The sequence below is a fragment of the Pseudorasbora parva genome, chromosome 1 (genome assembly GCF_024679245.1).
Source record: "Pseudorasbora parva isolate DD20220531a chromosome 1, ASM2467924v1, whole genome shotgun sequence".
Taxonomy (NCBI): Eukaryota; Metazoa; Chordata; class Actinopteri; order Cypriniformes; family Gobionidae; genus Pseudorasbora; species Pseudorasbora parva.
Window position 1 is genome coordinate 35,000,097 of NC_090172.1, and position 144,179 is coordinate 35,144,275.

General features: G+C 38.8%; 8 protein-coding genes across 20 annotated transcripts in view; 3 read left to right on the plus strand and 5 right to left on the minus strand.

Moving 5' to 3' along the window:
• The window catches only part of ncapg2 (non-SMC condensin II complex, subunit G2), a 22,458-nt gene extending 11,425 nt beyond the window's left edge, over window positions 1-11,033 (minus strand). Inside the window, exons 1-13 of one of the 2 annotated variants that reach the window (XM_067450254.1) lie at window positions 10,919-11,033; window positions 10,547-10,628; window positions 9,779-9,967; window positions 9,261-9,375; window positions 8,734-8,891; window positions 8,465-8,599; window positions 8,276-8,370; window positions 7,963-8,119; window positions 3,816-3,908; window positions 3,011-3,136; window positions 2,165-2,344; window positions 1,526-1,678; window positions 1-35 (exon numbers count right to left, since the gene is read on the minus strand). The exon at window positions 1-35 is cut by the window's left edge and continues 188 nt beyond it. In XM_067450254.1, coding sequence (XP_067306355.1) covers window positions 1-35; window positions 1,526-1,678; window positions 2,165-2,344; window positions 3,011-3,136; window positions 3,816-3,908; window positions 7,963-8,119; window positions 8,276-8,370; window positions 8,465-8,599; window positions 8,734-8,891; window positions 9,261-9,375; window positions 9,779-9,967; window positions 10,547-10,624 — 1,514 coding nt within the window. In that variant the 5' untranslated portion in view covers window positions 10,625-10,628; window positions 10,919-11,033. The remainder of the gene's footprint in view (window positions 36-1,525; window positions 1,679-2,164; window positions 2,345-3,010; window positions 3,137-3,815; window positions 3,909-7,962; window positions 8,120-8,275; window positions 8,371-8,464; window positions 8,600-8,733; window positions 8,892-9,260; window positions 9,376-9,778; window positions 9,968-10,546; window positions 10,629-10,918) is intronic. The other variant, XM_067450260.1, reaches the window with a different exon arrangement.
• Window positions 11,034-11,622: 589 nt separating this feature from the next.
• esyt2b (extended synaptotagmin-like protein 2b) lies at window positions 11,623-56,628 on the minus strand. 4 transcript variants are annotated; one of them, XM_067438675.1, is made up of 23 exons: window positions 55,811-56,627; window positions 44,020-44,061; window positions 42,945-43,079; window positions 40,346-40,422; window positions 40,173-40,245; window positions 38,190-38,279; window positions 35,906-35,961; window positions 25,333-25,453; window positions 25,024-25,200; window positions 24,740-24,822; window positions 24,602-24,650; window positions 23,118-23,207; window positions 22,938-23,018; window positions 19,791-19,847; window positions 19,050-19,124; window positions 17,254-17,340; window positions 16,183-16,332; window positions 15,709-16,073; window positions 14,669-14,767; window positions 14,250-14,381; window positions 13,216-13,321; window positions 13,073-13,122; window positions 11,623-12,993 (listed from the first exon to the last, which is right to left on the minus strand). In XM_067438675.1, the coding sequence occupies exons 1-23, from the start codon at window positions 56,198-56,200 to the stop codon at window positions 12,948-12,950; spliced, it is 2,631 nt and encodes an 876-aa protein (XP_067294776.1). In that variant the 5' UTR covers window positions 56,201-56,627; the 3' UTR covers window positions 11,623-12,947. The 4 variants fall into 4 exon arrangements, with proteins under 4 accessions (XP_067294776.1, XP_067294784.1, XP_067294794.1 ...); XM_067438683.1 differs by lacking the exon at window positions 44,020-44,061 and having other exon boundaries at window positions 55,811-56,628; XM_067438693.1 differs by lacking the exon at window positions 19,791-19,847 and having other exon boundaries at window positions 55,811-56,628.
• Window positions 56,629-57,377: 749 nt separating this feature from the next.
• Window positions 57,378-70,018, plus strand: dync2i1 (dynein 2 intermediate chain 1). Of its 2 annotated transcripts, XM_067450271.1 has the most exons (21): window positions 57,378-57,577; window positions 57,859-57,912; window positions 57,992-58,619; window positions 58,727-58,782; window positions 60,623-60,832; window positions 61,663-61,740; window positions 62,044-62,269; window positions 62,361-62,457; window positions 62,585-62,714; window positions 62,938-63,049; window positions 63,140-63,234; window positions 63,493-63,622; window positions 63,964-64,136; window positions 64,225-64,387; window positions 64,573-64,680; window positions 66,216-66,277; window positions 66,395-66,446; window positions 66,561-66,721; window positions 66,836-66,967; window positions 67,136-67,359; window positions 69,330-70,018. In XM_067450271.1, exons 1-21 carry the CDS (start codon window positions 57,563-57,565, stop codon window positions 69,505-69,507), a joined length of 3,084 nt encoding a protein of 1,027 aa, XP_067306372.1. In that variant the 5' UTR covers window positions 57,378-57,562; the 3' UTR covers window positions 69,508-70,018. The 2 variants fall into 2 exon arrangements, with proteins under 2 accessions (XP_067306372.1, XP_067306379.1); XM_067450278.1 differs by lacking the exon at window positions 57,859-57,912.
• Window positions 70,019-72,915: 2,897 nt separating this feature from the next.
• wdr97 (WD repeat domain 97) lies at window positions 72,916-92,173 on the plus strand. The gene is made up of 11 exons (XM_067450292.1): window positions 72,916-73,021; window positions 73,172-73,325; window positions 73,546-73,872; window positions 74,592-74,839; window positions 74,975-75,093; window positions 75,982-76,663; window positions 81,451-81,599; window positions 81,707-81,943; window positions 82,246-82,336; window positions 82,433-82,562; window positions 91,991-92,173. The coding sequence occupies exons 2-11, from the start codon at window positions 73,221-73,223 to the stop codon at window positions 92,054-92,056; spliced, it is 2,154 nt and encodes a 717-aa protein (XP_067306393.1). The 5' UTR covers window positions 72,916-73,021; window positions 73,172-73,220; the 3' UTR covers window positions 92,057-92,173.
• Window positions 92,057-99,876, plus strand: LOC137084236 (uncharacterized). 2 transcript variants are annotated; one of them, XM_067450305.1, is made up of 11 exons: window positions 92,057-92,199; window positions 92,266-92,421; window positions 92,628-92,792; window positions 93,264-93,455; window positions 93,938-94,147; window positions 94,275-94,466; window positions 94,668-94,789; window positions 95,070-95,238; window positions 95,313-95,485; window positions 98,901-98,962; window positions 99,157-99,876. In XM_067450305.1, exons 1-11 carry the CDS (start codon window positions 92,161-92,163, stop codon window positions 99,339-99,341), a joined length of 1,665 nt encoding a protein of 554 aa, XP_067306406.1. In that variant the 5' UTR covers window positions 92,057-92,160; the 3' UTR covers window positions 99,342-99,876. The 2 variants fall into 2 exon arrangements, with proteins under 2 accessions (XP_067306406.1, XP_067306416.1); XM_067450315.1 differs by lacking the exon at window positions 93,264-93,455 and having other exon boundaries at window positions 92,115-92,199.
• Window positions 99,877-110,713: 10,837 nt separating this feature from the next.
• LOC137084242 (leucine-rich repeat-containing protein 14-like) lies at window positions 110,714-116,222 on the minus strand. 3 transcript variants are annotated; one of them, XM_067450348.1, is made up of 5 exons: window positions 116,193-116,222; window positions 115,647-115,738; window positions 115,282-115,559; window positions 111,918-112,784; window positions 110,714-111,589 (listed from the first exon to the last, which is right to left on the minus strand). In XM_067450348.1, exons 3-5 carry the CDS (start codon window positions 115,557-115,559, stop codon window positions 111,010-111,012), a joined length of 1,725 nt encoding a protein of 574 aa, XP_067306449.1. In that variant the 5' UTR covers window positions 115,647-115,738; window positions 116,193-116,222; the 3' UTR covers window positions 110,714-111,009. The 3 variants fall into 3 exon arrangements, with proteins under 3 accessions (XP_067306449.1, XP_067306431.1, XP_067306440.1); XM_067450330.1 differs by lacking the exon at window positions 116,193-116,222 and adding an exon at window positions 115,921-116,104; XM_067450339.1 differs by lacking the exon at window positions 116,193-116,222 and adding an exon at window positions 115,832-116,104.
• A 10,877-nt stretch (window positions 116,223-127,099) lies between these two features.
• Window positions 127,100-144,179, minus strand: part of LOC137071050 (leucine-rich repeat-containing protein 14-like) — a 21,305-nt gene continuing 4,225 nt past the window's right edge. For 2 of the 3 annotated variants that reach the window (XM_067438712.1, XM_067438724.1), the window contains exon 5: window positions 143,512-144,179. This exon is cut by the window's right edge and continues 1,439 nt beyond it. The gene's annotated coding sequence lies outside the window, so the exon portion shown is untranslated. Of the gene's footprint in view, window positions 128,099-143,511 lie in introns of those variants that run through there. The other variant, XR_010904382.1, reaches the window with a different exon arrangement.
• On the minus strand, window positions 129,763-135,267 carry LOC137084258 (leucine-rich repeat-containing protein 14-like). 3 transcript variants are annotated; one of them, XM_067450378.1, is made up of 5 exons: window positions 135,247-135,267; window positions 134,701-134,792; window positions 134,336-134,613; window positions 130,971-131,837; window positions 129,763-130,642 (listed from the first exon to the last, which is right to left on the minus strand). In XM_067450378.1, the coding sequence occupies exons 3-5, from the start codon at window positions 134,611-134,613 to the stop codon at window positions 130,063-130,065; spliced, it is 1,725 nt and encodes a 574-aa protein (XP_067306479.1). In that variant the 5' UTR covers window positions 134,701-134,792; window positions 135,247-135,267; the 3' UTR covers window positions 129,763-130,062. The 3 variants fall into 3 exon arrangements, with proteins under 3 accessions (XP_067306479.1, XP_067306461.1, XP_067306470.1); XM_067450360.1 differs by lacking the exon at window positions 135,247-135,267 and adding an exon at window positions 134,975-135,154; XM_067450369.1 differs by lacking the exon at window positions 135,247-135,267 and adding an exon at window positions 134,886-135,154.

Here is a 144,179-nt window from a genome sequence, read left to right on the forward strand (position 1 = left end):
GCCAGCAGGTGCTCCAGGGAACAAACTTTCCAAAACTAGAATGACAAGGGGTGAAAGAATAGGCATAAATGCACAAATATTTCATTTAAAGGACAACTCCGGCAAATTTTTAAGGTTATCTTGATCGTTATATCTTTGTGAGTAGTCTATAGAAAAAAAAAACGAACCGGATTGGTGCTTGCAACACAGAGTTATTACAGTTAATTCCCAGAGCCCCCCTCAGCTAAAATGGCAGCTTTGGGGGCATAAACGTAAAGGGTGTCTTTGTGCCTCTTAACAGACACAAAATGCAATTAAAATGTCTATCCAATATGAACAGGTCCCTCACACGACAACGAGATGTGTTTAGCCACTTAGCCATTGTTTAAATTCACCTGTTTTAGCCGGTTAGCTGTGTCTCGTGCTGAAGTCCCGTGGGAACTCCGTTGTAGCCGGAAAAAAAGGCAGATCCAGTTTGATCGTCGTTTGTGTAAAGCTTTATTATTTTATTACTGGACATCTTTCCTCAAGCCGAGTGTGCCCAAATGGAAGTATAAATAAAGTTTACATTACCTCCACTTTAACCCAGTCTTTAACCACGGAATGGCATTTTTCTTCAAACGGCCCTGTCTGTCTAAGTTAGGCAAGTGTTCGCTGCAAATTTTCACAATTCGGAAAAGGCACAAACGCGAACCATTTCTTCTTCACTCATGTCCGGTTCACGATCAAATCATTCTTTTTAACCAGTTCTTTTTAGTGAACCGGGCGAACCAGTCCACCAAATCGGACTGAATCTTTCTAAACAGTTTGCGTCTCAAATCAGCGCTGATCACACAAGTTACTTTAGTTTCTCACTTTTTGACATGAGTGACAGTCCCTCAGAATAGAAATAATAATGTCTTGAATTTTATGTTGTAACTCCAACCGTTACTGAACTGAGTCATGTTTTGCTGAGAGAACCAATGAACTCACGAGCCGCTGATACGGAGCATGCGCGAGGACAGAATCGAAAACAGTTTCTCTCGGACACGTCCAATACTGAGAACCGATGAGCCTCTTCATACACACGACGCTCTTCTCGACTGGAGTATTTGCCTTTTTTCCGGCTACAACGGAGTTCCCACGGGACTTCAGTGCGAGACACAGATAGCCGGCTAAAACAGGTGAATTTAAACAATGGCTAAGTGGCTAAACGCATCTCGTTGTCATGTAAGGGACCTGTTCATGTTGGACAGTAATTTTAATTGCATTTTGTGTCTGTTAAGAGGCACAAAGACACCCTTTACGTTTATGCCCCCAAAGCTGCCGTTTTAACTGAGGGGGGGCTCTGGGCATTAACTGTAATAACTCAGTGTTGCAAGCACCAATCCGATTCGTTTTTTTTTCTATAGACTGTACTCACAAAGATATAACGATCAAGATAAACTTAAAAATTCGCCGGAGTTGTCCTTTAAATGAACATTTTATCAACTAAAGGCAAGAGAACAAAAAAAAATGTGACGTAAAATGTAAATAAAAAACAATATAATTTTGTGTAAACTCTTACCTTGGCTGCCCTTACACCCTTGATCTTGAGGAGCATGCCCACAAAGGCAACACGCACCTTTTCAGAGCTGTCATGGAGGCTACTCTTCAATGCAGGCAACAGTTTTTCCATGAGGGGGTGGCTTAAACTGTTATCCAGTATTATAGACATGCACTGAAGAGCAAACAAACAGGCTATAATGAGGCTTAGTCATGCAAAAAATGACTGCCATGATGCCAAGTACTCCATCTACACAACAATTGAGGTCATTCTTTACTACTATTAAGATATTTTAAAGTACAATGACGTTCCTAAACATTATAATAACAAAAGATCAAATTAAATGTGATCATTTGTAAATGCATTAATTTAGAATAATTACATAATTTTGAATTTATTTTGTCTTTCAGGTTAAAATGATCTTGTGAGCAGTGCTAACTAACTTCTGAAATAAAAATTAATGATTGGGACCATCTATTCCCCCTAAAAGCCTTTTAGTTTGAAGCTCTTAAACAAATAAATCACACTGCAGAAGACTGTCCTTCCGGAGCTGTAAATGGCTTTAAACTGCAAAACTGGAAAGATGCAGAGAAATTGCTCCCCATCTCTCGCTCTCTGGTTGCTTTTCTCAAGTGACTAACAGACAGTTGGGGCTTTTACCATGAAGACAGAGCAGCGGACATCTGGAGAGGTTGTGTCATTAGCCAGTTGCAGGATGAGCTTCTCCAGAAGGTCAGTGATGACCGTGGAGGGTATGACCTCCCAGCAACGAGCCAGGACAGAACAAACTCCTAGTACTGCTGAAGAACGCACAAGGGGCTGGGGGTCATCAAGGAGAGCCTATAGAAACAGTTTGAGTCATTTTGATAGCGGTATAAGCTACTATCTTTTTTTGTCAACTGTTATCGAGTGCAACAGTCAGGTTCTTCTGACAGTAAAAATCCCATACATTTTCTCCACAGGGGAATTGATTTTAACAATAATTTCTAAAGCATTAAAGACAGACCATACTCAGGTTTTTATGTTGTTGTTTTTTAAGCTATTAGATTGCATAAAAAAAGTAGTTTAACAGTGCAATTTCTTGTAAAAAAACCCGATATTAACCATGATACTGCAAAGAAAGCTCTTCATATCTATATATCTATATATATATATTTTGCAATAAATGTAAAATATATAGTTTCTAAATTACAATCTTTAAAATCAATATGATTAAAATATTTTTTTTAAATTTGTCATTTGCAATGCTTCTTGAAATTGTAGTTATTTCCCCTCATTAAATATACGTTTGTGTATAAATAAAAGTCTGTAACATAATGATTCAAGTCATAGCTGGTTGGTTTAGTTGATTACTTATAATTCTTAATAAAATGGGAAAAATAACCAAGGCCGCTGAAAAAGTGGGTGTATGGTATTCGCACACATTGAACCACCAATTTAAATCATTGAACATTACAAAACATCAATAATGCATATAATTGCATAATGGATTAGCTGTTGACATACAAACAGTAAATCAAGTTGCTTCTGAACAGCCTGGTCAACCATCTCACTGCTCATGCTGGGGTCATGGATGGGAAAAGCCTCAGTAAAGAGCAGTGTGGCATTGGCACGAACCTCAGCATTAGTGGCCTGTTTAAATTGATTAGAAACAAATGAACAAGGTGATATATTTCATTGAGACATTAATTAATAAACATTATGCTCTAACTCATAGAAAAGTAAATTTAAAGGGGTGGTTTCATTGTTTTTTACTAGGCTTGGTTGTGTTTATGAGGCGCAGTATAACATGTCTTAATACTTTTTTAATTTTTTTTTAACCCTGTATAATTTTCTTATATTGTACCTTTATTCCACACCGCTATCTCCACTGTCCTTTGAACGGCTCATTTACTTCCTGCTTCTATGAAGCGCATCCCTCCGAAACACGCAGTGGTCTTAGATTGGTTAGACAGCCAAATGTAGTTTCATGTATTTTTATTGGCTGAAGTGTCAAGCACAGGTTGTCCAGAAACGCCACGCCCCTTACCATTACGGGCAGAAGTCACATCTGCGGTGACTAGCAAGTGCTTATGTCACCAACCTAGGAAGAAGATTCGTTGTCGTCCAACACGGCCGTTTTTGTAGGCAATAAACTGCCATAACTTTAAAAGACAATATCCTCATTTGCATTGAACTTTCAGCGCTTTAACTTTGCAGATACTGTTTATGCTCAAGCAGCAACAATTGCATGCATAAAATTGCATGCAACCACCCCTTTAAAGCAGAAATCATAATAAAACAACACAGTGTCAACTGATTTATTATCTACCTTTAATGCTTTCCACAGAATTGGCTTGTAGAGTCTGTGCAACATCTCATCAATTCCCTCACGAAATTTCTGCTTGTGGAAATAAGTAAGGACCTACATAGAAAGACAAAATTTCACTTATAGTGAGGACAGGGATGCAAACACATGTATGGTCAAAAAAGTGTAATCGAAGCCCTCACTCCATGGCAAATATCCAGAAACTTACATTGCCACCAACCCCTGTCATCCCCGGCCCACCCTTATAGACACATAAAGTAAAATTAAATTCTGAAAATGTGTTGCAGTGGCAGATACCATAGACCAGTGGTCTAGTCTTCGCTATTTTTTTCAGGAGAGCCACACTGATAGGACAAAATCAATAGGAGAGCAACTTTTAGCAAAGTGTAAAAAGTTACATCCAATAGCATATGATATGCTTATCAATCTGTCATCCCCAAACATACAATATGCAATGCAATGCAAAAAAAAAAAAAAAGGGCAGATAGATAGTGGGTATTCATGCATAATATATATTTTTTGTAAACTTTGTTTTAGTGCTGTCAATCAATTACATTTTTTTGATTAATCACATTTTTTTCTGTGATTAATTGCGTAATATAGTAATTAAATATAGCTGCAAGCAGCAATTCCGGGGCCAAGCGCAAAGAAGAAAATGAGACATGCCAGCATGGCTGGGAGTGACCAGCTGCAACAATGAACCATATTAAAGACCTATTAACATAAGCTGAGACAAAATACCATTATACATAAAGTAAAAAAAATAAAAATAATTTAATAATGTATCACTTTTGACCAATAGGTGGCGCTGTGACCAAATTAATGTGGTGTGGTCAGAGGGAGGTGACAATGGCACATGCACAGTTTGGTGTCAATATGTCGAAACATTGCAGAGATACAACCTTAAGAGTCATTTTGGCATCATGCCTCAGCTTCATCGCTGTGTTAAACAAAAACGATTTCATCTATTGATGTGAAAATCAATAACTTTGTCGGGATGGTCGGAAGATGATACGATTAAATTTTGGTGAAAATCGGAGAAACAGCCTAGGAGGAGTTTGAAAAAGTAGGTTTTTAACTAATAACAAGATGAGGAGAGGAAGTTTTACCAAATATGGCAAAATTGATATAAGTCCTTCTCAAAAAATTTGCATATTGTGATAAAGTTCATTATTTTCCATAATGTAATGATTAAAATTAAACTTTCATATATTTTAGATTCATTGCACACCAGATGAAATATTTCAGGCCTTTTATTGTTTTAATACTGATGATTTTGGCATTCAGCTCATGAAAACCCAAAATCTCAAAAAATTAGCATATCATGAAAAGGTTCCCTAAACAAGCTATTAACCTAATTTTTTGAGAAGGACGTGTATGTTCCCAGCAGTAGCCAAGGAATCTATTATGACCAGTTTCATTATGATAGGCTAATACAGTGGTTCCCAACCTTTTTAGGGGACTGTACCCCCAAAACACTTTATCCTTCCTGAAGTACCCCCACAAGCGCATGTGATCGGTGTGATTTTTAGATTTGGTGTAAATTTTAGGTTTGCACAGTGTAACATCTAATTTACCTGTAAATAATAATATTTTGACTTCCTATAATAACTCATACTTCTCTTCGTTCAATATTTGTATGACTTTTATTTTCACATCTTCACATATCCAGAACAATTATACAAAAACAAAGATAACATTTTATATACATAGTAGCAGCCTACTGTTTAGATCTGTGTATGACACAAAATGACTCACCAATTAATGAGAAACTTGACCCTGTCTCTCACTCATAAGCTTATTATAATGTTTTGAGAATCATCACACGTACCCCCTGGGGACTGCTCGCGTACCCCTAGGGGTACATGTACCCCCGGTTGGGAAAAACTGGGCTAATATATATTCAAAGGTTATTAGCCTTTGTGTAAATTTTGTTATAAATTGACCACAAGGTGGCACTGCCCCACAACTTTTTGACTACCTTTAGGGCATGGTGCAGAAGACACATAAGTGTCGTAAAGATATGCTAATGCATTCGTAAAATACAGCATTTTAAGACTAAATTCAAAATGGCCGACGCCCAAAATGGCTGATATGGGATAATTGAATCTATCTACACTTTTATGATTTTTGAACAAACCCATCAGAAGTTATTTGCCAAAATAGCCATTTTTCGTATCTCCGGAACAGTAGGAGGCACTGTGCCGAAACGCTTCCAAGTCACTTCAGGTCATGCTTGTGATTACATGTACCAAGTTTGGTACAGCCTTAAGTGTATTTTTGCAACCACTACGTAAAATTTGTTTGCACATTTATCAAAAACGATTTGAGGAATCAACTTGAATTTAATAACTTTTTGTCAGCATGGTCTGAAGATGATGTGGTTACATTTTTTTGAAAATCAGAGCAACGGCCTAGGAGGAGTTCGAATTTTTTATTTTTTTTTTTAAATTCAAAATGGCGGGAAAATTTTCATGATGGAAAATGACATCATATGACATCATGCAATCGAATCAGCTTGAACTTGATGGTTCAAGTATTATTAGCATAAACATGAGTGCAAATTTGGACAGGTGGTGGCGCTGGAGGGATTGAGTTAGACTCACAATATGCTATAGTGACAGTTGGGACTATCCTCTATCCGTGTGCCAAATTTATAAGATACAATATATTTTATGATGCAATCATTTTAAAGTAAATATCCAAAATAATGTGGAAAAAACAAATACAGTATTTGAAATATTTGTTCAATGGCATATTTTTATGAATATGAATAAAGGTCAGTATCAATGAAACTATTAATCATAAACTATAAATATAATGTCTATATGAAATATTTTTCACCAATTTTAAACATTGATTATTATAGCCATTTAACATTACATTGTAACTGAAAGTTGTTTTTTTTTAAACATTTATTAGCTTCAACTTAAAAGAATCCTCTCATAGACCCATGTCATATTTATCTGTCCTTCCTGTGTCACAGGTAGAAAATAGGCTTAATCCCTCTAGCGCCACCACCTGTCCAAAGTTGCACTCATGTTTATGCTAATAATACTTTTGAACGATGAGGCTCAAATCTATATAGATTTACACTTTGAAATAAATACTCTCTCATCAATGACAGTAGCTCATTGTTTGTTTGCACTAATAAATGCTGCTGCCTTCCAGCTGCAATCCCCAACAAAACTGTTCCATATATTTTTTTCTATATCGTCATAAATATTGTTATCGCAAATATTCTTGATACAAATATTCTTGATACAAGCCTTGGTACAAGTTATTAGCGTTTTTACTGGACATCTTAAATACCGTGATATCATTTCGAGGCTATATCACCCACCCCTAGTTTACAATTAGGCATGTGCCGATATCAATTTTTCATGTTGTGATTAACACTTTTTTTTTTGCAACTTATTTCAATATCGTGATAATATCGTACATCGTGATAAAACTTCAGCAATTAATCGCAACATTCTGCACATGCCTATATGGGTCTATATCACATAATAGTTGCTTCAACCCACAGACATGGAAAACAACCCGTGGAAAAAAGCGCTGATTTGGCAACACAGTGCAGTTGAGTTCTGTTGACATTTGACAACTAACATAATGCGTCACTTCGTTGCTCTAAATGGTTGTAGGTCTATCCAATTGATGTCTTTACTGGTTCGGTTGAAACACGCCCCATAATCACAGCCCACTGGAGCAGTTTCAGACTCATATTCTGACTAGAATTGAGTATGACCACGTCAGGCTAGGACATAAGGGCAGAGCTAATTTAAATTTTCTAGTCTATATTTCCAACTTTTGTGATGCTGCTGTTTTGGGTATTTAAAAATACATTTTAAAAATATGAATTATTTGTAATAGAGCAGGCACATTGAGTTTTAATGGTTCACCCCACCCCCCTTAAAAAACTTGTCGGATCTGCATGATTCACGCAGGTCACCAAAACTGACGTGAAAAAAGCGAGAGGCGCCAAAAAGCGTGCTGTTTGCATCACTGTACTACTGAGAATGGTCTGGTTTTAACCAGGCCAGCAAAACAAGCAAATTGCTGTCTTGAAAATATTGCCATCTTCGATACACAATACTATCATCTATTGGCACAACCCTCCATGTAATAAAGTGGAAATGTAGTTTCTGACCTGTCTGACTTTGCTGTGTACAGATGAGTTTCTGTGCAGCAACAGAGCGTGCTGCATTAAGTCCTGGATGCAGGTGGACTCAATCTCCTCTAGGGAAGGACCTGATGCCTTCCTCCATGCTCTGAAGTAAATCTCAGCCACATGAACAGACAGAGTTCTGCAGGTGTAGCATAAAGAAAGAGTCTGCAGACACCACACTAATATTGCTTGTCTGATAAATATGTGAAGGTTATTATAGAACTGTCACATTTAAAAAAAGTTACTGAGTGCTCTTTTTAACATTAAAACAAAAGGTCATGAGTGTATGAAATACTTTGGGAAAAACGGCAGCTGATTCTTAATAGTTTCATGAATCATCCGAATGAAGTTGTCATTCCAAGAAAAAAGGAAGGCAAGGAAACGTTTCCCCTGAAAAATGAGCGATAAACAGATTTATATAAAAGGATCTCCCGTAGAATATAATGTCTCAAATTCAGAAGCCCACAAACACATATACACAAACCTCTTCTTGTTTGATATGAGAGGGCCTGAAGAAGCACTGGAGCAGAGGATCAATGACCTGCTGACCTCTTTCAGATGCAAAGTCCACACTGAGAAGCACCTCTCGCAGAGTACAGAGCCTTCTGAGCTCACTGACCTGGAAACATACACAAAAAGCGTTTACACTGATCATCTACAATACAAAAAAAGTTGATCCATCAAATTATACATGTGCTAATTTAATAATTTCATATCTGTCTGTTTATAATGCATATAAAGCAATTCTAGTACCGGTTTCTCAAGTGTAACAGTGTTCTCCAAACAGACAAGGAAAGCAGTCCAGCCAAGCTCCTCTTTCCCTTTTAGATCGTGCCTCCACCAGCATTCAAACAGCCAATGAATAGCCTGCTGGAGGGGTGTGTGTGACAGCGGCAAAGCACTCTCTAAACCTGGAGAAAAAGACAACAAGGGAGGAAATAAATTCTATATCAATTTATTTGAATTACGAAGGCACCATAACAATCGGATCCGCACCAAAAAAAAAAAAACGTTCTGAAACCGCCTGAGCGAAGGGCAGAAAACAATCCCTTGAGGTGTGAAAACAATCCGTCCCAATGGACCAAAAAACCAAATGGTATTATAATTCATAATGGGAAGTCTGCTATATAAATAGCAAGTGACTGATCCTGTGAGTATATTAGTTATCACAGTTAAAAAACCAAAAGAGCTTGTCAATCATCTAGAGGGTTGACACAGATGAAACAAAACCAATAAGAGGACAGTTGTACTAGCATGTAACTTACATTATAAGTACTTACAGTTTAGCATCTGGGCACAGTTGAGAAGAGAGGTATAAGTGTCATTTTCCTGCAAAATGTCTACAGAGACTGTAGACACAATGGTGACACCCTCTATTACTGCCATGGTTTGTATCTGAAAGGAAATATGAACAATAAACTACCTGTCACTTTGTGTCACTGTGCTTTTGCCAAGTAAAGCATGTTCCCTGGTTGACATATTTTGTTGATCCTGGAACAACATTCCCGATTGAAAATGTAGTCTTAATCCTACCCATAACTTATCCCTAAAATCAGAGTGAAATGATAGGTAAATAACACTGATGTAGAAGCACCTAACCCTGGATATAAGTCTAAACTTGACAAAACCGTAAACTTGTCCCTCAAATCTGATTGGTTGAGTGGAATATTTTTCAAGGATCAACAAAGGTGTTGATCCAGAAACATGTTGTACTTGTGAAATCCCGTTCACCGTCATTTTGAGATGTTCCTAAAAGGCTCTTGATTGCCTGTGTCTTTCGAAACATTAGCAGTCTGACCTGTTCCTCAGAAATCTCCACCTCCATGTCACCCGCGTCCTCCTCAGCCCCAGTGATCCAGCGCTCTGGAGGGTGAGCAGTGAGACTGTGCTGCAGTAACTTCAGCTGTCTCTCCCACAGCTCCTGCCTCTGACTCCTCTGCAGCTCTGCCAAAACCTCTGCCAGGTCAAACGGATCTGCTCCATCCTTCTGCAACACGAACAGCAGTGAACACTACGAACTATAGTTCTGAAGACTAACTTATGTAGACTTTCCTTCTATATTCTAAATGTAAACTTGATGATAGACGGGGCAACTAATTGAGTAATGTTGATGGGCAATGTAAAAAGGCAACCGGGTGAGACACAGGTCCCACGATAGATCTAAAGTATACAGATAGAAATTCGTTGCCTATTCTCGATGAGAAAATTGCCCGAACAACATCACTCAGGGACACTGCTCAAAAAGTTGCCCTGTAGGTGATATTGTACAGGGCAACTTTTTGAGCAATGTTTCTGAGCACGGTCCCTGGTTGAAAGGGGAATCCCTTGTGAAAAAGAAATACACTTTGGATTTTGTTTTTAAGAGTAACCTACTTATTAAAAAATAAATAAACTTTAAAAGAATACACTAAATGTGTTTTCTTACTTTAATACTTATTTTAGTAGAATAAATAGCTATATGTTTCATAATTGCTTCTATTGTAAAATGACAACTTAAGTGTAAAGTGTAAAAAAAAAAAGCGTTATTATTATGTCATTATTATGTGCCACTGCAAACATGACTCACATGTAATCTGATGAAGTTCAGAAAATCCTGGACGTGCTCATGATGGACCGAGTCTAGAAACTGCTTTCGCTTCGACATTTCGCTGAAAGAAAAGAAACACACGTCGTAACTACAAACCGCAAATAACACTAATGTTTAACTGAATTGTACTTCCCATCAAACAGGGTGAGGTTACATTTATGTACGTAACGTTAATAGCATAAGTAACTTGCAGTACGTATCTTCTTCCTCCTACAAGTCAAACCAAACTGACGACAGGTAAAGCTTTAGTTTTTTATATGCACCGCATTATTTCTACTCTATCAGCACATAACAGCATACTGTGGATATTAATTTTTCAGCTTAAACCTGTCTGTTTGTTTGTTTACATACCGAAGATCTTCAGAGAGCGGCGCTGCCTCTGTCCGTTTCAATATTTCCCCGCTCAAAGTTAAAGAAACGTCATGACGTCAGGCGTAATGTTTGGTCCTCGTCGTGCTGATGTGACAGACTACAGTGCCATCTGCCGTAGTGGGGATGAACGGAATGGATTTCAGCAGCGCGATCTTCTTTTCTATGCTAAAACCGTATCTATCTTCTGTATAAAACAGTTATCATCCCCAAACCGCTTCCGACGCTGACTACTATTTTACAACATCAGCTGAGTTCTTTTACTACTCTAAAATCTGCAACAGCTAATGTCCACCAGATGGCGCCAAAGCACATTATATTAAGCGAGTTATGCAATAAAAGGCACAAAGGCAAAGAATCGTCTGAAATATTGTAATTACATGCTTACTACGTTTTTGTTTCACACACAGACACACACACACACACATATATATATATGTGTGTGTGTGTGTGTGTGTGAAACAAAAACGTAGTAAGCATGTAATTACAATATTTCAGACGATTCTTTGCCATATATATATATGGCAAAGAATCGTCTGAAATATTGTAATTACATGCTTTTATCTGTTCTATTTTGCACCTATAAGCCTAGGAAACTGCCATCAAAATGTATTGTTTTTAGAAAATATTGCACTTTATCACAACCACATTCAATAATTGAGAGGAATCTAAAAGGGCCAAAAATGTCGAGCATGATCTTTTATTAGGTTGCTTCAATACCGTCCACACAACCTTGTTAAAACATACCATGAAAAAAACAACAACATATGAACAGACTATGGGGCATCCAGAGTTTTACAAGTGTACATCTAACTTCACAGCATACAAAAATAAGATTTCTGTAAGATGATATTGAAAAACTGGGCAGAAAAACCCGTAAGTATGCACACTTAAATTGTCTCTGATATAGTATGAGATTTGGCAAATACTCAAAGGGTCCTTTTTTTCCTTTTTTCTCAATGAGCACACAAAAAGGTTATGAGTTCAGTGTGATTCAAATTAATTTTCATATTTCAATGATATCATGCATGATGCATAGAGAAGAATAAGGCTAAAAATCACACCAACAGCCAATTCACAGTCTTTAAACAATCTATGAGCAAAACACTTTGTAACCAAGCTATTAATCTACTTACAAACGTAACATACAGTATTTTGTATTTTGTTTAAACTGATAAAACTCTTGCAATCAAAATAGGTATCAAACATTTCTGTACAGGCTTTTCATGTTGTGCAACTTGTGCTATGCAACGGGAAACAGTACAATACTTTTAAAATAAAGTATTATCAATGGATCATTTATGAAGAGCTGAACATAACTTAAAATTTCCTTTATATTTGGTAGGAAAACAAAACAAAACAGCAGCATAAAATCTGGGAAAAAAAGATTTGTTCATCCATCCTGCTCTTCTGCTACTAAAGATACATAATACAAAAGTGTGTAGTGGTTTTCTTTTGCAAATGTGACCCTATAGCTACGTCTTTGGCCTTGTGTTTTGTGTAATATGCTGCCTCAAACAAATAACAATGCTATAGTAACAGGTCTGCATTTACAGTGATTTTAATCGTTTATAAAATAGCAATAAAAATGTATTTCTAAACCCAGAAATCAAAAGGTTTCAGAGTATTATCGAAACAACTTAAATACAATAAAAAAGAGTCTACTCATGAATCTAAATGATTGTTTGTTTCTACTATTGTTTCATAGTTAATTAACTTGTGAGTAACCATTTTTATTTACAGAAAAATGTGTGTAAAATTGAACTAAAGGATAAAACAAAAACAAGCGGACAAAAAAAAAAGAAAGTGAGTGCAAAAGCAGGTCAATTTCCGCTTTGGTGAGAATTAGAGAGACACTTTGTAGGCCAGTGTAAATCCCAGTAGAATTAGCCTGGTTTAGTTAGTCCAACGCTGCTCTTCTGCTACTACAGATTCTACGTTATCCTGTGCGGGCTGTGACATGTCCTAGTTATCCACCGTTTCATTCTTTCCTTCCTTCTTGCATCGACAACTACGTCTGAATTATCTTCTTTGATCCATCCTCAGTCAGATGATACCTGAGAGAAAACAGAAGCCTTTATAATAAAGCAAAATCACAAGTACAGGAGTGGCAGTATGAATGAATGAGAATCGCACCATTGAGTCCATCCTTTAGAAATGTCTTCACTTGCCAAGTCAACAAGTGCCTGTAACAAAGACACAATTATAAACCTCCATAAAAATCCAATGCTCAATAGAATGAGAAAAGGTAGGAATAGTGAATGTGTCAGGGTTTTTACCTTGCCCAGTAGTACTTTGTGTTTGGACAGCAGTCCTCCTCCATTCTTCACAGCAACATCAAGTGTCCTCCTGTGCAGTTCCACTACAGACACACTGAACTCAAAGCTGACAAAAGCAACAAATAAATGTAGTTATTGGTTAGTATGATAACCTGAATCACATACAAAGCCATACAAAGCCATACAAAGCCCATGCAACAACACAAAAAGAACATTTCTCAGAAACATGGGCAATCGCATCATATATTATGGTTTAATTTCTTGGCTTGGACTTGGTATGGAGGGTAAAACAGTTAACTAACTCTGTTCAGTAGAAGCTACGCAGTGGATTTAATATGAAAGGGAATGTCATGCAAATTAATACACCAAGAGAAACAATAGATATGAGTTTGAATCCTTTTCTGATTTGAATGCTATTTCACTGTTGAATGCAAGTCACTGTTTGTTACCGTATTACAAGAGCGTAACAATAAAAAAAAAATACTCTGAAGCAAAAATTATTAGATTAGCTGTAATATGCTCGTCTCCAAATTTTCTCACAAACTGCTTTTAAAATCAGATTGTTGCCACCTTTTTTGTTACCACATAATTGCACATTAAAATGGAACATTAGGAAAGTGCCACATCAAGCTAAAGTAACATCAAATATTTTTATGGATTGTGATTAAAAATAAGTGTGCTTATAGAACCCCTGAACCATAAAAGGTGGAGCGACGACAGCGAAGGACGTTTTGTTAATGTTTTATTATGTGTGTGCGGTAGCCATCCGTGAAAAGGCTGCGGTTTTTACTTTCAGTTTCTGTTTATTGTTTTGATTAAAGTTTGTTGAACATTCGCCGGTTCCCGCCTCCTCCTTCCCATAACTACGAACTTTGTCACAGTTATCTTTTAAGTATGCTAAAGTGTACTTCTTCAAAAAGGCTTTGTTACCAGTTATTATGAAGATTATAATTCGATACAGATTTAACAATATGAGGTCTGCTGGATGGTACCCTTGGTCTTGTGTCTAACTGTGTGTTCAGTGAGTTTCTTACGACTGGTCATAGATGGGGTTGAGCGTCTTCTTGAGTATGCTGGTTTTTCTGCGGCCACTCCGCCTCTTGTCTGGTAACAGGTACAGGCGGATGTATGGGTCTGAGCCATCTCTGGTCAGTGCTATGAGGTTTCTGTATTTATGGAAACATGGGGCAAAAGCAAGGTAAGTATTTTTACAGAGACCTGTTTCGTCACATTTATACAAATTCAAACATACAAATGCAAACCTGTGTCCCCCATCATTTGCAAACATTGTTGTTAATACTTAGAGTTAGAGAGTTAACCACTGATCATCTGGCGAAACTCGCAAATATACTGTAGGTGTTCAGTGTAAAAGTAAAATTTAGGCTAACAAAATAATTGGAAGTGGTACTATAAAAACTTTAATGAAGGATAATATGCATGTGTGTATTCTTACCTGCAGGCATGAACCACTACAATAAGTTTATTCCTCTGTGAGCTGTGTCTAATAGTGAGCTGGACTTCACCAAGCGGATACTGGCTCAACTTAGAGCCGCTGTAACACAGAACAGCATGTTCATCTGACAGCTTCTTAGTCGACATGAATTCAAAACTACATTTCGACTACATTTCCTTTTTAAGTGCATGTTCCATGACTTCCTTGATACAAATTAAATTGACTTAAAATATTTGAGGTTCTTTTTGAATGGTCACAGATTCCTCGTTTTCCTCCTAATTTTTCCTCTCACCTCCAACCACCTGGATACCACCTTTTTACATTCCACCCCCTCTCCTAAACCCCACACACACATTTAATCTTGTGAAAAAGTGAAACAATGCATTCAACATGTCAGATTGCTGTATTAAAAGGAGGAAACAACTGCTATATTACGTTTGGAAATTTCTGAATGCATAAACTAAATAGGCTAACGTTTACACCATTTAAAATAACTTTTAGGCAGCTTTTCTTCAGTGTGTTCAACAGTCTTCAGAAATCAGGATTCTTTAAAGCATAGAAAGTTTAAAAAACAGAAATCAGAAATATTTTGTAACATTATAAATGTCTTAACAGTCACTTTTGATCAATGCATACTTGCTAAATAAAAGTATACTTTTTTAAAAACACTTTTTAACAGTAGTTTATTTGAACAGTTTCATAATATTTAGTATGAATATTCAAAACTACTGCTGAAATACTTAATATAAATGTGTTGTCACACTTCCCACAGCTTCACTGTCTGGGCGGCTCACTAGAGACCAATCGGCTCAGTGCTATCTAGTCAGTCATGCCATGTTGTTCATTGGGGCGCACAGATAAATGGTTTGCAATTAATTTTGTACTGATGTTGTGACTCACTTTTGGAGTTATTTGGATAACGCACGGCAGTGCACAACCAGTATTCTAACAAAATGTAATTGCATTGACAAGAAAAAAGGCAAACTGTAAAAATGACTTCTCCATATAGGGAATCAGTGTGTCATGTGACACGGACTCACTTTTGTAGCTGCTGTAACCGCTGCTGCAGTTCCATTGTTGCACATGGCAGTGAGATGTCGGAAGCCAGACTAGACGTAGAGTCTCTGTGAGACTGATGCTTCTGTGAGCTGCTTATCACTAGACTGGAAACACTGCGGCCTACCTCCGCTAGACGCACCGGGGAGCCATCTGATCCTCTTTTCCCTTGAGGGGTGTCCGGTGGAGTGGTGCATGGTGGGTCTTTTGACGGCTGGATGACTGTGGAGTCGCTTATGCTAGTGGTTGTTTGAGGTTGTGGCGACACGCAAGTGTTATTCTGACTAAAGTTTCTGACTCTGACAGATGACGGCTGGCTGGATGTGACCTCCTTTTCCAAACAGAGGATCTGTTTACACAAAAGCATATTTATATGGACAAAATGTACTTAAGTGCTGAATACATGCACATAAAAACAAACAAAATATTTTTTCTTAATTGCACACAGACACACTAACCCTGAGAGCCATTTTGAGTTTAAGGGTGCTGCTGGGGCCAGAGTTCTGCAGGGGGAACCGCTGATTCAGCATCATGTCCGCCTCCTTCAGGAGAGAACCAATTGCCACCCGCACACTACCCAGAGAGCACTTGTGCTTATTATCCCTCACCTGAGACACACAAACATCTATGCATGTCAGTTATATATATATATATATATATATATATATATATATATATATATATATATATATATATATATATATATATATATATATATATATATATATATATATTGACACTGATGATTTACTACTGAGAAATACACTATTGTTCAAAAGTTTTGAGTCTCTCTTTGGTTTCACAGGATCCTTCAGAAATCATTTTTAATATGCTTAAGAAACATTTGTTATTATTATCAGTTTCTTAACAGTTTTGGTGCTCAATATTGTTGTGAAAACTATTTTACAAGTTTTTCAGGATTCTTTATTAGAAAGTTTTAAAGAACAGCATTTATTTGAAATACTAAAGATTTAGACATTTAGAAAATGTCACTATATTATGTCACTTTTGATCACATTAATATGTCCTTGCTGAATGAACATATTTGTTTCTTTAAAAAAATTGAACGGAAGAGTAAACTACAGTAAACATAAGTAATTGTCATGACTATTAAATATCAAGGACTTAAAAACACTATAAAATCAAAATCGACAATAATTTTTTTATAGAATATTGCAGTATATATTACAAATGGTTTATCTGTGCACATCATTCTTTTTTAATTATTGTGCCCTCATAATCTTTAATCAAAATAACTCCCAGTGTCATCTCTTCTCTTATCTGATGATGTGTTTAACCGGCACAAGGGCGTGAGATCCAGTCATTCACATCAGACCACAGCAATAGCAAACCACAATAATACAACGATCCAATCAATTCCCAATGGACAAAGTCAAGTCCCACCCTACATTTTTTCCTGTTTGAGAAGCAGTTTTACTTGGAAATACTTTGCAATAAGGAAGAAAAGACTAGCTATCGCAACTTTAGTGTCATGCCGACAAGCTTTTGGTCTGTTTCTTATAGAATACCTCAATCTCCAGTTCCTGAGTGTGGGGGTTGTTGATGAGGAAGGAAAAGGCCTCCTCCCACAGCGGCTCACTAGTTTTATACCTAACCTGAAAATACAGGATAAAAACAGGACTGGATATACAGTATTGTTCAAAATAATAGCAGTACAATGTGACTAACCAGAATAATCATGGTTTTTAGTATATTTTTTATTGCTACGTGGCAAACAAGTTACCAGTAGGTTCAGTAGATTGTCAGAAAACAAACAAGACCCAGCATTCATGATATGCACGCTCTTAAGGCTGTGCAATTGGGCAATTAGTTGAAAGGGTGTGTTAAAAAAAATAGCAGTGTCTACCTTTGACTGTACAAACTCAAAACTATTTTCTACAAACATTTTTTTTTTCCTGGGATTTAGCAATCCTGTGAATCACTAAACTAATATTTAGTTGTATGACCGCAGTTTTTTAAAACTGCTTGACATCTGTGTGGCATGGAGTCAACCAACTTGTGGCACCTCTCAGCTGTTATTCCACTCCATGATTCTTTAACAACATTCCACAATTCATTCACATTTCTTGGTTTTGCTTCAGAAACAGCATTTTTGATATCACCCCACAAGTTCTCAATTGGATTAAGGTCTGGAGATTGGGCTGGCCACTCCATAACATTAATTTTGTTGGTTTGGAACCAAGACTTTGCCCGTTTGTGTTTTGGGTCATTGTCTTGTTGAAACAACCATTTCAAGGGCATGTCCTCTTCAGCATAGGGCAACATGACCTCTTCAAGTATTTTAACATATGCAAACTGATCCATGATCCCTGGTATGCGATAAATAGGCCCAACACCATAGTAGGAGAAACATGCCCATATCATGATGCTTGCACCTCCATGCTTCACTGTCTTCACTGTGTACTGTGGCTTGAATTCAGAGTTTGGGGGTCGTCTCACAAACTGCCTGTGGCCCTTGGACCCAAAAAGAACAATTTTACTCTCATCAGTCCACAAAATGTTCCTCCATTTCTCTTTAGGCCAGTTGATGTGTTCTTTGGCAAATTGTAACCTCTTCTGCACATGCCTTTTTTTTAACAGAGGGACTTTGTGGGGGATTCTTGAAAATAGATTAGCTTCACACAGACGTCTTCTAACTGTCACAGTACTTACAGGTAACTCCAGACTGTCTTTGATCATCCTGGAGGTGATCATTGGCTGAGCCTTTGCCATTCTGGTTATTCTTCTATCCATTTTGATGGTTGTCTTCCGTTTTCTTCCACGTCTCTCTGGTTTTGCTCTCCATTTTAAGGCATTGGAGATCATTTTAGCTGAACAGCCTATCATTTTTTGCACCTCTTTATAGGTTTTCCCCTCTCTAATCAACTTTTTAATCAAAGTGCGCTGTTCTTCTGAACAATGTCTTGAACGACCCATTTTCCTCAGCTTTCAAATGCATGTTCAACAAGTGTTGGCTTCATCCTTAAATAGGGGCCACCTGATTCACACCTGTTTCTTCACAAAATTGATGACCTCAGTGATTGAATGCCACACTGCTATTTTTTTGAACACACCCCTTTCTACTAATTCAACTAATTGCCCAATTGCACAGCCTTAAGAGCGTGCATATCATGAATGCTGGGTCTCATTTGTTTTCTGAGAATCTACTGAACCTACTGGTAACTTGTTTGCCACGTAGCAATAAAAAAATATACGAAAAACCTTGATTATTCTGGTTAGTCACATTGTACTGCTATTATTTTGAACAATACTGTATGTGTGCTGCTAGTCTTTAAACAGGTTATAGCAGTTTTAAAAATGTTACCTTGCTTGTGAACATCTTTTGTCCTACAGTCAGTTTGACAAAAGGATTTGGATCTATGCTCACTTTCTTCCCAGACTGTTGAACAAAAACAAAAAATGAAAGAAAATTTTAATTGTACACTATAATATGACTTACATAAAGGTCACTCCTTTAATAGTCACCAAATCTACATAACCAAAATCCACTTTCTGGTAATATTCTGCATATTGGATGATTACAAATTATATAATAACTTAGCCTTTTTTAAGTTGTTTTTAATGTTCTTACTATTGCTTTGAGCTAACTAAGAGGGTTATTTTTAAACTTATCTATGAAAATGTAATGATCAGTTATGTAAATACAATAAGCCTCCTGTTTTACTTTGGCTAATTTAGGAATAAATAATCATTAAATTTAGTTTTAAAAATTATAATAATAATAATAATAATAATAATAATAATAATAATAATAATAATAATAATAATACAGTAGGTCAATGAATTTGGTGTTAAGTTGATAAAATCATACATAAAATACACAATTAAAAAAAAATACTGACAATCTGCAAAATCCACATGAATATTAATGCATGCAGTGGTGCGTAAAGGAAGAATACATTAGAAAAGCAGTAAAGAATTAAATCCCAATCACAAAAGAATGAAACAAATCATAAATTTCAAACATGTGAAATCATGCTCCAGATATGAGTGAAGCACCTGTTTTGTGTTTCAAACGTATGAAATGCATGCGTTCTCAATGTACCTTCAGGCCTTTATAAGGGGGTTTGGGGCCATCAGGGTTAAAGTCAAGTGGATTGGTCTTTCCACAGGAAGGATTGAAAGAAATTGAAAACAGGTGTTAACCCCTAACAGGAAAGTTATTGTACAAGAACATGCAAGAATGATAGTTGGATCAGTCCAGATTCTTTAAAAAAAGGTATTAATTTAAATGAAATCCATATACATATTGAACAAAAATCTTTTCGCTTTTCACTGTAACATAAATGTTGACAGAACCACAAAGACCTTAAAATAGCCAGGTTTTGTCCCAACTTCAGACTGCTTACTAACTCTAGACCAGGAAACTTCAATTATATGTATAATGTTGACCAGGCTAAATTTAGATCAACCATGAATCACTTCAGAATAGGTTAAAAAAAATCTCAATTGAACAAAATGTATAACATGGGCGTAGATTACGCGGGGGACGGGGGGACATGTCCCCCTCACTTTTAATAAAATGTATTTTCGTCCCCCGCTGGGTCTCACCGATCCTAGTCCACCCGCTCCGAGCGGGATTCGAATCCGCTTTGCCCTGCGCGGCGGCGGGCACGTTAACAAGGACGCTAAAAACAGCTTTCTCTAGCCTCGGTTGATAGCGCGCTTTTTGAGGTCAGGGCAGTGCCGCCGCTCCAACCACGCTCATCACGCTTTGCTCGTAGGGCACCAAGTGCTGAGGGGGCACCACGAGAATTTTCTCTCAGCACCCTAAACGCTTCTAAATATGAGGAGGGCGCTCTCACAGAAAGTCCAAAAGCGGATTCGTAGAAACTTACTGTCACGCTGGAGCTGCAGCTGAAGGAAAACAATCGTTGAGCTGAAACGTGACGACGACAATCAGACGATTGCAACAATACTCTGTGTGTTTTTCAAGCAATCTCAATGTAGACTATATTGACAATAAAGTATCATATGAATAATGCAGCTTTTTTAATGTTTAGTATCTTCTGCTCCCCAAGGCTGTATTTATTTAATCAAAAATAGTTAAAACAGTAATATTGTGAAATATTATTACAAATGAAAACAGCCCTTTTCCTATGTGAATATATAGTAATTTATTCCTGTGATCAAAGCTGAATTTATCATCATTACTCCAGTCTTCAGTGTCACATGATCCTTCACTAATCCCTCTCATGATGATTTTATAATCAAGAAACATTTATGATTATTATCTTGAAAACAGTTGTGCTTCTTAAAAATGTTGTGGAAACCATGATACAGTGTATTTTTCAGGATTCTTTGACGATAGAAAGTTCCAATATCACTTGTGATCAATTTAATGCATTTCTGATCAATAAAAGTGTTAATTTCTCTCTTTTTTAATTTTACCACAAATGTTTAGATGGTTTCCACAAAGCATCAGCATGAGCAGCACAACTGATAATAATCATAAATATGTGTTGATCATCAAATCCTCATATGAGAATGATTAGTGAAGGATCATGTGACACTGAAGACTGGTGTAATGATGATAAATTCAGCTTTGATCACAGGAATAAATTGCACTTTACTATATATTCAAATAGAGAACAGCTGGTTTACATCAGAATAATAATTATTATTTTATTTACATTGCAAAAAATCTATGGAGACTTAATGCACCAGTGTTTGTAGTAGGCTATATAAACCAATCATAAAATTGGCATAAAATATAGGAGAAAAATATTATAGATATTAGAGGTTATTGTTCAGCAGTGTATTTGATATCTTACCAAATTAAAAGCAAGAGATGCGATAAATTATATCGGTCCAAAAAAAAAAAAAATTGGTATTACGACACTCACTTCTGAAAAGATGGCTAACGCCCCTGTATATAACCTTGACCTCTGACAGTCTGATAAAACACAAAGTATATTTAATAAAAATATATAAACTTAGTTGCTGAGTGATTGTGGTAGTTTTGAATGTGATAAAAAATATTTAAGAAATGTGATGTTCATAGTTTATTGCAGAGGTCTTCAGCTCTGCTCCTGGTTCAAGGTATTCAGGATAGCTTGAAGATGGTTGTAAATACATTTTCCAGGAGCATGATTAAAAACTTCTGGTTTATTGAATGACAATTAGACTTTACACATGCATAACAAGCAAAAATGGTAATTTACATGCACTAGATCAACGTAATATGCGTTGTTTGCTTTGTTACTGAAAAAAAGTTTGACCGGAAGAAATGTCTATACACACTGTTAGGTAAACAGCTACAATTACTATAGTTCTGGAGAACCAGGATGCAGATTACTGGCAAACTCACAAATAACGTTCTATAGAGATTGTCAGGGTTCTCACAAAATACTAGACCAGAGGCCCTCCTCTCCTTTCGGTTTCCACAGCCAAAGCTACCCTCAAAGACACTCTTACAGTAGAGGAGGAAGGCACAATGAAAAGCATTAATAAAGTAGGCAAGCCTGGATGACTACTGTATGTTTGGGTCAAGAGTTTAATAGTTCCCTTTCTGATAATTAAGGACTGGATTAAAAACTCAAATGGTTTGAAAACTTCAAACCTACTCAATTTTCATATAGATCAATCACTCAGCAAGCAACTAAACTTGTTCAATGAAGCTTGTATTACTACTAGTTGGTAATGTAAATGTCAATGAAACTATTTAAATGACATTTTCTAACTCTGTTAAGTACATAATTATATGATCACATAATTAAAGGTACCAAATAAATATAAAATATTTCCACCTTACACCTAAAATGAAAATTACAGTGTTTTTCAGGGCCACATCGACTTTTGTTGTATGGATAGACACCGAAAATGAAAATTACAGTGTTGTTCAGGGCCACATCGACTTTTGTTGAATGATAATAGTTCAAATTATAAATAGCATAATTATAAATAGCATAAAACAGCTTCTTTTGTGTTCTGCAGAAGAAAAAAATGTATTTGGGTGTGAGAAATTGCAGTTTGTTCTTTATTTTGTATTCACATCCAAGAAGACTATCATAGAACATAAACAGCAAAAACCGTGAAGCATTTTATTAAAGTAGAACACAAGAACAATGAGCAAAAAAGAATGTAAGACTTCTATCTTTGTTGGACATCAGAACAAGTCGCCCTACAGCATTTCCTCAGGCAGGGACTATGTACACGTACACAGAAGTATACATATCATTATTGTTCTTACCGGCAAATTACTAGCAGAGTCCAGGTAAACAACTAGCAGAGCTGACGAGAGATTGTCATTAGCCCGTATGCTCCGCAGTACCTAATAAGAGATCAAAAGAGAATGAAATAATCAAAGGTTTTGCTAGTTATGTTTTAATCTTGTCTATCAGTGTCAGTCAGTGAGTTTGTGTGTGCATACTTGATCTAGTTTTTCAACATTTGGGTACAGTGACAGCCACTCTAATCTCAGATGAAGTTTGCCTGTCATAACTTCTTCCAAGTCAAACCACTGCAAACAGACAAACAAACAAACAAAAAATATTATTAGTGCACTGGAATGGCAGCTATGGGCTTAAAAAGCATACAGTTCATTCCAATACAATGATTAAAATCACAACTGATGATAATCTTTTCTTTGGTAAAAGAACATATTTGCAAAACAAAAACAATTAATCAAATACAGCATAATCACAGAAAACTTTGAAAACTCAGTTAATTAATGAGAGGATGCTGACTTAAACATTTGTGACATTTGTTTAAAGGGGACCTATTATGCAACATACATGGTGTATGAACATAAATGTAAATCAGCAGTGTTTGTACACAACCACCCTATAATAGTAAAAATGCACCCACTGCTTTTTTTAATCCCCATAAATCATAAGCAGTGTCTCAGAACAAGCCTTCAGTTTGTATACAATGTGACATCACTTTGCACAGGCCAGGTCACGACTGTAGATGGACTCTGTCCCATTAGCACAGGCCCTGAGTGAACTGTACACAGTCCGACATATTTATCTCCTCGCCAGAGCATTTAACAGCAGCATTCAAGTAAAAAATATATTCTTATTAAAGTTACTAAAGTTATTTAGTGTCAAGTGCAGTGAGTGATTTTTCCTTTCACATTAACAGCATATATAGCAGCAGGTACTGCACATTACACTGCTTTCACTTTATTACACAGATATAATATACACGTGATTTTTTTCCTTGCTGGTCACGTTCACAGACATAACCAACAGTGTTTATGATAACTTTGTGTTTTTGATATAAACCCTGTGTGTATTTGACAGTTTAAGCACAATTTAGTTTTTTGGCAGAGTATCCTAGGCGCAAGCTGTAAAGGCTCCGCCCTCTTCTAGAAAGAGGGGTGGGGAGCAGCAACTCATTTTCATTTAAAGATACATGCAGAAAACAGCATGTTTTTCCCTCCACTCCAAAATGGGCATTTACAGCAATGTATAATAAATGATCTGTGAGGTATTTTGAGCTGAAGCTTCACAGACACATTCCGGGGGCACCTGAGACATATTACGTCTTGTAAAAAAAAAAGAGGGCATAATAGATCCCCTTTAAGGATGTAAGCTGTAAATTAATATTAACAAGAATGTCCTTCTGGATATATTTCAAAATATATTAAATAATAAATAATGACTGTAGAAGTCAGAAGTCACAGGAAGTAGAAAAGTGCCTAATTGAAACCACCATAGATCACCATAGAAAGTGGTGGTTGGGGAGGGGGTGGGAGAATCAATGCCTGCCAATACAGAATAGTCTAAGCAACTTTGGAAACTCAATATCTGTACATTAATAAGAGGGTGCTGAAATACAATTCTTGGGGATATTTGTTGAGGGGTGTGAGCTATAAATTAACCTTAACAAGAACGAGTGTGACTGTATTACCTCATCAACCTTCTGTTCTTTATGAAGCTCACTCAAGTCAATCATTAGACTGGAACAAAAAGAAATGAAGCATTACACATTTTTTAAAAGGTCTATACATTTTTTTGTACATTTCAGCTACATAAACGAATTGGGCACCTGCCCAAGAAGTCATCTTTATCTGGGTCTTCATCAAAGAGTTCTATTTCCAGATGTTGTCCTGAATGTTCATATACTAGTGCCTGGTAATGGAACACAAGAATGCACATTTTAGTGTATGTGCATGAGTCTTATGAGTACAGTAAATGAGTCTGTATATATATGTGTGTGTGTGTGTGTGTGTGTGTGTGTGTGTGTGTGTGTGTGTGTGTGTGTGTGTGTGTGTGTGTGTGTGTGTGTGTGTGTGTGTGTGTGTGTGTGTGTGTATGTGTGTGTGTGTGTACCTCATACACCTCATTCCATTTGGGGTGCAGACATTCTTTTATGGTCTTGCTTCTAAAGAGCTGGTTGCTGACCAGCAGCATGCCATATGGGTCAGACTTGCCTTTAATCAGCCCGCCCAGATATGTGTCCTTAACTTCTAGATTCTGAGCCTCAAGGAAATGAATTCTCAGAACTCCCTAATGAGCGTGAGATAGTATTAAATATAACAAGAGATTACTGAATATTAATATGAAATTAATATTTGCCAAATAATGAGCAAATAATGCCAAATGATGAGCACTCAGATAGTTGTGTATGTGTGTATTTACCTTTGGCATAGGGAAACGGAGCTGTGCCAGTTCAACCTCACCTATCAGTGGTACAGTGATCCTATTGGGCAACACCATGTAAGTGTTGATAACATCCAGGATCATGTGGTCTGAAAAGCCACTGCCAATGAAAAAGAAATCATGATAAATTAATTTGTCAAACTAAAGTGGTGATGTATTTCTGGATTTTAATCATTCTCCTCTATGCAATTAATAAATAATTTGGTAGGGGGAAAAAATAAAGACAATATTAGGATATTTTCCCTTTGTGGTTTAATAAATAATGCATCAGAGGCACTGTGATCAATGACTGTAAAGAAATGAATGACAAAAACAGTTTGGAAAAAAAAAAATCAAAACGGCTCAAAATGTTCCACACAGAGATCAGTGATCACTAATGAATCATGAATCATACTTATGATCAATGAACTAATGACATTAGTTGGTGTTTTGACTGAAGAGTGATATAAATTAAACCTCGGTATACAGAAACAGACAATAAAAATACATATAAATACACATTTAAAAATATAAAGCATTAAATAATTACTGAAGAAGTTAGAAGGTGCATTTAAACAAAGTCAGCTGATATAGATATACTGACGTAGATGAAAAAAAAAAAAAAAATTATCCTGTACCTCCCAGATGTTTTGCTAACAATTGCATTCAAATGTTGACTTGCTGACTAAACCAAGAATTTGACAAAAGATCATCTGACAATGTTTAATCAAGTATATTTTTGTAACATTAGCATGTACCGGTATACTTTTTTTATGCTTTGGCAAACTCCTACTGCAGCATTGGTGTGACAGTATGTGCATCTAATTGGCCTGCAGCCTGCTGGTCCCAGGACAAAAACACTGCAACCTTGTTAAAATACAAGCAGGGGGAGAGGCAATGGAGAGGAAACGCACAGAAACAAAAGTGCCATTTTGAGGATTGTGCTTACATTCCTCAGCTACCCCCTCTCACATGTAACTCATGCTCCTGTTGGTGGGCAGCTGCCTATCTTCATTGAAAAGGCTGTAGTTCTGTCAGTGCTGCCTGGCTTTTAAGTCATCTTAAACACATACAGAGGCGAATAGGCCTGGACGCACTGTACAGGAAGACAAATTACAGTGCCTTGCGAAAGTATTCGGCCCCCTTGAACTTTGCGACCTTTTGCCACATTTCAGGACCATTCTTGAAGAAAACCTGATGGAGTCTGCAAAAGACCTGAGACTGGGACGGAGATTTGTCTTCCAACAAAACATAAAGCAAAATCTACAATGGATTGGTTCAAAAATAAACATATCCAGGTGTTAGAATGGCCAAGTCAAAGTCCAGACCTGAATCCAATCGAGAATCTGTGGAAAGAACTGAAAACTGCTGTTCACAAACGCTCTCCATCCATCCAACCTCACTGAGCTCGAGCTACTCTGCAAGGAAGAATGTGCAAAACTGATAGAGACATACCCAAAGTGACTTACAGCTGTAATCGCAGAAAAAGGTGGCGCTACAAAGTATTAACTTAAGGGGGTCGAATAATTTTCCACGCCCAATTTTTCAGTTTTTGATTTGTTAAAAAAAGTTGGAAATATCCAATAAATTTCGTTTCCACTTCATGATTGTGTCCCACTTGTTGTTGATTCTTCACAAAAAATTACAGTTTTATATCTTTATGTTTGAAGCCTGAAATGTGGCAAAAGGTCGCAAAGTTCAAGGGGGCCGAATACTTTCACAAGGCACTGTATATTTGCCATGGTAATAAGACCAGCCATCAAGAATTAAACCAGTGGCGTAAAGTACGTCGACACTGGTCTCTAGAGCACTGGAGATGTGTTCTCTGGAGTGACAATCAAATCACACTGCTTTGTCTGGCAATCCGATGGACGAGTCTGGGTTTGGAATGAGTTTGGAACAGTAGTGGCCTGACAGCATTGTGTCAAGTGTAAAGTTTGACTGTAACAATTATTTCCACCGGAGGCAATATGCAGAACCCGAGTGTAGTTTTATTCCAATACAAAACATACAATAAAAGACTCGCGTGGCAAAATGTAGCCTGCTAACACCTTCTTTATGTGTACAGATGTGGCGCAATGACGCAAATATATACCTTCCCGCGAAAATCCACCAGTATCACTGGAATTAAAAATATTATTAAAAGCTTACCTTTGTAAATCGAGCTACGGTAAGCAGATAGTTTTGAACACTGGCTGGTTATGTAATTGCTCAAAAAAATATTTTGGATAATTTTTAACCCAAAAAAGTTACGGACAGCAACTTTAAGTTAAAAAAAGTAGAAAAATAAACAAGAGAAAAATCAGCACTCATTAAATCTGCGGCACTAAGTGGTGTGTGAGTGGTGTGCAGTGGTGGAAAAAGTACTGAAAAAGAATACTCAAGTAGAAGTAGTTACTTCTCAGAAAATGTAGTTCAAGTAGAGTAAAGTACCTGTCCTAAATACTACTCAAAAGTAGGAGTAAAAAGAAGCCCTTTTAAAAGTACTCAAGAGTAGTGAGCAGTGAGTATTATACTATGAATGTTATTCCACCTTATACCCTGCAAATTAAAATTGTTTAAATTGCTTACTCTATAATGGATGATTTTCAGTAAGAACAAAAAAAAAAAAAAAATCACCAACAGTATTTCAATACTTCTTTGACTTTTTATTTTTATTTTTTTACTGCTAGCACTAAAAATACAGCCATGTAATATTTTAGAAATCAACCAATAATCTGGTAACATTTATGACAACCATTCTGTAGAGGTTTTCTTGCTGATAATTAAAAAAGGTTACAACGCGTAGTAAATTAACAATTTTACATAAAAAAAGCAGAGTTCTTTCTTTTCAAGACACATTCATACTGCTTTAATTTAAATGGATGTTTTCTCTGTAAAAAGAATACACTTAAGAAATATGAATTTTAGTAACTCACAATTTTCACTACTGATTATTTTTGTTTGCAATATAGTTTATTTAATAACATTTATTTAATGGAAAAATGGTGTACGGTCACTTTGATAGTAAGGAATATCTCAGGGCTAAACACAAGAGCATAACATTATAATGTTGCATCTCCATCACTCTCCATTTTAAAATGAAACTGTAAATGCGGTTGATGTAATAATCAATGCACACTATGCTGTTTACCAAAAAATGCTGCAAATACCTGTATAGTGAAGCTGTTGTCTATTCCAGTGTTTCCCAACCTTTTTTCAGTCATGGCACCCTTTGAAAATGTTCTAAATTTTGTGGCACCCTCTCACATATGTTACGCTAGGGGTGTAACAGTACAGATTGCTCACAGTTCGGTTTGTATCACGGTTTTAGGTTCACGGTTTCAGTACGGTTCGGTATTTGCTATATGTTCAGGGGAAAAAGGACTACTGTCAAATGAAAATAAAGAAAATAAGAACAAATAACTTAAATACAAGCAGCAGCACAAATAAATACTATTGAATAAAATAAACAATGCTTTTCAGGTAGGTCTAACATTCGTTTTTAGGTAGAGAAATAGAATAAAGTAATCAAATATAAAATAACTGCATATTTAACTGTTTAAATTAAAAAATAATCCTTATTAAACTTAGAAAAGCTATTCAATCAAGAGCAGTGAGTGATGTCTTTATCTTTTGTTTGACATTAAGCAGACAGCAGTATAGGCTACTGTCCCTTTAAGACCTAACGCAAGGATAGTTGTCGTATTTTCTGTATAAAGTTTCCTTAAGGCATACAGAGTAGGCTACAGACTATGTCTGCTTGGATACTCATCAAGATGGACATTTCGACATACTTTTTGTGTGAGTTTGTCCGTTCAAGCACAAGATTTGAAAGAAACTCAATATTTGTGCGCTGTGAGAAGTGTGTGCGTTTTAGGACGAGTGCACAGAGACAGTTCTTGAGACGTTAAAAGCTCCTTCTGCTAAGAATTTGAGCAGTAAAACAAACCTGTTGGTATCATAACATGGATGTGTTTATATAGTTCAGGGAATTATAGGATTTTATATGAAATGAAATGCAACACAGCACGTGGCATGTTTGGTTGGATTAAAACGAACCTTGGGGTGATTGCTGTATTTCCTTAGCTTCCTTCAGAGCTAAGGAAATCCAGCTGAACGAATATGTGTGCGTCTTTTAAATTGCGTAAAAATGAATAAATGACAAAGCAATATGTGGTGGTCGGTGTTGATTCTGTGGCGGTCCACCACAAATTAGTCTATGTGTGGGAAACAAGGCCGGAGAGTGGCTTGCCCTGATGCAAGGCACCCCAACCTAGGTTGGATGCATCTGTCGAGACTACTTTCCATCTCATAATAGTGCCCGTGTTCAAACCTGACTGGTACCAGTCTGTTGCTAACCAAGGAGCCAGAGCTTTGAAACAGCGGTGGTTGATGCATAACCGGCCTGAACGCAGTGCCCTGGCTAGGACGCGTTGCTTTAGCCAACGTTGAAGGGGTTGCATGCGCAGCAGCCCCAGATTGAGCACTGCTCACGCTGAGGCCATTCGCCTTAACATCCTCTGAAACTTTTCGAGAGGGGTAAAAGTGCTGAGACACAAGCATTCTAAATGGCTGAGGAGCCAGGATCTATGAGTCATAAACTGAGCCTCTCATTGGGCTATGCCCAGCCAATCGTCGAGGTAGTTGAGAATGCATATTCCCTTTAGCCTCAGGGGAGTCAGCACTGCGTCTATGCATTTCGTAAAAATGCGGGGTGCCGTAGGTAGTACGAATGTCAGGACTGTATATTGATAGGTTTTCCTCTCAAAGGCGAATCTCAAAAATGGCCTGTGCTGGGGTGCTATCTGAATGTGAAAGTAACCATCCTTCAGATCTACTGTGAAAAACCAATCTCCCGGGAGAATGTGCGTGAGGATTTGTTTGATGATCAGCATTCTGATTGTGAGCTTCATTAGTGCTCTGTTCAGCTGTCTGTGATCTAGTATGGGTCTGAGGACACCATCCCTCTTCGGAATGAGGAAGTATCAGCTGTAGAAGCCTGCATTGATTTGCGACAGGTGCAAACACTAAGTGAGTGTTCATCACTCGGTTCTATCACTCGCTTTTCCAGCAGCCTCATGACTTCGGCATGAAGCACGTGACTCACAGAGCTTTTTACCGTAGTCTCCACCACGGCCCGAAAGCGCGGGGGTCTGTGAGTAAACTGCAATGAGTAGCCTCTTCGACAGCCATGCTGATATGCCCAGAATGGCCTGCCATGCCTGGAGTTGAATAATACTCAGTAGGAGTTGAATAATACTCAGGAGCAGGTCGCTTTGTGAAAGGGGACCAGCGGCCTGATTGATTTGTGCTTGTAGAGATCTCAGTGGTATTGACTAGGGATGGGCATTTTCCCAAAATATTGTATTCGAATATTTGGGCTCATAAAAATCGAATATTCATTTATTTAAATTAGGTATTTTGAGAAAATGAGAGAGATGTTTCTTTCTTTTTTTCTCTAAACATGTCGTCACCATTTCTGAAGAAGCTTATGATTAGGCAATGTACACAACACGCTTACGTTATATCTTAAGGTTTTTAAAACATTAAACAGTGTGTAAAAAAATGCCTAAAGAACAAAAGCATTATAAGCTCAAGGAGCACGAGCAGAGCGCATCATTTAGCGTGACGTACACACACACACACACACACACACACACACACACACACACACACACACACACACACACACACACACACACACACACACACACACACACACACGCGCGTCAATAGGCTATAGCCTACCGACGTGTGTGTGTGTGTATTTGATATGGCTGATGTGTTTACTTTGTATTGTTTCACATTTTCATGTAATGAGAAACTATAATATTATTGGATTATGAAATTATTCTCGGGTGAGAAAATGCGCCACTGACAGGCGTTGCGGAGACAAAGATAACGGTTAAGTGAAGTTTGAGTGAAGAACTTAGTTTTCTGTTCATAAACCCTCAAAGAACTTTAAAGGAAGCATTTGTCTTGAGATCATTTTGCTATCATAAGTTATCTCACTCTCACTCGGGGTAGCTACAGATGAGCTTACCTGCACTCCTGAGCAGTGATCGCTCATTCCACTGGTGTTTGGATTTCATGTGATTCTCGTTTGTGGTGGTGAGGTGATATTATTATAACTCAGTTTCAGTAATTGATTTCATCAAAAGTAACTCCATTTTGTAACAACATTTTCAATTTTCATCTAAGTAATTCCAAACATTGCGAGGCAGACGACGGCATTGTGATCAAATGCACTTAACTTATAAACCTGCTCCACAACGCCACCTAGTGGATTGAGTTATAACTGCGAGATTTAGAGGGATTTCTCATGGATGCACTGTGTACCCAGTTGCTTGTGACTTTTTATTTTATGTCATCCTACTTTTATTATTTTATTTTACCTTACCTTATTTGTGTTGAAAGAAATATTTTTGTAAATGTGTTAACTTCATCAAAACTTAATGTTACCCTTTCATTGTTATTTATGTTTAATTTTCAATGGTTCCAGTCGGGAGTTCCTACCAATTGTTGTAGGTGGGGCCTTAATTAGTGGCGCACCTTAGGATGCGTTATCGCTTCCTCTTTAAGTGTTCGCGCTCAGTCTGACTGTGAATGCAGACGGGGAAGTGCGGAGTGAGACAGTAGACCTTCCAGTGTGTGTGTTTTCTAATTTTGCTCCAACCTACTTTTTCTTTAAAGTACATAAATGTACATCCTTCATCTCATCCATGTTTGGCTGTCCTTCTGTCCTGAGGGTACCACTTAATATCTGCTACAACTGCATTTACTGTCAGCCAATTAACAAAATAAAATTTGAATAGTATTTTTAATTTTCGAATGTTAATTACAGATCGAATATTCGACTATTCGAATATTCGTGCACACCCCTAGTATTGACAATGTTTTGCGGCGCGCATTACGTTCTACGCACTCATAGCACGAGATACAACGGGGGTATTTATGTTTTGCAGCGCCAACTGTGTGGTGGGTGCGTACATGACATACATAGCACTCATAGCGCAGGATGGCGCAAGCTTGCCAGAACTGCCTTAGACTGCTGGGAAGGCGGAGCCTTTGCCTGGCGGTAAGATGATGAGCTGGACCTCTTCGGGAGGATGTGCTTCATGGTCTGAGAAGCTTTCTGTGTCTCGGAGAACTGCTCAGCAAATCCCGTCACTGCTGGACCGAACAGGCTATTAGCTGTGATGGTGGATTCCAGGAAAGCGGCTCTGTCTGCCTCCATCTCTGTCAAATTGAGGCAAAGATGGTGCTCGAGCACAGTCAGGCTGGCCATGGACTTTATGATCACCTGGGCAGTGGCTTTGGTCGCACGCAGGGCTAGGTCAGTGGCGCTGCGGAGGTCTTTGAGAAACTCCGGGTCTGGGGCAGACTCATCCAGCAAGCGGAGAAGTTGTGCCTGGAAGACCTGAAGTACATCCATGGTGTGTAGTGCCGATGCAGCCTGGCCAACGGAGGCATACTCTCAACTGGCAAGGGGCCAAAATGGTGCGGCATGGCTTAGAGGGATGCAACGCTTTCGACTGCCATGCTCTGGATGGCCTCCTTGAGCTGTGGGAAGTTATCGTAGCCTTTTTCCTTTGTGCCGTCTACAATTGAGAGCGCTGGGGAAAAAGACGACTTGGAACAATAGAGAAGGGCGCTTTCCAGGCCTTCGTCAGTTCGTCATGAACTTCCAGGAAGAAGGGTGTTGGCCTTTGTGGACAGGAATGGCGACGACCTTGTAGGAACCATTTGTCCAGTCTGCTCTTAGTAGGTTCCTGGGACCACTCGAGCCCGAGGTCTCCCACGGACCTTGAGAGAACATAGTCCAGTTCCGCATCAACCCTAGCCCTGACACTCGTGGCGGCTTGCATTGAAGTGTAGCGCTCCGAGACAGAGTCTGACCACTCGCTGGCAGTTGCCAACTGGGAAGCGTTGTGGCTGGCCTCTTCCTCTTGGTCCCGTCGGGGTCCACCGAAGGAGACCGAACAGGTTGCTGGGAGGGAGGGGTGTTGTTCTTCCTGTGTGAATGTAACAGGAGGCTGTGGCACACGCGGGGAGAGGTGGGGCGTGTGGGCACAAGGCTGTTCCGGCTGCATCGGGTTGCAGCGCTTTTTCTTGTGCAGTCCAGACGAGAGAGCAGGTGGAGAGGGATCGACGTCGAACATGGCAAGCCGTGCCCACAGTGTCTGCAGTGCCATTTTGTCACACTCTGGGCAGCCGCCCTGGTAGAGTGCCGCTAGGGCGTGGTCTTGGCCAAGACATTCCGGGCAGATGATCTGCTGATCCCCTCCAACAAAGGAGTTGGAAAAATATATGTAATGCTGGTCACTATGGTTGATTTGACTGGATAGCGCAGCTGGAACGCCGGTGGCGTCTGAAGGTAGATGAATCCGATGTACTCAGAAGGTGCTCGGGTTCCGCTGAGGTGCTGTTTTGACGGCGACTTTAGGTCCAGAGATCAGCAAAGTGAAGAGTCGCTGAAGGAGATTTGAACTGAGTTCCTATGGCATGACACGGTCCCGCCATGGTGAGCCCTTTTATAGACTCGCTATGGAAATTCAGTCAGGAGGCGTGAGCGGGAACACATGTGGCCCCCCTATTGGCCAATCAGCGCACTTATACACCCCGCTAGGTATGCTGTGCAGCTGCACTGTGTTTTACATGAAAAATTTTAAGGATAAAATTCACTTCAGTCTCGAGGAAACATGGGAGAATGTGGTAGTTTAATGTTCAGTTATGTTTGACAAGAGTTGAGTTAAGTTTTTTGTGTTTACCTGAAGAATACAGTTTGTGGTTTGGTTGTGGGTGGCTACAAGCATTAGGTTTATATTGTATGTTGCTCCTCTCAATGAGCAATAACTGTACTAATGGATGTACATTGACAAGTAACTTGCTACTTGTTCATAGTATAGATAGACTTTACCTCATTTATTATAATGTATTAAATTGAGGAAGTGTTTATTCAACACATGGGATTAAATCTACCCAAACAAATTAAGTGCATATTGTTACCTCAATTTTATTGAGTAGATTCAAGATTAGGTTTGAATATACACTGTAAATTACATTCAGCTTAGCCTTATTCCATTAATATAATATATTTTCATAATTCATTTAATGTTATTATAATTATCCAGTTAATATTACCATTATATGGTCATAATTAGGACTGTCCCATGGCAATGTGGAGGTCAATGCTCAAAAACATAAAAGAAGTATAAAAGTCATCCAAGAAGAAAAACATCAGGATATCGGAGCATTACAAAAACAGAAATGTTCTGTCCATAACATTTATTTGCTTTGCATTTTGAATGATTTTACATTGCAATTTTTTTTAATATATTAAAAAAAAAAATGAATTAAAACCTTAATCTGCTACATTTATTTAAACTTATCTCATTCATCAAATCCTCTCTCTAGATTTACCAAAATCTATTTTGCGCTATTCATTACACCTGCCCCCGTTACATTCCCCTCCAATCTATTATTTCCCATTTCTGTCTAAATTACTTTTTCATCTCTCTTGTCAGCAACACTTGACATTTAATCTCTCAAATTTTAGAGTGCTGTAGTGAAAGTCAGATTCATTGTGAATTACTTCCTAATAAAATAACACAACATTCACCGAGTAACACAATATGCTGAACAGAAATAATAAACACCATAGAAAAAAATGAAAGCAAGAATGACGATCATAACTCTCATATTGATTTGCTTGCCAAGCATATGCATTCCCCAAACATCTTCTTAATGCAAGTATAGCACTCTCTGAGGCTACAACAATCACTCAACAGTGGGACATTATAGACATATAGATATACAGCTCAATTACACTGCTTTGGAGTATTATGGTTACCACTCAAAGACTTTTCTTCAGTCTTACAATAGCTATATGATGCAAGTTACATGGCAGACATGGGAGCAGCACTTTCTTTGTGCAGGGAAGATTCAAAGCAGCACCAATAAACATTAATAGCCTAAGAACAAGCACTATCAGTGCTGCAGTGCTAATGGCCACAGTCTAATTGTGCTTTTGATATTGGAATATCAGTAAGGATTATCATGAGATCAAGCTCCCAAACAGCCCAAACTAAACTAGTGCAATTATTCTGCTTTCCAGAAATATGATACACAAAACAAAAACACAAATAAATACACAAAATAAAATACATACAGATTTAAACTCTGTAGCCTCTGTTAGGGAAGTGCAATCACCCACCTGCATGCGTGTGTGTGTGTGCGTGCATGCGTGGGTGCATGCGTGTGTGTATGTGTGCATCCTGAGGTGCAACACTCATGAATCTGCTCTAAGTGTTTACTGCAGACAGTATGTTACACAAACACATTGAGGATCTCTCTAATCTGGCATTACTGTGGACATTTAGAGGCGATTTGAAAACATTGTTTTACGGTCTGAATCTACATGCATAATGCATAAATGAACAAACAACAAAGTACAACTAAATGAAGAAAGACTAAAAAAAGAGGCCTAAACTAAATAGACCTCTAAATAAATAAATAACAGGCTATATACGATGCTTTGACTGTCTTAAGTATATCTATAATCCAATGTAGGAGGAAACAAATTACTTACTTAAGACCTGGAATGTCAAGTATGTTTGTGAGGCCTGTCCAGTTTATGTCCAAAAGCTAAATGAGAGAGAGAGAGAGAGAGAGAGAGAAGCAGTGAAGCATAAGTGAAGCATAACTTAAATAGATCGTCACACTGCTAACATAGAGAAATACAGGTATATCTGTTAAGAGGAGAGAAACAAGCACAAAAAGATATCACAAAAAATACCCTGTCAATGTCCCTGATGCAGTAATTTAATATCATTATGGGTGTGAAGTCCCACTGTAAAGCCAGCACTTAAATAAACAACATTACACTATGCATGTAATGTTAGTTACTATGATGAAAACAATCAGTGTCTCTGTGGCATATAAATGAGAAAGAGGGAAGGAAGGAAAGAAAATAAAGAAAAGAAATAGACACCATCCACTAAAATGGGGACAGATGCAATCGAAAAATGTGTCCCTCTGTATGTTTGTTTTAGTGTCGCCCACACTGCAGATGAATATCTGAACTAAAGAGAAGCCACCTCTGCAGTGCATCATCAAAATACAGTCAGTCTGCAGGACACTTCACACAGTATTCACACCCATTGAGTTTTGCTACACCTGCCTCATTCAAGCCTACATTCAAAAACAGCAGCAGACGACCTGCTGTGAAATTAGCACTGCTAATAATCTGGTACTGACAGACTATAGAATCTGGGTCAGAGCAGCTGACATTCTGCCACTGCTACGCACATAGTAGAGCTGTTAAGATCATTTTATACTGCTATTAATAGTCTCAATCATGCAGTTCAATCAATTTCATCAAGAGAAAAATGTCTTTAGGAACTGTCTCTTTTTCTCTTATAATGCAGCAAATGACCATCAACTGAACTCCCAGTAATTTCTTACATGTCACTGCCACTGAATCTTCTGAAGTGATTAAGAAGATACCCTCCTCAAGCCAAATGTGACTCTGGACCATAAAACCAGTCATAAGTCGCACAGGTATATTTGTGGCAATAGTCAACAATACATTGTCATGGTCAAAATTATAGATTTTTCTTATATGCCAAAAATCATTAGGATATTAAGTAAAGATCTAGTTCCATGAAGATATATATTATATATATATATATATATATATATATATATATATATATATATATATATATATATATATATATATATATATATATATATATACATACATACATACATACATACATACATATATTATATATATATATATATATATATATATATATATATATCGTTTTTTTTTATTTTTTATTTGTAGTAGTAATATGCCTTGCTAAGATTTTCGCAATATTTAGATTTGTTTTGATCCCTCAGATTCCAGATTTTCAAATAGTTTTATTTTGGCCAAATATTGTACTATCCTAACAAATCATACACCAGTGGAAAGCTCATTTATTCAACTTTTATGAGACTTTCATTTAAAAAAAAAAATGTGGTTCAGGGTCACAAATGTGTCCACTTAAAATGCACTCCATAGTGTGTGTGGGGAAAAACATAGAAGACAATTTAGAGGACAATCTTTAAAGCAATAGATCTTGGTGGTCTTATAGGCACATTAAAGGGATAGCTCATACAAAAAAAATTCTTCACATTATTCCAAACCTGTTTCTGTGAAACATTAAAGAAGAAATTTTGTCCATACAATGGAAGTGATTTGTGCTCCAATGTTGATTGGTTCTTACTGTTCCTTAAGATGTCTTTATTATTCCACAAAAACACCTTGAGTTCTTTGAGTATTCTTATAACATCTATAAATATGTCTTGAAGTCGTTCAGCTGCCCTTTGAAAGATAAGAAACTACTTGCAACTGACTTCTCCATCTTCTACATTACCTTACCTTACCTAACTCTATGTGAATGTGTAAGTGAAAATATTTCCTGCTTTTTAACAAGAACTAGTAAGCCTTGACTTCTGATCATTTGCCTTTTTTTCTTTCAGCATTCACAACCTTATCTAGCAGTTTTCTCATAAGACATCCTTAAGACACTCCTTGCTTGAGATGCATCTTAGGCTTCTCTAACAATCACCCCCGACTTTGTATGTACAAAACCTGGAGTAGTACCATGAGCTTGCAAACAGAAACACAAACAACTGGGTTGGATCACACATGCTAAATGAAAACAACAGCAAGTAAAAGAAGAAGCTAATTTGTTTGTGAAGGTAAAATAGATGTTTTTAGGAAAATGCGCACATTTGAATACAAGTTGAACACAAGTCAGGACAACAGGAAGCAAATAAAGAAAAAAAGGGTATAGATTTGTTTAAGTTTGTAAACTCACTGGCTTCTTGAGGAAGAAAAGGGATAGAGCACCAACCAGTGGCATATTCCCCAAAAGTGGTTCAAGAATCACGCGCAGAACTCCATGTAGCTATTTATACATGCGGCCATGTACATACACAGAGGGAGAGAGAAACACATCACATTAAATGTTGAAACACTGGTAAGGATTCTTGCTAGAAGTTGGGTGTGTATCCTATTCCCATTAAAGGACAACTCCGGCGAATTTTTAAGTTTATCTTGATCGTTATATCTTTGTGAGTACAGTCTATAGGAAAAAAAAAAAAATTTGATTGGTGCTTGCAACACGGAGTTATTACATTTAATCCCCAGAGGCCTCTTTTTTTCTATAGACTGTGCTCACAAAGGTATAATGATCAAGATAAACTTAAAAATTCCCCGGAGTTGTCCTTTAAGGCAACATAACATATCTTGAATTAAAATAGCTAAATAAAAATCAGCATTCAACAGATTATATTAATAAAAGCATTGCTGCTTTAATGAAGTCAGCTCCATTTCAGAACATCACAATAAGACTAGGAATCCTCACATAGAATGACAAGACTTCATTTTCTTAATATGTTTGTCTTATTGTCCAGTAAACAAGATATTAAGTCTTCGTGGCTTATGCAAAATTGTTTCTTGTGTAAACCTATCATGTTCTAAGAATTATTAACTTTTTCTGGAAAACAACAAACAAGAACATTTTTGCAATGAGAGAGAGATCAGCACTTTCAAACTCACCACTAAGCCCCTAAGGCTGATGATGAATGTATCAGGATCTCGATATTGATGCATATATTTATTTTGCTTCAGGCAGAACTCCACATGCTCTGTGATATATTTACCTTTACAACCATCACTTCAGCTTTAAGGAAACAGAATTCTGAACTTCTGTTTTAAACAATTATTCATGACCAAAGAGCTGCTAATGAAAACATTAGCTCAAAGGAGTGCCCTTCCTCAAGCAGTCCTTTATGGAATAATAACACTGAGTGAAAGAGGTTGTATATCAAGCACATATTTTCCTATTAAGGGCTTTTTCTGACTTTATGGTGGTTTAAGTATGTCATAACACTCTGAGAAGCTCACTAGATGGTTATGATAATCAATGAAAAAGAACTGAAAATAAGCAAGCAATAAGCCAAAATGTAAAAAGAAAAAAAACACCATCAACAAAAAAACTGTTCAATATTTTCTGTACAACAATTTAATATTGTATTACTCTTTTATTGCTTATTTTAAATAAAACTTTTTTTGTTATAGTGTATGAATAATTTTAAATCACCCATGTGGAAACCAATTTGAACTGCCATTGCATATGAAAGGTGCATATGAAATTTTGTATTATGTAAATAAATGTACAAAATACACAAAAGTATTTAATTCAAATGATTGTACATCTTTAACCAGTGACTAATTATTTTGTGAGGGCTCTTAAAACCATGAAATGGACTGTTATTTTATATGTGATATATTAAATATATGTCAATTGTTCCTGGAACTGAGTGTCCGTGAAGTAAAGGTGTTTAAAAGTAAACTCCATAAATCATGCACAAAACGGTCATTTTGTGAGCATGTGTATAATTATATATATATATATATATATAAATATATATATATATATATATGATCCTGCAGTAAAAAACAGTACAAGGGTATTTCAGTATTTGGTTACACTGCTCCCTATAAATACACACACCCTTTCTGTAAAAATAGGCTCTGTTCAGTTGACAGAATTCCTTCCATGAATCACGTGGTTGCATCACAATATAGGAAAGAGCTTCTGTATCCAACAAATTAATTCTCTGGCCTAGGCTAAAATAATCCATTGGGTCATGGAGACAAACTCAAGATGCCATAACAGAGCTTATGTATATGTTATGTACAAATAATATAGAAAATGCAATCCTACTGCTTTGTGTGACACAAGAGAAGAGAATGTCACTCTAAAATGTTTTATGAGAAAAATATAACAATATACCTGTATACTTTTGATCCCTGCTCTACAGTAGTACCTTTTGATATCCACATCGATTTCAGTATTTCCAACGTAGCTGTAAGAGAACAGACAAATAATAAATGCTGTGGCATAACCAGGATGATCAGAAAGGTTATGCCAAAAGATATCAGAAAGGCTTATCAAAGTGATGTCACCTGATCTGAAGGTCCATAATGATCTGCCGTTTGTCCACGTTCTCAGAGTAAACTTTGACCCCATTGATCCTGAGAGGCTGTGACAGAGATGAGCACATATGCCCCATTAGGGGGGGTGGGGGGTTGCCATCACAACCAGCATGCATTCCTCCACAGAGCCCTGACAACATTAACTATTTCCATCTGACAGCTGGTCAGCTTTTCCAAAAGGTTTATGTTTCTTACGTCAACCTTCTTACTCCTGATATATAAAGCCTTTTAGTAGTTAAGCAATGGCTTACCTTCAATAAAATCTGCAAGATTGTCCACAATTAACATTTACAGTCTTTAAATGACTGAAACAAAGTTCAAACTGAATAGATAAATATAATATCAGAATATTATCAGAAATTATATCATATTGGCTTTCAATTCACTTATATATGCATTCCCTCTGAAAAAAAGACGTAAACAATTTGTGTTTACATTTTATTTGCTGATAAAAGGTCAACACCATGCATGTCTGTTTCATGCCCTCATAGGGTATAATAGCATCCAATCCCATTGTGAACTGCTGCATAAGCCAAATACATAATTAAATGTTTGAAGTATATTTTGAATTATGCTTAGTTATATTTACAAAGTTGTGTGATGTGTACTCTTACAAAGGCTTCAAGAGCAAAAAAGGGTGTCCGCTGCATTAACCCACAATCTCATGTATACAAGTTTCCATAGATTTCATCCTAAAAGTGTGTGTACGCACAAAAGTCAGAAACTGCACAAAATTCCCTTTTAAAACACAGTTGCCAGAAGACCTCCACCCCGTCTTCTCCCCGAAATAACCATACACCAAGCTTACAATGTCTAGTTTTACTATGCATATCCTCCATATTTCCATATTAATATTCCCATCTATGTGAAACCATGTTTAAAGGTGCCCTGGAATGAAAAATTGAATTAACCTTGCCATAGTGAAATATTAAGAGTTCAGTACATGGACATCACATATGTGAGTCTCAAACACCATTGCTTCCTCCTTCATATGTAAATCTCGTGCATGAAAAACACCATGGAAAAATAAGTGATTCTCAACATAACGCCAACCGAGACACAATTGCTGGGATTATTATTATATATGCCCAGAACATTTGCATATGTCCAAACATGTTCAATGTCAGGCGGAACTGCGCAGCCGAATCATCAGGTAAGAGTAAACAAACCTCACGCGAGGATAGCGAAAACGGCAGATCATGGACACAAATTTCATGTTCCAGGCTGTGCAGGGGACGTGAGGACATTTTATACCCTTCCCACAGATAAAAAATGTCAACAGTCATGCTTGATGTTTATTATAATAGGATACTGCAACAGTTTAATTCAAAATCGCTTGTTTGCTCGGCCAATTTCAAGCAAGCTTCGCTCAGCGTCTAAAACTGAAGAAAGAGGCAACTATATTCCTGCAAGCAGTAAGTAGCGATTTATCCACTTATTGACTGTTTAAACAACTTCTGATTAAATTGAAAGTTTCTAAGAGAGACAGCATTGTCTAGATGACGCAAGACGCTAGTACAGTAAAACTCTAAGAAACTCCAAGTACCATACAAAATAAATAGTGTGTCTAATGACAAAGGTTAATATTATTTTGTATTACAAAATACAACCGTAGATACGCATGTCATACTACTTTAGTTTCGTTGCTTACAGATCGCTCACTCGATCCCTCTAGCTAATGTCACCTTCTCCACCATATAAGTTAAAATGACAGTCATTTGACAAGGCTTCTATTCATTTTGTGTGTGCGTTCATGCGGTTGCCAGATTTCAGTCATTTAAATCCCCCAATCAGAGAACACGTATACTATCCGGTGTTTTACCTAAACATGTGCAATCCGGCAACCATATGCACGCAAGCTCTCTCGCGCATGGATGATCTGAAAACACCAATAAACAAGTAAGTTGCATTTTAGCAATCTCCATTTGAGATGTTCTGCTTAAAGTTTCATTCAGTCAGTCTGTGATCTGTCAGGACGGTCAGGACAGCATCTTTTTGGACATCGCTTTTATCAATAATATGCATCTAGAAAGCTGAAATGGAAAATGTTGGGCCGCCTCAAGAACTGCCTGCTCTCGCTGCTGCTGGATATTATGCCAGGGAGCATTTACTAGCCTACTTTTAAAAAATGCGGGTCAGGAAACTGGTCGGGTACAATATTTTCTTTGTTGCAGTTGGGGTTGCGGGCGGGTTTGCTGAAAACGTCGGTCCGGTGTGGGTTGTTCATACATTGACCCGTGCATAACTGGTTCATATATATGCATGTATACACAACGTTTATAGTGTACATCAGGCCTCAGGTGTTCAACACAAAAACAAAAGCACAGTGTAATTGGCTCAGATTGGCAAAATGTACAAACAATGAATAATAAAAAAAGATATAAAAATATGTACAATGCATATATACAAAATCAGGTTAGATATATGTGTGTGTGTAAACGGTGTGGGTCGTATAGACAAGCCGGTTTGACTGCTGTCATATTAAACATCATGAACAGAGGTTTACATGTTCTATAATATTAATAAGATTAATGTTCATAGGCCGAGAGAACTATGTGAGTGTGCATACCTTATCTCCAAGATCAATCTTGGTGAAGCTGAATGTACTGAGGTGGGCATTGGCTTCTTTGATGGCTGGCTCGACTGTTCCTTTAAATAGCTTCTCCACAAACTGGCACACATAAGGCCACATCTGTTTCACTGTCTGAACGGCAAAGAATGTTTCTGCTTAGCAACTGAGTAAAACTTAGGCAATTAAGGCATCTTCATTCCTTACTCATACTAACTTTAGTGTGATAAATAAGCCAAATTAAAACTCATGAATTACCACAGCAAGTTAAATGTTGATTGATAGTTTCTTGACTGGATTTGCTAAAAACTTTCAAAATATATTTTTCCACAACAAGTTTGCAGATCACACAAATGTACACAGGTTTTGTTTAAACACGACTGAGGGCATGTTGTAACTTGACTGACTGTAAATGTTTTAAGTATTTGGAAACTATTTCCCATGAAAACAGGAAGCCCTACTGGGAAGACACAAACAGAATTATTCAAATCTGAATCTAGGCTAAGAGGTGTACATAGTCTGACAAAAAAGAGACTTAACAGAGCAATATTTTTACATTAATTTGTTGTACACATCACATTTATGTGCTTCAAAATGCATGTGTATGAATATTTAAGTTGTAATATTAGTATGATACAGTGCAATACAAGTTTTTATCTTCTTACTTTTGTCATGTTTAAAAACATGGGTGATTCTGCAGTGTTTCATGTAAATAGTTTTGCATTATTTTGAATGTTGCAGACATACTTTGCAGAAGCATGAGGCCATTCAGGTACATAAATTACAACAATGATCAAGATGTCAATGAAATATTCAAATCAAACATGTTTTGTCTGGCCGTCACTGAATGTATATGTACAATGAATAAAAAAAACAAAAAAAAAACACTAATTACACACAGCTACATTTTCTCTGAGCTTTTTTTTTCCCACACAGAGGGTAAAAAATGATGGCTATGTGTAATGAAAAAGATTCAGATCTCTCAGATTCCAGATTATTGACTGCAGACATGTATACGAGAGTGGTGGATAATGATTACTAAGGACAGGGAATTATTATATCACATGTATCTCACCTTATTTAGCCACTCAACTCTCTCCACATCTGGATAATGAATCTGGTAGAGAAAAAGATATTCAAATTAAAGACTTCAATAAATGCTCTGAACCCTTTGAAGAAACCCCTCTTGGTATTACACACACCCTTGGGCCATAGATGGTATAAAAAAAAAAAAAAAAATTCTGTCTAAACCTATGAAATGTAGCCTAGAAATCTAGACGCACCCTATCGTCAGCAAATCTAATCTGCCGCAAGTATCGTCTAGCAACTCTCAATACACTTCTGAGCTGTAAAACCCAACCTCTGATCAGGCCAGTCACATCGTGTATGGACTCGGTGGGCGGGGCTTAACATGATGACGGCAGAGTTGCGTTAGCGTGCTACTTGTAAACACAGAGGCTGTCGAATGGCGGTCTTCCGAATCAGCTTTGACCGCGACTATGGAAGACTTGGAGTTGAGCTTTACTCTGAGAAAATAACAAAGAACGGCACTGAAGTCATTCTTAAAAAGGGAAGATGTGTTCTGAGTTTTGCTGACCAGATACAGTGAATGTTTAATATATCAACGAGCTCCGCTTCATGTTGCTCTGGTTTGTTGAATCGCTATCCAATTGTGTGCAGATGCAGTTTGAAAGACAACCATTTATTCCCTCCCCTAAGATTGAGCCCTGTCAGTGGTGAGTTTCCAGACCAAACATCTTGATGTGGGTCTGGCTTGTCAGGCTATATTAAAGGTGCCCTAGAATGACAAATTTAATTAACCTTGCCATGGTGAAAAAATAATAGTTCAATACATGGACATCACATACTGTGAGTCTCAAACATCATTGTTTGCATCATAAACCCAACCGTGACGCAAGCGTTGGGGATCATTTATATGCACGCCCCCAACATTTGCATCCGTCCAAACATGTTCATTGTCAGGCGGAAGCCGAATCATCAGGTAAACAAGCTGCTCGCATGGACACACTTCATATTCCAGGCTGTTCAGGAGATGCAAGGACTTTTCTACCCTTCCCACAGATAAAAAATGTTGACAGTCATGGTTGATGTTTATTATAATCTGATACCACAACAATTTAATTCAAGATCATTCGTTTGTTCGGTCCATTTCAAGCAAGCTTTGCTCAGCGTCTTAAACTGAAGAAAGTGGCAGTTTAAAAGAAATTACAACTGTATTCCTGCAAGCAGTAAGTAGATATTTATCCACTTTATTGACTGTTTAAACAATTTCTGATTAAATTGAAAGTTTTAGATAGACCGCAAAACTAAATAGTGTGTCTAATGACAAAGGTTACTATTATTTTCTATTACAAAATACAAACGTAGATACTTTGCTTAAATCGTTCACTCGATCCTTCTAGCAAACATCACGTTTCCACCATATAAGTTAAAACGATAGTCATTTGACAAGGCTATTTATTTTGTAAAAATATAAGTTATATTTATATTTTTGAGAACTGAAGTATGGTGTTTCCTATGATGTTTTTGCCTATTTGTATTTCAGATTAGGCTACATCACAGTCACTGCGCAATGTTAGCCTACATTGTGACTAACGTCATATAAACATGCAATATCGTTGACGAAAAAAGAAAAAGTCTAAAATGTAGGCTGAATGACACTAAGCAGAAAATCTCAAATGGAGCTGAAATGCAGCTTATTGTTTATTGGTGTTTTCAGATCATCTGCGCGCGTGTGCGAGAGCTGCATATGGTTGCCAGATTGGACACGTTTAGGTAAAACACCGGATAGCATACAGGTTTTTTTTTCACAGAAAAGCTCTGTTTGGGGGATTTAATTACTGAAATCTGGCAACCGCACAAACGAGAGCTCTTTCTCACGTGCAAATGATCTGAAAGCACCAATAAACAAGTAGAGGCTGCATTTAAGCAATCTCCATTTGAGATGTTTTGCTTAAAGTGTCATTTAGTTGGTCTGTGTTCTGTCAGGACGGTCATGACTCACGAGCTGAACAGCTGTGAGCTGCTGAAATAAGCCAATCAGAGCAGAGCTTAACATTAACATTCATGACCCCTCCAAATAAGGCAAAAACAGAGCATTACATCCTAGGGATAATTTATAGGGTTGTAAATGGACCTGTAAAACTGTATCTGGACAATTTTTGCCCTTAAATAAGCCACATACCCTCAATGTAGATATCTGAGAACAATTTAACATATTGTTTCAAATCATTCTAGGGCACCTTTCTGTCTGTCTGTCTGTCTGTCTGTCTGTCTGTCTGTCTGTCTGTCTGTCTGTCTGTCTGTCTGTCTGTCTGTCTGTCTGTCTGTAGATAGATAGATAGATAGATAGATAGATAGATAGATAGATAGATAGATAGATAGATAGATAGATAGATAGATAGATAGATAGATAGATAGATAGATAGATAGATAGATAGATAGATAGATAGACAGACAGACAGACAGACAGACAGACAGACAGACAGACAGACAGACAGACAGACAGACAGACAGACAGATAGATAGATAGATAGATAGATAGATAGACAGACACATACAGTGCCCTCATCAATTATTGGCACCCCTGTTTTAGATGTGATCATGGACTTCTAAAAATTCTCCTTTAAAAAAAAACAAGCATAGAACCCAAATGCAAAAAAAGAGAAAAATCCAATCTTTCATTTAGGTAAATTACTCTGGTGGTAAAAAATAAATAAAAAATTCACAGATAAAAAAAAAACAAAAAAAACCCAACAACCTTGAAATCATGTGTCCCACAATTATCGGCACCCCTGATGTTAATACTTTGTTCAACCTCCTTTTGCCAACAAGAGATCACTTAATCTTCTCCTATAACTTTTCACAAGATTGGAGAACACAAAGAGAGGGATCTTTGACTATTCTTCTTTGCACAATCTTTCTAGATCACATTGTCCTGGGTCCTCTCTTCTTTAACTCACCCCACAGGTTTTCGATTGGGTTGAGGTCTGGGGACTGAGGTGGCCATGGGAGGGCCTTGAGTTTGTGACTGCTGAACCATTTTTGTGTAGATTTTGCCACATGTTTTGGATCATTATCCTGGTGATGACGACCCATCTTCAGCTTTCTGGCAGAGGCCATCAGGTTTTTATTTAAAATGTCCTGGTAGTTCAAAGCATTCATAATACCATGCAACCTGACAAGGTTCCCAGGGCCTTCGGAAGAGAAACAGGCCCACAGCATCACAGATCCTCCACCATACTTCACGGTGGGCATGAGGTGCTTTTCGGCATATTAATCTTTTGTTTTACGCCAGACCCACTTAGAGTGTCTGTTGCCAAAAAGCTCAACCTTAGTCTCATCTGACCAAAGCACACAATCCCAGTTGAAGTCCCAGTACCGCTTAGCAAACTCCAGACGTTTACGCTTGTGAGTGTTAGTGAGAAAAGGCTTTTTCCTTGCATGCCTCCCAAATAGCTTGTTGGCATGTAGAGAGCGTCTGATGGTTGTTTTGGAGACTTTGTGACCCCAAGATTCCATTCTTTGCTGCAATTCTGTGACAGTGATCTTAGGACATTGTTTTACTTCTCTTACCTTCCTCCTCACGGTGCGTTAAAAAATAAACGATAAACTTGGGACCTCTTCCAGCGTTGCTTGTCACTGTTCAAGTTGTTTTAAACTTCTTAATGATTCCTCTGACTATAGTTAAGGCGAGTGGCTATTTTCTTGTAAGGTTGACACACATCTGCCTTTCCTGAATGGTGTGTTTTATTGTCTTTGCCATGTTGACAAATGGGTAAGAGAATTAGGCCTCTGTGTCACGTCATATGTATACCCCAGGGAAGTAGGAAGTCATGAATTACTAATTAAAAGTTCCTAGATACCCTAACCAACTTTAGCAACTACAGAAAAATATATTTTGAAAAAAATTAATTACATTTTTCAGAGGAATTGTTAGGGGTGCCAATAATTGTTCATGATTTCAAGTTTTTTTTCTAAATGTGTGATTTTTTTAACCACCAAAGTAATATAATTAAATGGAAGGTTGGATTTTTCTCTTTTTTTGCATTTGGGTTCTATGTTGTTTTAAAAAAAAGGAGAATTCCATAATCACATCTTAAACAGGGGTACCAATAATTGTGGAGGGCACCGTATGTGTTTGTGTGTGATATTATATATATACATACATACACAAACACACACACATATTAATATATTAACTCTCACCCCTAGAAGGAGCCCATGAAAAAAATATTTTTCATAAAATTCTTATTATTGAACATATGAAAAATGACCTCAGGTTTTCCCGTTTTTTTGTAAAAAAAAAAAAAAATTAACTATAAGATTTTAAACTCTACCGTACGGTTGAGATGTCAGTTGGTAAATCTTATTTTACATTAACAGTAGTTTATGATGTTTTTTGAATGTTGAATGAAACTCGTAACAATGTTGAATGAAACTTGTAAATGTTAGTACAGTATATATATATATATATATATATATATATATATATATATATATATATATATATATATATTGTACTATATATATACAACCAATCAGGCATAAAATTATGACCACCTTCCTATATTGTGTTGGTCCCCATTTTGCTGTTAAAACAGCCCTGACCCGTCGAGCCATGGACTCCACTAGACCACACAAGGTGTGCTGTGAAATCTGGTACCAAGATTTTAGCAGCAGATCCTTTAAGTCCTGTAAGATTATATTGTACTATTTATACACCGATTAAGCATAACATTATGACCACCTTCCTATATTATGTTGGTCCCCATTTTACTGGCGAAACAGCCCTGTCCTCTCAAGCCATGGACTCCACTTGACCCCTGAAGGTATGCTGTGGTATCTGGCACCAAGATGTTAGCAGCAGATCCTTTAAGTCCTTTAAGTTGCACTGTTACGTTTCTATCGATCAGACTTATTTGTTCAGCACATCCCACAGATGCTTGATTGGATTGAGATCTGGGGAATTTGGAGGCCGAGTCAACGCCTCAAACACGTTGTTGTGCTCCTCAAATGATTCCTAAACCATTTGTGCTTTTTGTCAGGAGCATTATCCTGCTGAAAGAGCCACAGCCTCCAGAATACCGTTTCCACGAAAGGCTGAACATGGTCTCAGCAATGCTTAGGTATGGGGAGGGTGTCAAAGTAACATCCACATGGATGGATGACCCAAGGTTTCCCAGCAGAATATTGCCCAAAGCAGCACACTGCCTCCGCCAGCTCGCATTCTTCCCATAGTGCATCCTGGGGCCATGTGTTCCCCAGATAAGCGACACACATGCACCGGGCCATCCACGTGATTTAAAAGAAAACGTGATTCCTCAGACCAGGCCACCTTCTTCCATTGCTTCGTGGTCCAGTTCTGATGCTCACATACCACTGTTGGTGCTTTCGGCGGGGTCAGGGGTCAGCATGGGCACCCTGACTGGTCACCGGCTATGCCGCCCCATACACAAAAACTGAGATGCTCTGTATATTCTGACACCTTCCTATCAGAACCAGCATTAACTTCTTGAGCAGTTTGAGCTCCAGTAGCTCGTCTGTTTGATCGGACCACACGGGCCAGCCTTCGCTCCCCACGTGTATCAATGAGCCTTGGCTGCCCATGACCCTGTCGCCAGTTCTCCCCTGTTCCTTCCTTGGAGTACTTTTGATAGACACTGACCACTGCCAGTGGTATTGGGGGAACACCCTACAATAGCTGTAGGTTTGGAGATGCTCTGACCCAGTCCTCCAGCCAACACAACTTGGCCCTTGTCAAACTTGCTCAAGTCCTTGCTTGCTACATATGCCCATTTTTTCTGTTTCTAATACATCAACTTTGAGGACAAAATGTTCACTTGCTGCCTAATATATCCCACCCACAAATAAGTGTCGTGATGAAGATATAATCGGTGTTATTCATTACACCTGATCAGTGTTTTGTGTTTGAGTAATATTCAGGGATGCAAACATGTATGGTCAAATAAGAGAGGTACCCCCCCCCCCCCCACCCAGTATAATATTACAAGATGTTTATTGTAAACGTAATTAGCAGCTTTTAATGGGGCAGCAAAGATATGATAGATACGAGAGAACAAGATAGGCTTCCAATAATTGTTCAGTGCACAAAACCCTATGAAATGCTTCAACTCAGAGCGACACTAAGCGCTTATGCGCATCCTGGGTCACGCATACTTTTGGAAAATTATGGAAAACAGGTGTTTATGTATTTTTCTTGTATTTTGCCATATTTTTATTGTTTGGACACCCATAATTATGGTTTGATTCCCTACTTAACTGATATCTTGTTTGACCCTATTATTTGAGGACCGATCAGTAACTTCTTTTTTGTGTGACCAACTGAAGTGTGTTTGAAGTGTGCAAACAATATATATATTAGGGGTGTAACGATACGCGTATTCGTATTGAACCGTTCGGTACGAGGCTTTCGGTTCGGTATGCGGTACGCATTATGTACCGAACGGTTCTTGGTCTAATTAATTAGATTTGGAAAATAGAAAAAGTATGTAAAATATAATATTATGTGTTCAACAAGGAAGCCAATAACCAAAACGACGTAACAGGCAATGCCCCTGACTAAGAGAAAAAACAAAAAAAAACAAATATTTTTTAGACTGCTCAGTCAGGTGCTCGCTTACTCAGTACACGCTGAATGCTCATTGCAAAATAGCTATTGCGTTTAACAGACCAGAAATAGAAGATCCTCCAATAACCAATGGGTCTGGTGTGTTGGTGAACTTTGGATTCTCTGTAAGCTATGATGGTGTTGGCAAGAGTGATGGATTAAAAAACAACGGTATTTCGCATTTGCTACATGATGGTACAGCAGCGGGAATAATTCATGTCATGTCAATCAACTCATTTACACCGACAACAAGACTATAAAAAGAAGAAACAGCCACAAACTATCCCACAAACTATCCCCGCAGCATTTAGACCGACATTTCCAACTTATTCAAATGGCAAAAGACATTTATAGCCGCGGAAATGAGACCTTACGCCCGTTTCACACAAACTCCGTCTGCAGTGTATAGCCTATGCGGTGCGTATTTTTTCTGTACCCATGTTAACGGTTGCGGACTGAAAACGCAACATATGTGAAAGGTCAACAGGGCGTGCGGCTCCTGCACCGCATACGCAGCGCAATTTTTTTATTTTTGCTGTATCTAAAACGTACCGAACCGTACCGATCCGTGACACCAGTGTATCTTATCGAACCGAACCGTGAATTTTGTGAACCGTTACACCCCTAATATATATATATATATATTATTTATATATATATATATATATATATATATATATATATATATATATATATATATATATATATTTTTTTTTTTTTTTTTTTTTTTTTTTTTCACACATATACATAAATATATTTTCCACAAAGATAATTTATAACATAATAACATTTGGGTTCTATGTCGTTTTTTAAAAAAAGGGAGAATTTTTAGAAGTCCATGATCACATCTTAAACAGGGATGCCAATAATTTAGGAGGGCACTGTATAACATATTTTTCAGCCACAAAGAGAATTTATAACATAAAAAATGCATCTGCATATAGTTGTCCCTCAGGTTTTGCTTGTATAGAGTTGTCATCATAATACTTATGAGTAGAACAGCTCATTGTCCCTCCACTGACCACCTTCACAGCCGTATTCACCGAGTGACCAGAGACCTACTAGTATGTTAAATGCACAACCATAACAATCACATCTTAAAACTGAAACTTTACATTATAAACAAATGCAACACAAGGAAAACAAATGTATAGGGCACATTTGAATCTCATTACTATGGTAACTAGCACGGCTGCAAAACCATAAATATTTCTTTGCAAAATATCAAGCAAAAGATGAAAGGAAAATTCCAGGTAAAACAGCAGATTACCTGAGAATACATTCAGCCTGTGAAAACTGAAGTTGTGTTTTTGGCAATAAAGCTTTCTTTTTTTGCATGTCCTACAAAAGTAACATCATTGTAATCTTTGTAACATCATTACAAAGTGGGTGTGTGTGACTTCCTTCTGCGGTGCACTCTTAAACTTTCGCCGTATCCGGTCGGCAAAACTCAGAACACATCTTCCTTTTTTAAGAATGACTTCAGTGCCGTTCTTTGTTCTTTTCTCAGAGAAAAGCTTAACTCCAAGTCTTCCAGAGTCTCGGTCAAAGCTGATTCGAAAGGCCGCCGTTCGCCAGTTTCTGTGTTTACTAGAAGCACGCAAGCGCAACTTGGCCATCATTATGTTAAGCCCCACCCACCGACTCTATACACGATGTGATTGGCCTGACCAGAGTTTGGTTTTTACAGCTCAGAAGGTTATTGAGAGTTGCTAGACGACACTCGCGGAAGATTAGATTTGCTACCACTAGGGTGTGTCTAGATTTCTAGGCTATGTTGGTGTAGCTTAAAGCAGAGAATCGTATGACAACACATCAATTTCCTCAGCAAGATATCCCATTGACATATTCATATCAGTTCAGCATTTCAGGGCAAATATCACTGGACACAACTACAGCTGTTACGACAAGCACTTCTGGAGTCCCTCTAACATGAATATTGAATATTTTGTTTAGTATTCTGTGGGAAAGACATGGAAAGTTTCCATGGTAACCATGTTTCTATGGTCACAGATCGCTCAGGATTTCTACTCACTGCCTAGACAATAGACAGATATCTTTGAGAATGTTTATTTAAAGGGATAGTTCACCCAAAAATGAAAATTCTGTCATCATTTACTCACCCTCAAGTTGTTCTAAACCTATATGAGTTTCTTTGTTCTGCTGAACACAAAAGAAAATATCCTGAAGAATGTTTGTAACCAACCATGGTTTTCCCCACATATGGTAGTCAATGGTTGCTCTATGGTTGCAAACATTCTTCAAAGAGATAAGACTGTAGATTGTAGAGTTGCCGCAACAAGAGATGCAAGTCTATGGAGAACTGGAAGTGACATAATTTGATAAGAATGTGATAAACTGTGATGTAAATGGTTTGTCTTTCTATTGAACCTATATTGAGTTGTCGTGGCATACTGATAAGTGAGACGTCAACTGGAAAAAACTGTGTGTGTGTGTGGGGGGGAGACTAGCCTGTGATCACTGACAGATATTTTATAAGGCTATTACACTTTGCAATTTAACTTTGCAATGCAATAACAAGCTTGAAGACAGTGTTAAAGACAGTATTTTTTTTTTCATTGGTTTGCTTTAACATGTCTTTTTAAGAAGGCTGGCATTCAATCCACTTCCAGAGAACCGGTTATCAGGAAAACTTATGACCCTCAAGCATCACACACTTCCTAGAAATCAGAGAGAAACTAGACAAACAAGTCATCAGTGTTTCTAAAGAAAACTTTGGTGGCAAAGAAACGTGTTACTGTAAGTCCACTACTTTTAGCAGTAATGTGCATGTAACAAAATATTTTTTAATTAAGTAATGCAATTACAATTACTGAAATTGAAATGAGTCTGTTACTCGCGTCACTCTCTTCTGTGAAAAATGAACACTTAAAGTCGCAGACAAGAAGCTCAAGATTTGGAGACAAAGTTATAGAGGCCAGGTTGAGATGGTTAGGGCATGTTCAGAGGAGGGAGAATGAATATATTGGAAAAAAGGATGCTGAGGTTAGAGCTGCCAGGCAGGAGGTCAAGAGGAAGACCAAAGAGGAGGTTTATGGATGTAGTGAAGGAAGACATGAACGTAGTTGGTCTGAGAGAAGAGGATACAGAGGATAGGACTAGATGGAGGCAGATCATTCGCTGTGGCGACCCCTGAAGGGAACAGCCGAAAGAAAAAGAAGAAAGAAGAAGATTTGAGCTGCATCTAGTCTGCGCTGCGCTCTCGTGTCTGTAGTCTAAATTTAGACCAGAGCCGTTGGTGTGTGTGTAAGCTTCTGCGGTGTATGAAACTAACATAAAAACAGCCTTCAATAGCCTCAACTGAAAGCATATTTACACTGATTCATTTCCTATCGCATATATAGTGCTCTATGTGCCTTTCACCATGTAGAAATTAGTAAATGTGTGAACAACTGACCGATTCCAGCCAGAGCTTCAGCAGTGTAGGGGGCGGGCTTTAGATTCTAGAGAGCATTTTGATTGGAGAGAAGATTTGACGAGAAGATGAAGACTGCTAGCCTGACAAGCCAGACCCACATCAAGATGTTTGGTCTAGAAACTCCTCATTGACGGCTCAATCCGCGGGGCGGGATAAACGGTTGTCTTTCAAACTCCTTCTGCACACAATAGGATAGCGCTACAACCAACCAGAGCAATGAAGGTGAAACAGAGCTTGTTGTTAATTAAACGTTCGCCGTATCCGGTCGGCAAAACTCCGAACTCTGAATGAACAAAGTCCTGTTCTTTGTTCTTTTCTCAGAAAAAAGCTTAACTCCTAGTCTTCCAGAGTCATGGTCAAAGCTGATTCTTAAGACCGCCGTTTGCCAGTTTCTGTGTTTACTAGAAGCACGCAAACGCAACTTGACCGTCATCATTATGGCCCCACCCACGACTCTATACACGATGTGATTGGCCCGGCAAGAGTTCGGTGAATACAGCTCAGAAGGGTATTGAGAGTTGCTAGACGACATTCGCGGGCAGATTAGATTTGCTGCCGCTAGGGTGCGTCTAGATTTCTAGGCTAGAAGACTGCGATTATGTCATCAAAATCTGTAATTTGTTTTAACGTAAGTGAGAGACTGCACGTTTTGAATGTTTTTATCTCCTAAATGCAAATTTTGTCATTGTTTTGGAACACACTAGCTTATTCATAACTTTAAGTCTAACATAGTCATACTAAAAGCTAAAAAACTTTAAAAGTTACTTTCTTTAGTAACTAATTACTTTTGATATACAATAAGCTAATTGGTAAAGTAATTCAATTGTTTTTAAAAGAAGTAACTGTAACTAATTACTCATTTTCATGGCCCAACACTGGTGGTGTCACTAAATAAATAATGAATGAATATTCATATAATTTATAATAACTTTTTTTTTAATAGAAAAAAATCTCTTTAAAGCAAAACAAAATATAAAAACATATTTTGCACGGCATGCAGAGGGAGTTTGAAAGACAACCATTTATCCTGTCCCTCGGACTGAGCCCTGTCAATGGTGGTGAGTTTCCAGACCAAACATCTTGATGTGGGTCTGGCTTGTCAGGCTAGTAAATTGCAGTTACCGTAACCACTGAAACTACACAGACTGACCTTGGGTCTAACCTTTCATGTTCAAATATCTCATTACATAACATATATTTACTATGGCTTTAGATTAGAGCTATGATGAGCAGAGGCTCAGGATACTGCTTATATAGGATAAAAATAGACGAAAATATGGTAGAGACACATGCTGCATCCTCTAGTCTAGCAAAACACTGTTCACCTTCACACAGACAGCTGGATCAGCTAGGATCCAAACTTATTTATGTTTTAAGTACTCAGTTTGCTGAATGGACAACATTGAAATCAAACAAAGCATCTTAAGCTTAAATAAAGCACGAATGTGATGAATATGAAATGAATATGAAAGCAAATGCACTGCTTATTTATCACAGTTCAAAGTTTATAAAAATAAATTAAGTAGAAATTAAAGAAAAGTACTCAACAAAGATATAACCGAGGGAGTTTAATAGCACACACACACACACATATATATATATATATATATATATATATATATATATATATATATATATATATATATATATATATATATATATATATATATATATATAAACTAACTCGCACTAGTTTCTATGTCTTTGTGGTAGTGTGCTGACTATGATGTTCTGAAACAAAGCCAATGTCATCAATGAAAGAAGAGTTTAACTCACCCATGACGGTAACTCAGTTGCCCCCATCTCCTGTTTAACCGTGTCCTCTTGCTCAAAAAAGGAGAGTGCTCTGTTCAGCCTCGTGTTTTTACATGTAGTGTTTCTCTTCCAAAAGAAAAATACTGTGAGTGCGATTAAAAGCCAACTAAAGCTGAACTCAAAATAACCCAAGACATATATGGGGAAGATAATGACGAAGGTCTTGGCGAACTGCAGCCACGTGCGGGTCAGTTCACTGGTGCAGGACGAGGAGTCCTCGCTCAGCTCCGACGTTGAGGAGGAAGGAATCGCCCCGTTTGTCGGAGCTGTTTGTCCGCTATCCTTTTGTCCCGAGGCACCTACTGTTTGAGAAAGATTTCCGCGCACAGCCGTCATAATGTCCTCTGTCATATTCGGCACAAACGGCGCAGATAAAATGTTAGGCACTGCTGTCAAACGTGCACATTGTGTGCTTCAATGTAAGATCCGAGGGTAAACACGATACTTTTTCAGACCATCCCGTATACACGCGGTTCTTCCACGTTCAAGCACAACGCTCGGCTAAATCAATTTGAGGATGTTTTCACGTTAGTTCCCCTCGTACACCAGTCCATTTTGACGCGGATACTGGCTCGCATTGCGTTCATTTTAAAAACATATCTAGTGGTGCATTACTAAAGACCTAATCAGATGTCGCAGCGATTCTGTGCGCGCATGTATCGTCTGACTGTTGTCTGGCTTGTGTGTTGTGAAGAAGCGCGTGCTGTTTCAACTGCTGTTTTGACAGACAGCTGAGAGCTTCACACACGCGCACGCACGCGCACTCACACAGTGAGTCTCGAGAGGTCAGTGTCACGAGCAGCGCAAAATCGCCACCCTGACCTGAGCTAAGCAACTGAAGAAACACAAACAACATGAGGTTAACTGCTAATTAAAATCGATCGTTTAGATGCCAAAGATCGATCGTTTAGACTGGGGTGGCGATACGACCAGGGACACCCTCCTTAAATTAAAAAACTCTATCGTTTATAAACGCCCTTGCAGTTGTATTATATTATTTATGTATATCCATCTTTTGGGATTTATTTAATAGATTCAAATTAACTAATGTTTCTTATTTTAATAAAATTGTAATAATTTATTTTAATCTAATTAATTAATTAATTAATTTATTTATTTTAAGTTTGTCGATTGTGTCAATAACAAAAAGCTGTTTGTTTAATTTTTTCTTCATTTCTGCATGTTTCGAATGGATAGATAGTTTATATATAAAAAAGTGTCGACTGTGTGTCTAGTTATAACCTTTATACTTAATTTGTGTCGTCTTCAGCTCAGTTCGACTTAAAACAAAGAACTGGCTACATCAAAATCGTTTCTAATTTATCCTAACAAGAATGCTTAACCTAACCCACACGGAGAAATGTATAGTACAAAGCTTTGTCTTAAAAAGTAGATAATGACTTTAGACATGGACAGACGTATAATGTTTGTCTTATGTTTTATATATTGTGAGCTATGTCGAATTTTGTTAGTTCGTTTTTTTCCCGATTATTATCAAAATTCGACTGTGTTGCCGTGGTAACGTTGGTATGGAGCGATTGCTCGTTGCTCGATTTAATAGTCTGTCTTGAAACCATGGCTTGTCAGGTTACCATAGTAGCATTAAACTGCGCATTCGCTGTAGCCGTATAGCGGTATGGCGGTCAACGCTGTCAACACAAACTTGTGATTGTTGGATTGAAAAGAAGAACTGAGGAGTGGATCTCTAAAGTGATGTACCCTGCGAAGGTAAAGCAACACTTATCCCGCATGGAGCAGCTGTGGTGTAGCGACTGTTTTTTTTCTCGTGAAGATTTTAAAGCTGAACAGCACGATTAGCCACTCATCGATAGCCAAATAAAACTGCTTAATGTTAACCACCCAAGTTCTGTAAATCTGTTTACTTCATAATTTAAACACTTGGCACACAAAGAATCAACTTGTAAGTAAGCAGTGTGTTGTTATTAGGTAATCAAGCCATTCTGCACAATTTTAACGCATTTAATGTCCATTTTCCTCGTCCTCATAAGAAAATAACAAAAGAAGATACTTGGAGGTCTGATGACTTAAAAGTGCACATTAAGGTAATCTGCAGTTTGTTTGTGTGTAAGAAAAAGAGAAGGTTTAAAAGCACAACCCGTAAAAATGTAATTTTGTTGCCAGGCTCAAAATGAGGAGAGCAGAAGAAGAACCAACCTAGAAGAGGAACACAGGAAACAAAGGGATGGAGAATCTCTGGATCGGCGACACAGAGACCCTAATCGAGATGCAAGGAAAGAGAGAGAAAAACAGAGACGTGGAGAAAGCACAAGAGAGGAGAGTAAACACAGAGACCCAGACAGGGACAGAAAGGATATCAAGAGGGAAGATGTCAGGGAGGATAGATATAAAGAGAGAAGGAGAGATCGAGATAAGACATTAGATTTGAACAGACGCAGAGATGGAGGTGAAGAAGAAAAAAGACGTGATCAAGGTGAGAAGGAAAACAGTGAAAGACGGAGGGATAGAGATAAAGATAAGGACATTGATATGTACACACGGGACAGGGAAAGAGAAAAAGATAGAAGGAGGGCTGAGAGAGATAGAGAGCGAAAAAGTGAAACAGATAGAAGGAAAGAGGAGAGAACGGAAGGAGAAAAAGAGAAGGAGCGAGACAAAGAACGAGAGAGAAGAGAAAGACACAGAACAAGAGAAACTGAACGGAATCGAGATGATAATGAGGAAAAACAGAGAGAAGGGGTAAGGAGAGAGAAACGCAGTGATAAAGAAAATTCTGGAAACAAGGAAAGAGGTTATTTTATTTTTTGGTTCATGTCAATTTGAATTTGGAAATACATTTTGAATTTAGAAAATTACAAATTTAATATGATATTATTAATATGATCTATTTTATTTCAGAACACAGAAGAGAGAGAGAAGACAGAGATAAGAGAAAAAGGGATAAAGAAAGCCATGTAAGCCATGTATAAGACTGTTGCTATTTATTTATATACAGTGAGGAAAATAAGTATTTGAACACCCTGTTATTTTGCAAGTTCTCCAACTTGGAAATCATGGAGGGGTCTGAAATTGTCATCGCAGATGCATGTCCAGTGTGAGAGACATAATCTAAAATAAAAAAAATCCAGAAATCACAATGTATGATTTTTTAACTATTTATTTGTATGGTACAGCTGCAAATAAGTATTTAAACACCTGAGAAAATCAATGTTAATATTTGGTACAGTAGCCTTTGTTTGCAATTACAGAGGTCAAACGTTTCCTGTAGTTTTTCACCAGGTTTGCACACACTGCAGGAGGGATTTTGGCCTTCTCCTCCACACAGATCTTCTCTAGATCAGTCAGGTTTCTGGCCTGTCGCTGAGAAACACGGAGTTTGAGCTCCCTCCAAAGATTCTCTATTGGGTTTAGGTCTGGAGACTAGCTAGGCCACACCAGAACCTTGATATGCTTCTTACAGAGCCACTCCTTGGTTATCCTGGCTGTGTGCTTTGGGTCATTGTCATGTTGGAAGACCCAGCCTCGACCCATCTTCAATGCTCTAACTGAGGGAAGGAGGTTGTTCCCCAAAATCTTGTAATACATGGCCCTGGTCATCCTCTCCTTAATACAGTGCAGTCACCCTGTCCCATGTGAAGAAAAAAACAAAACAAAGCATGATGGTACCCCCCCATGCTTCACAGTAGGGATGGCGTTCTTGGGATTGTACTCATCTTTCTTCTTCCTTCAAACACATTTAGTGGAATTATGACCAAAAAGTTCTATTTTGGTCTCATCTGACCACATGACTTTCTCCCATGTCTCCTTTGGCTCATCCAAATGGTCATGGCAAACTTACAACGGGTCTGGACATGTGCCGTGCATGATTTCAAACCATAACGTCTTGGCGTATTACCAACAGTAACCTTGTAAACGGTGGTCCCAGCTCTTTTCAGGTCATTGACCAGCTCCTCCCGTGTAGTTCTGGGCTGATTTCTCACCTTTCTTAGGATCATTGAGACCCCACGAGGTGAGATCTTGCATGGAGTCCCAGTCCGAGGGAGACTGACAGTCATGTTTATCTTCTTCCATTTTCTAATCATTGCTGGACCTATTTTCACCAAGCTGCTTGGCATTTTCCCCATAGCCCTTTCCAGCCTTGTGGAGGTGTACAGTTTTGTCTCTAGTGTCTTTGGACAGCTCTTAGGTCTTGGCCATGGTTGTAGTTGGATTCTTACTGATATTATGGGGTGGACAGGTGTCTTTATGCAGCTAATGACCTCAAACAGGTGCATCTAATTTAGGATAATAAATGGAGTGGAGGTAGACATTTTAAAGGCAGATTAACAGGTCTTTGAGGGTCAGAATTCTAGCTGATAGACAGGTGTTCAAATACTTATTTGCAGCTGTATCATACAAATAAATATTTAATTGTGATTTCTGGATTTATATATATTAATTATATATTGAATTTTCAGCAGCAGTTACTCTAGTATTCAGGGTCACATGATCTTTCAGAAATCAATCTAATATTCTGATTTTGTACTTAAGAAAAAAACATATAGCTGAATATTTTGCAGCCATTATTTAAAATATATTTTAAAACTGAAAGGTTTATTTTTTATAAATATATATAATTTGACCATATTACTGTTTTTACCATATTTATTCAGCCTTTTAAAAAACTTTTGATCTGTAGTGTATCTGTACTAATATTATGGAAGAATATTTAAAAAATATTGGCTAGTCAACTGACTTGATTTAGCCACACTGAAAATATTTAAAAAGTCTTGCTAAAGTTGTTGTTGCCTACAGGTGACAAACAAAAGTCACTCTCAAGAAGTTGAACAGCATCACCAAGATGGGCATAGGGAAAGGACCAGGGAGAGGGAAGAGAGAGACCGAAGGCGTGAAAGAAGGCACAGGGAAGCTTCAGACTCCAAGAGTGAAATGAGTGAAAGAGAGCGGAAACAAAAAGATTCATCAGGACATGACATGAATGAAAGGATAATTAGAGACAAAGAGGTAAAAATGTGTCACTTAAATTGAATTAACTTAAATGCATATGTTTCATGACATTAATTTGCATTTTAGGTTTGTAAGGTTATAAATCTCCATCCCATATGTTTTGTATCTGCGTGTGGGTGTGTAGGAACTTACCAAGAGACCTCAAGTAACATGGAGGTCTACTCAAGTTGAAATAAGTGATCCAAAAATCCCTGTGAGATTTCTTTTAAAAACTCAGTTACTGCATGAAATGAAAATTCGATTTGAAAATTCTTATTTTGAATTATTCATCTGTGGATCAGTTTTTTTCTGATCTGCCACTTCTTCTATTGCATTCTTACACATTTTTCAAAGACAAAACTCCGGCAGGAAAATACTATATTGTTTATAACATGGATTTAATGTTAATTAATCTTTGTTAATGTTAGTTAATAAAAAATCCAGCTGTTCATGGTTTGTTCGTGTTAGTTTACAGTGCATTAACTAATGTTAACAATGTTTTAATAAAGTATTAGTAAATGTTAAAATTAACATTAACAAAGAATAATAAACACATTATAAGTTAACTAATGAAACCTTATTGTGAAAGTGTTACCAAAAAACAACATTAACAAGAGCTAACAAGCTGACTTTTGAGATACATCAGGATTAAGTAATTTCTACATTACAAAAGTCTAAATCAGTCTAAATATAAAAGAGACTCAGAACTCAGTGTTTCTTTCAAACTAATAGCACATTTTTCACAAAAAATTTCATGTCTTTAATGTTTTCACTGTCTAGCCCCATTGTAAATGTTGAGTAAAAGCCTAAACCCACAGCTAATATGATGGGTTTCTTTGTTTTTCAAGGTGGAGAATGAAGATACAGAAAAGGACAAACAATCAAGCAAAGATTATCATAATGATGATTATGATGAGGATTTTGAGGTGTGAAGAAGTCCAGTGCTCCCATTACATACATGACATAAGTTAGATAGTACACAGTACTATGAATGGTGAACACATTTTTTGAGAACAAAGTCATTTTGACATGACATGTCATCATTTTCAGACATCAAAATGTTTTCTGGAAAGAAAAACAAAGATTTTGGTGAATATATGATGAATACAAGTTAACTTGAATATAAATTCTTGGTTTATATTGACCTGATGTGAATCTTAATGCTTATTCCATATTTTATTATACTGTTCTTTTGGCTGTAAAGTGATGAGCTGTTCCTGCTTTTTTAGGATTATGAGGAAGACTTTGAGGATGTAGGTGAAGAGGAGGAGAATGATGAAGAGGAGGAAGAGAAAGAGGAAGATGACAATAAAGTGAGAGAAAAGAAGAGGGAGCTGAGCCCCAGGAGAAGAGAAGAGATTGAAGCCATCCAGAGAGCCATTGATGAGGAAAATGAGAGGATCTACTCTGCAAGATCAAAGCCCACAACCATAGAGTCAGCTATCCCCCAGAGAGGTAGTTAAACAATAGTTTAAGTTGATTCACACATTCTTCTGCTGAGCTTGGAAGGGAAGATCTAAATCAGTGTTTTATTGTGTTTTCACAGAAAGACACTCCAACAGAAGTCAAACACATGGCAAAATTATTGATTTTGTATCAGCAAAGCAGCGAGAGGTCAGCCAGAAAGTGGCCAAGAAACAGAAGTAAGTTCTCTATCCTCATGATAAACGAATGAGTATCTAATGAGATCATCTAATATAAGTACACATACACAACATTTAAAATAATTGCATTTGTTGACTTATTAATAAATTAATTTTTGAATTGAAGAAAGCGCAGTGAGGAACTTCTGCGTCTGATTGATTTAGACTTCTCCATCACCTTCTCTCTGCTGGACCTGCCTCCTGTCAATGAGTATGACATGTACATCAAGACCTTTGGAACAGCCAATACAAAACAGGTTAGAAATATTGGTTGTTGGTATTTCCACACTATGAATTTGGCCATGTTGTGAACAATATAGGGAGCATGAAATGAAAGAATTAGCTGAGGACAGATCTTACCCTGTCATATTTGTTTTATGAAGTCACTTTTACACATCGGCTCTGCCAACTAGATTTGTTTTTCTTTCTGCCTACTCAACATTGATTTTATGCAATTCCACAAGATTTTTGTGTCTTCAGGCTTATGTGCAGTGCAATGAAGACAACACGGATCGAGATATACAAACAGAAGAAGTTGACATGACAGACAAATGGACACAACACCCACCAGAAGCAAAGGCAGCGTGCGGGGGTATTGTGTTCGAAATTACTCTGTCATTATTAACAAACTAATTTTTTTTTTAGCGTTTAATGTGTTATTTCCTTCTCTGAACTGTAACAGGTTCTAAGACATCTCAAGACACTTCAGTTGAATCCGCTTCAAGAATAAATACTGATTCTCAACGTCTGACTACTTTTTTACGTTCTGCTGCACAGGTAAAGAATATTTTTTATAGTTTTTTTTAATTTTAATTTTTATTAAAAATGATCTGCGTATATCTAAAATAATTTTCCACAAAAGTACAAAAAGCACTGAAAAAGATCAGTTTGCTCATGTCTTGTGTTATTCAATCACAGAAATAGATGAGCAATATGTGCGTATGAACTTAAGTGGACCATGACAGTCATATATCATAATCCATATGATAAAGTGAAGTACTAGTTTATTTATTTTAGTATTTTTTTGCATGTCAGGTGATGGCTGTTCTGATAGAGGAGAATATGGCAGAGAGTAATTCAGTCAGACGACTTCGCTCTCAAACAGACGCTCTGTCCTTCAGTGATGGCTGCATTCAACTCAATACCAAACTCCCCTTTTTGCATGGTATCATTATATAAATGATAAACATTTACTGATCAATGGCAGCTATTATGAGGCATACATTCAAATACATGATTTTGATGTTGAATAAATGTTAGCTCTAGTTCTGGAATTTTTGTAAATGTAAATCTACTTTAATTTGAATTACTGTAATGTTAATAACATAGTTTAAATTTCAGTTATTTGGTTAATAATTGGGTCAATATTCAGTTTCAAACATCACATTCAGTGATCAACATCAATACATATGAACTGTAAACTGTGTTTGTTATGGTGGTGAATATGCTCAGACCTTTTATGCTCAATCACGTATACATGCGCGTCTTTTTATATTTTATTTGCAGGTCGGCAGGTGAGTTTGCTGCAGTTCTCTCAAGTCCAGAGACAGACACTTCTGTCTGTTCATCCTCCTTCTTCCAAAACCAGTGGTGTTCGGCTTGACAGTGAGACTATCATCTGTGTATGGAACATCTGGGAGCCATCCAGACCCCAAAAAATTCTTCTTTATGAATCTGAGGTATAGAGAAGAACATATTGGTATGATTCAAATTCATGATTAACGTTTCAATCAAAATCTTTTTCTCTCATTTCTCCTACCCTCTCAGGTGAGGTGTTGTTGTTTCAGTCCTGGTAAAGTTACATTAGTGTGTGCTGGTACAGCAGTGGGTTCAGTGGTGGTATGGGATCTCAGAGAACATTCTGGCACTCACTGCAACTTGGTGGTTGGCAAGGAGGTGTGGACACTGCGCTATCCGACCTTCTCTACGGGTCAGTCAATGCTCACTGTTTCAGCTGCTGTGCTGTCAAAATAAAGAATAGATAAAATATACCAGTGTTTGCAAAAACTGTTTATTCTATATCAAACTTCATTTGTATTTAAAAAATATTAATATTAGGAGTTAGGTCACAGTTAAAGTTAACTAAACCGATCTGTTTTTTGTGTATGCTCGCAGATGCTGTACTTTCAGGGGTGGGCCATCTCTCTCCTGTGGTGTCTGTTGAACCTGTACTGGCAACTGCTGATACAAGTTCAAAGAGCACATTAACTGCAGACATAGAAGGTAATGTAAGCCATGTGTTTGACATAATTTCTTTAGTAAACTACAGTACAGTTCAAAAGTTTAGGTTCATTAAGATTTTTTTGTTGAAAGAATCTTATTGTTTAATTCGGTAAGGAACCATTAATTGATCAAAAGGTCAGTAAAAACATTTACAGTGAGGAAAATAAGTATTTGAACAGCCTGCTATTTTGCAAGTTCTCCCAGTTGGAAATCATGGAGGGGTCTTAAATTGTCATCATAGGTGCATGTCCACTGTGAGAGACCTAATCTAAAAAATAATAATCCAGAAATCACAATATATGATTTTTTAAAAACGATTTATTTGTATGATACAGATGCAAATAAGTATTTGAACACCTGTCTATCAGCTAGAAGTCTGACCCTCAAAGACTTGTTAGTCTGCCTTTAAAATGTCTACCTCACACTCCATTTATTATCCTAAATTAGATGCACCTGTTTGAGGTCGTTAGCTGCATAAAGACACCTGTCCACCCCATAATATCAGTAAGAATCCAACTACTAACATGGCCAAGATCAAAGAACTGTCCAAAGACAAAACTGTACACCTGTACACACCGACTGCACTGTATTAAGGAGAGGATGACCGGGGCCATGTATTGCGAGATTTTGGGGAACAACCTCCTTCCCTCAGTTAGAGCATTCAAGATGGGTCAAGGCTGGGTCTTCCAACATGACAATGACCAGAAGCACACAGCCAGGATAACCAAGGAGTGGCTCTGTAAGAAGCATATCAAGGTTCTGGTGTGGCCTAGCCCAGTGGTTCCCAGACCTGTCCTGGAGGACCCCCAGCACTGCACATTTTGTATGTCTCCCTAATCAGACACACCCACTTCAGGTCTTGCTATCTCTACTAATGAGCTGATGAGTTGGATCAGGTGTGTCTGATGAGGGAAACATGCAAAATGTGCAGTGCTGGGGGTCCTCCAGGACAGGTTTGGGAACCACTGGCCTAGCCAGTCTCCAGACCTAAACCCAATAGAGAATCTTTGGAAGGAGCTCAAACTCCGTGTTTCTCAGCGACAGGCCAGAAACCTGACTGATCTAGAGAAGATCTGTGTGGAGGAGAAGGCCAAAATCCCTCCTGCAGTGTGTGCAAACCTGGTGAAAAACTACAGGAAACGTTTGACCTCTGTAATTGCAAACAAAGGCTACTGTACCAAATATTAACATTGATTTTCTCAGGTGTTTAAATACTTATTTGCAGCTGTATCATACAAATAACTATTTAAAAAATCATACATTGTGATTTCTGGATGTTTTTTTTTTTAGATTGTGTCTCTCACAGTGGACATGCACCTACAATGACAATTTCAGACCCCTCCATGATTTCTAAGTGAGAGAACTTGCAAAATAGCAGGCTGTTCAAATACTTATATATATATATATATATATAATAGCAACAGACTTCTTTCAAAAGCATTAAAAAACCGGTACTCACCGTGCACATTTAAACATCAATGTATATTTTGAAAATGTTGAAAAACAAATTAATTTTTTCTTTGTGCAATATCTAGAATCCCTGGGACTGTCATTCCAGTTAGGATCCCTGGATGAAAATGGGGTGTTAACTCTCTGGGTATGTCTGATTTTAACCAGTAACTTTATTTCACAGAAACTCACTTTCATTTGATGCTGTGACATTGTAACTAGAGCTTGATTGGATAATGTTTGTTGTATGTTTTGTCTCTGACAGGTTGTGGTCGAGCTGCCCAAAGGAAATTATTCTGGATCTCAAACAGACCTTGGTAAGCCTATTTTCTGTAAAGCTGCTTTGAACAAAGATGAAATATGATTTCAGCAAAAAATATCTATTAGATATTTAGAAATATCTCTCATTTTAATAATGTTTGCCTTGGTAGGTCTTAGGCCTGGTGGTAAAGTTAAATTACTCCACAGCTCTTCTCTACAGACCACTAAGAGATTACCTCAAGACATTATAATGGGATTTGGATCTCCTGTAAGCCTTCAGTTAAAGTTCCTCCCTTCTGACTCAAACCATTACTTCATTGGTACTAACATGGTAGGTGTTGCATGAAGCTGTTGAAAATAGAGAGTAGTTGATTTGGTGCTGTTTCCCATCACATGGACTTCTATTGTTTTTAAAATGTTTCTTAATTTTCTTTTATTATCGAAGGGTCTGGTTAGACATGGTACAAGGCATAGCTTGAAAGTTCTTCCAAAGTTCTACAGATCGCAATTTGACAGCTGTAGACCAGTGGAGGTCACAACACTTGACTTCAGTCCTTTTGGAGAACCCCTTTTCTTGGTAAAAGCAGCTTGAATTGCGTTGTATGTGTATTTCTGTATTCATTGTCATCTGTTATTATTGATGAAATGAGATGTTCTTTTACTCCTAGTTTTTCACAGGGTCTAGCTGAAATTTAGAACATGCATTTCTTATTATTATATTAACCTCTTTGATTAATTTCCTTAGGTTGGCTGCAGTGATGGAACAGTTCGATTACACTCTGTCCTGAGAGAAGATCCATTGATGGAGTGGTCTGAATGTTCCAGTGGCTCTCCTATTCTGTCAGTGCAGTGGTCTCAGACACGGCCAGCTGTGTTCTGTGTTTTGGATGCTGCCTCTGATCTTCTCATCTGGGACCTGACAGAGAAGGATTATGTGCCAGTCATCGCTGAGAATATACACAATGACCGGTAAGAAGACAGCACATCAAACATTAGCCCCTGGGTTCACAGACAAGGCCTAGTCCCAGACTACAATGCATGTTTAGGCTGTTTTAACTGAATGCATTTGCACTGGCATATCTAAAAATATGCTATTGTTAATTCTCAAGATGCACATCAGTAATGTTTTTTTTTTTCTAAGGCATGTTTATAAAAGCTACTTAAATGTCCTTATTAAACTAAGGCCAAATGCTAGCTTATTTGTGAAACCAGGCTTAGATCTATTTAATATGATAGAAATAAGTTTAGTTAGTATTATACAGTTAGCTAATATGTCAGATAGTTCTTCTATGTGTAATTACACTCCTGAACAAAATCTTAAGACCAGGGGATTCATTGCAAGTTTTACACATTTCGCACTTGTTGATCATAACCGGGTTGTAAGTGCTGCTTCAAAATGCCAAAAGAAGAAACAGGAGCAAGAGACCAAAAAATAGAGAGTAGGCAATTTATTGAAAACTGCATTTAAACTGAAACAGGCCATCAGATTCATCAGCTGATCAAAAGTTTAAGACCATAGCCATAAAAAGGTCAAATCTGCACAAAAATATGGCTTTCATGTCATTGTCCTTCAAGCAGTCATACTGTCAAGATCTCCTGATGGCAAAGGCAAAAAGGCTTTCTTTCTTTGAACATGGCAGGATTGTTGAGCTGCACAAGCAAGGCCTTTCGCAACGCGCCATCGCTGCTGAGGTTGGACGCAGTAAGACAGTCATTTTACATTTCTTAAAAAATCCTGAGAATTATGGGACAAAAAAGTCAAGTGGTAGACCCAAAAAGATTTCACCTGCACTGAGCCGCAGGATCCGACAGGTTGTTGTTGTTGTTGACCCGTGAAGACACCGGTCGATCCTCAACACAAATTAAGGCCCTTACTGATGCTGACTGCAGCCCAATAACCATAAGACGTCATCTGCTAGAGAAGGGCTTCAAGAACAAAAAACGTCTTCAAAGGGCACGTCTCCTCCCACAACACAAACTTGCCCGTTTAGAATTTGCAAGGGAGCACCAAACATGGGACATTGAAGAGTGGAAGAAAGTTTTATTCTCTGACGAGAAAAATTTTAACCTGGACGGTCCTGATGGCTTCCAACATTACTGGCATGACAAGGAGATCCCACCTGAGATGTTTTCTACGCGGCACAGTGGAGGAGGCTCCATCATGATCTGGGGTGCTTTTTCCTTCAATGGGAAAATGGAGCTTCAGGTTGTGCAGGGGCGTCAAACGGCAAGTGGCTATGTGGATCTGTTGCAGCGGGCATCCCTCTGGACCGAGGGCCCCTGTCTGTGCGGTAATGACTGGGTCTTTCAACAGGACAACGCTGCAATTCACAAAGCCCGCCTGACGAAGGACTTCTTCCAGGAGAATAAAGTTGCTCTTTTGGACCATCCTGCGTGTTCGCCTGATCTAAATCCCATTGAAAACATTTGGGGATGGATGGCAAGGGAAGTTTACAAAAATGGACATCAATTCCAGACTGTGGATGCCCTTCATGAAGCCATCTTCACCACATGGAGCAACGTTCCCACCAGCCTCCTGTCGCATCAAGCATGCCGAAACGAGTTTTTGAAGTGATCAACAAGAACGGTGGGGCTACTCACTACTGAGCCCTTTCTTGACACTTAGTACTGTTGTGCGTTTATTTTTGGGCTATGGTCTTAAACTTTTGATCAGCTGATGAATGGCCTGTTTCAGTTTAAATGCAGTTTTCAATAAACTGCCTACTCTCTATTTTTTGTCTCTTGCTCCTGTTTCTTCTTTTGGCATTTTGAAGCAGCACTTACAACCCGGTTATGATCCACAAGTGCGACATGTGTAAAACTTGCAATGAATCCCCTGGTCTTAAGATTTTGTTCAGGAGTGTATAGAGGTAGAGCATGTACCTCTGGCACTTCATTGTTTTTAAAAAAATCTTCTGTTTTCTAACAATTTTTCACAGGGTAACAGCCATGGCAGTGTTTGGTGATCCTGCCAAACAGAACACATTTTCTGGTGTTGCGCTCGCTAAACAGTCTGGAAAAGTGGAGATTCAGTATTTCAAGAAGTCACTTACAGTGCCTAGCACCTCTGACAAACAAAAACTTTATTCTATTTTGCATGAGGCTTTTTTGAAATGAGACCCAGGATCAAAATAATATCAAGTTAAATTAATTATATCCAAATTACAAAGAAAACACGAAGAGAGTTTAGAGAAAGTTATACACGGTATGGACGAACATAGTGAATTATACTTCCTTGTTACATCAGTAAGGTACCTAAAGCTACATTTATTGTGGCTATAACAGCATGAACTGTAGAGGATGAGAAATGGTTGTTCACCATCATATATAACAAATTAACTTTCTTGTCTTAAAATGCATTACATCTGAAACTTTGCTGACGTTGGCTGGAACATAATGGTTTTGTTGCTGTGAGCAGCATTTTGTAAAGTTAGATCAAATGCTAAAGGAAGCACATAAAACTGAGCTCCTCAGGGATATAAATATGTGATGTCCTTTTTTGTATTGTTTTACAATATGTACAAATTAATATTAACACTGATTAGCATTTAAACAGGAGTATATTTCTTATTTATGGTCTTCATCATTTAGCCTATTTACTATCAAGGTTACTATCATACTGTAATTATTAATGTATTTTTTTTATTAAAATATGATTATATTTAGCCTGGAGTTTCTCTTGTTATTTGCTTATGTTGTTATTTATGATATGGGGGGGGGGGGGGGGGGGTTCCACTATATTAGCAACTGTACACCCTCCTATGGATCCTATGGATCTTTGTCATCTTTTGGAAGGGTTATAGTACTTGTGTCTCAATCAGTGTTTGGTGTAACTAACTAGTTACTTAGTAATAATTAGTTACTGTAATTTAATTACTTTCCCCTAGAAAACGTAAAGTAAGGTATTACTTTTATTTTTTTCTGTAAATGAATTACAGATACTTCTGATGTGATTGAACTAAATACACTCTAATAACTAGACTAGAACAATTAATACAATAGTGGAATTAACATAAAAATTTAGACTAACTTTAAAATTCATGTTTTTATGTAACTTATCCTTCTCACATTCGTAATACTTTGGTCAGTTAATAAGAATAATGTATGTAGTTTTATATTATTTGAATGAATTAAAAAAGCTGTTTACATGTGTAAGCTTGAATCAGTCAAGTTTAATATAGGATAAGAAAGTAATTAGTACTGTTTGGCGATAGTATTTACAGTAATCTAATTACACTATTGAAAATGTAATTAAACCCATTACATACTCCGAACATACTCTTGTGGGTGTCCGAGAACTATTGTGTGATTGGTCAGAATTTCAGAAGTTCGGCACCTGCTTTTCTAGTGGAATATGCACCAAGCTTTAGCCTATCATTCTCACAGAGCGATATTAACGAACACTTATCATCTGTCTTTGATCATCTGCGTTTTGATACGTCAGTTCTGTTAAGTATTGCAGTTACACCATGTTTTTTTGTTTGTTTGTTTGTTTTTACATAATGAAGTCACTGCAGTAAAACTTACTGACAATAGCAGTTAGCCATATTTAAAAAATAATGAGCACTATATTAAAATTTATAATAGGCTTTATTAGTTGCTGTCCGTAACATTTTTTGTTGTTGTGTTCAAGCAAGGTTTACAAAAATATTTTAGTATATACTACAATGAAAGTGGTCAACATTAATCCATTTTCCATCCAAACCGTGTTTTTCTTACCCCTAATCATCATGTTACACTTGACCAAACATCGGCAGGGTTGCCAACTCTCACGCATCTGGCGTGATACTCACGCTTTCAGGCTCTGTCTCACGCTCTCACTCCGCCCAACTCAATCTCACGCCAAATTGCCAAACCTGCTTTTGATATTAAACAAAGCTATAAGCTTTAATTTTTTAAAATTTGTTTTAATGAAATTCAAACAATAAATAGCGTTTTGGCGCTAATGTGGCATAATGTTAAAGCCAGAGGCGCCGTTGAAAGGCGGAGTTGCCTGCTCTCGTCTCCCTGCGGTGCGCGCTGGTCACGTGGCCCCTGAGCGCTCAATACTTCTAGCGCCGTGCCAATGAATTTAAATGGCTTAAGCGGATACACAACAGTTTCACTATATAGATGTTTGCTGCAAGTTTTGGTAAACAGTACAGCATAGTGTTAGTGTTTATTGATTATTAAGTCAGCCATATTTACAGGATCGTTTTATTATGGAGAGTGATAGAGATTCAACATTGTTAACATTAATGTTATTCTTGTATTTAGCCCTCAGGTATTCCTTACTAATAGGTCACACTCATACTCATTAAATTATATTTATTGAATATTTTGAGGAGATCTTTTGGTACTAAATACTATTTGTGCAACAATTATTGTCAATAAATGACCACTTAAAATATTTTTCTTCTAATATTTGTATTTCTTCTAAAATTTATATTACAATTAGTGAAGTAATTAATATTAAAATAGAGAATTCCAATTCAAAGAGGCAAATTAGAGTCATTTTGTGGCTAAAAAATATTAATGTTTATTTGTAATGCCATTAGGTGCCTTATGGCTCTTTAATAAATATACATGTATCTAATCTAGTTGCTCAAAAATATATTGCAGTCTTTGCATTCTAATAAATATTTAGATATGATGATCAAACACTAGATTTCTTTAAATGTGAAATTTCAAAACTTAAATAACTTGCATCCTAATCTTTTTAATGAATAATGATACTTATATAAGCAGTCACAAGTGAATATTAAGGAATGGCACATATAATTTGACCGAAAGAAATGTTTAAACTAGTGCCAAAACAAACATATTATTATGTACAGTATATATACTAGATATAAACTGATACTGAATCAACCCCCCCCCCCCCCCCCCCCCCCCCCCCCCCCCCCGTTGGCAACCCTGCATCGGTAAGGTTAAGTGTGTGACTAGGAACCGCTGCAGAGGAGCACATTCCTTGTATTGTGTGACTCGCCATAGACATAATAACGTCAGTTCCCATAACGTAAATAGGCTGTAATGTTCTTCCTCAAGGCATGCAGGCAGGTCTGTTTATTAAACACTAGAGCACAAAAATAATTTACGGACTGCAGCTTTAACAAGAACTAAGAATGTACAATACTTCTACAGATTATAAACCTTAGTTAATGTTAATTTTAACATTTACTAAAACATCATTAAATTATGTATAAGCCTAGTAAATCGTCAATGAACTAACAAACGCAATGATAACGACTATTTTGATGAATTAACATCAACAAAGTGTATTGACCATTGTTAGTTCATGTTAGTTAATACCATAAGCTAATGCTAACAATATGAGACCTAAAGTGTTAATTGTTTTATTTTTTTCATGAAATCCTCCTTTTAAAATATCTGACTTATATTTTTGCTGCGTTGTTTTATTTTCATTAGAGGAAAAAAAAAATCTCCTGTATACTCACTGATCTTTATAGAGAAATCAGAGAATCTATAATCTATCATTATATAGATCAGTGGTAGTGTCTCTCGCTTGAGGAGAAGAAACCTATGCGTGAACAATGATTTGTTGTCCGTTTGGCGTTTTTTTTTCTCTCTCCATGGTTACTGTGTTGCCCGACGACTCTCTGTTAACGACTGTCTGTTAGCTCCTTCAACGGTAAGTTAAATAGGCAGATTTTTAATAATTTCCATAAATTACAAATTATATATAACAGTTACGAGCAAACAAAACTTGTCTTGTTGTTTGAGTATGATATACACTTCACTAGCGCTAACGTTACATATTAAGTCGAATTATTTTACCTAGCAACAACACAGAGCACCGAAGAGTTCTTAAATCGTCCCAGTGAAATGACATGGTGAAGACGGAGAACTCGGGTGTTCAGTGTCTAAAAAGTTCATATCCTGGACGGTGCAATGCGGAAGAAACCTGTCAAATGTGGAAGGAGAGCATGGATAAAGTAAGGGAATGTCTTGTTTACTTTACCTTAAATCATTTAATTGTCACGTGACCTATTTCATATTTTATGTGTAGCTAAGCTATATGATATTCAATTATTTATTATTAATTAAAATAATGCTTGAACATAGAGACTAACAGGCCACACTTTTTATTTCCACCTACTCAATCTTTTGCTTTAGCTCCTCTATTGAAAATGATTTAACGTTACCTCTGTTCAGATAAATCATGGAAATGCTCTCAGACACGGCCTTCGTCATGTCCTCCACCTCTCTTGTAAAGACCCTGTTTGTCACATGACCTGTGGTGAGGGTGCCGCAGGCTTCGCTAGTCTCCACAGTAGCGGTCATGTGCATTTCTATTATCCTAATGGCCATTTTAGAGATCCGTCTTTTTGCCTACCCCTCATCCACTATGCTGGACTCACCTCCACACATCTGCCAGGCAGACTAATCGGCTGGGGACCTGGGGCCATTCTCACCATACTAGATGCAGAACTGAATCCTCTGGTTCATGCTGTGGAACCAATGGATGTGAGAGTGTGCAAGGTGCGGCTTTATAGAAAACTTTTCTGACAACGGTTAATACAATTAAACCTGGAATAACTTTTTAGTGGAATGGAATGAAAATATATTGGTGTTGTAGACCAGTGGTTGTCAACCAGGAAGACTGGATGATTTATAAAAATGTATGACACCATGAAATCAAAATTTGGAAGGAAAAAAAATGATGTGCACTGATAAATAATTTATCATATTGAAATATTATAAATTATTTATCTGTGCACATCATTTTTTTAATCACGTGCCCTCGTTATCTTTAATCAAAAAATGATCCACTCGATTTCCGATGACAAGATAGTGCTAAATTTTTTCTTGTTTGAGTAGGTTTCACTAAGATATATATCACAACTTCCGAAAATCTTGTAACTTTCATGATGACTTTAAAATGTTTAAAATTGAAACAAAACAAGCTTTAAAACAACAAAAACAAAAATTAATTTAATTTAATTAAATACATTTAATTAAATTCAGCCCCAATTTTCAGGAATTCTTCAATTTGATTATTCAAAATTTATATTTTAGTAGCTTATTTAATTTTTTTGGAAACACATTTCTGTACAAAAGGAGGGGCGGGATGTGAATATTATCGTGGACAGTGAGGGGCTATTAAAAAAGGTTGAGAACCACTGGTATAGATATTAGGACACTCCAGATCATTGGAGCTTGTACTGAATGTCAATTAATGAGACATTTGTCTGTCACAGATTTTGGAGCACTCTAATGAGCTTGTCACAGCTGGAATGGGAAATGTTTGCGTGTGGTGCCTTACACACTTGATATGTCGCAGACGGGTGGTGGAGGGTTTAGGGAGACTTGTTTTCACACATCTAGCACTAGTGCCTAGCAGAACTCAGCATGGCCTCAGAGGACTGGCTGCATATGGACAATCTGTGGCTGTGTTGGACCTTACAAAGGGATGCATTATGGAGCACAAGAAGAACCTCCATTTGAGGTTTGTTCATTGGACTGTCCAATATGTTATTCATTCAATTAGCTGGGAAACATTTGAAATAAAATGGGTTAAATGAAACCGATTTCTATGTAAACTCTTAACTTTAGTCCTATTAAATCATACTTTTTTTTTCAGGGAAATCACAGGGATGGTCTACTGTCCCCTTAGGGATATTGTAGTTACTGCATCAGATATGACAATCCGAGTGTGGGGACTAGACTGGGAGCTTCAAATGGCCTTTGTGGGACATACAGGTCTGAAAATCAGTAAACTTCCCTCTTAATAAAGTTTCAAAATATGAGTGACATTTGCAACTGTATTGTTGAAATTACATTAAATATCAGCCCAGCTAAAAGAGAACATTCTCTGAACATTTTTAATATTTTCTGGCAAGGTTCTCTCAAAGTTATGAACAAACATTCTTAACGTCAATAGCGTTAACTCTTACCTCAGTAGTGTACCCCAGAATGTTTTGTTCTTCACATTACATTACATGGTCAGAAAAATGTCACGTCAGGAGAAGTGGATGATCTTAGGTTGTAAATCCAGCATGCCCCATCTCCGTCATTGTTTAAACATATAACGATAGCCGGGCGCCCACAGCCCATGATAACTTTACTGATCAGCTAACAATAATTTTCGACCCTGTTCCCTCAAGTGATGTCACATAACATATATCAGGTAAAGTGGATGATCTTGTGTTGTAAATCCAGCAGGCTCCGACACCCTTTCAGTGTTGAAAACACACAGCTCGTGATAACTTATCGATCAACAAACACGTGAACTAAGCGGTTAGCGAATCAGACCACAGCTGGGCCAGCTAACCAATATGAGACCATTGCATTTTTTTGAGGGACTGGCTTCAATAAAGGTACAACATATGAAAAATAATGCAATTTTTTAAAAACGAACATCAACACATGTTACAGTGCACCCCAGAGACACAATTGGGCCTTCAAAATAATGTGTTTTACCACCGCTTTAATGAGAACATTAACTAAATGTTTTAGAACATGTTCTTGTTAGCTGGGAATAATATAAATTAGCATTTTAGACCTTTTTAAGTACACTGACCATTTTGAATTAAGTCTTCACTGACAATAGACTGTACTTCTGTCGTGTGTTTTGTGTCCTTTTTCCAGCTCTGGTCACTTCCCTAGTTCTATGTCCTGTTTCTGGCCTGTTGTTGTCATCTTCTCTTGATGGTACTTTGAGATGCTGGAGGCTTGAAGTTGGAGACCAGGTCCAGACTTTATCCATTCCTAATGGGTGCTCACCTCCTCTACTTATGGGAGGGCCAGACAGTGCTGGCATCTTCTTTTCATACTCCACCAACAGTGTGGACTTCTGGACCTTTAACTGCCTCTACAATCTACACTGCAGATTGGACGGATTCCTGGGAGGTCCTGTCCGTCAAATCTTGACCCCACCAAGCCCCCCTTCCTTCCAATCCTGTGTAGTTTGTATCCATGGAAACAGCAATGTCACAGTTGTTGCGGCAGAGACGGGTGCAGTGCTCACTAGATTCCAAGCCAATGGAAAAGTAAGGTGTGCTGATTACTGTGTGCCTAAGGAACGCCTATTGGTCTTGACTGAGGACGGGGTGGTATCTATTGCCAGTACTTTGACCAATCCAGTAACAATACTGGATGAGTGGCATGGGATAGAGCATTGGGATTGGTCAGGTGGGCAGGTGGCTGCAAATATAGGCAGGGTGTGCTGCATGGTGTTATACAGTGACGTTAAAGATACACAAAGTGAACAGGATGAATGGAGATCCTTACAGAGGCAGAGAGCACAGATGCCAAATAAGATTAAAAACAGGTTTGTATTTGGGGTAGTGAGTGTGTGTTTGTATACTGCATTATTTATATTTACAAACACAATTCAAAAAAGGTGAGACAAATTGTGAATAAAAAAAGATATGAAATCATTTACAACTTTTATAAACTTATATTTTATTCACAATAGAATATAGATAACATATCAAATGTTGAATGTGAGAAAATGTTTTAAAATGTCATGCCAAGTTTTGGCTAATTTTGGATTTCATGAGAGCTACACATTCCAAAAAAAGTTGGGACAGGTAGCAATAAGAGTTTGGAAAAGTTAAATGTACATATAAGGAACAGCTGGAGGATCAATTTGCAACTTATTAGGTCAATAGGTAACATGATTTAGTATAAATAGAGTCTCTCGGAGTAGCAGTGTCACTCAGAAGTCAAGATGGGCAGAGGATTACCAATGCATGCCCCCAATGCTGCTGCGAAAAATAGTGGAGCAATATCAGAAAGGAGTTTCTTAGTGAAAAACTGCAAAGAGTTTGAAGTTATCATCATCTACAGTGCATAATATCGTCCAAAGATTCAGAGAATCTGGAACAATCTCTGTGTGTAAGGGTCAAGGCCGGAAAACCATACTAGGTGTGATCCATGATCTTTGGGCCCTTAGATGGAACTGCATCACATACAGGAATGCTACTGTTATGGAAATCACAGCATGGGTTTAGGAATTCTTCCAGAAAACATTGTTGGTGAACAATTCACCAGCACCGTTGCCAGCTAAAACTCTGTAGGTCAAAATATGAAGCCATATCATGATCCAGAAGCGCAGACATTCTCTCTGGGCCAAGGCTAATTTAAAATGACCTGTGGCAAAGTGGAAATCTGTTTTGTCAGAATGAATCAAAATTTGTAGTTCTATTTGGAAAACTGGATGCCATGTCATCCGGACTATAGAGGACAAGGACAACCCAAGATGTTATCAGTGCTCAGTTCAGAAGCCTGCATCTCTGGTGGTATGATGTTGCGTGAGAGCGTGTGGCATGGGCAGCTTACACATCTGGAAAGGCACCATCAATGCTGAAAGGTATATCAAAGCTCTAGAACAACATATGCTCCCATCCAGATGTCATCTCTTTCAAGGAAGACCTTGCATTTTCCAACATTACAAGGCCAGACCACATACATAAATTACAACATAATGGCTGCATAGAAGAAGGATCCGGGTACTCCAGATCTTTCACCCATAGAAAACATTTGGCGCATCATAAAGAGGAAGATGTGACAAAGAAGACCTAATACAGTTGAGCAACTAGAAGCCTGTATTAGACAAGAATGGGACAACATTCCTATTCCTAAACATGAAAAACTTGTCTCTTTAGACCCCAGACGTTTGCAGACTGTTATAAAAAGAAGAGGGGATGCCACACAGTGGTAAACATGGCCTTGTCCCAACTCTTTTCAGATGTGTTGATGCTATGAAATTTAAAATCAGCTTATTTTTTCCTTAAAATTGTCTCAGTTAAAACATTTAATATGTGATCTATGTTAAAATATGTATAAAATATCCAATATCCCGAGTCCCAACATTTTTGGAATCGGGTTTGTATATATACTCACCTAAAGGATTATTAGGAACACCTGTTCAATTTCTCATTAATGCAATTATCTTATCAACCAATCACATGGCAATTGATTTAATGCATTTAGGGGTGTGGTCCTGGTCAAGACAATCTCCTGAACTCCAAACTGAAGGTCAGAATGGAAAAGAAAGGTGATTTAAGCAATTTTGAGCGTGGCATGGTTGTTGGTGCACAAGTTACTGGGATTTTCACACACAACCATTTCTAGGGTTTACAAAGAATGGCGTAAAAAGGGAAAAAACGTCCAGTATGCGGCAGTCCTGTGGGCGAATGCCTTGTTGATGCTGGAGGTCAGAGGAGAATGAGCCAACTGATTCAAGTTGATAGAAGAGCAACTTTGACTGAAAAAAGCAAAGCATTTGTGAAGCCACAACACGCACAACCTTGAGCCGATTGGGCTACAACAGCAGAAGACCCCACTGGGTACCATTCATCTCCACTACAAATAGGAAAAAGAGGCTACAATTTGCACAAGCTCACCAAAATTGGACAGTTGAAGGCTGGAAAAATGTTGCCTGATGAGTCTCGATTTCTGTTGAGACATTCAAATGGTAGCGTCAGAATTTGGCGTAAACAGAATGAGAACATGGATCCATCATGCCTTGTTACCAGTGTGCAGGCTAGTGGTGGTGGTGTAATGGTGTGTGGGGGGATGTTTTCTTGGCACACTTTAGGCCACTTAGTGCCAATTGGGCATCGTTTAAATGCCACAGCCCACCTGAGCATTGTTTTCTGACCATGTCTTTATGAGCATCTTATACCCGTCCTCTGATGGCTACTTCCAGCAGGATAATGCAACAAGTCACAAAGCTTGAATTATTTCAAATTGGTTTCTTGAACATGACAATGAGTTCACTGTACTAAAATGGCCCCACAGTCACCAGATCTCAACCCAATAGTGCATCTTTGGGATACTGGAATGGCAGCTTCGTGCTCTGGACTGGATGTGCATCCCACAAATCTCCATCAACTGCAAGATGCTATTCTATCAATATGGGCCAATATTTCTAAAGTATGCTTTCAGCATCTTGTTAAATCAATGCCACTTAAATAAACAGTTAAAGCATTTAAAAGAACAATTAAAGCAGTTCTGAAGGCAAAAAAGGGGTCAAACACAGTATTAGTATGGTGTTCCTAATAATCTTTTAGGTAAGTGTGTGTGTGTGTGTGTGTGTGTATATATATATATATATATACACAGTTCCTTGCGAAAGTATTCGGCCTCCTTGAACTTTGTGACCTTTTGCCACATTTCAGGCTTCAAACATAAAGATATGAAACTGTAAATTTTTTGTGAAGAATCAACAACAAGTGGGACACAATCATGAAATGGAACGAAATTTATCGGATATTTCAAACTTTTTTAACAAATCAAAAACTGAAAAATTGGGCGTGCAAAAATTATTCGGCCCCCTTAAGTTAATACTTTATAACCCCACCTTTTGCTGCGATTACAGCTGGTATGTCTCTATCAGTTTTGCACATCGAGAGACTGAAATTTTTGCCCATTCCTCCTTGCAGAACAGCTCGAGCTCAGTGAGGTTGGATGGAGAGCGTTTGTGAACAGCAGTTTTCAGTTCATTCCACAGATTCTCGATTGGATTCAGGTCTGGACTTTGACTTGGCCGTTCTAACACCTGGATATGTTTATTTTTGAACCATTCCATTGTAGATTTTGCTTTATGTTTTGGATCATTGTCTTGTTGGAAGACAAATCTCCGTCCCAGTCTCAGGTCTTTTGCAGACTCCATCAGGTTTTCTTCAGAATGGTCCTGTATTTGGCTCCATCCATCTTCCCATCAATTTTAACCATCTTCCTTGTCCCTGCTGAAGAAAAGCAGGCCCAAACCATGATGCTGCCACCACCATGTTTGACAGTGGGGATGGTGTGTTCAGGGTGATGAACTGTGTTGCTTTTACGCCAAACATAACTTTTTGCATTGTTGCCAAAAAGTGTAATTTTGGTTTCATCTGACCAGAGCACCTTCTTCCACACGTTTGGTGTGTTTCCCAGGTGGCTTGTGGTAAACTTTAAACAACACTTTTAATGGATATCTTTAAGAAATGTCTTTCTTCTTGCCACTCTTCCATAAAGTCCAGATTTGTGCAGTATACGACTGATTGTTGTCCTATGGTCAGAGTCTCCCACCTCAGCTGTAGATCTCTGCAGTTCATCCAGAGTGATCATGGGCCTCTTGGCTGCATCTCTGATCAGTCTTCTCCTTGTATGAGCTGAAAGTTTAGAGGGACGGCCAGGTCTTGGTAGATTTGCAGTGGTCTGATACTCCTTCCATTTCAATATTATCGCTTGCACAGTGCTCCTTGGGATGTTTAAAGCTTGGGAAATCTTTTTGTATCCAAATCTGGCTTTAAACTTCTCCACAACAGTATCTTGGACCTGCCTGGTGTGTTCCTTGTTCTTCATGATGCTCTCTGCGCTTTAAACGGACCTCTGAGACTATCACAGTGCAGGTGCATTTATACGGAGACTTTATTACTAACAGGTGGATTCTATTTATCATCATTAGTCATTTAGGTCAACATTGGATCAATTAGAGATCCTCACTGAACCTCTGGAGAGAGTTTGCTGCACTAAAAGTAAAGGGGCCGAATAATTTTGCACACCCAATTTTTCAGTTTTTGATTTGTTAAATTTTTTTGAAATATCCAATACATTTCATTCCACTTCATGATTGTGCCCCACTTGTTGTTGATTCTTCACAAAAAAAATACAGTTTTATATCTTTATGTTTGAAGCCTGAAATGTGGCAAAAGTTGCAAAGTTCAAGGGGGCCGAATACTTTCGCAAGGCACTGTATGTATAAGCATACATTGCAAAAAAACAAACAAAAAAAAAACAGGTCCTGTCTAGCTTGCATAAGATGGCAAGTGTCAGACTTTATCACTTCATCAGATTTCAGTGCAAGAACATAATCTATGTTTTTTTTATTGTGGTTAGCATCATGTGCTTGCATGTCATCTAAACTGTCTCTTGAGATTGTCTGACTTGAGTCTAATATTGCTTAAATTGTAATATGGTTTTTCATAATGATAATTAAATACTTGAAATGTTAATAAAATAAACATGATATGCATTGTCATTTTTACAGTTCTCTTACTTAATTTGTGTGTGTGTGTGTGTGTGTGTGTGTGTGTGTGTGTGTGTGTGTGTGTGTGTTTCTCATAGATTTCTGGTTATACTGGGCCATTGTGGTGGTTGTTTGTCTGTGCTCAATATGCTTTCAGGCAAAGTCCAATTTAGAACTTCTGCTCACAACAACCAAAACATCAGCAGTATGCAGGCATACCCCAGCAGTGGCTACCTATTGACTGCAGGTGCACATACACTTCACTCTTATACATCATCACTCTAATACATCATCACACTGATTGTTAGGATTCACTTATTGACTGATTATAATCTTGATGGGTTTATATTGTAGGTGAAGATAAATCTCTTGTGGTTTGGCGTGTGTTCCCATGTGCTCAGCAGTGTTTGAGTCTCCATTTCAGCATGTTGTGCGATCTGCCTCCTATTTTGTTGGCACTATTGGGAACCAAACTCACCTTCTATTTACAAGATCCAGAGAACAAAACTTATAGCCTTGTGCAATACAGTTTAGAGAGCCAAAGCCGATCTGATCAGCAACCCAATGAAGAGCATCATAACAAAATCACAGGTTAGAGATTTTAAAATCTACTGCTTTGGCCCTCTGTTTGAGAGACTTTTTGTAGAGATATTAAATATTACAATATTGTCACTCAAACAAAAACAAGAAAACACACTAGGCCAGTTCTCCTTTGTTACTGCAATCTATGCAATTTTATTTGAATAAATTAGTTGTATAAAAAAACTATTCCAACATAATTTTGGGATGATATATGATGTAGACAGATTTTGTGAGATTTAAGTTGGTTAATTAATCAATGTATACATCCTGACACTTTTAGGATAATAGACAGTTTTCTTATGTGTCCCCAGGGCTCTGTGCATGTTATCAGCTGAGTGTGTTTGCTTCAAGCAGTCAAGACGGGACTGTACGAATCTGGGATATGAAAAATCGCCTTCTTAGGTTAGGACAGAGCTTTTTTTGTTTATTTGTGTATTATTATTTAAAATTCAAGCTTTGATTATCTATGTATCTGGGCTTCTGTGGTGTTTATTTCAGAATTCTTGAGCTGAATGCAGAGCCGGAGTGTTTGGCGTACTGTGAGGGTGGAGACCTGCTATTAGGCATCACAGGAGACCTCTACAGAATCCCCCACACACAGCTACTTCCTTCCGACTGCAGGACACAAGTACAGTTTAAACTATGCTTAACTTATAACTACCAAACAGCTTAAAGTCCCCCTGTAGTCAATCGTTTTATCCCTTAAAACTAAAGGCGCACCCATTGGATTTTTTGGTATAGACATTTTTTAATTTAGATTAATATTTTTGTTTGCCCATATAATCTTAAAGTATTTAGGTTAAGCTTATTTGGCTTGCTGTCTACTGATGAGGGGCTTGATGAAGCAGCTTCAACTCGAGCTGTGATATACCCCCACAGTGACTAAAGGATCATGTAGGGCAAGGTACCTAAGATAAAGGTGGAGTTTGGGGAGGTGGTGGGAACATCTGAGACTGAGGAGATGTAAGCAGCTTTTTATATATTCTGGCTGTTGGCTGTTGATTTGTAGATTAGATGGGCTTGCTCCTTCCTAACGTTAGAACTTCACAAAGAGCAGTGTGCTGTTGTTTTTTTTAGGTTGCTAGACAACCTCTGAATCAGCTGTCCTGTCAGCCTAATCGATTGGACAATAGAAAAACATGCGAATGACAAGCACTTTTCTGCTCAGAGTTGTTGTTTTTTTCAACTTCAGGCAACTACAAAAACCCAAAAGCTAAAACGTGAAGCGCATAAACAGTGTGCAAAATGCTCACTGCCAATAGAAAACAATTGAAAAAAGACTTAGAAAAAAAAATTGTCAGGGTTGGTTGAATCGAAAGGAGCGAGGACTCAATTTGCAGGAGGAAGGGAATTTAATTACAAGATAAACAAAAGCTACCCCGAGGGAGAAAAACATAACTTGACACTTGACTTGATGAGCAGGGAAACATGAGGTACTTTTATCGACGATCCAGGAAAGAACTGCAAACACGAAATAATAAACGTAGCAATAGAGGGAATGCACGTGACTTCCCCGTCAGCTGGAGTGACTGCGATTACGCCCCACTGAATGACAAAAAGACTGAGAGGCAGCATTGGTTTTCAGCATGAATGCAACGAAAACACACAAAATCAGGCTCGGAGGGGAGGGTAGGGGGAGGCTTGTCCATGGACCCCATGGACATCGCTGTTCCGAACTTGAGACGGACTTGATAATAATGATATAATAATGATAATAGCGTGTAATTTTTGCCACTCAAACCACTGCCACCTGCTGCTGCTTCTGCTTTTAGAGGGAAAAGCTGCCCATAACTGCTTGTCTAGGATATGTAATCCTCGTAATCCTCTGTAAGAATTCGTAATAATAGCGTATCATTAGCGAAAAGGAGCTAGCAAAAGATCCAGTGTGTATCTGTATTTGCACTCGTCAAATTAAATTTCCAAAGTGTTTTCGCTTCGGTGAGTAATGTAACCAATCACAGACATGTTTGTAGATTTCTGTGCAATAGGCCAATCACAGGTGTTGAATTTGGAATCCACTCACCGCTCGAGTGTTTGTCCAAGTGCTGAGTTCAGTTAACATGCGTGTCAATCCTCTGTAAGTGCAGACATTGAGAAAATAAGAGATTCATTGTATACCAGCTTCACTGATTAATATAGCGGAACATTGTGAGAATGTATTTATTGAATGAGTGACAGTTTTTAGTGATTATAAAGGGAACGCTCTTTGCGCTCTCTCTAGGCAAATGATATATATTTTTATTAATAGGTCTATAATATATTCCGAATTTTAATAAAACTTTTGTTTTCCATTCTTGACAAGCAGCCACATACACACTTCAATACACTGACACATCCGCATATATGCGGGATTCACTCCGAAAATGTGATGAATAACAGTTATAAATATTCATGTCAAAATCAGGCTCATAAAAATTTCAGGAAAACACGATTCCTGGTTGCATGTCATTTTCCATGGATCACTGTGGTAAGTTGTAAGGACCACTATATCGAGCCCAAACTATAGTTTAAACTGATAATTGTTTGCTATACTCGCGTTTTCCTCTAATGGCTGTGGTCACGCAGTATTCTGGCCATCGACGTCGATGCATACCATCTATTCCAATAGGGTCCTCATAACATCGGTGCTCTGGCCCTAATAAATGGGGAGCAAACAAAAGAGGGTAACGAGGGAAGACAGGTGGGGCAAATTAACCAATAATCAGGAAACAAGGTGGGCGAGGTTAGACAATAGACGAGAGCACATGGCACAAAGAAACATGACAGCCATGTGCTCACACCAAACATGACATGAACATGCAGCTAATGAGAACTCATGTTCACACTGCATGTTCACGCAAAACATGACAACATAAAAGCACAGACAGAAGAGTGTACAGCTGAGCGAACTCGAACTGAACGCTAATACAAGACAGAACGCACAAGAACGAGCGAATGCTCACCCTGTGCGCTCACAACAAAAGACACACACTTAGAGCATGAATGTCCAAATCCCAACAGAAAACTGAAACCAGGCTACAAAACAACCCAGGACAGGACACAGGACAAACAACACAGGAGTGTCAGGGCTCTGTCACAAAACTAAGAGTAACCTAGACCGAAGTGACAGAACCCTGACAAAAATACCCTCTTACTTCTGTCTAATCTGGGCCTGGGTCAGTGGAGAATAGTTAATCTTAATACCATAAAATACATCCAATGCATAAATCACCCACTATATTGCTATATATACATGATTTTTCATATAAACAGAAAAATATACCAGGATAACATCTCGGTTACGTATGTAACCCTCGTTCCCTGAAGAGGAAACGGAGACGTGCGTCAGAACTGAACCGACGAATGGGATCTTAGTTTAGAGACCAATCCTACTTCGAGCGTTTAACAACGAGCCATTGAAATTTGGCATGCGATCCACGCATTCCATGCTCCGCCCCGCGGTGCGGGTATAAAACAGGAAGTGGAATGGTCGATCAGCGCTTTTTCTGCTGAGGAGCCGAGAGGTGACCGGACTCCCAGCGGAAGCACAGCACCTGGCGACGGGACGTACGTCTCCGTTCCCTCGTTCAGGGAACGAGGGTTACATACGTAACCGAGACGTTCCCTTTCAGTCGCTCACGTTCGACGTACGTCAGAACTGAACCGACGAATGGGATCCCTATGGAAAACGCCAGGATGCTGGCCCTTCCAGCGTCCTGCTTGAGCACACTGCACCGTCTAGTGTGGTATGGAAGTCAGGGCTCCAAGCAGGGAGTACAGTCACTACTGTTTTTGCAAGACCCACTCAGAATGACTATTGGATAACGCTGGGAAAGCGAGCCTACCTTTTCTCTGAAGAAGGTACGCTGCGGGGCCACGTCCTTCAGGGAAGGAGAGGTGGTGGAATACGCATAGGGACTAACCTGACAGGGTAGTGCAACATATGGCAGTCTCTGGGGTGGTTCCAGCCTAATTGAAGGGGGGAAAGAACATGCCCAGAGACGACAGAGCGGGCTCTGTCAAGGGAAAGACAGAAGGGTAGCTGGTACCGTGGAAGAATACACATATGGGGTTGCCGTGAGAGAACCGCTACATATGGAACCCAGCCTACAGCCACGTTTCACAAGCATACGGGTGCAGGCCTGGCGTCAGACGGTCCGCAACGTCTGAAACTGAAGGGGTGACGGAGGAGCTCGACAGGGTTAGCCGTTTTCCCGGGGAACACAACTGGAGACAATAGACGCACGTATCCGGCCCCGAGGGCGGGAGTGGCGTTTGCAAGCCGACACTTAGAACGGGCACTTAACGCTCCTGGCCACTGGGGGCGAGGATGCGGGAAGATACCAGCTCTACACATAGGCTATAGAATCTAGCGAACGTGTTGGGTGTCGCCCAGCCCGCAGCTCTACATATGTCTGTCAGTGAGGCGCCTTGAGCCAGCGCCCAGGAAGAAGCAACACTCCTAGTGGAGTGTGCTCTTACTCCGAACGGGAAGGCACGTCTTGGGACTGGTAAGCCAAGACTATAGCTTCCACTATCCAGTGGGCTAACCTCTGCTTGGAGACAGCCTTTCCCTTCTGCTGGCCTCCGTAACAGACAAAGAGTTGCTCTGAGGTCCGAAAGCTTTGGGCCCGGTCAACATAAGCGTGAAGAGCGCGGACCGGACACAGCAAAGCCAGGGCTGGGTCTGCCTCCTCCAAAGGCAGCGCTTGCAGGTTCACTACCTGATCTCGAAAGGGAGTGGTAGGAACCTTGAGCACGTATCTGGGCCGAGGTCTCAGGACAACGTGAGAGTTACCAGGCCCGAAATCTAGGCACGATTCGTTGACCGAAAGTGCATGCAGGTCCCCTACCCTCTTGATCGAGGCCAATGCCGTCAGGAGCACTGTCTTCATTGACAAGATTTTAAGCTCACAAGATGCCAAAGGCTCGAATGGGGGGCTCTGGAGTGCTCTGAGCACTAGAGCCAAGTCCCAAGAGGGTATCGAGGTAGGATGAGAAGGATTTCGTCTCCTCGCACCTCTGAGGAACCTGACGAGTAGGTCGTGCTTCCCCACGGACTTACCTTCTACTACATCATGGTATGCCGCTATTGCGGCAGCATATACCTTGAGGGTGGAGGGAGACAGCCTTCGCTCCAACCTGTCTTGCAGGAAGGAAAGCACGACAATAATCGAACACCTTCGGGGGTCTTCCCGGCGGGAAGCGCACCACTCAACGAACAGGTTCCACTTCAGAGCATAGAGGCGCTTCGTAGAGGGGGCTCTAGCTGAAGCGATGGTATCTACGACAGCTTGTGGTAGTCCAACTAGAACCTCCGCGTCCCATCCAGGGACCAGACATGAAGATTCCAGAGGTCTGGACGCGGGTGCCATAGAGTTCCCCGTTCCTGAGAAAGAAGGTCCTTCCTCAGGGGAATCGGCCAAGGAGGGGCTGTCGCGAGGAGTGTAAGTTCTGGGAACCAGGTCCGTTTGGGCCAATACGGCGCAACTAAGAAGACCTGCTCCTCGTCCTCCCTGACCTTGCACAGAGTCTGTGCAAGAAGATTCACTGGGGGAAACGCATACTTGCATAGATCCCGGAGCCAGCTGTGCGCCAGGGCATCTGTGCCGAGGGTACCCCCGGTCAGGGAATAGTACCACTGGCAATGGGTTGAGTCCGGAGAGGCAAACAGGTCTACCTGTGCGGCTCTGAACTGGTCCCTTATCAGCTGGACCGCCTGGGGGTGGAGTCGCCACTCTCCCGGAGGTGTCGGCTGACGAGAGAGCTCGTCGGCTGTCTGGTTCAGCGCACCAGGGACACTAATGGCCCAAAGCGACCTCAGATGACGGGAGCGTAGACCACCCTGACGGTTGATGTACGCAATGGCCGTGGTGCTGTCCGTACGGACCAGTACATGCTTGCCACGCAGCAGCCCCTTGAGGCAGTGGAGTGCCAAGTGTACTGCCAGTAACTCGAGGCAATTGATGTGCCAATGCAATTGCGGCCCCATCCACAGACCAGCAACTGCATGCCCATTGTACGTGGCCCCCCAGCCGGTGGCGGTGAATAGCACAGCATGCCTGGACACTTGTTCTAGGGGCACCCCGGCCCGGAGAAACGAAGTGTTGGACCACGGGCTGAAGGTTTGGCCGCAGTAAGGAGTCACTGGGACCCGGTACTGACCGCTCTGCCACGCCCACCTCGGAACTCGGCCATTGAGCCAGCGCTGAAGCGGTCTCATATGAAGCAATCCGAGCGGCGTGACCGCGGCTGCAGATGCCATATGCCCCAGGAGCCTCTGAAAGAATTTCAGTGGGACCGCTGTCCTGCTCTTGAACATATTCAAGCAGTTCAACACGACTGGACTCGCTCCTCGGTGAGGCGCGCAGTCCGGTTGAACGAGTCCAGCTCCATGCCGAGATAAGAAATCCTCTGTGTAGGACAGAGTTTGCTCTTCTCTCGGTTGACCCGAAGGCCCAACTGGCTGAGGTGACTGAGCACCAGGGCCCTGTGTTCGCACAACTGGTCCTTCGACTGGACTGGGCTAGAATTAGCCAATCGTCGAGGTAGTTGAGAATCTTAGTTAGTTACTTAGGTAGTTGAGGACCTTGTACTGATATGCTTTCCCCTCGAACGCAAAACGTAAGAACGGTCTGTGTCGAGGGAGAATAGACACATGGAAGTACGTGTCCTTCAGGTCGATTGCCGCAAACCAATCCTGGGGACGGATGCATTGAAAAATTCGTTTTTGCATCAACATTCTGAGCAGGAGCTTGTGCAGGGCCCGATTCAGAACTTGCAGGTCCAGGATTGGTCGTAACCCAATGAAGTAGGGGCTGTAGAACCCCGCCTTCATATCGGCTGGAGGAACCGGCTCGATCACGTCCTTCGCCAGTAGGACCTCGATCTCTGACCTCAAGACATGAGCATCGCTGCTTCGCACGGAGGTGAAGAAGATGCCCTTGTACTTGGGCGGCCGGCGTGCGAACTGAATCGCGTAGCCAAGTCTGATGGTACGGATGAGCCAGCGAGACGGCCTGGGGAGACCTAGCCAGGCCCCCAGAGACCGTGCAAGCGGGACCAACGGCACCACAGACGTGCCCGGGATGGGGCAGCGAAGCGGAGTACTCTGGCCCAACTCGGGAGGCCCGGAGGCGGCCCGAAGTGTTGCCCGAGCACTCCTGGTTTGGACAGAGAGTGGGTGAGAAGGCCCGGAGGCGTCCTCGAGGCCCACTCTGCTGCCCACTGCCCGAAGGCAGGAATGTGGAGCACTCAGCCCCGACCCGGGAGGCCCGTGGGCGGCCCGGAGTGTTGACTGAGTGCTCCCAGGAGAGGCAGTGTGTGGGTAAGACGGCCCGGGGGCGTCCTCGAGCCCCACACAGCTGCCCCCTGGCGAAGGGAGGGGAGGAAAGGAGTGACAAGGCCCGTGGGCGTCGCACACTACCAACCTGACCCTCTTGGGGCCCAGAGAGAGAGGAAACTGCTCTTTTTGTGAGAAGGTGGGTACCGCTGGACTGGAGATGTTATTGTACCAGTGCAGACCCCCCGGTGGGGGAGGGATGCGGACATCATCTCCCTCAGAGCATCTCCTCTTCTCCCTGGGCTGCCCGTCTCAGGGCCGCTTCCCCTTACGCTTGCCGGCAGGTTTGGCGGGACCCTGGACGGGTTGGGGGGCCCCCTTGCGTCCGGCACCCTGCTTCGCGGGTGGAGGCTGCTGCTTGGGCTTGGCAGAGGCGGGCGCCAGGGGACGCCCTCGGCGACGAGCAGACTGGGGGGCTGCCCCGGGCGGCTGGGTGGAGGCAGCAGCGGGCCGCCGGGGCAGGATGTTCCTTATGGCCTCCGTCTGCTTCTTGGCCACCGAGAACTGCTGGGCAAAGTCCTCGATGGCGTCGCCGAAGAGGCCGGCCTGACAGACAGGGGCGTTCAAAAACCGAACCTTGTCCGAGTCCCGCATGTCTGTCAGGTTCAGCCACCGGTGGCGTTCCTGGATCACGAGAGTGGACATCGCCCGACCCAGGGAGCGTGCAGTGACTTTCGACGCCCGTAAGGCGAGGTCCGTCGCCGCACGCAGTTCCTGCATAACGCCCTGGTCAGAACTACCCTCGTGCAGCTCCATGAGCGCTTTGGCCTGGTGGACCTGCAGGAGCGCCATGGCATGCAAAGCTGATGCGGCTTCCCCACAGGCTGTGTAAGCCTTGCCTGTCAAGCCGGACGAGAACTTACATGCCCGGGAGGGGAGACGCGGGGCGTGCCTCCAGTCCACAGCGGTCTTAGGACACGGGTGCATTGCAACCGACCGCTCGACTGGAGGGATCCCCTCGTAACCCTTAGCCGCACCACCATCGAGGGTAGTGAGTCAGTCGATTGCAGGCGAGCGCTGTAGGGCGCCACCCACGACTTCGTGAGCTCCTGATGCACTTCCAGGAAGAATGGCACCGGGGCGGGGCGCTGAGAACCAGCGCGGGCCATCCCGGGAAACCAGTCGTCCAACCGCGAAGGTTCGGGACGTGGTGGAGGGTTCCACTCAAGCCCGACACTTGCGGCGGCCCGGGCAAGCATAGCCGTAAGCTCCAGGTCGGACTCAGGCAACGCTGTCACACACGAAGGGGGCAACGCAGCCGAATCTTCATCTTCGGAGCCCATTAGCTCATCCCCCGGTGCAGCAACCGACATCTGATCCTCTGCCAGAGCCCCGAAAGAAACGACTGGCGCTCCACGCGGGAGGTCAGCACGCCCTTCCGGAAACTCCACCGGCACAGTGGAGGGGGGAGGGGCCTGAGGAGCCGTGAGACCCGTTGGGTTTGCCCTGACCGTCACCCTTAGGTCCCCACCAAGGTCATCAGCCAAAGTAGCAGCCCTCTGCTTTGCAGCTGGAGGACCGCTAGATCAGGGGATGCACGATGGCGCTCCACCTCTTCTGAGGTACTGGAGTCTGGACCGTAGCACTGCGATGGTCATATTCCCGCAATGGGAACATGACTCATCCACGAATGCAGCCTCAGCGTGCTGAGCGCACAAACACGTGAGACAACGAACGTGCCCGTCAAGCGGAGACAGAAATCGACCGCACCCAGAAACACACGGTTTGAATGACATTTTGAAAAAGACGCAGGGTCAAACCGTGTTGCTCTTTTGTGAAAGGAAAACTGCTCTTTTAGTGTGCTGAAGCACTCAGGGAGATGACCGCGGCTCCACACAGTTCGATCTGCAAGCCTGTGTGAGCTCTCAGTGTTTGTGTGTGTGTGTGTAACGCCCAGCGAACCAACAGGTTTTTTTGAATGGGAAATTCGCCCAGCGAACCAACAAGCTCTTTTAGACACTGTGTACTTGGTCTCTCGCTGAAGCGCCGTATCACCTGCACTGGCAGTTCTCAAGAGACTCTTTTTATGACTCGTAGTCAACACTCTCCGTAGGAAACAGTATAACACTGCTCGGCTCCGAAGTAGAAAGCGCTGATCTACCATTCCACTTCCTGTTTTATACCCGCGCCGCGGGGCGGAGCGTGGAATGCGTGGATCGCATGCCAAATTTCATTGGCTCGTTGTTAAACGCTCGAAGTAGGATTGGTCTCTAAAGTAAGATCCCATTCATCGGTTCAGTTCTGACGTACGTCGAACGTGACCGACTGAAAGGGAACCTGGCTTCTCTTGAGACTCCCCTGCTTTATAGCATATATAGTTAATGATATGCTAAAGCCTGCCTGCAAATTGACACAAAGGTAGTTTGTGATGTCAGAAACACTGGCAATTTCACTGCAGTTTTAAGGAGAGAATACTCAGCTACGTTGACTCATTCATTTACACATGATTTGTCTTAAAGCATATTAAAAACACCACACAGGCATATAAACAACATTAAAATGTTTATTTTAACCACAGGGGGTCTTTAATCTATCAAACAGCATAATTTTCTTTTGTCAAACCTTCTTAAAGAGGTCTTAGACTTGATGTCTTAAACACTGAAGATAGAATAATGTACAGAATAATGGTTATGTGAAAATACTTTATTCTAGATTTACTGTAGAACAGAGGAGGTATTCTGTTCAAACTAAATTAATTGTTTATTTTGAATGTATTCATTTTATCACCCACTGAGAAATGTAATCCAGGCTCCGAATTACCCAAATCCTGGATCCCAGTCATGAGTCACAAAAGCAGGTAACTTTCTAGTCACATAAGTACACTATTTGATAGTACACTAAGTACAATATTTTTACTCTTTGTTTAACACCTATCTCTAGGACAGAGAGTTGCCATGTTGCTAAAATGTCTGGTTCTGAACGGCTTGACAGGATAAAAGATTCAGTAAGTATCAAATATATGTAAAAATGTGTTTGAGGGTCAGAGCTCATCCATATGTTTGTCTTAAAGGACTTTGGGGCACTCATGGCAAAACATAAAGACCTGGAATCCCTACAAAAAGGAGAGGTTGAGTGCAAAAGGAGAAAACCAGCCACCATACAAACCAAACAAGAGGCTTTCAATAATTACCTGCGTCTAATTTACAGGCAACCTCCCAGTATAAGAGTATGTTCATCAACACCATTCACTTTTACTCTGTCAATATTTTCCAAATTAATAATCAAACACTACTTATATATATTTGATCTGAATGATTTTAATGAATCTTAAGAATGTATTAGGTTTTAAACAAATGTATTGTGTGAATGCACAGTGTAATTGAATAGCATTGAAATAATTTAGGGGTTTGTTTGTTTGCTTGCCATGAGCAGATTGAACTAGATGAAATCCAACTCTGGTGTACTGAAGAGGATGAGAAGAAGGGGAGGGAAGAGTCTAACATTAATTTTACAACCATCATAGAGACTCCATCTACAAAGAAGAGCGCTCTTCCACCCACACCAGCAGCAAAGAAACGCAGAGAAAAAAGATACCCTGTTAGGATGTTTTTGTGTTTTTTATATGATTCTAGTCACGTTGAGTAAAATAACAGAACTCGTATAGTGATTGTGTGCTTTAGTTTACTGCTGCTGACTTTTTTGTCTAAAAGTGTGGTTACATCAGCAAAATTTTGCAGGCAAATAAGACATTGTACCTTGTCAATAGCACACTAATGTATGTAGAAAAACTCACACAAAAGTCACTTTCAAACCAGAAGCTTTCCATTGGTGAGCATAGCGAATTTGTGTGGCAAACTTAAAAGAGTAAAATCTGCATGGGGAACTTTTTTCTCAATTGAAAGGTCCAATTATTTGGATCCCAATTGAAATGACTGGATTTTACCTGCAAAAAGTTGCTGAGCAACAATAAATGTAACCGCACATTAAGAAAGATATGGAATGATGTCACATAACCACTTAATTGCTTGCTCTTTTTTAAATTTTATTTTGCATGCACATTCTTCACAGCCACCAAAGCCCCTTCCAACAATAAGGCATCCTACACCCCATGTGACTCCATCCTCCGAGTCTGCACCACCTTCACCACCCCTTGCACCACCTTTACTCACCCCTGCACCACCCTCGCCAATCTCAGAGACTCCATCCACACAGAAGAGCCCTCTTTCACCCACACCAGCAACAGAGAAACTCATACACCCTGTTAGAATGTTTTTGTGTTTTTTATATTAATTCTAGTTACATGCATTCTTGAGTAAAATACAAACCTCATATAGGGATTGACTGTGTGTAGAATTTACTGCTGCTGACTGTTTTGCATAAAAGTGTGGTTACATCAGCAAAATTTTGCAGGCAAATAAGACATTGTCCATTGACATTAGCAAAGCTATTAAAACAAAAATTGCACAGAAGTTACTTTCAAGCCAAGCAACTTCATGTTCGTGAGAATGGTGAATTCCTGCAACCAGCTTAAACATGAATGGAATGTGGGGGTTTTTTTCTGCATAGAAAACTTTTTCATCCTCATTCAAAACCTCCAATTGATGGATTCCAATTCAAATTTCTATATTTTGCCATGCAATGGTAAATGTAACCGCATTTAAAAAAATGTGTGGAATGATGTCATATAACCACTTAATTGTTTTCTCTTTTTTCATTTGCTCTCTTATGCTCACTCTTCAAAGTCACCAAAGGCCCTTCGACCAATAAAGCATCCTACGCCACCTCTGAGTCCACCCTCCAAGTCTGCACCACCTTCACCGCCCCTTGCCCCACCCTCTCCGTCTAAACAACCCACATTCTTGCCTCCTCCACCCCCGTCATCTTATCTGCCAGAGTTCCTCGGACAGTTTGTGGATGAGCATTGGTTTCAAAAGATGTTTCCTGATATGAATGTAAGATGACTTACAGGCACAATAAGAGCAAAAGAACCCTTCCATTCATATGTACACAGTGATCAGTTTCTTTTAGTTCTAGTTAATTTCTCCATCATTCTACATTAATTTGTGCATGTGTTTGCAGTGTATTTCACATTCTTTAGGCCCCAAGGAATTTGGCGTGCATCTGTTGGACTTCATGATGTCTTGCAGCATGACTCAGAAGAATGGAATCATGAAAGCATTACTCATGTTAATTCAGCAGGAGGTGTTAGACAAAGAATCTATCAGCAAAGGACTGCTGGTTTGCCTGCAAAATTGCATTCACAAAAATATGGTGAATCAAATTGTTATAGTACATTCAATACATACAGAAATAAATGAAATACATTTTGCTAACAACTTTTCATCAAAGTTTCATTTTTATTTTCTTGAAAACATGGAAGATGCATGAATTCTTTCAGATTCATTGTCAGAACACTACAGATAAGTATTCAGTATTAAAATATGTATTAACATGTGAATATGTGTTCTGCAGTCAAGGGAGGAAAAGCATTTTGTTGGTGAGCTGCTGAATTTGATGTTGTTACTAAGTCCGAACAGTTCCGACACCATTGTGGAGTTACTCGTCATGTTGGCAGATAAACAAGTTGATCTTAAGTAAGGAATGATGCATGTTTAACACAATACAATAAATAAAATGTAGTTTTATATTCCATTGCATAAGCACAACACCTTTTCCGTTGCCCACTTTAATACTTTATAAAATAGTGAATGTGAAAGTGATGTATCAACTGCAGAACATCCAATTATTAAGCAGAAGTGTTCATGTTTGTGTTTTAGGGTGACCTATTACTGTTCCCTTTCCCACCACTTTTTAAGATATACACAATTAAAAAAAACGTGATAATTAACCATTCTTTCATTATATCTCTGGCAGGGCTTTAGTTCTATGTGTATTGCAAAGGTTGGGTGTGGAGGAGGCTAGACTGTGGTTATGTCCAGAATTAGAGTCCTGGAACTCTCTGACGAAGGATCAGCCTAACCAGCATGGTAGTCTTCGAGATATGGCCAGCCACTGGCTGCTTACCTGGACCAGCAAGTACAGGGTAACTAGAATATATCAAATTGGTAGATATATTTTTGAGGAGAGCAAAAGTTGCATTTCTGTTGTACTTCACAGGTGCACACAGGGTGTGTGTTCCTGCGCACTGAAGGAGTACAGAGTGCGTTTGCTCCTGTGGAGGTGCTCAAATATTTCTGCTCTGTACAAAGAGCCAAACAGCCCCGACCACCACCACCACCTCTACCAGAGGGCAGGAAGGACACCATTATTGTGCCTTCAGGCTTGGCTAGGTATGTCTTACTGATACAGCACCCTCTATCAACTGGTTTTGTCCGGTTTTGTCTGATGTATATTTTCAGTCAGTTTATCTACATTTAAAACTGAATTTGTATGTTAGTTACCTTAGTTAGTCACTTTATTACAAGTGGAAATTGTCTTTGGCCTCACCCCAAAGAGACACATTCAATATCATCACACAAATCACATAAAAAGACAACAAGTAACACAATCACCCCTCAACACAATCACCCCTTACACTCAGATCCTAAAATGAAAATTCTAATGGCAGTTGGCACAAATTACATTTGATACACCATTTTTTTCTTGCTTGAGATTGCCAAAACCATCGTTTTGATGGTAAAAGCTGAAATGTAATATTCAATGGATGAGAACAATCCTCAATAATAACCTGTGCGTTTTGTTTGACTCTTGTTTGATAAATTTCATTAAAATTTCTTTGTGGTTGTCCTACAATTGCACTAGCAATTTTAACTACTCTGCACAGTTATTGCTTTTGTTTAAAGGGTTACGTCAGCGATTAGCATTAAGCTTTGTAACAGTAGAAACCCGGTAGTATATTCGAATGATTGTGAAAAAAATAAAATCTACTTTATTCCTACTAATGATCAATTCCTTAGTTTTATTCATATCTCGTATCGCAGCTTTACTCAACCATCCAACAAGTTTAAATAAATTAAAATAGGAATCCTTGATTTTAAATTTAAGAGTGATAAAATAGTTCCCTGTGGAACTCCTGTATTTGCAATGATTGTCTTTGACACCATATCATTAACAACTATACTCTTTGAGGACAATTTAAAAGAAAGTCTTTAATCCACCAAAAAAGATAACCATTTACTCCTAAATTAATAAATCTTTGCAAAAGAATATCAATCCGAATCGAATAAAAACTAAACTACAATCTATAAATAGAATCCTAACGTAATTTACAGTATGCTGTTCATCTACAAAATCACATTATAATAATGTTATAACATTATAATAGCATTGTCGGCGCCCCTCTTTCCCCTGTAGGCAAATTGAAGGGGGTCTAAAACTTTTAAACACAGTGTCTCAGAAATGCCTTGTCGGTCTAAAATTTATCTTTTAAAATCTTTTAACTGATTGGCATTAGATATTTTAGATCTTTCTTTTTTTCCCATTTGGTACCACCTTACAATTTAAAAACAGCTGGAACAATTGGGTAAAGACACCAGTTAGTAGAAAAGCACATAGACGTATTAAGGCATATTCTCTCACATTTAGTAGTACATTCCTCTCTATCAAACCTAAATTGAAACATTTAAATCTTCTTCAGAAAGTGCACCTTGTAACCTTGTTTCGTCTTCTCTTCGCCATGATGCATAATATATTTTCAGTCTTATCCTTATATGCTAGTTAAGCTTTCTTTATTTGACTCCTAAATTCCTTCCTTTTATGTCTAACCAGTTCCCTATCACCATATATATATATATATATATATATATATATATATATATATATATATATATATATATATATATATATATATATATATATATATATATATATATATATATATATATACAGTCTTGTTCAAAATAATAGCAGTACAATGTGACTAACCAGAATAATCAAGGTTTTTAGTATATTTTTTATTGCTACGTGGCAAACAAGTTACTAGTAGGTTCAGTAGATTGTCAGAAAACAAACAAGACCCAGCATTCATGATATGCACGCTCTTAAGGCTGTGCAATTGGGCAATTAGTTGAAAGGGGTGTGTTCAAAAAAATAGCAGTGTCTACCTTTGACTGTACAAACTCAAAACTATTTTGTACAGACATTTTTTTTTCTGGGATTTAGCAATCCTGTGAATCACTAAACTAATATTTAGTTGTATGACCACAGTTTTTTAAAACTGCTTGACATCTGTGTGGCATGGAGTCAACCAACTTGTGGCACCTCTCAGCTGTTATTCCACTCCATGATTCTTTAACAACATTCCACAATTCATTCACATTTCTTGGTTTTGCTTCAGAAACAGCATTTTTGATATCACCCCACAAGTTCTCAATTGTATTAAGGTCTGGAGATTGGGCTGGCCACTCCATAACATTAATTTTGTTGGTTTGGAACCAAGACTTTGCCCGTTTACTAGTGTGTTTGGGCTTGGGGTCATTGTCTTGTTGAAACAACCGTTTCAAGGGCATGTCCTCTTCAGCATAGGGCAACATGACCTCTTCAAGTATTTTAACATATGCAAACTAATCCATGATCCCTGGTATGCGATAAATAGGCCCAACACCATAGTAGGAGAAACATGCCCATATCATGATGCTTGCACCTCCATGCTTCACTGTCTTCACTGTGTACTGTGGCTTGAATTCAGAGTTTGGGGGTCGTCTCACAAACTGCCTGTGGCCCTTGGACCCAAAAAGGACAATTTTACTCTCATCAGTCCACAAAATGTTCCTCCATTTCTCTTTAGGCCAGTTGATGTGTTCTTTGGCAAATTGTAACCTCTTCTGCACATGCCTTTTTTTTAACAGAGGGACTTTGCGGGGGATTCTTGAAAATAGATTAGCTTCACACAGACGTCTTCTAACTGTCACAGTACTTACAGGTAACTCCAGACTGTCTTTGATCATCCTGGAGGTGATCATTGGCTGAGCCTTTGCCATTCTGGTTATTCTTCTATCCATTTTGATGGTTGTCTTCCGTTTTCTTCCACGTCTCTCTGGTTTTGCTCTCCATTTTAAGGCATTGGAGATCATTTTAGCTGAACAGCCTATCATTTTTTGCACCTCTTTATAGGTTTTCCCCTCTCTAATCAACTTTTTAATCAAAGTACGCTGTTCTTCTGAACAATGTCTTGAACGACCCATTTTCCTCAGCTTTCAAATGCATGCTCAACAAGTGTTGGCTTCATCCTTAAATAGGGGCCACCTGATTCACACCTGTTTCTTCACAAAATTGATGACCTCAGTGATTGAATGCCACACTGCTATTTTTTTGAACACACCCCTTTCAACTAATTCAACTAATTGCCCAATTGCACAGCCTTAAGAGCATGCATATCATGAATGCTGGGTCTCATTTGTTTTCTGAGAATCTACTGAACCTACTGGTAACTCGTTTGCCACGTAGCAATAAAAAAATATACTAAATATACTTTTTTTTTTTTTTTTATATTTCTCTGCTGGCACATAATTGTTAAAAAACAAACAATGAAAGAGACATTTGCATAAAAGGTCCCTTCTAAGATTAACAAATATCTCAAGAAAACCAAAAAGTTAATTTTTTTGGGTCAATGTCCCAGTTTAACCATAGAAAAGATTCTCAAATATAATACTGTTGTGTTGAACTAGTTTGCGTAACCAAGAAATGCTCTTTAAAAGAAGTGTTGTCTGGGATTTACAATGATCAGAAGTTTCTGTTTTTATGTAGACTGAAGCCTATTCAGCGTCTAGGAGAGACATACAGTATGTCTAGGATACGAGAGCCTCGAGGTTAGTATATTGTAGAGTTTCAGAATTAATTTGTTGCATATAGTAACTTTATATCCATTATGCCGTTAGCAATAAAGGATGTTTGTTTTTAATATTAAGTTTAAGTGAAAACTTATACAAAAAGCAGCCTTAAAGAAGGAATATGGAAATAATAATTTCAGTTTTTGTTAAGCATCTTCATTATAAACCAACAGGACATCTGCTGCCACCATTGCCATATCGACCTTTGCTGATGGGTTTCACTCGGTTCCTCTCTCTACCAATGGCACATGTCACATTATCTCCATTTCCCTTTTCTCTGGATTTTCAGAACTTCAGACGCCCTTCACTGCACAGATACTTCTTCCTGGAACAGTCTTATGTAGAGTATTACAGATAAGAGCCAATTATTACCAATGCATGAAAGCTTTAAAAGACTAATATACCGACTCCTCTATGATGCATTAATGGCATAAAATACACTTAAATGTATTAAAGTCAACTTGTTTCACCAATGTACAGAAAGAAATCCTTTATTATCTTGAAAACTTGCAGTAGGTAATTGACAGTTGAATGTTTAAAACATATGGCTTGTTTTAATGTGGAAGGATACAGAGTGTATGCAGTGCTTTTAAAAGCAGTCAGTTTAACTGAGACACTGAGAAGTGAAAACTGAGAAGTTCCAGTGTCCTAAATTGCATATTGCGTTTGCAACTGGAATTTAAACACTATGTAAAACATTGTTCCTGGATTTACATATTCATAATGAATAATTAGAACCTAAATTTAGTTATGACGATGTGACTAGCGATATCAGCTAACGGAGATACAGTGCTTGTTTTGTTCAGTCTTTTACTGCATATGGTAATTAATAACTCAGAAAGTAGAACTGAAGTTTCATTTATTATAAGATGATTAAAACAATTCAAAATACACCTGCATTGTATTGCATTTTGTGACTTTGTCAAAAAAAAAAAAATGTCACCATTAAAGTTTAAATGTTGTCTTGTTCTCATGAACCCAATATGGTGTTTTGTCTAAATAAATGTATCGTCACACCTCGACTAGATACATTTTTGCACAACTTAATAGTAATATTAATAGTAATCAAATAATATTTTAATTAAACACAAATTTTATAAATTATAAAGATAGTTCATATTTGACACAGAATTTAAAAAAATATCTCAACTAGCTGACTATAATACATTATTTTTAAAGTCAGTTCCCTTTAAAATCTACAGGTGCTGGTCATATAATTAGAATATCATGAAAAAGTTGATTTATTTCACTAATTCCATTCAAAAAATTAAACTTATATATTATATTCATTCATTACACACAGACTGATATGTTTCAAATGTTTATTTATTTTAATTTTCATGTTTGTAACTGACAACTAAGGAAAATCCCAAATTCAGGATCTCAGAAAATTTGAATATTATTTAAGACCAATACAAAGAAATAATTTTCAGTTGGCCAAGATTTCAAAAAAATTATGAACATGAAAAGAATGAGCATGTACAGCACTCAATCCTTAGTTGGGGCTCCTTGTGCCTGAATTACTGCAGCGATGTGCTGTGGCATGGAGTCGATCTGTCTGTGGCACTGCTTAGGTGTTATGAGAGCCCAGATTGCTCTGATAGTGGCCTTCAGCTCTTCTGCATTGTTGGGTCTGGCATATCGCATATTCCTCTTCCCAATACCCCATAGATTTTTTATGGGGTTAAGGTCAGGCGAGTTTTCTGGCCAATTAACAACAGGGATACCATGGTCCTTAAACCAGGTACTGGTTGCTTTGGCACTGTGTGCAGGTGCCAAGTCCTGTTGGAAAATGAAATCTGCATCTCCCTAAAGTTGGTCAGCAGTGCTCTAAAACTTCCTGGTATACAGCTACGCTGACCTTGGACCTCAGAGAAAACAGTGGACGAACACCAGCAGATGACATGGCATCCCAAATCATCACTGACTGACTTTCAGACTTTACACTGGACCTCAAGCAACGTGGATTGTGTGCCTCTCCTCTCTTCCTCCAGACTCTGAGACCCTGATTTCCAAAGGAAATGCAAAATTTACTTGATCAGAGAACATAACTTTGGACCACTCAGCAGTCTTTTTTTTATCTTTAGCCCAGGCGAGATTCAACTCTGTTTTTCAAGAGTGGCTTCACACAAGGAATCTGACAGCTGAAACCAATGTCTTGCAAATGTCAATGTGTAGTGGTTCTTGAAGCACTGACTCCAGCTGCAGTCCACTTTTTGTGAATCTCCCTCACATTTTTGAATGGGTTTTGTTTCACAATCCTCTCTAGGGTGTGGTTATCCCTATTGCTTGTACACTTTTTTTTTTCCACATCTTTTCCTTCCCTTCGCGTCTATATTAATGTGCTTGGACACAGAGCTCTGTAAACAGCCAGCCTCTTTTGCAAAGGCCTTTTGTGTCTTGCCCTCCTTGTGCAAGGTATCAATGGTCATCTTTTGAACAACTGTCAAGTCAGAAGTCTTTCCCATGATTGTGTAGCCTACAGAACTTGACTGAGAGGCCATTTAAAGGCCTTTGCAGGAGTTCATTAGCTGATTAGATTGTGGCACCAGGTGTCTTCAATATTGAACCGTTTGACAATATTCTAATTTTCTGAGATACTGAATTTGGGATTTTCCTTAGTTGCCAGTTATAATCATAGCCTGACAAGCCAGACCCACATCAAGATGTTTGGTCTGGAAACTCACCATAGACAGGGGCAGGATAAACGGTTGTCTTTCAAACTCCCTCTGCACGCGATAGGATAGCGCTACACGAACCGGAGCAACGACGGTGAAGGGAAGCTCGCTGACTGATTAAACATTCGCCGTATCCGGTCGGCTAAACTCCGAACACATCTTCCCTTTTTAAGAATGACTTCAGTGCCGTTATTTGTTCTTTTCTCAGAGGAAAGCTTAACTCCAAGTCTTCCGGAGGCGCGGACAGAGCTGATTCAAAGACCGCCTCCGTTCGCCAGTTTCTGTGTTACTAGAAGCACGCAAACGCAACTCGGCCGTCGTCATTATGGCCCCGCCCACCGACTCTATACACGATGTGATTGGGCCGTCCAGATTCTGAGGAATACAGCTCAGATAGGAATTGAGAGTTGCTAGACCACACTTGCGGGCAAATTAAATTTGCTGCTGCTAGGGTGCGTCTAGATTTCTAGGCTATTATAATCATCAAAATTCAAAGAAATAAACATTTGAAATATATCAGTCTGTGTGTAATGAATTAATATAATTTCCCTTTTTGAATTGAATTAGAGAAATAAATCTACTTCTTGATGATATTCTAATTATATGACCAGCATCTGAATATTAAACATTTCCCTGAAGCCTGAGGCTTATATCTAAACTTATCAGAGTGTGATCTATTTTGTCTTTATGATGCTCAAGAATCATATGCATAATATACAGTGAGGAAAATAAGTATTTGAACAGCCTGCTATTTTGCAAGTTCTCCCACTTGGAAATCATGGAGGGGTCTGAAATTGTAATCTTAGGTGCTTGTCCACTGTGAGACACATAATCTAAAAAAAAATCCAGAAATCACAATATAATTTTTTAACTATTTATTTGTATGATACAGCTGCAAATAAGTATTTAAACCTCTGTCTATCAGCTAGAATTCTGACCCTCAAAGACCTGTTAGTCTGCCTTTAAAATGTCTACCTCCACTCCATTTATTATCCTAAATTAGATGCACCTGTTTGAGGTTGTTAGCTGCATAAAGACACCTGTCCACCCCATAATATCAGTAAGAATCCAACTAATAACATGGCCAAGACCAAAGAGCTGTCCAAAGACACTAAAAACAAAACTGTACACCTCCACAAGGCTGGAAAGTGCTACGGGGAAATTGCCAAGCAGCTTGGTGAAAAAAGTTCCACTGTTGGAGCAATCATTAGAAAATGGAAGAAGCTAAACATGACTGTCAATCTCCCTCAGACTGGGACTCCATGCAAGATCTCACCTCGTGGGGTCTCAATGATCCTAAGAAAGGTGAGAAATCAGCCCAGAACTACACGGGAGGAGCGATCCATAGGAGTCATGGGAGAAAATCCTGTGGTCAGATGAGACCAAAATAGAACTCTTTGGACATAATTCCACTAAATTTGTTTGGAGGAAGAAGAAAGATGAGTACAATCCCAAGAACACCATTCCTACTGTGAAGCTCTGGGCTGAAATCCCTCCTGCAGTGTGTGCAAACCTGGTGAAAAACTACAGGAAACGTTTGACCTCTGTAATTGCCAACAAATAGCCTAGAAATCTAGACGCACCCTAGTGGCAGCAAGTCTAATTTGCCGCGAGTGTCGTCTAGTAAATCTCAATTTACTTCTGAGCTGTAAACGCCAAACTCTGGTCAGGCCAATCACATCGTGTATAGAGTCGGTGGGCGGGGCTTAACATAATGACGACGGCCGAGTTGCTCGTGCTTCTAGTAAACACAGAAACTGGCGAACGGCGGTCTTTCGAATCCGCTTTGACCGCGACTCTGGAAGACTTGGAGTTAAGCTTTTCTCTGAGTGAGTGAGTGAGTGAGTGAGTGAGTGAGTGAGTGTGAGAGTGAGTGTGAGAGTGAGTGTGAGAGAGAGAATTTGTGTGTCAAAATTCAAAATTACATTTTGTATCCATCCATCTTCAAAAATACTTCAAATACGTTTGTGGGCTGGGTTGGACGTCCACCACAGCAAGCCCCTTCTGCGCACCCTTCTCTTCCCGAGTCCGCTTAAAAATGTTCACTGGGGTTCGGTTCATGTGAACTCTGGTACGGTTCGATGGTGATGTGAATGCATTCGTACTAAATCATGGAAGTGAACCGTTATTAATGCCATATGATTGGATCCAAATGTGTTTTGTGTTTCACTCATTTACCTTACGAGCGTCACTGACATACTGCAAGCAGCTGTATTTGAGCTGTAGATCAAATTTCTGCTCATCTTTGGCGTTCTGTAGAGCATTCGCAGTGCATTCGCGGCAGATAGACGCAAGGGCCATTACGTACTGAAGCTTTGGTAACAAAACCAACGGTTCAAAAACAAAAACATAAAAGTGATGGGAGCAACCATAGATATGTAAACATATATATGTGAGCAAAGCTGTGAATCGCCCGCTGTTGTTACTAAGCAACCGGGTAAACAGCTGCTGCTTTGATGACGTAAACGAACCCCGGATCGGACTTAAATAATATAATATGAACACAGTCCAGTGGGGGCAGAAGTAGGGGGGAGCAATCGAACTCGGGTTCGGTCCAGGCAATCAAATCAAGTGTGAAAGCACCCCAAGCGTACTCGAGTTGCGGTTCGCGGGTGCGCACCCGAGTTCGAAAGACTGCATTCATATCATCCAAACGAACGGAACTCTGACGTCAATCGAACCCGGGTGCACACCAAAAGTGCTTGTGTGAAAGCACGCTAAAAAAAGGAAAGAAAGACAAAGTAAATGTTGGAAAAAATGTTGCAACGGGTGACAAATTTAGAAAGTTGGCCTGTTGGAAGTGAACATTCATTTGTTAATTTGCCACATTTTGTTGTATAGTCCTGATATGGGGTTTCAGGCTTCACAATTGCCTTGCAACTTGTGTTCAAAAAATAAAGTGAAATGCTTTATTTTGTGATTTGCATGTATAATTGATTTAACGGGGGGGTGGGGGGGGGGGTTGGTTGGTTAGTTCAGTTATTTAGTTCACTGTAATAAAAAAAACTTTTTTTTTATCAGGTTTTTAATTGAGAATTTTCTACATCTGATAGACTGATCTCATAGACTGATCACATCTACATTTTTCAGCTTGCCAAATTTAATTTCTGTAAATTAAGTTGCATCAATTCACAGAAAATCCATTTGGCCAACTGAAAAATGTAGTCACTACAATATTGTCAACTGGAGACTTTTTTTTCTCTTTTTTTACAGTGTAGGATTTACAGATAATAGCTATGAGGTAACTTTCAGAGCATGCAAGTAGTCATAGCAACATAACCTGCTTCAGAGCAGCTTTATGCTCCAGGGTTAGTTTTCTTAAGAGGTATTCAGATGGATTATATATAATTAATATAGTTATATTAATGTTATTATATATTAATATAATAAGTTTGTTATATAGTTACAGTTATATAATAGACAATATTATATATTAATTCTAAAGCACTATTATAACAAGGTAATATTTAAATGTTAGTTTAATTCAAATATATTATTTATTTTATTGTCATCTTGCACATGGATCTGCATTCAATTATAGCACCAAACAGTAAATGACGATTACTTAGGCTATATATACATACCGGTATACATACTCCCGAGTTTGTCTCAACTTACTCCAGGACTCCAACATACCTTGAGTAAGCAAAGTTAATCAGATGGGAGTTCAAGGTAAATGTTATTTCGAACCAAGGTAGCCTTTTTATCAAAATGTCATGATGAAGAAGAATAAGTTCCATAAAGTCCAGCACTAACACCCAAACATAGTTTTTTTTCAGTGTTTATTTAAAAACATCCAGTCATGCAGAATATAAGATGACAAATATTTAATTGAGGAGTTGGCAATACAATATATAACAATGCAATATAAAGGGTATGATTTTACCCCAAAATTCAACATATTGACAAAATAACTGAAAACCAATGCTACCACTCAGTCTTTTCGCTGCTCAGTTGGTGTAATCGTAGTGGAAGTGACATCATGTATATACCATTTGGATGTTTGCAAACAACAATGTATTTTGTGTGCGGAGCATACCTAAAGACAGCAAAATGTCTGTAAGGATTAATATGTATTTAAATCATTCAGGGAAGACCATTCAGTATTATTTTACATTTGATTGCATCCCTATAAAAAACTTGATCAGAATTGGTAATTGTATTGGCAGATCCTATTTCCCGTGATAAGATCCAAAAATACAGAGATACAGATCCGAGATACAGCCTCTAAAATTTTGGGGTTGACTTTGTTAAATTGCCACTAGGGCTGCAGCTATCGATTCTTTTTGTAATCGATTAATCTACCACTTAATCGATCGATTAATCGATTAATCGGATAATAATTACTTTTTCTTTATTAAAGAGCAATAAGAGACAATAAGATGGGTATCTTAAAATTAATATCTAATTTGTTTTCTTTTTAGAAAAATTAAGTTTTTGCTGAAATTGCTTACATTAATAACTTTGAAACTAAACTATTTTAATGCATACAATTGCCATATTATATTAAATAAAAAATCTATTTCAAATTACTTTCAAAAGGTAAACATAGTTCAATCTAAAACTAAACCTACAACCAATACATCTAAATAGTAGTAATATAAATAACAATAATGCCAATATAAATAATATAAATATTCTATAAATTCTATATAATATAAATATTCTAATATTCTATAAATATTCTATAAATAATATAAATAACTAAACATTGTATTTATGTTGTGCAACTTAACTTTCATGTATCAGCTTCAGCTCAGGCATGACATAAGCATTTACTGTCTTATTTACTCCTTTACTGGAGCAAAATGTATTGGACAGGTTAACTTGGAAGAAGAGATGTGCGGATCAGCTCTATCGTCACCGAATCAGCTGTTAGAAGCAAACCATCCACCCGAACCCGGTATTCTCAACTTCAAATCCTCCGTGTTAAGCGCGATGCTATCGTTTACATTAACCAGGGTCGACAACCTATACATCACACGGAGGAATAACCGCTAGAACGTGATCAAACGCGAGATATGTTTAATTCAGTTAAAGTACATCACACATGCTGATCTTTTGAGCTAATCATTCATCATTGTAACACAGCTTGTTTTAAGTTAGTAGCTATAAATATGATTAAAGTGTGATATTTAAATGACACAAATCAATGAAAGCACGCAGCTCTGATCAGCTCTGAAAGCACGAGCGCTGCTCATCACAAACGCGCGCGCGTTATAGCTTGTTCTGACGTTTGTTGCGCCTAGTATTGAGAACATCTAATGGTGCATTTCGAAGATATTATCAAGTAGGATATATAAAGTCTCATTAAAGATTTCACACACATCACAATGACGGTGATCCATGTGCAAAGCTGCAAACTCCATCGAGTTCATGTGTTTGGAGTTGCTCGTATCTCCTCAGCTGACGCGTGAACTGCCGCAAATGAAACTTAAATGTTCAGCGTCGCATCTTGAAGCTCAACACGCAGTTGTCTTCATTTAAAAACAGCGATATTAAATGATATTACCAGTGCTGATGCCCGGCCGCTCTCTCTCTCGCATTGCGGTCTTTGTTCTCGACATGAGCTGAAAACGAAAGTTAAAGAACGACGCGCATTCATTGCGTTTTAGCGTGAAATGAGAGTTCCGCATCTTTATTAAAATCAACATAGTAACAATTTCTCTCATCCACCTGCAATTTTTGGGATGTTTACGCACCTGAACCGCGGATATAACCGCAATCCGCTCATAGGCAAGGCAAGGCAAGGCAAGTTTATTTATATAGCACATTTCATACACAATGGCAATTCAAAGTGCTTTACATAGAAAGGAATTAAAATAGGGCTAAAAAATGCATAAGAAAAAGAATACAATGTAAAGAGAATTAAAAGTAATAAAATGATGATAACCAAAGAAAAGAACAGGTAAACTAAAACAGTTATAAAAAATTATTTAAAAAATGATGCATAGATAAGGTGCAATCAGTCGGACGTACAGTGTCACAGTGCTCATTCAGTAAATGCACAGCTGAACAGATGTGTTTTGAGTCTGGATTTGAATGTGGCTACTGTTGGAGCACATCTGATCTGTTCAGGAAGCCGGTTCCAACTACGGCTGGCATAATAGCTAAAGGCAGACTCTCCTTGCTTTGAGTGAACTCTTGGTATTTCTAACTGACTTGATCCTGATGATCTGAGTGATCTGTTGGGTTTGTATTTAATCAGCATATCTGCGATGTATTGAGGTCCTAGGTCATTGAGTGATTTATAAACAAGTAATAGTACTTTAAAATCGATCCTAGATGTAACTGGAAGCCAGTGTAAAGACCTGAGGACTGGTGTGATATGGTCATATTTTCTGGTTCTGCTCAGAATCCTGGCAGCAGCATTCTGTATGAGCTGCAGCTGTCTAATGGTCTTTTTGGGAAGGCCAGTGAGAAGTCCATTACAATAGTCCACCCTACTGGTGATGAAAGCGTGAACCAGTTTCTCTAAGTCTTGCCTGGAGACAAAACATCTAATCCTTGCAATATTTTTCATACTCCGAGTCCTTACACAAAAAATGTCTTTCTGCAACATCTGTTTGTAGTTAAATGGACTAAGCGAAGCATCGAGGCAGGTGATTTTGCCTCGAGGATTTTTTTGATTCGATTAACTCGAGTTACTCGATGAATCGTTTCAGCCCTAATTGCCACCATAATAATACTGTACTTTTCTAAATTGTAACTACTGTAATAGCTGGAGTCTTAATGGAAGATATTTAATGACACCAGCATGAAGAGATTAATCAGATTAACTAAATTTATTTTTTTTAAGAACCAAGGGTTCAAAAGTTATAATTTTAGAAAAGCACATTTTTTAACCCTATAGAGTTGATCCTAGAGACTCCAAAATTGGTCAAATCACTATTGATTACCATCACTACAAGTTCTCACGTTCCATTCATAGTACTGCCAGACTCCAATTCGGCAGGAATAATGATAAGAAAACTAATGGATACAATATTTCCTATTGTAAAACTGTACTGTACTGCAATATTCCAAGGTTTCCAGATTTTCCAGAAATCATGGGAACCCTGTATTTGTCTGTGAATTTGAACTTAACATCATAGTAATTTTAAAAGTTAACTTAATTTTTTTTTTGTTAGAATATTTAGCAGGAAGCCATAAAATCACAGGTTTGGAACAAAATTTGTGTTTCATTTATAGGTAAACTATCTCTTTAGGTCTTGATGATCTTCATGAGACATTTCACATATTGAATTAGACTGGTAATAAGGCAGAGAATATTTAATCTTAACATTTTCATTATTCACACAAAAAAAAAAGTATAAAATATTTTTGCCTGGCTTTTCTATTTAACTAGTTAGGATAGGATGGAAGGGAAATATGGATAGAAACAACCTTACAGGCCCTGCATTGAGAAAATTTAGAAGTCAACACAAGTTTAGTTTTAAATTTTTTTTTAAAGGGATCCCCTGGTGTTGAGACTTGTATGGCTTAATATAACATAAATGATGTCTCTTACTGAATTATGTAGTAGAAAACCCATGAAAGATCTACGTTATTTAAAAAAAACGATTTTATATTTGGACCATGGGCGGCGCCATTTTGTTTGCGTTCTAGGTTGATGACGTAGATTGGTTGAACTCCTCAATCAGCTGGCATTACCCGTAGCTATTTTTACCACAACGCAACTCGAAAATTGTTTCAGAGTTAAACAAAACCAATTAATTGCTTTGTAATTGTACTTAAAACACACTCAAACATACATGTGCACACAAACTCACCTACACAAGTCACAAACAGATCGGCGGGCGGGCACACGTACCTGACAGACTGCTGTCTCAATCGAGATGTTGGGCTGCTCAGTCTCCACGACAGGGGCTGAATCCGAAATCGACCCCCTATACCTTGAAATAGGGCATTATTTGAAGGGACGGGCATTTGTAGTGTTGTCCGACACCATAGGGACATGTTCGAGTGCAGTCATTCAGTCTCACGTTCACCGCAATAACGAGTGTACAGCCGATTTACACACAACAGCTGTCCGACTTCACGCATTTGTCTTCATTCACTCCTTCAAGTTGTATTAGTGAACAAAAGTAAAGAAAGTAATTTGTGTCTTAAAAGTGAAAGTTTAAAGATTGAGGTTAATTCACTGAGCTTGTGCTCAAACTTTAATGCACAAACCAATCCCATGCATCATCACCAAAACATCCTGCCTCTCTTCCTCACGTTAACTTATCCCATCATCCTACCTAGATATTTCCCTTTGCTGGTAACATTAGGCATTACAGTTAATCTACTGCATATCAACAGTCTATCTATGATATCAACACAGGGAATAGTGATGTATGTGCGCACGCAGTGCGTGTGTGTTCGCGCCGATCTGTTCGCGCCTCATGTGTGTGTGTGTGTGTTCGCGCCGATCTGTTGGGGTGTGTGTGAGTCTGTGTGAGCGAGAGAGTTTGTGTCCACATGTATGTTTGGGTGCGTGAAGTCGGACAGCTGTTGTAAATCGGCTGTACACTGCGGTGCAACGTGAGACTGAATGACTGCACTCGAACATGTCCACTATGGTGTCGGACAACACTACAAATGGCCGTCCCTTCAAATAATGCCCTATTTCAGGGTATAGGGGGTCGATTTCGGATTCAGCCCCTGTCATGGAGACTGAGCAGCCCAACATCTCGATTGACACAACGCAGTCTGTCAGGTGTGTGCCCGGCCGCCGATCTGTTTGTGTAGGTGAGTTTGTGTGCACATGTATGTTTGAGTGTGTTTTAAGTACAATTACAAAGCAATTCATTGGTTTTGTTTAACTCTGAAACAATTTTCGAGTTGCGTTGTGGTAAAAATAGCTACGGGTAACGCCAGCTGATTGAGGCGTTCAATCAATCTACGTCATCAACCTAGAACGCAAACAAAATGGCGCCGCCCATGGTCCAAATATAAAATCGATTTTTTAAATAACGTAGATCTTTCATGGGTTTTCTACTACATAATTCAGTAAGAGACATCATTTATGTTATATTAAGCCATACAAGTCTCAACACCAGGGGATCCCTTTAAGAGGTGTCTTAGTTTGTTCCATCAAGGCAGTAAACATAACATGATATAAGGCAGTAAAACCATACACAATGCATAAAAAAAAAAAAAAATCCTTTTATATAAAAATTCTGCATATAATATAATGCTATGGTTTATTTTTTTAAGACTTTTAATGTCCAAGCCAAGGTTTGCTTTTCCTGAAGAAGTTTGTAAATTGCCCATGAGTGGTTAAAACTTATGCTGAGAATACTAGTTTAAGCATAGTTTTGATTGTCAAGTGCTTACGAGAGCAAGGTGTGAAACACTCACCCCCTAATCATCCACGGTCAAGTCTGGGCTATATTTCAGAAGGTCAGAGGTCACAAGAAGGTCCCGGGAACGTCCTCTCAAGCTCAGAACCTCATCTAGCAACCTCATCGTCAAGTCCCTGCTCTCAGGCTCCTCTAGTAGAGGCCAGTCCAGCAGCTGAGCTCTGGAGGGGAGAGCAGGCAGACCAGGCTCATATTCCTCTAGTGGATTAGGATAGAGCAGCAGACGGAGAGAAGGAATACCTGCTGCTGTACGGGCCAGGGAAAGAAGTCCCGTCCTAGATAGTGGGTTTAAGGCCAGTCTTAAGCTACGCAAAGCCCGACAGCAGGACAAGGAGGGGAGAAGAGCTCCCAGGAGAGAGTCTGAGAGGCCACAACCACAAAGTGAAAGCTGAGACATGGAGCTTTCAGCTTGGCCTAAGAGACGGTGCAGAGAGGGCAGGGATGATTCATCAAGCCGGTTCTCACTCAGGTCAAGTTCTCTCAGGAAGGAAGCATGCTGACTGCAGGAGAGGTAGGCCAGGTCAGTGGAGGTCAGGCACAGGTATGGCAGCTCCAGAAACTCCAGAGGCTGGGAAAGAGAGCTGCAAACAGGAAAAACGTGCTGAATACATGTGAAATGCTTTCATAAATAATGTACATACATACATATTTGCATATGTGTGCTTACATTATGATATTAGAACAATTGCATCACTCTGACATTGACTTTATAATAAAATATATATTTTTATGAATTAAAAACATGCTCATCATAGAAGATGTGTATGCATCATTGTACGTATGAAATTCATTTTGAATTTTTTTTTTTTTAAAGAGGGAATCAATCAGCATTGACCCTCTGGCTAAAATAATGAAACCGTGTATGAGTGAGCATGACAAATACAGCTGTGTAATCCCATGCGTATGAACCTGAGCAGCAAGCGCAGGTGTCCTGGAAGTCGGAGTGCAGTCAGGCATAATCTCTTTAGTCTCTTTAGTGAACCCAGTCCTTTAGACATGTCCTGTAGTGCCCCCTGCTGGCCAGCCTGTGTGCGTTGCAAGTCCAAGTTACAGTAATGCAGTCTGAGAGAGTGAAGCTGAGGGAAGGGAGCTAACAGTGGAAGTAGCATAGCCAGGCCCGACACCCCAAGGCTGGAGTTGCAGATGTCCACACTGAGGAGATCCCTCAGAGGCAACATACCCAATAAGGAAACTATAGAGGGTGCTGAGAGTTCCTTCACGCGAAGGTAGCGGCAGTGGAGTTGCAATTTGCCCAAATGACTAAGGGCATCACGGACACGCTCCCAGGAACGGGAATTGATAAATAAGTCAGCCCTGACATGAACCGAAGCTACCTCGTCCCAATCTTGGTCACATAAACTACCGTTATTACTGCTAGTGTTCGATTTAACCTCAGAAGAAATCTTCCTCCTTTGGATCTCCATCCTCCTCCCGACACCCTTCACTGACTCAAGTTCTGGTAACGTTTGCTCATTAGTTGTGCACTCCATCTTCCCTACTCCTTCCACTCTGTGTGCTGCTCCATAACTCCCTTCCCCATTATTCCCGCACCCTACAGTGCCCCGGTCTCGTTTGACAGCGCCCCGGTCGCGCTCTGCTTCCAGCCCTCTTTTTCGCTCTCTTTCACCATCTCTCCTGTGAGTCCTGGAGGCAGCAGCTCGAGCTTGTAGCACCATTGAGCAGAGGGCATCAGTGAGGGACCATCCACCCATTGAGTCTTCAACTCTCCCATTCATACACTGAAGTCCACTGAGATCCAGCACCTGCAGGCAACACCTGGTAAGGGAGGCGGGTAGAGAGCTAGTAAATAATGTTTAAAAAAAGATATAAAACACAATGTAACTAACACAAGACAGAGGGAGACAAAGAATACAAAATGACAGTGAAAATCTACTTGGGAATGCATAAATATGTATACAAAACATTCTCACATGCATACATACAGTCTTGTTCAAAATAATAGCAGTACAATGTGACTAACCAGAATAATCAAGGTTTTTCGTATATTTTTTTATTGCTACGTGGCAAACAAGTTACCAGTAGGTTCAGTAGATTCTCAGAAAACAAATGAGACCCAGCATTCCTTGATATCCACGCTCTTAAGGCTGTGCAATTGGGCAATTAGTTGAATTAGTTGAAACACATTAGGGTGTGTTCAAAAAAATAGCAGTGTGGCATTCAATCACTGAGGTCATCAATTTTATGAAGAAACAGGTGTGAATCAGGTGGCCCCTATTTAAGGATGAAGCCAACACTTGTTGAACATGCATTTGAAAGCTGAGGAAAATGGGTCGTTCAAGACATTGTTCAGAAGAACAGCGTACTTTGATTAAAAAGTTGATTAGAGAGGGGAAAACCTATAAAGAGGTGCAAAAAATGATAGGCTGTTCAGCTAAAATGATCTCCAATGCCTTAAAATGGAGAGCAAAACCAGAGAGACGTGGAAGAAAACGGAAGATAACCATCAAAATGGATAGAAGAATAACCAGAATGGCAAAGGCTCAGCCAATGATCACCTCCAGGATGATCAAAGACAGTCTGGAGTTACCTGTAAGTACTGTGACAGTTAGAAGACGTCTGTGTGAAGCTAATCTATTTTCAAGAATCCCCCGCAAAGTCCCTCTGTTAAAAAAAAGGCATGTGCAGAAGAGGTTACAATTTGCCAAAGAACACATCAACTGGCCTAAAGAGAAATGGAGGAACATTTTGTGGACTGATGAGAGTAAAATTGTTCTTTGTGGGTCCAAGGGCCACAGGCAGTTTGTGAGTCGACCCCCAAACTCTGAATTCAAGCCACAGTACACAGTGAAGACAGTGAAGCATGGAGGTGCAAGCATCATGATATGGGCATGTTTCTCCTACTATGGTGTTGGGCCTATTTATCGCATACCAGGGATCATGGATCAGTTTGCATATGTTAAAATACTTGAAGAGGTCATGTTGCCCTATGCTGAAGAGGACATGCCCTTGAAACGGTTGTTTCAACAAGACAATGACCCAAAACACACTAGTAAACGGGCAAAGTCTTGGTTCCAAACCAACAAAATTAATGTTATGGAGTGGCCAGCCCAATCTCCAGACCTTAATCCAATTGAGAACTTGTGGGGTGATATCAAAAATGCTGTTTCTGAAGCAAAACCAAGAAATGTGAATGAATTGTGGAATGTTGTTAAAGAATCATGGAGTGGAATAACAGCTGAGAGGTGCCACAAGTTGGTTGACTCCATGCCACACAGATGTCAAGCAGTTTTAAAAAACTGTGGTCATACAACTAAATATTAGTTTAGTGAGTCACAGGATTGCTAAATCCCAGAAGAAAAAAAATGTTTGTACAAAATAGTTTTGAGTTTGTACAGTCAAAGGTAGACACTGCTATTTTTTTGAACACACCCCTTTCAACTAATTGCCCAATTGCACAGCCTTAAGAGCGTGCATATCATGAATGCTGGGTCTTGTTTGTTTTCTGACAATCTACTGAACCTACTGGTAACTTGTTTGCCACGTAGCAATAAAAAATATACTAAAAACCTTGATTATTCTGGTTAGTCACATTGTACTGCTATTATTTTGAACAAGACTGTACATACATATGTGTATGTATATATGTATGTATGTATGTGTGTGTGTGTATGTATATATATATATATATATATATATATATATATATATATATATATATATATATATATATATATATATATATATAGCTTAAGGCTGACATTCTAATTTGATGAAAAATGTATTATCATCAATGTAAAACAGTTCTGCTTCTTAATATTTTTAATACATTTTTTCAAGATTATTTGATGAATAGAAAGTTCAAAAGAACAATATAAATCTTTTAGGATATTATAAAGGTATTTACTGTTGCATTTGATCATTTAATGCTTCCTTTCTCTATAAAAGTATGAATTTCTTTCAACAACAACACACCAAAAAAAAACAACAACAACAAAAACACGGTATGGTTGCTGTTGAATGGTAGCTGTTGAATGGTAGCATGTTTGTATAGTATGTTTTTATTTAAAAATGTAATTGTTATCCACATATGCCTTATTAACTTGTTTACTGCCAGTGAGGTTAAAGGGAGCATCAATTACATTTCGACCTATATTTATCCACGCTGTCAAGTCAGAGACGTCACATGAGAAGGGTGCTGTGAAGATGAAATTAAGTTCCATGAACAACATGGCACTGTACTGATCTCTTGTATTTTATTTCACATTTTGTAATTAAAATGAAAAAGGGTGATTTGGAGAGAACACATCCATACCTCTTGTCTGTCAGTCCCCTGACCACAGCCAGAAGTAGAGCCTGAACGCAGAGGTGGTTCGGAGGGCACTGGCCCTCTTTTCTGCCGCTGCCTATAGTCAGTGTTCGCTCAGGCCACCACTGGACGAGCTCAACGATGGCTAGACGACGGCGGTGGGTGAAGGCGGCATCCAGTAGCGCTCGGTAGAGCTCCCTCGGCACACAACTTAACCAATACGGCGAAGAGCTGTGGTCGCTCACTACCTCCCGGGCGCACAGGTTCACCAACGACAGAACCATCTAAAGGGGTTAGCATTTGAGATCATTACATCACACACAAATCAAATTACTGATTGCAGCATTTTGATTAATTAAAAAATAAAATACCTTTATCTCTCAAGAACGCCCCCAAAAGCACCTCTGTGTTTTTCTTAAGCAGCTACAAAATGACTTCCCTCATCACATAGTAATCCTGCACACTAAATGGCAACGTTACATTTAATTAGACTCGTTTAACAGGCATCTGAATGTCGCGAGCGTCTTAAATGAATAACCTAAGTTACATGCTAAACCTTTAGCGGGTAGCAGATGATTTATGCATGCCTTATAAAAGTGTAACGTAAAGTAAAATACAACTCTGTTGGATATGGACGAATCTTACATATTGCTTGTTTAAATATCTCTGGCGTGTTTTCCCATACCGCTCCGACTCCCTTTCTGATGTTTACGACGAAACATAGTTAGTCACACTTTGATGACGTGTTTATTTGGCGACTACCCCTGGCACAAAAGTCATTTGATAGAGCAAAAAAAGTTACCCATGGCAATGACAATGATTTTACAGATAACACATGCCAAAATAAATGATCAGTATTTACAACTAGCTATAATTTATTATAAATATTTAGATTACAAAAAAGTAACTTAGCCTACTTGTAGCCGAGTTAATACCACAATCAACTAACCTGTTCAGCCCATAGACCGTAAAAAAGCCAGGGAACACTTCGTTTGGTTGTATCTCTCAACAATTCTGTAACCCAGAGTTTATCCAAATACCGTCATTATTCTGTATCTGGGTGTTATTTGTCGTTTAGGGGCACTTCCCAGACACCCAGTTTGTTGTTTGGTTTATCATTTATGGAACATAACAAATAATTTTGTCTAAGCAGCTGTCTCAGCTACACACTGATGCCTTTTGATTTTAGTTTTCAAAATTTAAAATAACATTGTAATATGTGTTTAAGCAATATGTATAAAATATTTTGGAAGAGTTTGAAACATTTGTTTTGAATCCTCCCTACAGGAGGCAGACAGTATTGAAGTATTTTTTACTTTCCAAGTAATTTTGTTTTTCCAATTACATGTACTTTATCAGTGTTCTTCTTTGGAAAATATTTACTTCACAACATTCCAAAACCTAATATTGTTACATCAATATTTTTACAGCAATACATTTCATATTGAATATAATTTATACTTTATTACTTTAAAACTGTAGTACTGTACTTTTACTCAAGTAAAAGTATTCAGTTTTACTTGAGTACAGCAAGAAAACAACAACTTTTATTTATGAAATGTAGTGCAGTAAAAGTATCACATAATGTTTGCTTTGGAATGGAGTGAAGTAAAAGTTTCCTAAAGAAAAACACTGATAAAGTATATCCTTAAAAATTGAACTTGAGTAGAAATTCAAAATACTCCCATCTCCTTTCGGCCTCTGCTCCCTATTCAAATCAAGCATTACTTCTTAAATTGCCTTTAAAATAGTTCAATAAAGCTTAATGGTTAATGGTAGTTAGGAGTTGCTTTTTGACATCAATATCAATCCAGGAATGGTCATAAAGAAGAAGAGTTCAGCTATCAAACAACACAAAACTATAATTTTATTGTCACAGGCTAAATCATTCTTAAAACTAAATGGCTACAAGAGACAGATTCCATTCACATTTTTCTTTCCATGTCTGTGCTGTTATTTTGAAATGTAGCATTATGAAAACATGAACAGATTCAAATACATCAGCCTTGAAAGACTTAACAATATTTGGTTTGTAATGTTTACCTTTCAACCCGCCAAAATTAAGCCAGCACAGAAAGTCAAAAGCATGGCAGCAACAAAAAGTGAAACCTGCACACATTTAATAATAATAATAAAAAAAAAAAAGAGCAGTGCAGTGTATAATAAAATAGATGAATTTCAGATAATTACATTTAAAAAAAGGGGAAAACAGCTTTATGGTTTAGTCTTATATAAAGATATCAGGCAAATAAAACAACCCGTTAGTTGCTTTGGATAAACTTATCTGCTAAAAACACACACAAAAAAGCTTTCATATAGGCAGACAACAGCAAATTACGAAAACAGTAGGACAACCAATGAATCAGAAAATGTGCTTGTGCAGTCTTTGTATTCCAAAGTGTTTTCAAAAGAATATCACACATCCTATTCACACAGTCAAAATGCTGGTGTTTAAATGAAACTTATTTTCATTCCTGGAAGAGCTGGTTTCCAGTGTTTTTTACTGGCTAAATTTAGTTATGACGATGTGACTAGCAATATCAGCTAACGGAGATACAGTGCTTGTTTTGTTCAGTCTTTTACTGCATATGGTAATTAATAACTCAGAAAGTAGAACTGAAGTTTCATTTATTATAAGATGATTAAAACAATTCAAAATACACCTGCATTGTATTGCATTTTGTGACTTTGTCAAAAAAAAAATTTCACCATTAAAGTTTAAATATTGTCTTGTTCTCATGAACCCAATATGGTGTTTTGTCTAAATAAATGTATCGTCACACCTCGACTAGATACATTTTTGCACAACTAATAGTAATATTAATAGTAATCAAATAATATTTTAATTAAACACAAATTTTAACTTCATTTATTTTTTACAAAATCACAATTATAAAGATAGTTCATATTTGACACAGAATTTAAAAAAATATCTCAACTAGCTGACTATAATACATTATTTTTAAAGTCAGTTCCCTTTAAAATCTACAGGTGCTGGTCATATCATTAGAATATCATGAAAAAGTTGATTTATTTCACTAATTCCATTCAAAAAATTAAACTTATATATTATATTCATTCATTACACACAGACTGATATGTTTCAAATGTTTATTTATTTTAATTTTCATGTTTGTAACTGACAACTAAGGAAAATCCCAAATTCAGGATCTCAGAAAATTTGAATATTATTTAAGACCAATACAAAGAAATAATTTTCAGTTGGCCAAGATTTAAAAAAAATTATGAACATGAAAAGAATGAGCATGTACAGCACTTAATCCTTAGTTGGGGCTCCTTGTGCCTGAATTACTGCAGCGATGTGCTGTGGCATGGAGTCGATCTGTCTGTGGCACTGCTTAGGTGTTATGAGAGCCCAGATTGCTCTGATAGTGGCCTTCAGCTCTTCTGCATTGTTGGGTCTGGCATATCGCATATTCCTCTTCCCAATACCCCATAGATTTTTTATGGGGTTAAGGTCAGGCGAGTTTTCTGGCCAATTAACAACAGGGATACCATGGTCCTTAAACCAGGTACTGGTTGCTTTGGCACTGTGTGCAGGTGCCAAGTCCTGTTGGAAAATGAAATCTGCATCTCCCTAAAGTTGGTCAGCAGTGCTCTAAAACTTCCTGGTATACAGCTACGCTGACCTTGGACCTCAGAGAAAACAGTGGACGAACACCAGCAGATGACATGGCATCCCAAATCATCACTGACTGACTTTCAGACTTTACACTGGACCTCAAGCAACGTGGATTGTGTGCCTCTCCTCTCTTCCTCCAGACTCTGGGACCCTGATTTCCAAAGGAAATGCAAAATTTACTTGATCAGAGAACATAACTTTGGACCACTCAGCAGTCTTTTTTTTATCTTTAGCCCAGGCGAGATTCAACTCTGTTTTTCAAGAGTGGCTTGACACAAGGAATGCGACAGCTGAAACCAATGTCTTGCAAATGTCAATGTGTAGTGGTTCTTGAAGCACTGACTCCAGCTGCAGTCCACTTTTTGTGAATCTCCCTCACATTTTTGAATGGGTTTTGTTTCACAATCCTCTCCAGGGTGTGGTTATCCCTATTGCTTGTACACTTTTTTTTCCCCACATCTTTTCCTTCCCTTCGCGTCTATATTAATGTGCTTGGACACAGAGCTCTGTAAACAGCCAGCCTCTTTTGCAAAGGCCTTTTGTGTCTTGCCCTCCTTGTGCAAGGTATCAATGGTCATCTTTTGAACAACTGTCAAGTCAGAAGTCTTCCCCATGATTGTGTAGCCTACAGAACTTGACTGAGAGGCCATTTAAAGGCCTTTGCAGGAGTTCATTAGCTGATTAGATTGTGGCACCAGGTGTCTTCAATATTGAACCGTTTGACAATATTCTAATTTTCTGAGATACTGAATTTGGGATTTTCCTTAGTTGCCAGTTATAATCATAGCCTGACAAGCCAGACCCACATCAAGATGTTTGGTCTGGAAACTCACCATAGACAGGGGCAGGATAAACGGTTGTCTTTCAAACTCCCTCTGCACGCGATAGGATAGCGCTACACGAACCGGAGCAACGACGGTGAAGGGGAGCTCGCTGACTGATTAAACATTCGCCGTATCCGGTCGGCTAAACTCCGAACACATCTTCCCTTTTTAAGAATGACTTCAGTGCCCTTATTTGTTCTTTTCTCAGAGGAAAGCTTAACTCCAAGTCTTCCGGAGGCGCGGGCAGAGCTGATTCAAAGACCGCCTCCGTTCGCCAGTTTCTGTGTTACTAGAAGCACGCAAACGCAACTCGGCCGTCGTCATTATGGCCCCGCCCACCGACTCTATACACGATGTGATTGGGCCGTCCAGATTCTGAGGAATACAGCTCAGATAGGAATTGAGAGTTGCTAGACCACACTTGCGGGCAAATTAAATTTGCTGCTGCTAGGGTGCGTCTAGATTTCTAGGCTATTATAATCATCAAAATTCAAAGAAATAAACATTTGAAATATATCAGTCTGTGTGTAATGAATTAATATAATTTCACTTTTTGAATTGAATTAGAGAAATAAATCTACTTCTTGATGATATTCTAATTATATGACCAGCATCTGAATATTAAACATTTCCCTGAAGCCTGAGGCTTATATCTAAACTTATCAGAGTGTGATCTATTTTGTCTTTATGATGCTCAAGAATCATATGCATAATATACAGTGAGGAAAATAAGTATTTGAACAGCCTGCTATTTTGCAAGTTCTCCCACTTGGAAATCATGGAGGGGTCTGAAATTGTAATCTTAGGTGCTTGTCCACTGTGAGACACATAATCTAAAAAAAAATCCAGAAATCACAATATGATTTTTTAACTATTTATTTGTATGATACAGCTGCAAATAAGTATTTAAACCTCTGTCTATCAGCTAGAATTCTGACCCTCAAAGACCTGTTAGTCTGCCTTTAAAATGTCTACCTCCACTCCATTTATTATCCTAAATTAGATGCACCTGTTTGAGGTTGTTAGCTGCATAAAGACACCTGTCCACCCCATAATATCAGTAAGAATCCAACTAATAACATGGCCAAGACCAAAGAGCTGTCCAAAGACACTAAAAACAAAACTGTACACCTCCACAAGGCTGGAAAGTGCTACGGGGAAATTGCCAAGCAGCTTGGTGAAAAAAGTTCCACTGTTGGAGCAATCATTAGAAAATGGAAGAAGCTAAACATGACTGTCAATCTCCCTCAGACTGGGACTCCATGCAAGATCTCACCTCGTGGGGTCTCAATGATCCTAAGAAAGGTGAGAAATCAGCCCAGAACTACACGGGAGGAGCTAGTCAATGACCTGAAAAAGCTGACACCACCGTTTCCAAGGTTATTGTTGGTAATACGCCAAGACGTCATGGTTTGAAATCATGCATGGCACAGAAGGTTCCCCTGCTTAACCCAGCACATGTCCAGGCCCGTCTTAAGTTTGCCAATGACCATTTGGATGATCCATAGGAGTCATGGGAGAAAATCCTGTGGTCAGATGAGACCAAAATAGAACTCTTTGGTCATAATTCCACTAAATTTGTTTGGAGGAAGAAGAAAGATGAGTACAATCCCAAGAACACCATCCCTACTGTGAAGCTCTGGGCTGAAATCCCTCCTGCAGTGTGTGCAAACCTGGTGAAAAACTACAGGAAACGTTTGACCTCTGTAATTGCCAACAAATAGCCTAGAAATCTAGACGCACCCTAGTGGCAGCAAGTCTAATTTGCCGCGAGTGTCGTCTAGTAAATCTCAATTTACTTCTGAGCTGTAAACGCCAAACTCTGGTCAGGCCAATCACATCGTGTATAGAGTCTGTGGGCGGGGCTTAACATAATGACGACAGCCGAGTTGCTCGTGCTTCTAGTAAACACAGAAACTGGCGAACGGCGATCTTTCGAATCCGCTTTGACCGCGACTCTGGAAGACTTGGAGTTAAGCTTTTCTCTGAGTGAGTGAGTGAGTGAGTGAGTGAGTGAGTGAGTGAGTGTGAGAGTGAGAGTGAGAGAGAGAATTTGTGTGTCAAAATTCAAAATGACATTTTGTATCCATCCATCTTCAAAAATACTTCAAATACGTTTGTGGGCTGGGTTGGACGTCCACCACAGCAAGCCCCTTCTGCGCACCCTTCTCTTCCCGAGTCCGCTTAAAAATGTTCACTGGGGTTCGGTTCATGTGAACTCTGGTACGGTTCGATGGTGATGTGAATGCATTCGTACTAAATCATGGAAGTGAACCGTTATTAATGCCATATGATTGGATCCAAATGTGTTTTGTGTTTCACTCATTTACCTTACGAGCGTCACTGACATACTGCAAGCAGCTGTATTTGAGCTGTAGATCAAATTTCTGCTCATCTTTGGCGTTCTGTAGAGCATTCGCAGTGCATTCGCGGCAGATAGACGCAAGGGCCATTACGTACTGAAGCTTTGGTAACAAAACCAACGGTTCAAAAACAAAAACATAAAAGTGATGGGAGCAACCATAGATATGTAAACATATATATGTGAGCAAAGCTGTGAATCGCCCGCTGTTGTTACTAAGCAACCGGGTAAACAGCTGCTGCTTTGATGACGTAAACGAACCCCGGATCGGACTTAAATAATATAATATGAACACAGTCCAGTGGGGGCAGAAGTAGGGGGGAGCAATCGAACTCGGGTTCGGTCCAGGCAATCAAATCAAGTGTGAAAGCACCCCAAGCGTACTCGAGTTGCGGTTCGCGGGTGCGCACCCGAGTTCGAAAGACTGCATTCATATCATCCAAACGAACGGAACTCTGACGTCAATCGAACCCGGGTGCACACCAAAAGTGCTTGTGTGAAAGCACGCTAAAAAAAGGAAAGAAAGACAAAGTAAATGTTGGAAAAAATGTTGCAACGGGTGACAAATTTAGAAAGTTGGCCTGTTGGAAGTGAACATTCATTTGTTAATTTGCCACATTTTGTTGTATAGTCCTGATATGTGGTTTCAGGCTTCACAATTGCCTTGCAACTTGTGTTCAAAAAATAAAGTGAAATGCTTTATTTTGTGATTTGCATGTATAATTGATTTAACGGGGGGGGGGGGGGGCACTCACAGTCAATCTCATGTCAATCTTGAGTACCTATAGAGTAGTATTGCATCCTTCATATCTCCGAAAAGTCTTTAGTTTTATTATATTTATAAAAGAAATATGGGCTGTACAGAGTCTTTCCGAAAAAAAACGAGCGCCTGGAGGCGTATCGTGCGGGCGCAGCTAAAGAATGACGAATGCGCACAAAGCGGTGACGTCCTCAAGCGTGGAAAAACCCATGGCTATCGATTCTCAGCTAATACATATCTGATCCAGAATCAAATTCGGAGGCTGAAATAAATTGAACCGGAGAAACAGCAACAGCAGGACGTCCGTCTCTGTGGTATGTAGTGTATTTAGTGGCCTGTCAACATTTGCGCTTGTTTACTCGCAGTTTATGAGGACATGATTCGGTTTTCGACGACTGGATCTGCACCTGAGTGTTTATGGGCGTGCATTTCCTCTCTCGCTCTAGTCACGCGCGCGCACTCTACTGGGAGAAGAGCCCGTACGGCCCATACAAGGACCTTCCGTTCTATTAACGTCAAGTCGAGCCATACTCAAAAAAAACTCTCCGAAACTTGTGAGAAACCGGAAGGAGTATTTTTGACACGGAAATACTCCATCAAACGTCCAAGATTAGTTTTTGAAACTTTGTCTATGTTTAGGATGGGAATCCAAGTACTTTAACAGTGTAAAAAGCTCAGTATGCATGAAACAGCATTTCACCCCCCCTTTAATGTATTCCAGAAAGCAGGTTGTGTGACATTCCTGGGTATGTTTGACAGTAAGTAATCGGATAACCTATAGTTCCAAAAACGGAGGTAACTTACTTTCTTCTTCAGTTTAGTTCAGTTATTTAGTTCACTGTAACAAAAAAACTTTTTTTTTTATCAGGTTTTTAATTGAGAATTTTCTACATCTGATAGACTGATCTCATAGACTGATCACATCTAAATTTTTCAGCTGGCCAAATTTAATTTCTGTAAATTAAGTTGCATCAATTCACAGAAAATCCATTTGGCCAACTGAAAAATGTAGTCACTACAATATTGTCAACTGGAGACTTTTTTTTCTCTTTTTTTACAGTGTAGGATTTACAGATAATAGCTATGAGGTAACTTTCAGAGCATGCAAGTAGTCATAGCAACATAACCTGCTTCAGAGCAGCTTTATGCTCCAGGGTTAGTTTTCTTAAGAGGTATTCAGATGGATTATATATAATTAATATAGTTATATTAATGTTATTATATATTAATATAACAAGTTTGTTATATAGTTACAGTTATATAATAGACAATATTATATATTAATTCTAAAGCACTATTATAACAAGGTAATATTTAAATGTTAGTTTAATTCAAATATATTATTTATTTTATTGTCATCTTGCACATGGATCTGCATTCAATTATAGCACCAAACAGTAAATGACGATTACTTAGGCTATATATACATACCGGTATACATACTCCCGAGTTTGTCTCAACTTACTCCAGGACTCCAACATACCTTGAGTAAGCAAAGTTAATCAGATGGGAGTTCAAGGTAAATGTTATTTCGAACCAAGGTAGCCTTTTTATCAAAATGTCATGATGAAGAAGAATAAGTTCCATAAAGTCCAGCACTAACACCCAAACATAGTTTTTTTTCAGTGTTTATTTAAAAACATCCAGTCATGCAGAATATAAGATGACAAATATTTAATTGAGGAGTTGGCAATACAATATATAACAATGCAATATAAAGGGTATGATTTTACCCCAAAATTCAACATATTGACAAAATAACTGAAAACCAATGCTACCACTCAGTCTTTTCGCTGCTCAGTTGGTGTAATCGTAGTGGAAGTGACATCATGTATATACCATTTGGATGTTTGCAAACAACAATGTATTTTGTGTGCGGAGCATACCTAAAGACAGCAAAATGTCTGTAAGGATTAATATGTATTTAAATCATTCAGGGAAGACCATTCAGTATTATTTTACATTTGATTGCATCCCTATAAAAAACTTGATCAGAATTGGTAATTGTATTGGCAGATCCTATTTCCCGTGATAAGATCCAAAAATACAGAGATACAGATCCGAGATACAGCCTCTAAAATTTTGGGGTTGACTTTGTTAAATTGCCACTAGGGCTGCAGCTATCGATTCTTTTTGTAATCGATTAATCTACCACTTAATCGATCGATTAATCGATTAATCGGATAATAATTACTTTTTCTTTATTAAAGAGCAATAAGAGACAATAAGATGGGTATCTTAAAATTAATATCTAATTTGTTTTCTTTTTAGAAAAATTAAGTTTTTGCTGAAATTGCTTACATTAATAACTTTGAAACTAAACTATTTTAATGCATACAATTGCCATATTATATTAAATAAAAAATCTATTTCAAATTACTTTCAAAAGGTAAACATAGTTCAATCTAAAACTAAACCTACAACCAATACATCTAAATAGTAGTAATATAAATAACAATAATGCCAATATAAATAATATAAATATTCTATAAATTCTATATAATATAAATATTCTAATATTCTATAAATATTCTATAAATAATATAAATAACTAAACATTGTATTTATGTTGTGCAACTTAACTTTCATGTATCAGCTTCAGCTCAGGCATGACATAAGCATTTACTGTCTTATTTACTCCTTTACTGGAGCAAAATGTATTGGACAGGTTAACTTGGAAGAAGAGATGTGCGGATCAGCTCTATCGTCACCGAATCAGCTGTTAGAAGCAAACCATCCACCCGAACCCGGTATTCTCAACTTCAAATCCTCCGTGTTAAGCGCGATGCTATCGTTTACATTAACCAGGGTCGACAACCTATACATCACACGGAGGAATAACCGCTAGAACGTGATCAAACGCGAGATATGTTTAATTCAGTTAAAGTACATCACACATGCTGATCTTTTGAGCTAATCATTCATCATTGTAACACAGCTTGTTTTAAGTTAGTAGCTATAAATATGATTAAAGTGTGATATTTAAATGACACAAATCAATGAAAGCACGCAGCTCTGATCAGCTCTGAAAGCACGAGCGCTGCTCATCACAAACGCGCGCGCGTTATAGCTTGTTCTGACGTTTGTTGCGCCTAGTATTGAGAACATCTAATGGTGCATTTCGAAGATATTATCAAGTAGGATATATAAAGTCTCATTAAAGATTTCACACACATCACAATGACGGTGATCCATGTGCAAAGCTGCAAACTCCATCGAGTTCATGTGTTTGGAGTTGCTCGTATCTCCTCAGCTGACGCGTGAACTGCCGCAAATGAAACTTAAATGTTCAGCGTCGCATCTTGAAGCTCAACACGCAGTTGTCTTCATTTAAAAACAGCGATATTAAATGATATTACCAGTGCTGATGCCCGGCCGCTCTCTCTCTCGCATTGCGGTCTTTGTTCTCGACATGAGCTGAAAACGAAAGTTAAAGAACGACGCGCATTCATTGCGTTTTAGCGTGAAATGAGAGTTCCGCATCTTTATTAAAATCAACATAGTAACAATTTCTCTCATCCACCTGCAATTTTTGGGATGTTTACGCACCTGAACCGCGGATATAACCGCAATCCGCTCATAGGCAAGGCAAGGCAAGGCAAGTTTATTTATATAGCACATTTCATACACAATGGCAATTCAAAGTGCTTTACATAGAAAGGAATTAAAATAGGGCTAAAAAATGCATAAGAAAAAGAATACAATGTAAAGAGAATTAAAAGTAATAAAATGATGATAACCAAAGAAAAGAACAGGTAAACTAAAACAGTTATAAAAAATTATTTAAAAAATTATGCATAGATAAGGTGCAATCAGTCGGACGTACAGTGTCACAGTGCTCATTCAGTAAATGCACAGCTGAACAGATGTGTTTTGAGTCTGGATTTGAATGTGGCTACTGTTGGAGCACATCTGATCTGTTCAGGAAGCCGGTTCCAACTACGGCTGGCATAATAGCTAAAGGCAGACTCTCCTTGCTTTGAGTGAACTCTTGGTATTTCTAACTGACTTGATCCTGATGATCTGAGTGATCTGTTGGGTTTGTATTTAATCAGCATATCTGCGATGTATTGAGGTCCTAGGTCATTGAGTGATTTATAAACAAGTAATAGTACTTTAAAATCGATCCTAGATGTAACTGGAAGCCAGTGTAAAGACCTGAGGACTGGTGTGATATGGTCATATTTTCTGGTTCTGCTCAGAATCCTGGCAGCAGAATTCTGTATGAGCTGCAGCTGTCTAATGGTCTTTTTGGGAAGGCCAGTGAGAAGTCCATTACAATAGTCCACCCTACTGGTGATGAAAGCGTGAACCAGTTTCTCTAAGTCTTGCCTGGAGACAAAACATCTAATCCTTGCAATATTTTTCATACTCCGAGTCCTTACACAAAAAATGTCTTTCTGCAACATCTGTTTGTAGTTAAATGGACTAAGCGAAGCATCGAGGCAGGTGATTTTGCCTCGAGGATTTTTTTGATTCGATTAACTCGAGTTACTCGATGAATCGTTTCAGCCCTAATTGCCACCATAATAATACTGTACTTTTCTAAATTGTAACTACTGTAATAGCTGGAGTCTTAATGGAAGATATTTAATGACACCAGCATGAAGAGATTAATCAGATTAACTAAATTTATTTTTTTTAAGAACCAAGGGTTCAAAAGTTATAATTTTAGAAAAGCACATTTTTTAACCCTATAGAGTTGATCCTAGAGACTCCAAAATTGGTCAAATCACTATTGATTACCATCACTACAAGTTCTCACGTTCCATTCATAGTACTGCCAGACTCCAATTCGGCAGGAATAATGATAAGAAAACTAATGGATACAATATTTCCTATTGTAAAACTGTACTGTACTGCAATATTCCAAGGTTTCCAGATTTTCCAGAAATCATGGGAACCCTGTATTTGTCTGTGAATTTGAACTTAACATCATAGTAATTTTAAAAGTTAACTTAATTTTTTTTTTGTTAGAATATTTAGCAGGAAGCCATAAAATCACAGGTTTGGAACAAAATTTGTGTTTCATTTATAGGTAAACTATCTCTTTAGGTCTTGATGATCTTCATGAGACATTTCACATATTGAATTAGACTGGTAATAAGGCAGAGAATATTTAATCTTAACATTTTCATTATTCACACAAAAAAAAAAAGTATAAAATATTTTTGCCTGGCTTTTCTATTTAACTAGTTAGGATAGGATGGAAGGGAAATATGGATAGAAACAACCTTACAGGCCCTGCATTGAGAAAATTTAGAAGTCAACACAAGTTTAGTTTTAAAATTTTTTTTAAAGGGATCCCCTGGTGTTGAGACTTGTATGGCTTAATATAACATAAATGATGTCTCTTACTGAATTATGTAGTAGAAAACCCATGAAAGATCTACGTTATTTTAAAAAAACGATTTTATATTTGGACCATGGGCGGCGCCATTTTGTTTGCGTTCTAGGTTGATGACGTAGATTGGTTGAACTCCTCAATCAGCTGGCATTACCCGTAGCTATTTTTACCACAACGCAACTCGAAAATTGTTTCAGAGTTAAACAAAACCAATTAATTGCTTTGTAATTGTACTTAAAACACACTCAAACATACATGTGCACACAAACTCACCTACACAAGTCACAAACAGATCGGCGGGCGGGCACACGTACCTGACAGACTGCTGTCTCAATCGAGATGTTGGGCTGCTCAGTCTCCACGACAGGGGCTGAATCCGAAATCGACCCCCTATACCTTGAAATAGGGCATTATTTGAAGGGACGGGCATTTGTAGTGTTGTCCGACACCATAGGGACATGTTCGAGTGCAGTCATTCAGTCTCACGTTCACCGCAATAACGAGTGTACAGCCGATTTACAAACAGCTGTCCGACTTCACGCATTTGTCTTCATTCACTCCTTCAAGTTGTATTAGTGAACAAAAGTAAAGAAAGTAATTTGTGTCTTAAAAGTGAAAGTTTAAAGATTGAGGTTAATTCACTGAGCTTGTGCTCAAACTTTAATGCACAAACCAATCCCATGCATCTTCACCAAAACATCCTGCCTCTCTTCCTCACGTTAACTTATCCCATCATCCTACCTAGATATTTCCCTTTGCTGGTAACATTAGGCATTACAGTTAATCTACTGCATATCAACAGTCTATCTATGATATCAACACAGGGAATAGTGATGTATGTGCGCACGCAGTGCGTGTGTGTTCGCGCCGATCTGTTCGCGCCTCATGTGTGTGTGTGTGTGTTCGCGCCGATCTGTTGGGGTGTGTGTGAGTCTGTGTGAGCGAGAGAGTTTGTGTCCACATGTATGTTTGGGTGCGTGAAGTCGGACAGCTGTTGTAAATCGGCTGTACACTCTTTATTGCGGTGCAACGTGAGACTGAATGACTGCACTCGAACATGTCCACTATGGTGTCGGACAACACTACAAATGGCCGTCCCTTCAAATAATGCCCTATTTCAGGGTATAGGGGGTCGATTTCGGATTCAGCCCCTGTCATGGAGACTGAGCAGCCCAACATCTCGATTGACACAACGCAGTCTGTCAGGTGTGTGCCCGGCCGCCGATCTGTTTGTGTAGGTGAGTTTGTTTGCACATGTATGTTTGAGTGTGTTTTAAGTACAATTACAAAGCAATTCATTGGTTTTGTTTAACTCTGAAACAATTTTCGAGTTGCGTTGTGGTAAAAATAGCTACGGGTAACGCCAGCTGATTGAGGCGTTCAATCAATCTACGTCATCAACCTAGAACGCAAACAAAATGGCGCCGCCCATGGTCCAAATATAAAATCGATTTTTTAAATAACGTAGATCTTTCATGGGTTTTCTACTACATAATTCAGTAAGAGACATCATTTATGTTATATTAAGCCATACAAGTCTCAACACCAGGGGATCCCTTTAAGAGGTGTCTTAGTTTGTTCCATCAAGGCAGTAAACATAACATGATATAAGGCAGTAAAACCATACACAATGCATAAAAAAAAAAAAATCCTTTTATATAAAAATTCTGCATATAATATAATGCTATGGTTTATTTTTTTAAGACTTTTAATGTCCAAGCCAAGGTTTGCTTTTCCTGAAGAAGTTTGTAAATTGCCCATGAGTGGTTAAAACTTATGCTGAGAATACTAGTTTAAGCATAGTTTTGATTGTCAAGTGCTTACGAGAGCAAGGTGCGAAACACTCACCCCCTAATCATCCACGGTCAAGTCTGGGCTATAGTTCAGAAGGTCAGAGGTCACAAGAAGGTCCCGGGAACGTCCTCTCAAGCTCAGAACCTCATCTAGCAACCTCATCGTCAAGTCCCTGCTCTCAGGCTCCTCTAGTAGAGGCCAGTTCAGCAGCTGAGCGCTGGAGGGGAGAGCAGGCAGACCAGGCTCATATTCCTCTAGTGGATTAGGATAGAGCAGCAGACGGAGAGAAGGAATACCTGCTGCTGTACGGGCCAGGGAAAGAAGTCCCGTCCTAGATAGTGGGTTTAAGGCCAGTCTTAAGCTACGCAAAGCCCGACAGCAGGACAAGGAGGGGAGAAGAGCTCCCAGGAGAGAGTCTGAGAGGCCACAACCACAAAGTGAAAGCTGAGACATGGAGCTTTCAGCTTGGCCTAAGAGACGGTGCAGAGAGGGCAGGGATGATTCATCAAGCCGGTTCTCACTCAGGTCAAGTTCTCTCAGGAAGGAAGCATGCTGACTGCAGGAGAGGTAGGCCAGGTCAGTGGAGGTCAGGCACAGGTATGGCAGCTCCAGAAACTCCAGAGGCTGGGAAAGAGAGCTGCAAACAGGAAAAACGTGCTGAATACATGTGAAATGCTTTCATAAATAATGTACATACATACATATTTGCATATGTGTGCTTACATTATGATATTAGAACAATTGCATCACTCTGACATTGACTTTATAATAAAATATATATTTTTATGAATTAAAAACATGCTCATCATAGAAGATGTGTATGCATCATTGTACGTATGAAATTCATTTTGAATTTTTTTTTTTTTAAAGAGGGAATCAATCAGCATTGACCCTCTGGCTAAAATAATGAAACCGTGTATGAGTGAGCATGACAAATACAGCTGTGTAATCCCATGCGTATGAACCTGAGCAGCAAGCGCAGGTGTCCTGGAAGTCGGAGTGCAGTCAGGCATAATCTCTTTAGTCTCTTTAGTGAACCCAGTCCTTTAGACATGTCCTGTAGTGCCCCCTGCTGGCCAGCCTGTGTGCGTTGCAAGTCCAAGTTACAGTAATGCAGTCTGAGAGAGTGAAGCTGAGGGAAGGGAGCTAACAGTGGAAGTAGCATAGCCAGGCCCGACACCCCAAGGCTGGAGTTGCAGATGTCCACACTGAGGAGATCCTGCAGAGGCAACATACCCAATAAGGAAACTATAGAGGGTGCTGAGAGTTCCTTCACGCGAAGGTAGCGGCAGTGGAGTTGCAATTTGCCCAAATGACTAAGGGCATCACGGACACGCTCCCAGGAACGGGAATTGATAAATAAGTCAGCCCTGACATGAACCGAAGCTACCTCGTCCCAATCTTGGTCACATAAACTACCGTTATTACTGCTAGTGTTCGATTTAACCTCAGAAGAAATCTTCCTCCTTTGGATCTCCATCCTCCTCCTGACACCCTTCACTGACTCAAGTTCTGGTAACGTTTGCTCATTAGTTGTGCACTCCATCTTCCCTACTCCTTCCACTCTGTGTGCTGCTCCATAACTCCCTTCCCCATTATTCCCGCACCCTACAGTGCCCCGGTCTCGTTTGACAGCGCCCCGGTCGCGCTCTGCTTCCAGCCCTCTTTTTCGCTCTCTTTCACCATCTCTCCTGTGAGTCCTGGAGGCAGCAGCTCGAGCTTGTAGCACCATTGAGCAGAGGGCATCAGTGAGGGACCATCCACCCATTGAGTCTTCAACTCTCCCATTCATACACTGAAGTCCACTGAGATCCAGCACCTGCAGGCAACACCTGGTAAGGGAGGCGGGTAGAGAGCTAGTAAATAATGTTTAAAAAAAGATATAAAACACAATGTAACTAACACAAGACAGAGGGAGACAAAGAATACAAAATGACAGTGAAAATCTACTTGGGAATGCATAAATATGTATACAAAACATTCTCACATGCATGCATACAGTCTTGTTCAAAATAATAGCAGTACAATGTGACTAACCAGAATAATCAAGGTTTTTCGTATATTTTTTTATTGCTACGTGGCAAACAAGTTACCAGTAGGTTCAGTAGATTCTCAGAAAACAAACAAGACCCAGCATTCCTTGATATCCACGCTCTTAAGGCTGTGCAATTGGGCAATTAGTTGAATTAGTTGAAACACATTAGGGTGTGTTCAAAAAAATAGCAGTGTGGCATTCAATCACTGAGGTCATCAATTTTATGAAGAAACAGGTGTGAATCAGGTGGCCCCTATTTAAGGATGAAGCCAACACTTGTTGAACATGCATTTGAAAGCTGAGGAAAATGGGTCGTTCAAGACATTGTTCAGAAGAACAGCGTACTTTGATTAAAAAGTTGATTAGAGAGGGGAAAACCTATAAAGAGGTGCAAAAAATGATAGGCTGTTCAGCTAAAATGATCTCCAATGCCTTAAAATGGAGAGCAAAACCAGAGAGACGTGGAAGAAAACGGAAGATAACCATCAAAATGGATAGAAGAATAACCAGAATGGCAAAGGCTCAGCCAATGATCACCTCCAGGATGATCAAAGACAGTCTGGAGTTACCTGTAAGTACTGTGACAGTTAGAAGACGTCTGTGTGAAGCTAATCTATTTTCAAGAATCCCCCGCAAAGTCCCTCTGTTAAAAAAAAGGCATGTGCAGAAGAGGTTACAATTTGCCAAAGAACACATCAACTGGCCTAAAGAGAAATGGAGGAACATTTTGTGGACTGATGAGAGTAAAATTGTTCTTTGTGGGTCCAAGGGCCACAGGCAGTTTGTGAGACGACCCCCAAACTCTGAATTCAAGCCACAGTACACAGTGAAGACAGTGAAGCATGGAGGTGCAAGCATCATGATATGGGCATGTTTCTCCTACTATGGTGTTGGGCCTATTTATCGCATACCAGGGATCATGGATCAGTTTGCATATGTTAAAATACTTGAAGAGGTCATGTTGCCCTATGCTGAAGAGGACATGCCCTTGAAACGGTTGTTTCAACAAGACAATGACCCAAAACACACTAGTAAACGGGCAAAGTCTTGGTTCCAAACCAACAAAATTAATGTTATGGAGTGGCCAGCCCAATCTCCAGACCTTAATCCAATTGAGAACTTGTGGGGTGATATCAAAAATGCTGTTTCTGAAGCAAAACCAAGAAATGTGAATGAATTGTGGAATGTTGTTAAAGAATCATGGAGTGGAATAACAGCTGAGAGGTGCCACAAGTTGGTTGACTCCATGCCACACAGATGTCAAGCAGTTTTAAAAAACTGTGGTCATACAACTAAATATTAGTTTAGTGAGTCACAGGATTGCTAAATCCCAGAAGAAAAAAATGTTTGTACAAAATAGTTTTGAGTTTGTACAGTCAAAGGTAGACACTGCTATTTTTTTGAACACACCCCTTTCAACTAATTGCCCAATTGCACAGCCTTAAGAGCGTGCATATCATGAATGCTGGGTCTTGTTTGTTTTCTGACAATCTACTGAACCTACTGGTAACTTGTTTGCCACGTAGCAATAAAAAATATACTAAAAACCTTGATTATTCTGGTTAGTCACATTGTACTGCTATTATTTTGAACAAGACTGTACATACATATGTGTATGTATATATGTATGTATGTATGTGTGTGTGTGTATATATATATATATATATATATATATATATATATATATATATATATATATATATATATATATATATATATATATATATAGCTTAAGGCTGACATTCTAATTTGATGAAAAATGTATTATCATCAATGTAAAACAGTTCTGCTTCTTAATATTTTTAATACATTTTTTCAAGATTATTTGATGAATAGAAAGTTCAAAAGAACAATATAAATCTTTTAGGATATTATAAAGGTATTTACTGTTGCATTTGATCATTTAATGCTTCCTTTCTCTATAAAAGTATGAATTTCTTTCAACAACAACACACCAAAAAAAAACAACAACAACAAAAACACGGTATGGTTGCTGTTGAATGGTAGCTGTTGAATGGTAGCATGTTTGTATAGTATGTTTTTATTTAAAAATGTAATTGTTATCCACATATGCCTTATTAACTTGTTTACTGCCAGTGAGGTTAAAGGGAGCATCAATTACATTTCGACCTATATTTATCCACGCTGTCAAGTCAGAGACGTCACATGAGAAGGGTGCTGTGAAGATGAAATTAAGTTCCATGAACAACATGGCACTGTACTGATCTCTTGTATTTTATTTCACATTTTGTAATTAAAATGAAAAAGGGTGATTTGGAGAGAACACATCCATACCTCTTGTCTGTCAGTCCCCTGACCACAGCCAGAAGTAGAGCCTGAACGCAGAGGTGGTTCGGAGGGCACTGGCCCTCTTTTCTGCCGCTGCCTATAGTCAGTGTTCGCTCAGGCCACCACTGGACGAGCTCAACGATGGCTAGACGACGGCGGTGGGTGAAGGCGGCATCCAGTAGCGCTCGGTAGAGCTCCCTCGGCACACAACTTAACCAATACGGCGAAGAGCTGTGGTCGCTCACTACCTCCCGGGCGCACAGGTTCACCAACGACAGAACCATCTAAAGGGGTTAGCATTTGAGATCATTACATCACACACAAATCAAATTACTGATTGCAGCATTTTGATTAATTAAAAAATAAAATACCTTTATCTCTCAAGAACGCCCCCAAAAGCACCTCTGTGTTTTTCTTAAGCAGCTACAAAATGACTTCCCTCATCACATAGTAATCCTGCACACTAAATGGCAACGTTACATTTAATTAGACTCGTTTAACAGGCATCTGAATGTCGCGAGCGTCTTAAATGAATAACCTAAGTTACATGCTAAACCTTTAGCGGGTAGCAGATGATTTATGCATGCCTTATAAAAGTGTAACGTAAAGTAAAATACAACTCTGTTGGATATGGACGAATCTTACATATTGCTTGTTTAAATATCTCTGGCGTGTTTTCCCATACCGCTCCGACTCCCTTTCTGATGTTTACGACGAAACATAGTTAGTCACACTTTGATGACGTGTTTATTTGGCGACTACCCCTGGCACAAAAGTCATTTGATAGAGCAAAAAAAGTTACCCATGGCAATGACAATGATTTTACAGATAACACATGCCAAAATAAATGATCAGTATTTACAACTAGCTATAATTTATTATAAATATTTAGATTACAAAAAAGTAACTTAGCCTACTTGTAGCCGAGTTAATACCACAATCAACTAACCTGTTCAGCCCATAGACCGTAAAAAAGCCAGGGAACACTTCGTTTGGTTGTATCTCTCAACAATTCTGTAACCCAGAGTTTATCCAAATACCGTCATTATTCTGTATCTGGGTGTTATTTGTCGTTTAGGGGCACTTCCCAGACACCCAGTTTGTTGTTTGGTTTATCATTTATGGAACATAACAAATAATTTTGTCTAAGCAGCTGTCTCAGCTACACACTGATGCCTTTTGATTTTAGTTTTCAAAATTTAAAATAACATTGTAATATGTGTTTAAGCAATATGTATAAAATATTTTGGAAGAGTTTGAAACATTTGTTTTGAATCCTCCCTACAGGAGGCAGACAGTATTGAAGTATTTTTTACTTTCCAAGTAATTTTGTTTTTCCAATTACATGTACTTTATCAGTGTTCTTCTTTGGAAAATATTTACTTCACAACATTCCAAAACCTAATATTGTTACATCAATATTTTTACAGCAATACATTTCATATTGAATATAATTTATACTTTATTACTTTAAAACTGTAGTACTGTACTTTTACTCAAGTAAAAGTATTCAGTTTTACTTGAGTACAGCAAGAAAACAACAACTTTCATTTATGAAATGTAGTGCAGTAAAAGTATCACATAATGTTTGCTTTGGAATGGAGTGAAGTAAAAGTTTCCTAAAGAAAAACACTGATAAAGTATATCCTTAAAAATTGAACTTGAGTAGAAATTCAAAATACTCCCATCTCCTTTCGGCCTCTGCTCCCTATTCAAATCAAGCATTACTTCTTAAATTGCCTTTAAAATAGTTCAATAAAGCTTAATGGTTAATGGTAGTTAGGAGTTGCTTTTTGACATCAATATCAATCCAGGAATGGTCATAAAGAAGAAGAGTTCAGCTATCAAACAACACAAAACTATAATTTTATTGTCACAGGCTAAATCATTCTTAAAACTAAATGGCTACAAGAGACAGATTCCATTCACATTTTTCTTTCCATGTCTGTGCTGTTATTTTGAAATGTAGCATTATGAAAACATGAACAGATTCAAATACATCAGCCTTGAAAGACTTAACAATATTTGGTTTGTAATGTTTACCTTTCAACCCGCCAAAATTAAGCCAGCACAGAAAGTCAAAAGCATGGCAGCAACAAAAAGTGAAACCTGCACACATTTAATAATAATAATAAAAAAAAAAAAAAAGAGCAGTGCAGTGTATAATAAAATAGATGAATTTCAGATAATTACATTTAAAAAAAGGGGAAAACAGCTTTATGGTTTAGTCTTATATAAAGATATCAGGCAAATAAAACAACCCGTTAGTTGCTTTGGATAAACTTATCTGCTAAAAACACACACAAAAAAGCTTTCATATAGGCAGACAACAGCAAATTACGAAAACAGTAGGACAACCAATGAATCAGAAAATGTGCTTGTGCAGTCTTTGTATTCCAAAGTGTTTTCAAAAGAATATCACACATCCTATTCACACAGTCAAAATGCTGGTGTTTAAATGAAACTTATTTTCATTCCTGGAAGAGCTGGTTTCCAGTGTTTTTTACTGGCTAAATTTAGTTATGACGATGTGACTAGCAATATCAGCTAACGGAGATACAGTGCTTGTTTTGTTCAGTCTTTTACTGCATATGGTAATTAATAACTCAGAAAGTAGAACTGAAGTTTCATTTATTATAAGATGATTAAAACAATTCAAAATACACCTGCATTGTATTGCATTTTGTGACTTTGTCAAAAAAAAAAATTTCACCATTAAAGTTTAAATATTGTCTTGTTCTCATGAACCCAATATGGTGTTTTGTCTAAATAAATGTATCGTCACACCTCGACTAGATACATTTTTGCACAACTAATAGTAATATTAATAGTAATCAAATAATATTTTAATTAAACACAAATTTTAACTTCATTTATTTTTTACAAAATCACAATTATAAAGATAGTTCATATTTGACACAGAATTTAAAAAAATATCTCAACTAGCTGACTATAATACATTATTTTTAAAGTCAGTTCCCTTTAAAATCTACAGGTGCTGGTCATATCATTAGAATATCATGAAAAAGTTGATTTATTTCACTAATTCCATTCAAAAAATGAAACTTATATATTATATTCATTCATTACACACAGACTGATATGTTTCAAATGTTTATTTATTTTAATTTTCATGTTTGTAACTGACAATTAAGGAAAATCCCAAATTCAGGATCTCAGAAAATTTGAATATTATTTAAGACCAATACAAAGAAATAATTTTCAGTTGGCCAAGATTTCAAAAAAATTATGAACATGAAAAGAATGAGCATGTACAGCACTTAATCCTTAGTTGGGGCTCCTTGTGCCTGAATTACTGCAGCGATGTGCTGTGGCATGGAGTCGATCTGTCTGTGGCACTGCTTAGGTGTTATGAGAGCCCAGATTGCTCTGATAGTGGCCTTCAGCTCTTCTGCATTGTTGGGTCTGGCATATCGCATATTCCTCTTCCCAATACCCCATAGATTTTTTATGGGGTTAAGGTCAGGCGAGTTTTCTGGCCAATTAACAACAGGGATACCATGGTCCTTAAACCAGGTACTGGTTGCTTTGGCACTGTGTGCAGGTGCCAAGTCCTGTTGGAAAATGAAATCTGCATCTCCCTAAAGTTGGTCAGCAGTGCTCTAAAACTTCCTGGTATACAGCTACGCTGACCTTGGACCTCAGAGAAAACAGTGGACGAACACCAGCAGATGACATGGCATCCCAAATCATCACTGACTGACTTTCAGACTTTACACTGGACCTCAAGCAACGTGGATTGTGTGCCTCTCCTCTCTTCCTCCAGACTCTGGGACCCTGATTTCCAAAGGAAATGCAAAATTTACTTGATCAGAGAACATAACTTTGGACCACTCAGCAGTCTTTTTTTTTATCTTTAGCCCAGGCGAGATTCAACTCTGTTTTTCAAGAGTGGCTTGACACAAGGAATGCGACAGCTGAAACCAATGTCTTGCAAATGTCAATGTGTAGTGGTTCTTGAAGCACTGACTCCAGCTGCAGTCCACTTTTTGTGAATCTCCCTCACATTTTTGAATGGGTTTTGTTTCACAATCCTCTCCAGGGTGTGGTTATCCCTATTGCTTGTACACTTTTTTTTCCCCACATCTTTTCCTTCCCTTCGCGTCTATATTAATGTGCTTGGACACAGAGCTCTGTAAACAGCCAGCCTCTTTTGCAAAGGCCTTTTGTGTCTTGCCCTCCTTGTGCAAGGTATCAATGGTCATCTTTTGAACAACTGTCAAGTCAGAAGTCTTCCCCATGATTGTGTAGCCTACAGAACTTGACTGAGAGGCCATTTAAAGGCCTTTGCAGGAGTTCATTAGCTGATTAGATTGTGGCACCAGGTGTCTTCAATATTGAACCGTTTGACAATATTCTAATTTTCTGAGATACTGAATTTGGGATTTTCCTTAGTTGCCAGTTATAATCATAGCCTGACAAGCCAGACCCACATCAAGATGTTTGGTCTGGAAACTCACCATAGACAGGGGCAGGATAAACGGTTGTCTTTCAAACTCCCTCTGCACGCGATAGGATAGCGCTACACGAACCGGAGCAACGACGGTGAAGGGGAGCTCGCTGACTGATTAAACATTCGCCGTATCCGGTCGGCTAAACTCTGAACACATCTTCCCTTTTTAAGAATGACTTCTGTGCCCTTATTTGTTCTTTTCTCAGAGGAAAGCTTAACTCCAAGTCTTCCGGAGGCGCGGGCAGAGCTGATTCAAAGACCGCCTCCGTTCGCCAGTTTCTGTGTTACTAGAAGCACGCAAACGCAACTCGGCCGTCGTCATTATGGCCCCGCCCACCGACTCTATACACGATGTGATTGGGCCGTCCAGATTCTGAGGAATACAGCTCAAATAGGAATTGAGAGTTGCTAGACCACACTTGCGGGCAAATTAAATTTGCTGCTGCTAGGGTGCGTCTAGATTTCTAGGCTATTATAATCATCAAAATTCAAAGAAATAAACATTTGAAATATATCAGTCTGTGTGTAATGAATTAATATAATTTCACTTTTTGAATTGAATTAGAGAAATAAATCTACTTCTTGATGATATTCTAATTATATGACCAGCATCTGAATATTAAACATTTCCCTGAAGCCTGAGGCTTATATCTAAACTTATCAGAGTGTGATCTATTTTGTCTTTATGATGCTCAAGAATCATATGCATAATATACAGTGAGGAAAATAAGTATTTGAACAGCCTGCTATTTTGCAAGTTCTCCCACTTGGAAATCATGGAGGGGTCTGAAATTGTAATCTTAGGTGCTTGTCCACTGTGAGACACATAATCTAAAAAAAAAATCCAGAAATCACAATATGATTTTTTAACTATTTATTTGTATGATACAGCTGCAAATAAGTATTTAAACCTCTGTCTATCAGCTAGAATTCTGACCCTCAAAGACCTGTTAGTCTGCCTTTAAAATGTCTACCTCCACTCCATTTATTATCCTAAATTAGATGCACCTGTTTGAGGTTGTTAGCTGCATAAAGACACCTGTCCACCCCATAATATCAGTAAGAATCCAACTAATAACATGGCCAAGACCAAAGAGCTGTCCAAAGACACTAAAAACAAAACTGTACACCTCCACAAGGCTGGAAAGTGCTACGGGGAAATTGCCAAGCAGCTTGGTGAAAAAAGTTCCACTGTTGGAGCAATCATTAGAAAATGGAAGAAGCTAAACATGACTGTCAATCTCCCTCAGACTGGGACTCCATGCAAGATCTCACCTCGTGGGGTCTCAATGATCCTAAGAAAGGTGAGAAATCAGCCCAGAACTACACGGGAGGAGCTAGTCAATGACCTGAAAAAGCTGACACCACCGTTTCCAAGGTTATTGTTGGTAATACGCCAAGACGTCATGGTTTGAAATCATGCATGGCACAGAAGGTTCCCCTGCTTAACCCAGCACATGTCCAGGCCCGTCTTAAGTTTGCCAATGACCATTTGGATGATCCATAGGAGTCATGGGAGAAAATCCTGTGGTCAGATGAGACCAAAATAGAACTCTTTGGTCATAATTCCACTAAATTTGTTTGGAGGAAGAAGAAAGATGAGTACAATCCCAAGAACACCATCCCTACTGTGAAGCTCTGGGCTGAAATCCCTCCTGCAGTGTGTGCAAACCTGGTGAAAAACTACAGGAAACGTTTGACCTCTGTAATTGCCAACAAATAGCCTAGAAATCTAGACGCACCCTAGTGGCAGCAAGTCTAATTTGCCGCGAGTGTCGTCTAGTAAATCTCAATTTACTTCTGAGCTGTAAACGCCAAACTCTGGTCAGGCCAATCACATCGTGTATAGAGTCGGTGGGCGGGGCTTAACATAATGACGACAGCCGAGTTGCTCGTGCTTCTAGTAAACACAGAAACTGGCGAACGGCGATCTTTCGAATCCGCTTTGACCGCGACTCTGGAAGACTTGGAGTTAAGCTTTTCTCTGAGTGAGTGAGTGAGTGAGTGAGTGAGTGAGTGTGAGAGTGAGAGAGAGAATTTGTGTGTCAAAATTCAAAATGACATTTTGTATCCATCCATCTTCAAAAATACTTCAAATACGTTTGTGGGCTGGGTTGGACGTCCACCAAAGCAAGCCCCTTCTGCGCACCCTTCTCTTCCCGAGTCCGCTTAAAAATGTTCACTGGGGTTCGGTTCATGTGAACTCTGGTACGGTTCGATGGTGATGTGAATGCATTCGTACTAAATCATGGAAGTGAACCGTTATTAATGCCATATGATTGGATCCAAATGTGTTTTGTGTTTCACTCATTTACCTTACGAGCGTCACTGACATACTGCAAGCAGCTGTATTTGAGCTGTAGATCAAATTTCTGCTCATCTTTGGCGTTCTGTAGAGCATTCGCAGTGCATTCGCGGCAGATAGACGCAAGGGCCATTACGTACTGAAGCTTTGGTAACAAAACCAACGGTTCAAAAACAAAAACATAAAAGTGATGGGAGCAACCATAGATATGTAAACATATATATGTGAGCAAAGCTGTGAATCGCCCGCTGTTGTTACTAAGCAACCGGGTAAACAGCTGCTGCTTTGATGACGTAAACGAACCCCGGATCGGACTTAAATAATATAATATGAACACAGTCCAGTGGGGGCAGAAGTAGGGGGGAGCAATCGAACTCGGGTTCGGTCCAGGCAATCAAATCAAGTGTGAAAGCACCCCAAGCGTACTCGAGTTGCGGTTCGCGGGTGCGCACCCGAGTTCGAAAGACTGCATTCATATCATCCAAACGAACGGAACTCTGACGTCAATCGAACCCGGGTGCACACCAAAAGTGCTTGTGTGAAAGCACGCTAAAAAAAGGAAAGAAAGACAAAGTAAATGTTGGAAAAAATGTTGCAATGTTGCAACTAAATGTTGTATAGTCCTGATATGGGGTTTCAGGCTTCACAATTGCCTTGCAACTTGTGTTCAAAAAATAAAGTGAAATGCTTTATTTTGTGATTTGCATGTATAATTGATTTAACGGGGGGGGGGGGGAACTCACAGTCAATCTCATGTCAATCTTGAGTACCTATAGAGTAGTATTGCATCCTTCATATCTCCGAAAAGTCTTTAGTTTTATTATATTTATAAAAGAAATATGGGCTGTACAGAGTCTTTCCGAAAAAAAACGAGCGCCTGGAGGCGTATCGTGCGGGCGCAGCTAAAGAATGACGAATGCGCACAAAGCGGTGACGTCCTCAAGCGTGGAAAAACCCATGGCTATCGATTCTCAGCTAATACATATCTGATCCAGAATCAAATTCGGAGGCTGAAATAAATTGAACCGGAGAAACAGCAACAGCAGGACGTCCGTCTCTGTGGTATGTAGTGTATTTAGTGGCCTGTCAACATTTGCGCTTGTTTACTCGCAGTTTATGAGGACATGATTCGGTTTTCGACGACTGGATCTGCACCTGAGTGTTTATGGGCGTGCATTTCCTCTCTCGCTCTAGTCACGCGCGCGCACTCTACTGGGAGAAGAGCCCGTACGGCCCATACAAGGACCTTCCGTTCTATTAACGTCAAGTCGAGCCATACTCAAAAAAAACTCTCCGAAACTTGTGAGAAACCGGAAGGAGTATTTTTGACACGGAAATACTCCATCAAACGTCCAAGATTAGTTTTTGAAACTTTGTCTATGTTTAGGATGGGAATCCAAGTACTTTAACAGTGTAAAAAGCTCAGTATGCATGAAACAGCATTTCACCCCCCCTTTAATGTATTCCAGAAAGCAGGTTGTGTGACATTCCTGGGTATGTTTGACAGTAAGTAATCGGATAACCTATAGTTCCAAAAACGGAGGTAACTTACTTTCTTCTTCAGTTTAGTTCAGTTATTTAGTTCACTGTAACAAAAAAACTTTTTTTTTTATCAGGTTTTTAATTGAGAATTTTCTACATCTGATAGACTGATCTCATAGACTGATCACATCTACATTTTTCAGCTGGCCAAATTTAATTTCTGTAAATTAAGTTGCATCAATTCACAGAAAATCCATTTGGCCAACTGAAAAATGTAGTCACTACAATATTGTCAACTGGAGACTTTTTTTTCTCTTTTTTTACAGTGTAGGATTTACAGATAATAGCTATGAGGTAACTTTCAGAGCATGCAAGTAGTCATAGCAACATAACCTGCTTCAGAGCAGCTTTATGCTCCAGGGTTAGTTTTCTTAAGAGGTATTCAGATGGATTATATATAATTAATATAGTTATATTAATGTTATTATATATTAATATAACAAATTTGTTATATAGTTACAGTTATATAATAGACAATATTATATATTAATTCTAAAGCACTATTATAACAAGGTAATATTTAAATGTTAGTTTAATTCAAATATATTATTTATTTTATTGTCATCTTGCACATGGATCTGCATTCAATTATAGCACCAAACAAACTATATTATCCTTATTCTCAGTAAATGACGATTACTTAGGCTATATATACATACCGGTATACATACTCCCGAGTTTGTCTCAACTTACTCCAGGACTCCAACATACCTTGAGTAAGCAAAGTTAATCAGATGGGAGTTCAAGGTAAATGTTATTTCGAACCAAGGTAGCCTTTTTATCAAAATGTCATGATGAAGAAGAATAAGTTCCATAAAGTCCAGCACTAACACCCAAACATAGTTTTTTTTCAGTGTTTATTTAAAAACATCCAGTCATGCAGAATATAAGATGACAAATATTTAATTGAGGAGTTGGCAATACAATATATAACAATGCAATATAAAGGGTATGATTTTACCCCAAAATTCAACATATTGACAAAATAACTGAAAACCAATGCTACCACTCAGTCTTTTCGCTGCTCAGTTGGTGTAATCGTAGTGGAAGTGACATCATGTATATACCATTTGGATGTTTGCAAACAACAATGTATTTTGTGTGCGGAACATACCTAAAGACAGCAAAATGTCTGTAAGGATTAATATGTATTTAAATCATTCAGGGAAGACCATCCAGTATTATTTTACATTTGATTGCATCCCTATAAAAAAACTTGATCAGAATTGGTAATTGTATTGGCAGATCCTGTTTCCCGTGATAAGATCCAAAAATACAGAGATACAGATACGAGATACAGCCTCTAAAATTTTGGGGTTGACTTTGTTAAATTGCCACCATAATAATAGTGTACTTTTCTAAATCGTAACTACTGTAATAGCTGGAGTCTTAATGGAAGATATATAATGACACCAGCATGAAGAGATTAATCAGATTAACTAAATTTATTTTTTTTAAGAACCAAGGGTTCAAAAGTTATAATTTTAGAAAAGCACATTTTTTAACCCTATAGAGTTGATCCTAGAGAC

Coding starts and splice junctions, on each gene's coding strand:
- esyt2b (XM_067438675.1), bottom strand. CDS start 56,200: ATGACAGAGGACATTATGACGGCTGTGCGCGGAAATCTTTCTCAAACA. Junction 24,823..25,023: donor AATGGAATGAGGTGTATGAG/GTACACACACAC, acceptor TTCCATTACCAG/GCACTAGTATATGAACATTC. Junction 16,333..17,253: donor CTCAGGAACTGGAGATTGAG/GTATTCTATAAG, acceptor TGTGTGTCTCAG/GTGAGGGATAATAAGCACAA.
- dync2i1 (XM_067450271.1), top strand. Junction 63,050..63,139: donor AGCAAAGGCAGCGTGCGGGG/GTATTGTGTTCG, acceptor GAACTGTAACAG/GTTCTAAGACATCTCAAGAC. Junction 64,681..66,215: donor ATTAACTGCAGACATAGAAG/GTAATGTAAGCC, acceptor TGCAATATCTAG/AATCCCTGGGACTGTCATTC.
- wdr97 (XM_067450292.1), top strand. CDS start 73,221: ATGGTGAAGACGGAGAACTCGGGTGTTCAGTGTCTAAAAAGTTCATAT. Junction 73,326..73,545: donor GGAAGGAGAGCATGGATAAA/GTAAGGGAATGT, acceptor ACCTCTGTTCAG/ATAAATCATGGAAATGCTCT. Junction 81,600..81,706: donor TGGCTACCTATTGACTGCAG/GTGCACATACAC, acceptor TTTATATTGTAG/GTGAAGATAAATCTCTTGTG.
- LOC137084236 (XM_067450305.1), top strand. CDS start 92,161: ATGTCTGGTTCTGAACGGCTTGACAGGATAAAAGATTCA. Junction 94,790..95,069: donor GATAAACAAGTTGATCTTAA/GTAAGGAATGAT, acceptor TATCTCTGGCAG/GGCTTTAGTTCTATGTGTAT. Junction 95,486..98,900: donor GTGCCTTCAGGCTTGGCTAG/GTATGTCTTACT, acceptor GTTTTTATGTAG/ACTGAAGCCTATTCAGCGTC.
- LOC137084242 (XM_067450348.1), bottom strand. CDS start 115,559: ATGGTTCTGTCGTTGGTGAACCTGTGCGCCCGGGAGGTAGTGAGCGAC. Junction 112,785..115,281: donor AGGGGACTGACAGACAAGAG/GTATGGATGTGT, acceptor CTCCCTTACCAG/GTGTTGCCTGCAGGTGCTGG. Junction 111,590..111,917: donor CACCTGCGCTTGCTGCTCAG/GTTCATACGCAT, acceptor TCCTGTTTGCAG/CTCTCTTTCCCAGCCTCTGG.
- LOC137084258 (XM_067450378.1), bottom strand. CDS start 134,613: ATGGTTCTGTCGTTGGTGAACCTGTGCGCCCGGGAGGTAGTGAGCGAC. Junction 131,838..134,335: donor AGGGGACTGACAGACAAGAG/GTATGGATGTGT, acceptor CTCCCTTACCAG/GTGTTGCCTGCAGGTGCTGG. Junction 130,643..130,970: donor CACCTGCGCTTGCTGCTCAG/GTTCATACGCAT, acceptor TCCTGTTTGCAG/CTCTCTTTCCCAGCCTCTGG.